Genomic DNA, 144,179 nt, shown 5'->3' on the forward strand with positions numbered 1-144,179 from the left:
GCATGGTGTGAATCAGATCCCGTTTTGATCTGTTAAAGAAGGGTCATATGGTGGTGTAGTGATTTGAATGACTGTTATCTACTGCTCCCTCCATTTCAAATTACAAGTCACTTTGACTTTTTTGGCTCTTTCATTTTGCTATGTATTTAGACGTATTGTTATATCTAGATGCATAGTAAAATAGATATATAAAAAAAATCAAAGCGACTTATAATTTGGAATAGATGGAGTACGTCTTATAGATGTTCTTTTTGTGAGACCTCCGTAGAAGTGTGCAGTGGAGATGACATATTGGGAGAGAAAATAGATTTGCTCCATAGCCTAAAAACTTACAAGTTATTGCACGCAGTATCAGTGTTTAGTCTTTGGCCTTATGCTCTTAGGCTTAGTGTTTAGTCTTTGGTTAAAAACTAGCTTTGAGCTGCATGTTTTGGTCAGCTGGTGTGTTAATGTTCTTCTGTATCGAACTCGTGGCCTGAAGCCGTTTGTTTACTCTACCATTATCTAAAATACGGAGTAGTGTACTATAGAGACGTGCCATGCACCGATGCACTTAACTTGTGGCCGGGTACAGCTGGAGTGAACAAGAATCCAAGTTCAATGATTCCCCAGGCAGGCATGGGTACACGGCCCCAACGGCCGATGTAGTACAAACATGGACTGTGAGTGCTACTCCTCCTACACAATAATCCCTGAGTCCCTGACTACTAGATCAGCAGGGAGGGAGAGGCTCGTGCATGTTTGGTACATTCTTTCTGGTGGATCGGATCCAACTACCTAAGTTCGACGGCGTGCAATTAAAATGAACCCAGCAGGACACATCACACATGCCTGCCGGCTGCATGGATCCAGGGCTCTGCCCGCCCGGTCGTGAGAATTGTTTTTAATCCCTAGGATACGCATCTTGATGAAGGCCACCAAATAATAATACAGCAGGGATAGAGGGAGATCTTCCTTTTGGGGACACTGTCCTTGCTGTACCACTGGAATCTGCCTCGGAAAGGGGCGGTGCGGTGCTTACCCTAAAATTGAGACAACGTGAACCACCGGAGTTGTACTACATCTACTCATTGGCTTTTGGATGATTGGGCAGTTGCTGCTGCTGCTAATCATCTAGCTTTCTGTAGCAAGGTTATCTTAGTAAGTTCAGGGCTTCAGGCACCATGTGCCACATAGGATTCATTACCCCCTTCCTCTTTTTATTTGTGAGTGTGTAGGGTGATATGTTGCCTCCAGCTGCAAATCGAAGATCACTAGCACTACATTCGTGATCTGATAGAGCAGTAAGCAAGCAGAGTTATACTACCGTTGCCTTGAGAATCTTGATCTTGTCAGCTATTGTTCCAAGTTACACCAAGGAAAATCTCTTGAACGCGTCTGCTTGTAGTATTGCCTTATCTGCTGTAAGATGGCTGCAAGGTTATATGTCATAAACCATGATAGGAGTACTAGTAGTAGCTTCTGTTCTGAGAAGTAAAGATGGCAACGGGGAATTCCCCGTCGGAGGTTGCCTCCCCATCCCCGTCCCCGCGGGGAGAAAAAATCCCCGTCCCCGTCCCCGCCAAAGCTCACGGGGACGATTTCTCCCCCATCCCCGCCCCCGCGAGGGGAAAAATCCCCGTCGGGGATCCCCATCCCCGCATTTGTTCATCACCATTCAGGTTAATTCATCATCATTCACATGAGTTCATCGACACAATATTAGAGTACACCACGAATCACAATCCAAAAATAGCTAAATATCAAGAAGCAGGATATTAATCATCACAAAGGTGTATAACTAGGGTTATTGCTGTTATATATACTCAGAAGACATTGGGCCTTCGTGGGCTGGTTGGGCCATCAGGAAAGAGAGCAAAGCCTGTATATAAACGGGGCGGGGATGCGGGTATCGGGGACGGGGAATGCTCCCCCAGACCCGTCCCCGCCAAACCCGACGGGGGACGTTTTCTCCCCGTTTAGATCCCCGTGGGGGCATATTTGACTCCATCCCCGTCCCCTAATAGGGGAATTCCCCGCGGGGAATCGGGGATCGGGTCCCCGTTGCCATCCTTACTGAGAAGTGAGAACCCATCGTCAGCGAGCACTGCTGTCTGCTGAGCACTGCAGCAGCAATCTTTCTTGCCGTCCGGCAAGATCAAGTGCAAGAAAGGCGAAAAAAAAAAAAAGATCAAGTGCAAGACCGTCGTCAACACGAACAGGATAACTATCCGCAAACAAAAAAGGGGCGACTTTATATTACCGAGAACAGAGAGACATTGATCCTTCCAATCCACGCTCGAGTCTGAAACGCCTCTCCCTCCTCTTCTAGTCCTCCGCTTTCCGGCAGGCATCATTGCTGCTGCAGCAGCGGAGTGGTCGAGTGGAGTTTGTGGTGGAGCCTTTTCAGATCAGATTCAGATAAGAGAGCGTACGACGGACGGACGAACCAGGCGTCTCCAAACTCCAAAGCGGAGGGGACGGGAGCATCAGGCAGAGGCAGATCGACACATGGCATCGGCAGCGCGCTGGAGTGCCAGTGCTCAGTGCAGGCCGCAGGCTTCCGACATCGGTGCACGCGTTGCCGGCCGGTCCGGCTCCGATTCTGGCGAGCCCGCCGAAAGCGGGGAGCACGGGCAGCAGCTTCCCTCTGTGCACTGCAGTGGCAGCTTGTTTGACTTCCCTTCCATTCTTCTGCACGTCTTTCGGCACGCACAGGTGGGCACTGCGTCGGCAGCTTTCCTCAGCAGGCAGGCTGAAGCCCAACCCAACCACCAGCAGCCTGCGACTGCGACTGCGCCGGCGATGCGGCTCCCGATCACGTCAAGTCGCTGTTCCTGTTCTGGTCATGTCAAGTCGGCATTCATGCCGCGGCCCACGCCCACCGCCACGGATAGAGCGTGACGGGCACCGTGGCAGGACATGCATGCAGTCGCCCTCACGACGAGTCTGACCAAAATTTTTAGTAAATATTATTTACCTTTATAGTTCTAAAATAATTTATTATGAAACTAAATTTTATAATTAATCTAATGATATTTATTTGATATCATAAATATTGATAGCTTTTTATCTATAAATAATCGAACTTAAGATATTAAACCATAATACTATGCTAAAATTGTATTCTTTCATGTACGGAGGGAGTACGTAGTAGCATGGGATACAAGGTCTCGTACTCCCGCGAGGAGCCGTTGGTACATATACTACCGGAGACGACTTCTTTGCCGAGTGTCCCAGACTTTGTCGAGTGTTTTTTATCGGACACTCGGTAAAGATGTTGTTTGCCGAGTGCCATATAGAAAGCACTCGGCAAACAAATGGAACTCGGCAAAAAGGTGATTTGCCGAGTGCCGAACACTCGGCAAAGACTAGTTTTGTCGAGTGTCAAACAATAACACTCGGCAAAGGGCCGCCGCCGTTAACGGCCGGCAACCGCCGTTAATCCTTTGTCGAGTGTCTTATCTTGACACTCGGCAAAGAGGCTCATTTGCCGAGTGCCATTTTTTGACACTCGGCAAACCATATTTTTTTCACTTTTAACCTCCAAACTTTTTCTGCAGCCCTCAGACAATACCTGGTACTCCATGTTCCAATGTGGCACATTTCTCGGACTTTTTCTATATTTCTTTAATTTATTTCATTTAATTGAATTTTCTTGTATAATTCAAATTATAACCGCTAGTCATTCGAATAGTGAAAAAATGAATGGAAAAATGATATTCATGTTATTTAGTCATCCACGCACGCTTTCAACGACAGAACGTATTCTTGTCGTTGATAATTCCTGGACACCCGGGGAATAATATGGGTGTGTTCATGGAGCCTGTGATTGATGAATTGGTCTATGCTTGGGAGGAAGGGGTATGGACATACGACCGAGCTACAAAGAAAAACTTCAAAATGCATGTTTGGTACGACTACTCCCTGCATGACTTCCTGGCGTATGGGATATTCTGCGCCTGGTGTGTTCACGGGAAGTTTCCATGTCCAGTATGCAAGGAAGGTCTAAGGTTCATTTGGTTGCAGAAGGGTGGTAAGTATTCATCGTTCGACAAACATCGGCAATTACTCTCTCTTGACCATGCATTCAGACGAGACATTAAGAACTTTACGAAAGGTATCGTAGTGACAGACCCTGCACCACCGATAATGACTGGTGCCGCGGTTTATGAACAGATAGATGGTCTCGTGGTCAATCCAGAAGGTGGTTTTGTGGGATATGGAGAGCAACATATGTGGACTTATAAGTCGGGCTTGACTCGGCTCCTCGATTTTGATGACCTTCTCCTTCTACACAACATTGATGTAATGCACACTGAAAATAATGTTGCCGAGGCACTTTGGGCAACAATCATGGACATTCCTGACAAGTCAAAGGACAACGTTAAGGCTAGAGTGGATCTGGCAACGTTATGTGATAGACCAAACCAACATATGAAGCCTCCTAGTCGCAGCAAGACATGGAGAAGGCATAATGCCGATTTTGTCTTGAGCAAGCCCTAAAGGAGGAAAGTACTAGAATGTATGCAGACGTTAATGTTTCCTGATAGGTATGCAGCTAATCTGAGGAGGGGAGTGAACTTATCTACTATGCGAGTCTTAGGGATGAAGAGTCATGATTACCACATATGGATTGAGCGGTTTCTTCCGGCGATGGTTCGAGGCTATGTCCCTGAGCATGTCTGGCTAGTGCTGGTAGAGTTGAGCTATTTCTTTCGCCAGCTTTGTGCCAAGGAGGTATCGCCACACAGTAAAGTGCCTGTCCCAAACGATGAAGATTACAACTTAGACCCAAACACATATGATGGAGAGTTCTTTCAAGAAGAGGGGCTAGAAGGGAGGTTTGAGATAGACTTAACCAAAAAGATCGGAATGAAAGTAGACAATAAAACGGTTATTGAAGAGGACGTTGTAGATGAGGTGCAAAATGTGAAGGACTTACAAATGCTTGAGCGATTACATTTAGACAATGACAATGACAACATTGCTCATTCAGATAGTGTAGATTATTTTGACATGATTGATAGTGATGATGAGACTTATGATCTAGCTAATCCCGATCATGAAGATTATTTCTAATACATGTAATACTATGTTATTTTGTAACTATGTTTTATTTATTTTGCATCTATTTCTAAGTACTTCTTGTTTATCTATGCTTATTGGTTTACTCTTTTTAATTGCAGGTGATTGAACAAATATGGTGGGTGGTGGGATGAGGAAGCTAACATCCTTGTACCGAAGGACAAGGACCGCTGCACCGGGGGACAGTAGGAGGAGGAGCAGCCATAGGAGGGAGTCGTCGCCTGCCGCCCTGTCGTGTGAGGAGGAGGAGGAGGAGCAGGTGCCCTAGGAGGACGCTAAGGAGGCATAGGAGGACACCGAGGAGGACGCGTAGGAGGACGACGAGGAGGCGTAGGAGGACAACGAGGATGAGGCAACAGCAGGAGGTTCCGCTTCCTCTAGTTCGTCGAGCATCAACTTACGAGGTCCCATGAGCCTCCCTCAGTGACCGATACCTCGTGAGAGACACCCGCTGATTCGACCCGTGGGGGAAAAGTAAGTAACTTTAGATGTTATCACTACTTTATATGATATGTTGAAAATCAAAATAGAAATTAATAATTTTTCTTAATCACTTGGGTAGGAACTGGATGATTGTGGCGAGTGGAGGTGGTCACACATGCTAATCAATGGCATCCTCGGTCTTCTATGCAAGGAGCACTTCCCTGGCCTGGTTGAGTACACCGGAGTGACGGGGCCGGCCTACTCGTTTGACCACTACGTCTCCACCCCTGATGCTGCAGATCGGGCCTGCAGGGTATTCAACAACAAGGCGGAGCGGATGAAGCAAGAGCTGTGGGTAAGTCTTCCTCGCACTACATTGCTCAATACATTCTTGAAATAACGAATGGATACATCGTGTTTGTATGCAGGATTTCTTTAGATGTCAGGACAGACATGAGGCCAGGGCAGATGCGGTGGCTACCAAATGCTGTAAAAAACTCATCGTGGACATGCATTACGAGACGCGTAGCCAAGCCGTCGTAACTTACCATGGGACCGTTCTTGGAACGAAGGTCACCAAAAGGGACGCAAGATCCATGACGCTGACCCGGGACCAATACCTATAGGTAAATATAGAATATTAACACTGATTCCTTTTGAGATTAAGTAGGCTTAATTTCATCTTCTGATATGTCATGTACTTGATGGCCTATAGATGATTCCTTATTGGTGCGCCGCGCATCCCCAATGCTGGGAACAGATGGTGGACAGGTGGTGTTCACATGAGTGGGAGGAGACGCACAACTTGTGCTGGGAGCGGCATTTGATGATGCCAGGTGTAGCACACCATTAAGGCAGCCGTAGCCTTAGCGGATACGCAGAAACATGAGTACGCAAATTAATTTATTTATTCTAACGCTCAATTCTGCATGATTTCTAATCATCTTGCATTTTTTCTCGCAGTTGGCGTCACATGGTGGCCAGCCTTGCTCCATCTTCAAGGCATTTGCTATGGCCCACAAGGGCAAGGCGACGTCCGACGTCAACTACAACCCGAAGGATGGGCCCAAGGCGTACAACAATACGACCGTCCACAACCGCCTTAGTGAGTACACATCGATGGCAAGGGAGGTCCATGGGTTAGAGTACGATCCGAGCACCAAGGACCTTGATGGAGAAGTCGTCATGAGGATGGGCGGAGGCAAAAAGCATGGGCGGTACTGGATTGGCGATGGCGCAATCGACTCGGCCGCTACTCCTAGTCTCTCCTAGATTCGAGCAAGCAGCACGAGCAGAAGCCTGGCCATACGACCTCGACAGGACACTTCACACCACCGGGTGGAGGCACTCGAAGTTATTCCTGGTTTATTCATCGTTCATTGGTTTTTTCATACCTTTCCTTTGCATTATTGTAACATTAGGGTGAATATATTGTAGGCCTAGCTGGAACAAGAGAGGAGGATACGGGAGCAGATGTAGGCAAAGATGGAGAGGGTGGAGGCCGAGTAGGAGTCCGAGCAGCGGAGGATGGCGGAGATTCTTCAGTACGTGCAAAGTCTTGGCGCTGCTACGGGTGTAGCTCCGCCACCTTCGCTATTTGCTCCACCTCCATCTCCACCTCCTCAGTATTCTACTCCTGTGAGTATAAATGTTTTAGTTTGTATGTTCATGCTTATGGTCAAACCTAGTGGAGTATGAAAGTTTTATTCATGTATGGTATATATTTATCTTGTTTCACACATGCAATCTCTTCTCCTTTGTGCAGAATCAATCGGCGGCATCGAACGATCCTCATGCTTCAGCGAATCCTTCACCAAATCAGTGATGCTACTTGTGGTTGTTAATGATACTTCTATTTGTAATTGTGGTTGACGATGATGGAGCACTTGGATTGCTTGTGAACTTATTTGTGATATATTGTGAGACATGTGATGTTTGTGGTATACATGTGGTGTTGGTGATATATATGTGATGTTGATGATATATATGTGATGTTGGTGATGTTTGTTATATATATCTTCTATTTGTTTGGATGGGATGTAAAAAACAAATAAAAAGGTTGTTTTCAGTCACTTTGCCAAGTGCAATGGCCATAACACTCGGCAAAGTGACCATCTGGGAACTATCTGGGAACATGCTTTGCCGAGTGCAATGGCCATTGCACTCGGCAAACATCACAGATTTGCCGAGTGCCACTGGCCAGACACTCGGCAAAGGTCGCCACTTTGCCGAATGTCTTGTCGGCGACACTCGGCAAAGTGGCCACCTTTGCCGAGTGTCTTGTCGACGACACTCGGCAAAGTGGCCACCTTTGTCGAGTGTCTAAGTCAACGGCGCTCGGTAAATCGGGTACCTTTGCCGAGTGCTTGACCTTGACACTCGACAAAGCCGCCGTCACGGTGGCGCTCGCCGTCATGGCTACTTTTCTTTACCGAGTGTCGGATTGGCACTCGGCAAAGCCTTTGCCGAGTGCCCGATAAAGTGCACTCGGCAAAGAGGTTTTTGCCGATAAACTGTTTACCGAGCGCCCTTTGCCGTGCTTCAGGCACTCGGCAAAGAAGTTGAATCCGGTAGTGATAGTAGCATGGGATACAAGGTCTCGAACTCCAGCGACGATTCTTTTTTATTTTATCATGTATAATTTGGATGCACACAACTCACACACTCCACACTTACACCACACTCTCTAGCCTGCGCACTACCACCCGCGCACGCGTGCGTGTACCCTAAATTTTCTGAAAAAATTCCTAAAAAAGTGCGACACCAGGGCTTCAACCCTGTTGGGTACCGTCCCACTATACAACCCTACCATTGAACCACAGGCCCATTTGTCCCTCGGACACGGTTATGATCAATGACCAAGTTTAAGTTGCCCTCTTCCTCGTGATCGTTACACCCGACCACCTCCCTAATTGGGTCTCGCAGGGCCTTGCCTCAGTTGACCCATTCAGGTCTGGGGTTCGCCTTCCTGGACCGCGCTCCTTCTAGTTTTCGCCTGCAATGGTTGGAAGATGTCTTCTGCGGATGCGTCTTCATCAGTAGTGTCTTCAGTCTTCTCCAGTGGCATGGACCGCCAGGACTAAGGTAGGAGTGCCAACGGTGACATCTCTCCCTCATTGAGAGCCAGCTTGCCCTTAAGCTGGTGCGGGGGGGGGGGGGGGGGATTGTTGACGCAGAGGAGCTTCATCTTTGTAGGATGAGAGAGATGCTGGCAGCAGTGGCGGATTCAGAAATGGGTTAGGAGGGGGGGGGGGGGGCTAAATTATTGTATACTAGAAATTTTACTAACATACACCTTTTAGAAGGCTAGAAATTTTGCTAAAATTCAATTGCAGAGCTGTTAGGAGGCGCTGAGGCTACGTTTCGGCACTGTTGAGTGAGGCTAAAGGCTATTTACTTGGGCTCCTTTTGCACTGGATAGCAGTGCTGTTACTAGAGATTTTGGGCTACGCCCCGGGCTGCAGCCCTGGCAGCCCGGCCCCTGAATCCGCCCCTGGCTGGCAGGTCAGACCAGCGAACCAGTAACTTGAGGAACCATGGTGTCCCTGTTCTGGCGGAGACGGTGGTCCAGAATAGCTTGCGATACCTGCAACTCATGAGATGTCCAGACAATTTTGCAGATGTGGGATACAAATTCAAACATTTTACACGGATGACAGATACAAATACAATCTCATCAATATCCGTCGGATATCAGATATCCAATATTTTATCTGGACAAATATCCAAATTTGAAACTTATATTTATATTTATATTGAATTGAAGTTTAGATATTTTAAATGTTTTACTTTACGGGTCACCCCTTCGCTGGTGCTGTGGCGTCGTAGTCTCATATAGGAAGCTTGCTCCCTTGTTGCTTTTTTTTTTGGAGCAATGCTCCCTTGTTGCTGGCTGAGTAGCGTACTCGCATACGCAGTTTACTCTTGTGTCTTGACTACTCGCATTCGCACAGGCCCAACACAAGTAGCAGGAAGTGTTGGCCCAAGGCCGAAGCCCATGACGCAGCAGGCGGAGGAGGAAGAAAACGGAGGGGAAACGGCGCTTGCTGTTGCGTATTAGCCGAGAGCAGCTGTTGGCCTGCCGGCGCGTGATCCTGGAACGGTGCTTTCTCCTCCGCGTTGAGGTGTGGGTGTATGATTGTATCCGTAGTTGCTCGCCACAATCCGTATCCGTAGTTGTATGATTGTATTCGATAGCTATCCATGTCCAAATTCGAATTCAAATAAAAATATGAAACAAATATGATATCAACAATATTAGTTCGTATTCGATCCGTTTTCATCCCAGTGTTGACGGCGAGACAACCTTTTGCAGTTGTGATACATGAGAGACCGGATAAATATGGCAATCAGCCGGTAACTACAACTTATAAGAAGATGGACCCATTTTCTCCAGTATGGTGGACCGAAGAATCGAAAGTTCAACTTGTTCAATGACCGTAGGGCAAGCGACGTCTAAACATACGGTTGAGCCTTGAGATATGCAGTGTCGCCAGAGCGACGTTTGTCCGCTTAGGCTTTCATCTTAGCTTGGGCGCGTATCAGATGTTGACGCACAAGCTTTTGAATCAATTCCTTTTCCTCCAACCAGTCTTGCAGATGAGTGGATTGACAGGATTCAGCAATCACTCTTTTTTCTCCCGGTTGGGAAACCCCTTTAGTCCCGGTTTCCCAACCGGGAGCACCAATCCGAGACTAAAGGTACCCTCCTTTAGTTTTGGCTTGATGCCCGGGACTAAAGAGGTACCTTTAGTCCCGGTTGAAAACATCAACCGGGAGTAAAGGGGACCTCCAGGCCTGGCAGGGACCGCCACGGGGCAGGATCTTTAGTCCCGGTTGGAAACACCAACCGGGACTAAATGTCCCTCTTTTTTTTTCTTTTTTCTGGTTTCTATTTTTGGTTTCTTTTTTTATTTAATGATTAGTTTTGATATTAAAATATATTTTCGAATACGCTGCTAATAGTAATATATATGTGTACTTTGCACGCGTAAGTTTTCGTTCGAACTTTGTACATAAATAACAAACGAATATACGCGTACATGCATATATATATATATGATCATATATATACACACGTTATTTTATGTACATATAATATGTGCATACACACACACACACACACATATATATATATATATATATATATATATATATATATATATATATATATATATATATATATATATATATATTACAAAGGTTTGATATATAAATTGTTTATGTCCTTAGCAATTCACTCCTCCAGATTTGGCATCCACATTTCGTTCGGATCATTGTAGAACTCGCCATTGGGGTTGATGACCTGATCATTTAGAAATCCTGCTATAGTCTCTCGAATTGCTTTAAGTTGGTCAAGTCGTATGACTCTTTTCCTCAACCATTCAGTCTTCAATAAAAGTTAAAGAAAAAAGTATTAATATATATATATATATATATATATGTATGTGTATTGCTCATGTAATTACTTATACAAATGAGAACAATAAAGAAATTGTAAATATACGATCGAAATAATATAATGGAAAAAATATTTATATACGTACTTTGAGTTGCTCTTCAAGAGTTCTCTTTGAGTACGCCATGATGCACTCGCAAACATAGTATCCACAGTAGTTGTTATCCTGCTCCTACCTTAGAACCCACTTTTACGACAAAAAAAATCAATTAGGGTGAATTGAAATCATCATATGGTGTTAATTGAATATAAATGTGTAGTTATAGTACTTACTTTGTGTGCGATTACACCTAGTGGCGCTTTGTAATGTTTCATTTTTTGTTTCTCAATGAACCTTTTCCAAACCCTGCTCCCAATAAAATAAAAAAATAATTTAACTTTTAATAATTGTTGAGAGATCGGCACCATTATATATATATGTTGTTATAGAGAAACTAAATTAATTACCCTTGTATAATATCTATCATGTCTTGATACTCCGTTTGCGGTTTTCTCAACGAGTCTAAGATTTTCAATCTACTATTGACCATATCGATGATCATCAATATCCAGTGATTGCTGCATAAACATATATATATATATGTGTGTGTGTGAGAGAGGTAACTAGCTAGTAAGGAAATATTGATGTCCCATATATATGATCGACATTAATTACTTATAATAACACTCACTTAAAGTTGTAGGGAAAAAGTATCTCCTTGTCGCGTTGGTCCACTAAGAAATTCATGAGATTTCTCTCAGGTTGAGGCTTATAATCCTTCGGGGGGTTAGGGTGTTTGTATACGATATATGGATCAACGAACCCAACATCATTATCCTTTCTCTTTCCAAGTTCTGTCATCTCATATCGACATACATGAAAATTGTGAATATATATATTGTGAATATATAATAAAGAAATTGTGAATATAGTAGAAAATAATCACACTTACAAACAATAGCAGCTAATGAGACTTTTATCGAGAGAGTCCAGGTGGCATAGTTGGTGTAATTCTGCAAGCTCGACATAGATAATGTGGAAAAAGTCTAGATCACCCCCTCACCTATAACAAGAAGTCTAGTTACCACCCTCAACTATAAAATTGGATTTTCTACCCCCTGAACTTTCCAAAACCGGTCAAATAACCCCCCAAGCGGTTTTGGACGGTGGTTTGCTACAGTGACGGTGGTTTTGTCTTTTTCTTTTTTATTTATTTATGCTGAATCTTTGAAAAATCATAGTAAATCACAGAAAAATCATAAAATGGAAAATCCAATTTTGTTGACTCCACATGATTAGATCTACACAGTGAACATATAATATGGTATGTTTTGGTACAAAGTTTTTGCTGTAGCTTTAGATCTATGTTTTTCTATAATTAATTTAAATAATTTATAGATGCAGCTTCTATGATCCAATTATGGTGAAATTTTTATGGTGGACTAATTATTGTATGATTGAACTATAGTAAAAATTTTATACTCATTGGATCATGTATAACTTAGTTATATATTTATTTAGGTTTATTCTTGTTAAATCTATGTTTTATCTATAACTTGAATAGTCCAATGAAGTTATAGATTTAACAAGAATAAACCTAAATAAATCTATAACTAAGTTATACATGATTCAATGAGTATGAAATTTTTACTACAGTTCAATCATACAATAATTAGCCCACCATAAAAATTTCACCATAATTGGACCATAGAAGCTGCATCTATGAATTATTTAAATTAATTATAAAAAAGCATAGATCTAAAGCTATAGCAAAAACTTTGTATCAAAGCATACAATATTATATGTTCACTGTGTAGATCTACTCATGTGGAGTCCAACAAAATTAGATTTTCCATTTTATGATTTTTCTGTGATTTACTATGATTTTTCAAAGATTCAACAGAAATAAATAAAAAAAAGACAAAGCCACCGTCACTGTAGCAAACCACCGTCCAAAACCGCTTGGGGGGTTATTTGACCGGTTTTGGAAAGTTCAGAGGGTAGAAAATCCGGTTTTATAGTTGAGGGTGGTAACTAGACTTCTTGTTATAGGTGAGGGGGTGATCTAGACTTTTTCCTAGATAATATCATTGCCACGGAAGTAATGCTGGTTTCTAATTCCGACAGAAAGATAGATTTGTCCCGCATCAGACGCCGACATGTACCACCCGTTTAGCGGGTACATTTGCGTACCCAATTCACCTAATTTCTCTAGGTTATATAGACTCTGGCCTGGTACAAATTTCTTGTAAGGATCCACTTCCGGAGCAGATGGTCCTTCATCGAGCACTTCGGTAAGGTTCAAACCAGTTTCCTCATAAAACCAAAGAAACGACTCATAGCCGCCTACCTTCGCCACTAAGTTTAAGTTTGAACCATATTCGTTAGGAACGACAAAGGAGGGATTGATTGTTGCAATTGTTGTCCGAGTTGTGCAACACCTTTCCCTACTCTCTTCTTTTTTTGTGCCGCCTCATATGACTTGGTGAGAGAGCGGTCATAGTCCGATATCGGTTGTTTCGCGGCGCTCTTAAGAGAATTCTATTTTTTTTGTTCTAACTTCTTTCTTAGCTGATCTGGAGGTAGGAAGAAGTATGATGGCTCCGGGTTCTCCCTCGCTCGTTATGCCTGTTTTGCACCTTCAAAGAAATCTATCACTTCTTTTTGTACTGCATCCTTTAATTCCTATTCACTTTTCTCATAAGATAGTTTTTGGGGAATAACTGGATGAGTATTTGCTTTCTGCTTCTTTGCCAGCGGGCAGGGCAACGGCTTCATTTGTGGGGTGGACCTCTTAGGGGCTGGCTTCCTTGGAGGTGGGGGAGGCGTTGGAGACCGCCTTGGAGGCAGTGCAGACTTTGGAGGCGATAGAGGCATTGGAGACCTCGGTGGAGGAGTTATGGACTTCCTTGGAGGTGGCGGAGGAGTTGGAGATGGTGGGGATGCAGCAGTGCCTTCGAAGGCGTCATCATTGCCCTGAGCACTATGATGGTCAGGAGAAGCAATAGCTGGACTTTGGTTGGTGGAGGCCCTGCTTTGTGAGTATAAAAGATAATGAGGTATAAGTAAATGCTTATTATTAGTCATGCCCATAGAAAATTATCAAAAAATTATTTTGTTAACTTTTGTCCGCACCTAATGTCTGCTGGCGGTGGAGCAGACGCCCCAGGGATAATGATGTAGCGCTTGCGCCATAGTATATATGCCTTCTCTGCTTCTCCTAGAGTCTTCTCTCCATCACCTCCAAGAATGTCAAGAGCTAGATTCTCATAACCTTTGCTCACTTTATCCACTGTGACCCTAGCATATCCAGGTTGTATTGGTGCCCCTTGGATTCTTGGTGTCTTGGTAGGGTCTGGAGGAGTAAAAACACTGACAGCGACCTTGATTGTGTCATTCCCCCTTGGAACATGTAGCTCAATTGATGTCATTGGAGTAGTGACATCATCCACGGGGAAGCGCAGCGCTGCGTCATCTTGCTTTGGCAGCTCAGTGGAAGCGCAGCTGCTTTTCAACTGACCAGGGGAGCTAATATTAACATTCATTCCTGGCTCTGATGCCTGCCTCTGGGCACTCATTGCTATCTGCACTTGCTTTCTGATTTCTTCCTGCATTCTTGCTTCCATTGCTTTTTCTCGCTCCTTTGCTTCAAGCACCATTTCCTCCAACATTGTCACCCACGCTGCTTGCTCCTCCTTGCTTCTCTGGCCGCTTTGGTAGGTTTCCCTGTCATTAGGGAAACCATGAACCCATGGAGTGTTGCGTCCTAAGCCTCTGGTTCGGCCAGTGTGTTCAGCAGTCTCGATGGCATACGTTAGCTCATCCTTCTCTCTATTGGGCTTGAACACACCAATCTCTTTAGCTTCTATAGCAAAAGCCAATTGGCATGCTGCTGTTTTGAGTTTTTGCCCATACACTGCCAGGCTGGTCTGTGGGTCGAGTCTTTCCCCATGACCAAAAAACCAATTCTTCAAGCGTGGGGGCCACTTGGCTGATTCTGGTTCGATCCCCTTGGCAATAGTGCCCACTTCCATTTTTTGCCACTTCGGAATGGCAGTATCGTAGCCACCTGATCCCATGTCATGGTGGTATACCTTTTTTTGGGCATTCTCTTGGTTCCTTCTCACCCGTGCCTCACCCTTTGTTGATGTCTTGTACTCTATGAAATCATTCCAATAGGGCCTCTATTTCGAGATCGGGCCCGTAGCAGTATTGAAATTCAGCGTTTCGTTCTTCTTGATGTATGTGTTGTATAGGTGTTTCTTCCAAGTATGGAATTGTGTGGTCATCTTCTTCATAGCCCATGATCGAACTACCTCCTTCAATTCATCATCGGTGATATCATCATAATCATCCGCTTGCAACGTGAAATGGGCAAGGATATCATTCCAGAGCAAATTCTTGTAACATCAGGCTCATTGATCTTTTTCTTCCATTCATGGATACTGATCAGAATTGTATCCCTTACAAGGTACCCACAGTGTTCCACGGATTTCCTTTTATGTGGACCAAGTGGTTCGCCTGTCTCGATGTTGAATTCTGATATTATGTACCGGCCCTCCAATGGTTTCTTCGGTCCTCGAACATTTTTGCTCTTCGCCGTTGTGGTCGTCGATCCAGAGGGCTACATATAAAAAAATAATAAATAAATATCTTTTGTACACAGAAATATATACAATATTCACATATAATATATATTTAGTATATATACCTCGCCTGTATTTTCTTGCAAAACATTTTCTTGCTCATTTTCAAGAGCTAGGTATTGAGTTCCGTCATCAACATCCTGCTCACCAGAATTGGCAATAATATTCATCATTTCTTCCTCCATGTTGTCTCCCGGGGCAGCCATATCTAACAAATTTAACAAAATTTAAGTCACATATATAAACAAGTCATATATATACAATAAGTCATATACAAATTTATCTAAGTCACATATATATAAACAAGTCATATATGTACAATAATAAGTCATAAACAAAATAAATCTAAGTCACATACATAAACAAGTCATATAAACAAGTCATATATATAAACAATTCATATATGTGAACAATCATATATGTCAACAAGTCATATATATAAACAAGTCATATATGTAAACAAGTCATATAAACAAGTCATATATATAAACAAGTCATATATGTAAACAAGTCATATAAACGACGAATTCGCCCTAGCGAGAACGACGATTCGCCCTAGCGAGAACGACAGGGCGAATTCATCGTTCTCGCTAGGGCAAATTCGTCGTTCTCGCTAGGGCGAATTCGTCGTTCTCTCTAGGGCGAATCGTCGTTCTCGCTAGGGCGAATCGTCGTTCTCGCTAGGGCGAATTTGTCGTTCTCGCTAGGGTGAATTCGTCGTTCTCGCTAGGGCGAATCGTCGTTCTCGCTAGGGTATACAACAACGGGGCGGCGTTGCTCCGCATATACAACAACAGGGCGGTGTTGCTCCGCATATACAACAACGGGGCGACGTTGCTCCGCATACAACACAACGAGGCGGTGTTGCTCCGCATACAACACAACGAGGCTACGTTGCTCCGCATACAACACAACGAGGCGGCATTGCTCCGCATACAACACAACGAAGCGGCGTTGCTCCGCATACAACACAACGACGGCGTTGCTCCACATACAACACAACGAGGCGTTCCTCTGCATATATCACATACAAACACATACCAACGTACGTAGGGGTCGACAGTGACGATCGACGTACGTAGGGGTCGGCGGTGATGGCCGTCCGAAGGCGGTGATGATGAGGCGGCGAGGGGCGTGGCTGGCGGCCGAGGCTCCTCCTCCTCCCTTCTCCTTCCTCCTCCCTTCTCCTTCTTCCTTCTCCTTCTCCTCCCTTCTCCTTCTTCCTTCTCCCTTCTCTCCTCTACCTCCCTTCTCTCCTCTACTGCCCTGCTCCTCCTCTCCTCCAATCCGGCGATTTAGGGGGTAGGGCACCAGTTCGGCGGCGGGGACGACCACGGCAGAGTGGGGCCGGGGCGGGGACGACCGCGGTGGAGCAGGGATGGGCTAGGGTGGTCGGGGGATGGCGCGTCGGCAAGCACGCTTAGTCGAGGCGTGCGACGTCAGGGAGGAGGAAGAAGAGGGGTCGGGGTGGGCGCAGAGGCTATATAAGGGAGAGGACCTTTAGTCCCGGCTGGTGGTGGCGCCTGAGACTAAAGGTTTTTGGCAGGTGGCCAAACTGCAGTTTCGCTGCCCGTCAATTCATTAGGATTTTAATATATTTCTTTTTACACAAATGATAAAAGGATAGTTAATTGCACAGAAAATTAAATAAAAGACATAAAAATATTTAAAAAAAATATAGATTCTATTTTGCTTTATTGCACACAGGAAAAATATGTGACCTAAAGTTTTAATTTTTTTAACAAGTTTTAAAACACAATATTGTGTTTAAATTACTATTTTGATAATGCAAAAATATAGTGTTTAATTAAATTCAGAAAAACTCTTCTGTTTCGACTGGAAATTTGTTTTCACATCATTTGAACGTGACATAATCCCACCATCAAACATAAATTTGTTTTCACATCATTTCAATGTGACATAATCCCAACATCAAACATAAATTTGTTTTCACATCATTTCAACATGACATAATTCAACATCAAACATAAATTCACAATTATTACATAATATCTCTAATACACACTATTAAACATCAATATATATATCAAGCGGGCATAGTAATGAACTTCTTGATGTATGTCCCTTGGTTATGATCGCGCCATAACCATGGAGTGTCCTCATCATTTAGCTGGATGCTAGGGTCTTTGTTCACTATGAAGGGTGAAATTCGGTCATCATTTTCATAATCTTCTGATATGTCTAACTTGTCTTTGATTCCGACGATGTTTCTTTTTCCTAAAAGAACTATGTGGCACTTTGGCTCATCATTGATTGGGTGGTTGTCGTTTTTCCCTCTCTTCGGTTTTATAGACATGTCCTTGACATAGAACACCTGAGTCACATCCTTTGCAAGGACAAACGGTTCGCCTTTGTACCCAATATTGTTGAGGTCCACTATTGTCATTCCATACTGGTTGTCGACTGCTATGCCACCTCCAGTCATCTTTACCCACTGGCACTTGAACAAAGGTACCTTAAAATGAGATGCATAGTCTAGTTCTCATATCTCCTCTATGCGGCTATAGTATGTTTGCTTGTTCCCACTAGGGTCGGTGGCATCTATGTGGACACTACTGTTCTAGTTGGTGCTCCTTTTATCTTGTGCTACTGTATAAAATGTATTCCCATTTATCTCATACCCTTTGTATGTGAGGATATGCCACGATGGCTGCCTAGCCAACAAATACAGCTCCTCATCAATACTCTCATCACCCTGACATTCTTTTTGCAACTAGTCGCTGAAAGTTTCCATGTGCTGACGCATAATCCATGCTTCAGACTTCCCTGAGAACTCAGATCGGAGGAGGTTCTTGTGTGTCTCGATATACGGATCTACCAAGGAGGAGTTCTGTAGAACTGTATAGTGTGCTTTATTGAAATAATCATCACCTTTACCAATATATGTTTTCTTCCCTAGTGTCCCCTTTCCACTTAGTCTCCCATCGTGTCGCGATTCAGGAACACCAATCGGGTTAATATCGGGAATGAAGTCAACACAGAACTCAATGACCTCCTCTATTCTATAGCCCTTGGCGATGCTTCCTTCTGGCCGAGCATGGTTGTGAACATATTTCTTCAGGATTCCCATAAACCTCTCAAAGGGGAACATGTTGTGTAGAAACATAGGACCGAGAATAGTAATCTCCTTGACTAGATGAACTAGGAGGTGTGTCATGATATCAAAGAAGGAAGGAGGGAACACCAACTCAAAGCTGACAAGACATTGAACCACATCATTCTGTAGTTTCGCTAGATCCGTTGGTTCAATTGCCTTCTGAGAAATTGCATCGAGGAATGCACATAGCTTCACGGTGGCTAGACATACATTTGGCGGTAGAATTCCTCTTAATGCAACTAGAAGCAATTGAGTCATGAGCATGTGGTAGTCATGGGACTTTAAGTGTCCAAATTTCTTCTCTGGCACATTTATTATACCCTTTATATTCAAGGAGAATCCAGACGGCACCTTAATGCTATCTAGGCATTCAAACAAGCTATCCTTCTCTTCTTTACTAAGAGTGTAGTTGGCAGGACTTAAGTACCGGCGTCCATCATCTGTCTTCTTTGGATGCAGGTTGTCTCATTCTTTCAAACATCGTGGGTCCTATCGTGCTTCAATTGTGTCCTTAGGCTTCCCATACATGCCCATGAAGCCTAGCAGGTTCACACAAAGATTCTTCATTAGATGCATCACATCGATCGTGCTGTGGACCTCTAGGACTTGCCAATAGGGTAGCTCCCAAAATATGGACTTCTTCTTCCACATGGGTGCGTGACCATTGGTGTCCTTCGAAATAGGTTGGCTGCCAGGTCCCTTTCCAAATATTACTTTCACATCATTGACCATATCGAGGACGTCCTCACCAGTTCGGTTGTGAGGCTTGGTCTGGTGGTCTGCCTTACCTTTAAAATGCTTGCCTTTCTTTCTTACGGGGTGATTTGTAGGAAGAAATCGTCGATGCCCAAGGTACATGACCTTGCAACACTTTTTCAAGAATATACCTTTCATGTCACCAAAATAGTGCATGCATGCATTATATCCCTTGTTTGATTGTCCTAAAAGATTACTTAGAGCTGACCAATCATTGATTGTTATGAACAACAATGCTCATAGGTCAAAGTGCTCCTGCTTGTGCTCATCCCACACGTGTACACCTGGCTTATTCCACAAAAGTAGAAGTTCTTCAACTAGTGGCCTCAGGTACACATTGATGTCGTTGCCAGGTTGCTTTGGGCCTTGGATGAGCACCGGCATCATAATAAACTTACGCTTCATGCATAACCAGGGAGGAAGGTTGTAGATACATAGAGTAACAGGCCAAGTGCTGTGACTACTGCTCTATTCCCCAAAAGGATTCATACCATCCGTACTTAAAGCAAACCTTAAGTTTCTTGTGTCACTTGCAAACTCGGGGAATTCTTTATCGATTGCTCTCCACTGGGACCCATCAGCAGGGTGTCTCAACATATTGTCTACCTTACGGTCTTCTTTGTGCCATCGCAACAACTTTGTATGGTCTCTGTTTCTAAAAAGACGTTTCAAGCGTGGTATTATAGGAGCATACCACATAACCTTGGTAGGGATTTTCTTCTTGGGACGTTCGCCCTCAACATCACCACGACGCGTGACATACAGGGCATGCATCCAACTTCTCATACTCCATGCCATGATAGAGGATGCAGTCATTAGGACATGCATGTATCTTCTGGATTTCTAATCCTAAAGGGTAGACTACCTGTTTTGCTTCGTACGTAGTGCTGGGCAATTCGTTATCCTTCGGAAGCATCTTCTTTTGGATTTTTAGTAACTCCGCAAATCCCTTGTCAGATACACCATTCTTTGCCTTCCATTGTAGTAATTCCAATGTGGTACCTAACTTTTTTCTACCCTACATCACAAGTTGGGTATAGCAATTTCTTATGATCCTCTAGCATGTGGTCATACTTGATCTTCTACTTTTCACTTTCATATTCTCTTTGTGCGTCATGAATGGCCTGACCAAGATCGTCAGCGGGCTCCTCCTCTGCCCCTACCTCTTCTTCAGTGGGCTTCTCCTCTGCCCCCACCTCTTCTTCAGTGGGCTTCTCCTTTGCCTCCACCTCTTCTTCAGCTTCCCCCATTGTAGTATCATTGAAGGCACCATATTCAGCAAAAATGTCATCATCGCCCCATTGTTCTTCTTCACCTTCTTCCATTACAACTCCAGTTTCTCCGTGCTTCGTCCAACAAATATAGTTTGGCATGAAACCCGACTTGAACAAGTGTGAATGAAGAGTCTTTGAGTTAGCATATTCCATCGTATTCTTACATATGGCACATGGGCAGCACATGAAACCATCGTGTTTGTTTGCCTCGGCCGCACGTAACAAAGAATGCACGCCGTCCAGGAACTCTTGGGAGCGACGATCAGCATTGTACATCCAATGCTGACTCATCTGCATTACATGACATAAATACCGTATTAAAACCTAGAACATAATTAGTTAATTATACAATATGCATACCACCACAAAAGCTATAAATTTAAGAAAGCCTCGCTATAATGTAGACAATCCCAACTACCACTAAAAACACTAAAGCTAAAATGCACTTTAGCAGCACAAGGATTTTGCGACCAATCCCAACTAAAACAGACAGATCCCCTGTTTGTTCAACATCTTTGGGCTTCTTTGGCTGGATCACTGCCTCATTAGCCGCCATATGTGCCTGTTGTGCAAGATATTTTTGCATGAGTTCAACATACTCTTCCTCCCAGTAGAAGCCTGAACATCCAGTGCCATCCCACTGAAATTAAAATAGAAAATTAGAACTTTAATCACAACCATCATAAAAATAGGTATAAACTAACCATAGTCATTAAATACGATAAAATAACTCATATTGCGATCCGGACACTTGTAGAAAATGCGACCCTTGTTGGGACCCTCCTTCTTCACTCGGTACTCCATCACAATCTTCGTCTCATCACAACACTTGCCGCATGTAATGAGTGGGAGGCCTAGCCTAAGTCGCTTTGGAAACCCATGAGAGGCTGAGGACCCGGAAGCAGTTGCCATCTACTCTCTATACTCATTTTTTAATACACTATAAATTTCTCATTTTATAAACAAATAAAATTAAAAAAACTCTAAAATTCTCTATATCTCTAAACAATGAAGTGTGCTATGCATGCTACAAATGAACGGTGAATACTAGTTTTTAATAGCTACTTTAACCTTCCTTCATGTAAATATGCAAGCTTGAAGTGATTTTGAGCTCAAATTGCTTACAAATGAAAAAAACCACAATAAAGAACCATATATATATAGTGAACAAAATGAGATAAGACAATGGTGAAACATGAGAGTATGAAGTTGGTAACCTTTAGAACTGAAGAATCGACAGAGGAATCAAAGAAATCGATGGAGGAATCGAAGAATGGATGGAGAAAGAGCAAGAACACTGCTTAAATTTGAACTTAAGCTCTTGGGTGGGCTCACAGAGGAAGAAGACGGCCAGCAGGATTTATAGCTCAAAAACATGTTTTAATAAATAACCATCCGTACTAGTTGACTTTGCTTACGTGATCATCTCGGTGAGCATTTCTCCACCGGACGACACCATACTTGGTCAAGGAAGAGCTCCGATTCTACGAGGAAGGGAACATGGTTGAAAGCATCTAGGCCCCTAGTTGGGTTTCGGTGATTAATGACAATACAAGATTACTATGACTAACATGTGTTTTGTAGAGACAAGTAAGTTAGGTCATGGTAATGGAGATCAATTGGGCAATCAAGGTTGTCATGACCCTACGATGGAAATCATTTTGGTTTTCAAAGGATGGACGACAAGGTTAAGGATGACTAGTTCTAAGTGTCGATTGAAGTTGAAGTGACACTTAGAGTAGTTTAGGACTTTGTTTTTCCTTTGGCCGTACTATTAAGGAGGGTATGGATGGGTAGCTTGACCTAGGTGAGTCTAGTGAGTTAGGTGTGGTGCACACTTGTTAAAACTAGCTCTAGGTAGCTCCTATGAATGCCTAAGATCCTTTGGAGTAAACTTCATTCATATATGTTCGAGAGTTGGAAGTGAATGGAGAGTCAAATGCTGACTGGACGCTGGCCCCGATGCGACTGGATGCTGGCCATAGGGTCTGGTCAGTTCATTTGATCAACAAACTATGTTCGGTGCGACCGGACGCTGGAGAGGTCAAGTGACCGGACACTGAAAGGCAGTGTCCGGTTGACTCCAATAAGGTTCTAGAGAAGGGAATCTACGACCAGACGCGTCCGGTCAGTACTGATCGGACCCTGAGGGTTTAGTGTTCGGTCGAGTCCAGTAAGGTTCCAGTAAGGGTTTAATGCAACCGGACGTGTCCGGTCAGTGGTGATCGGACCCTGCCAGTGTCCGATCAACACATTTTCACTGGTTCGTGGGTTGAACTGACTGGAGCATCCGGTCAACATGACCGGAGCGTCCGGTCACACCATAGAAGCTCATAACGGTTCATTTTTCTGGCTGCCTTATAAATAGAAGGTCCACTCGTGTGTGGAGTTACTTTTGCTCATTCCAATAGCTGAGAAATATGTTTGTGAGTGCCAAGAAGAGCAAGGTCCTAGTGAGGTGATTGAGATTTGAGAATCCAAGAGAGTAGCCTCATTAGTGAATCAAGAGTAGCAAAGTGCGCATCCATCTTCTCATTAGGCTTCGCATGGTCAAGTGAGAGTTCGTGCTTGTTACTCTTGGTGATCGCCATCACCTAGATGGCTTGGTGGTGATTGGGAGCTTGGTGATCACCCGACAGAGCTTGTGGGTGACCCAACTCAAGTTGTGAGCGGCTTTGGGTGATTCGCCATGATGGAGTGTCAAAGAATCAATCCGTAGAGAGCACTTGATCCTTGTGTAGATCAAGGGGGAGCTACACCCTTGTGTGGGTGCTCCAACGAGGACTAGTGGGGAGTGGCGACTCTTCGATACCTTGGCAAAACATCGCCACGTTCCTCTCTCTCCATTCACTTTGAGCATTTACTTTGAGTATTTACTTTGTGCAATTCAATACATGTTCTTACATTCATAGAATTGCCATGCTAGAGTAAGTTTGGAACATAGGTTGCAAGTCCTTTGTGCGTTAGAGTAATAGAAATACTTTTCTAGGCACAAGGTGTTAATTGGGCTAACTGTAGGATTTAATTATTGCAAAAAAATTTAGAATTAGCCCAATTCACCCCCCCTCTTGGGCATCTTGATCCTTTCAATTAGTATCAGAGCCTCGTGCTCATGTTTTTAAGCTTAACCGCTTAGAGCAAGATGTCTCACGGGGATGGACCTCCTCCTATCTTTGAGGGAGATGACTTTCCATATTGGAAAATTCGCATGGAGGCGTACTTAGAAGCTCTAGACGTTGGTATTCTTAGAGCCGCCTCTCAAGGCTTCCCAAAACCTCGGGATGCAACTAATTTATAAGGCGATGAGGTTAATTATGAAAAATGGAATACAAAGGCTCGAAACACCATCTTTAGAGGCCTTTGCAAAGATGTGTTCAACCGTGTAAGGAACCACAAAGACGCCCATGCACTATGGTCGGACGTTTGTGCACTTCATGAGGGAACCAAGAGTGAGCGTGAGGAACGCTATCATCTTGTAATCAAAAAGCTAAATTCCTTTGAGATGCTTCCTAAAGAAAGTGCTAATGAGATGTATTCATGTTTAAATGTTCTTGTAGAGGAAGTCAATGGGCTTGGACTTACTCAAATGTCACAATCCGACATTGTGAGAAAGATCTTGAGTGTCCTCCCCATTGACAAATATGGGCACATTGTGACCGTGCTACATCAAGGTGATCTTTCCGCCGCTACACCGACACAAATCTTGGGAAAGATCAATGCTCATGAGATGTACATGCACATCACGCCACAAGATGGCTCATCCTCTACAAAGAAGAAAGAGAAGGACTTAGCATTCAAAGCTAGCCAAGATAAGGGCAAAGCAAGACTTGAGTATGAGAGCTCAAGTGATGAAGAAAGTCTTGCTCTCATGGTGAAGAAGACCGCCAAGATGCTAAAGAAGTTAAACAAGAGTGGCATCAAGTTTGACAGCAAGAAGAAGAAGTTCTTCACTAGCTCAAGAAGAAAGCCAATCTCCGAGATGGATTGCTACAATTGTGGCAAACTTAGCCATCTAGCTCATCAATGCATAAAGCCCAAGAAAGACAAGTTCAAGAATAAGAACAAGGGCAAGAAAGATGACTCAAGCAATGAAGATGAAGATGAGAAGAAAAAGAACAATCCATACAAGAAGAGAGATGGCAAGAAGAGGGACTTCTACAAGAAGAAGAAGAGTGGAAAGGCCTACATTGTCGGTGATTGGCTCACAGACATTGATTCATCAAGTGGATCATCCGATGATGATAGTGACAATGAGAAGGTGGCCACCATTGCTGTTGATCTTGCATCTTCACCGCCACCATTGCCATCATCCTCTACACATCTATGCCTTATGGCCAAGGGTGAATGCAAGGTAACTAAGAATAATGATAGTCTTGTGATTGTTGATGACTATTCAAGGTATACATGGATATTCTTCCTTCATGATAAATCCGAAGTTGCATCTTGCTTCAAGAAGTTTGCCAAGAGAGCTCAAAATGAATTTGAAGTGAAGCTCAAGAAGATAAGAAGTGACAATAGAAAAGAATTTGACAACACAAATATAGAAGCTTATTGTGATAAAGTTGGGATCAAGCATGAAGTCTCCACAACTTATACTCCTCAACAAAATGGTATAGTTAAGAGGAAGAACCGGACCTTGATCACTCTTGCAAGGACAATGCTAGATGAGTACAACACCCCCGAAGCTCTATGGGCGGAAGCAATCAACACCGCATGCTATGTATCAAACCGCCTATTCCTTCAAAAGTTCCTTGGCAAGACATCTTATGAGTTGCTCAATGGGAAGAAGCCGGACATCTCCTTCTTTAGGGTGTTTGGTTCAAATGCTACATCTATAAGAAGCGGCAACACCTAGGGAAGTTCCAAAGACGTTGTGATATTGGTTTTCTTGTTGGTTACTCATTGAAGTCCAAAGCATATAGAGTATTTAATCATGCCACCGACTTGGTTGAAGAAACATATGATGTGGAATTTGATGAATCTAATAGCTCCCAAGGAGCACATGAGAATCTTGATAATGTAGGTGATGAACCATTGAGGGAGGCTGTGAAGAATATTCCGGTGGGAGACATCAAGCCAAAATATGATGAAGATGATGTACAAGTCATTAACCAACCTTCTTCATCAAGTGTGCCACAAGATGGTGAAAAAGATGGGAGAGTAGAAAATGAAGATACTCATATCTCCCATGAGCAAATGGTGGTACAAGCATAAGATGTTGATGCCCCACAACCACCTCCCCAAGTGGTCAATAGAAGAAATACACCTCCTACAAGATCTTCCATAAGATCTCATCATAGGGAGTCCATCAAAGGGTGTAATGACTCGATCTCAAAAACTTACTTCATTTATTGCTCATCACTCTTTTGTCTCTTGCTATGAGCCTACCAAGGTAGAAGAAGCTCTTAAAGATCCGGATTGGATCAATGCCATGCATGAAGAGTTGAACAACTTCACTCGCAATGAAGTTTGGACTCTTGAAGAGCGACCAAAAGGTGCAAGAGTCATTGGAACAAAGTGGGTGTTCCGCAACAAGCAAGATGATCAAGGTGTTGTTGTGTGGAACAAGGCAAGACTAGTTGCAAAGGGGTTCTCTCAAGTTGAAGGTTTGGATTTTGGAGAGACCTTTGCACCGGTTGCAAGATTAGAAGCCATCCGTATCCTTCTTGCATATGCATCACATCATGAAATGAGACTATATCAAATGGATGTGAAAAGTGTATTTTTAAATGACTTTATTAATGAACTAGTCTATATTGATCAACCTCCCAGGTTTGAAGACCCTAGATATCCTAATCATGTTTATAGGTTGTCCAAGGCACTATATGGGCTTAAGCAAGCCCCAAGAGCATGGTATGAGCACCTTTGGGACTTCCTCATTGAGAAGGGCTTCACCATTGGGAAGGTCGACACCACACTATTCACCAAGAAGCTTGATGGGCATATCTTCATTTGTCAAGTATATGTTGATGATATCATCTTTGGATCATCAAATGAAGACTCATGCAAAGAATTTGGTGAATTGATGTCGAAGGAGTTTGAGATGTCAATGATCGGTGAGCTTACATTCTTTCTTGGTTTTCAAGTCAAGCAAATGAAAGAAGGCATTTTCATCTCTCAAGAGAAATACACAAAAGGTCTTCTCAAGAGATTCAAGATGGATGAATGTAAGCCAATCAAGACACCAATGCCTACCAATGGACATCTCGGCCTAGATGAGGGAGGTAACCCGATTGATCAAACTCTCTACCGTTCCATGATTGGTAGCTTGTTATATTTGACCGCATCAAGGCCCGACATCATGTTTAGTGTGTGTATGTGTGCTAGATTTCAAGCTAGTCCTAAGGAAACACATTTAATTACCGTAAAAAGAATCCTTAGGTATCTTAAGCACACACCAAGCATTGGCCTTTGGTATCCTAAAGGAGCAATATTTGAATTAATTGGCTATTCCGATTCGGATTACACCGGATGCAAAGTTGATAGAAAAAGCACATCTGGAGGGTGCCATTTGCTTGGTAGATCACTTGTGTCTTGGTCCTCCAAGAAACAAAATAGTGTGGCTTTGACCACTGCCGAAGCGGAATACATAGCCATGGGTGCTTGTTGTGCACAAATTTTATACATGAAACAAACTTTGCTAGACTATGGTGTAGTTCTAGAAAAAGTACCTCTTTTGTGCGACAATGAAAGTGCGGTAAAACTTACAAATAATCTAGTTCAACACACTCGCACCAAGCACATAGATATCCACCATCACTTTCTATGAGATCATGTTGCTAAAAATGATATATCACTAGAAGGTGTAAGAACCAAAGATCAATTAGCGGACATCTTCACTAAACCGCTAGATGAGGCTACATTTTGTAGATTGTGGAATGAGCTCAATGTACTTGACTTTAGCAACTTCACTAAAAATTGAGCTTGTGTTGTCCCTTGCATTTATTGTAATATACAACATGTTTAATTTTTGGCAATGCATATAGGGCTTGTCTAACATCGTTAAGATAACCGCCGAAAAGCGTGTGAAGAAGCTTAACCTTGGATCAAACTTGACAAGCAACTAGATTTACTCACAAAGTATTTCATTTGCATGGATGTTGTTTTGTCGTTTTGTTCCATTTGCTCTCTTATTGCCTATTTTCTTAAAAAGAATTATTGCCTAAGGCAAAATATTTTTGAAAAATATGAGGGTTTGAGAGAGGTCACTCACATCAGTCCCAATTGGTGTTTATTCGGATCTTATTCAAGTTGGGACTTGATTGGGAACAGGCAGCGCGAAGGAACTTTGAAGATTTGCTGGAAAAGGTGCACCGGACGCTGCTGTCCAGCATCCGATCAGTTCACAGGAGGTGAACTGCTGCTGAAGGAGTGATCGAACGCTATGTTTGTGCGTCCGATCAGGAAGAGATCCAGCGTCCGGTCGTTTGAAGAAGAAATAGGTTGTACTGACCGGACCCTGCCTACATCTGGTCATGGACCACCGGACGTGTCCGGTCATGATTCCAGAGGAATTGGACCTCTCTAGAATCGACCGAACGCTGGGTGGTAGCGTCCGGTCACTACCACCGGAGCGTCTGGTCAGTGGATCTCGCGTGGCTTCAGGACTCTTTTCCCGTTTCCTTTCTTGTCGCGTTGGGGGACCTATTTAATCCAATCGGCCGTACCTGCTAACCTATTCCGCCATGACCTAGCCCCTGCTCGAGCCATCGTTGCCGCCGCAGCTCTCTCGTGCCACCACTGTCCGCCCCTGCTCCACGCCTTCGCTAGCTGCGCACGCCATCGAGCCTCCTCATGTGCTCCAGCCTCGTGCCACCACATCCGCAGGCCTCCCGCAACCACGCCGCCGCAGTCTTGCCCACGCCGCTGAGCACCACGCACCCAAGCCACCGTGCGTCCACCGCGCTGAGCATCCAAGCCCTAGCCCTTGCCTCCCTGATTGGTTGGTAAGGCCTAATCCTTGCTTTGAATTTGTCGTGCTTGTGACCTAAATCCATTGCAAATCACCGATTTCAAATAATCTAGGGCCACCGGTTCATCGCAGTTCTTCGCAACCCTAGATCTAGCTGGTTTCGAGGTTTCCCCCGCGTGACACGTCTCTCCTTCTCTCAGATCGCCGGTTTGTCAGGTAGCATGCCCGTCGTCTCAATTTCGTACCTACATTGCTTGCTTCCTAGGTCTTTCGCATCTATTAGATATATTGTATTTATTCGTATATCCATCTTTTCCATCATGCAGCGAGTCGGTGCCATTGAGGTTCTTGTGGCAGTTGTCAGATAACTCGGAGCCAAGCTCATGAGTACGAATCGAGGCCAAGCCTTGGGAGTGTCAGTTTGATAGTTGATCTTCGTCAGTGGCAGTTCATCTTCTTGTCAGATCAGATGGCTCACACCAAGAACGTTGGTGGTGGTCTAGGAGATGACGATCGAAGGCCCCCGCCTCGCTAGCCTGCAGGATCGAAAGGCAAAGCAATGAAGCAGGTGACATCCAAGAAGCGTAAGTACCCCGACGCAGAGACAGCGAGAGCAGCAGCTGTTGTAGAGGCCATAGAGTGTGCCAAGAGAGGAGGCGCTCGCAGTGGTGTTGTCATAGTAGATCCATAGCTCACACCAGCACAGAGGGTAGTAGTTGAGGAGGCCGAGCATCGTCATGGTGGTCCACCTGGGACTGTCATGATGGCAGGACATCGACTGGCTCTTGTAGAGCCTCGACCTCAGGGGGAGCCCCAGTAGGAGCCACAGCAACAGAGCCTCAGCCAGCTCAGGAGACCCAGGAGGGCCAGCAGGCCGAGGAGACCGAGCCGGCACCCTAGCTACATCGGTCTAGTCGTACTAGTGCTACAATTCCAGCGAGGCCAGCTACATAGCACAGGGGTTCACGCCCACCGCCCAGACCACAGGGTCCGCCTCTAGTGGTACACCTTGACTTGAGGGCCGCCACAGCTAGATAGGTTCACCAGCTAAGGTTTGTTGAGTTTAACATGTGGTTCCCTCTGAGGAGGGATGAGAGAGTAGCTGAGGGCTTTTATACACCGCTCTAGGAGGACTTCTATAATGCTTATCTCAACAGTGGGGCAGTGTTCAGATCTTAGCGAGTCTGCAGTATAGAGTCTATTGTGGCGGCAGCCGGAAAGCATATCTGCTCCTACTTGTCATATTTGCCAGGTCTGACAGATCTAATTGGTCGGACAGGAGTTTATGTACCATCTTAGGTTCGGCAGTTTTATGCTTCACTCTACGTTGATCAGCATCACAACTTCATACACTTTGCATTCAACAACAGAGATTATAGGGTGATGAGTTTCAGGGCCCAGGAGATACTGAGGTTATAGGATTAGCCTATCAAATTGCATGAGGTATGTTATGGACAGCAGGAGCATCCCAGGCATCCTCATGGAGGGTTGGTGCCCCCTACAGATCTTGTGCGCCATTGCTTCAAGGAGCCCTTTGGTGAGGGGTCATGGAGGAACCCCAGTGACCTGACTCCTATAGCTCGTGTGCTAGAGGCCATTATCAGGAGGACACTACTTCCCAGGTTGGGATACAGAGAGGGTCTGACTCGCCTATAGCTTTGGCTCTTTAATGCCCTGATGCAGCAGACTGTGTTCAACATTTGGGACCTCCTTCTATCAGAGATGGAGGATACTATTGCTGAGGGCTTCAAGGATCGCAGACAGCTTCCATATGCACATTGGATTACTTTCCTGATGCTCTAGTCTATGCATGTTAGGACCCTAGAGTTGGTTACCGAGTACAGAGGTGCCGCCATAGAGTTTCCGGCTTATAACATGGCACAAAGGATTAGGCATAGCACTCCACAGGCACCTGCTCAGCCCAGTCGTCGTCTAGATGTTCTAGAGTCAGCAGCTCAGCAAGACGAGATCATTAGAGGCATAGCCGCTACTAAGGAGGAGCAGCTTGAGGCACAACAGGAGATGACCGAGTCTAGTGATAGTTTGGATAATGATTATCAGTCAATTCCTTAGATGCCTCCATGTAGACACGATGCAGAGGCCGGCAGTTCCAGCTCAGCTCCACCTGCACCGCAGACAGACCCCGCATTGATTGCTATTCTTAAGTGGATGCAGCAGGATCAGGCACGACAGGCATAGGAGACCGCTGCCAACTTCACACAGTTTTAGGCTCGTCAGGACGAGTTCCAGCGACAGCAGTAGCTCCTCCAGCAGCAGCAGCAGCAGATGCATCACCAGCAGTTACTCATGTAGCAGCAGCTTATGGGATTTATGCAGCATATAGTGACAGCACTTGGGGCCCCTCTGCCATAGCCTTCGTCCCAACTTGCTCAGCCTACCACCACTTCGATGACTCCAGCTGTACAGCCCAGTGGGCTTCAGAGTTAGGGACAGCCTCCAGCTCAGTTTGCTTCACCTATAGTTTAGGTGTCCTAGTGGTTGTCCTCACCAGTGGTAGCCCCGTAGTTCACTCCATATCACATGGGCTTCTCACCGGAGCAGTCACCCTCGCTATTCGTGCCTGACACGTCAGTCTCTAGGAGTCTTGGAGCATCTTTCAGCGAGTTGACCGACATGCCTACACCGCCTCATATGCATACCGTCGGTCCTTCTACAACAGCCCTAGTCGCAGTGACTACTCAGAGGCTCCCCTCGTCTGTCGCCTCGTCAGATCCTATGACAGACGTTCCAGCAGCATCACAGGCAGCACCTGCCTCAGCTCAGACCCAGACCGCTTCAGAGACATTGCCAGCCACAGAGGGTCAGTTAGTTCAGAGCTCAGGGTTAGATGATGATGCCGCCCAGTTTCAGCTTGCTCCTCGTACCTCAGTGCCTGGCTCATCCGCTGCAGCCCCGCCGACCGACCCTTAGGTTTTGGTGTTTGACGCCAAAGGGGGAGAGGGTTCGAGTATGTAGACTCAGGGGGAGCGACATTTAGGGGGAGCTAGTTATCTAGTATTAGCTTGGGAGCTAGTTATCTAGTATTAGCTTATTATATACATTTAGAGTTTTATCTGTGTGATACACTATTACGTTCATGCATTCGTGTGTTACTTTCATACATATTATTATATCTATGTGATAGTGCTATCTAAGTGATTGTCATAAATGACATGTGTGCTCTCTACCTTGCATTATTTATATGTCATATCACTTGTGTTATCTCTTTTGCCTTTGCTTCCGCGTTTATACTCTGATGCAAATGAGCTTTATTACTTGTACTCTTGCTTAATTCATATCCTTTGAGTACATTATATTGGCTTGGGTCATATAAGGTTGCCTAACACTTTTGTTCTTATCGACAAAAGCTTATATGAACCGAGCCCGTCAAAAACCACACTCTTTCACATACTCGAGGTGGTATTGTCATCAATCACCAAAAAGGGGGAGATTGAAAGCATCTAGGCCCCTAGTTGGGTTTCGGTGATTAATGACAATACAAGATTACTATGACTAACGTGTGTTTTGTAGAGACAAGTAAGTTAGGTCATGGTAATGGAGATCAATTGGGCAATCAAGGTTGTCATGCCCCTACGATGGAAATCATTTCGGTTTTCAAAGGATGGACGACAAGGTTAAGAATGACTAGTTCTAAGTGTCGATTGAAGTTGAAGTGACACTTAGAATAGTTTAGGACTTTGTTTTTCCTTTGGCCGTACTATTAAGGGGGGTATGGACGGGTAGCTTGACCTAGGTGAGTCTAGTGAGTTAGGTGTGGTGCACACTTGTTAAAACTAGCTTTAGGTAGCTCCTATGAATGTCTAAGATCCTTTGGAGCAAACTTCATTCACATATGTTCGAGAGTTGGAAGTGAATGGAGGGTCAAATGCTGACTGGACGCTGGCCCCGGTGCGATCGGACGCTGGCCGCAGGGTCCGGTCAGTTCATTTGATCAACAGACTGCGTTCGGTGTGACCGGACGCTGGAGAGGTCAAGTGATCAGACGTTGAAAGGCAGCGTCCGGTCGACTCTAGTAAGGTTCCAGAGAAGGGAATCTGCGACCGGACGCGTCTGGTCAGTACTGACCGGACCCTAAGAGTTTAGCGTCCGGTCGAGTCCAGTAAGGTTCCAGTAAGGGTTTAATACGACCGGACACGTCCGGTCAGTGGTGACCGGACCCTGCCAGCGTCCGGTCAACACATTTTCGCTGGTTCACGGGTTGAACTGACCGGAGCGTCCGGTCAACATGACCAGAGCGTTCGGTCACCCTGTAGAAGCTCATAACGGTTCGTTTTTCAGGCTGCCTTATAAATAGAAGGTCCACTCATATGTGGAGTCACTTTTGCTCATTCCAATAGCTGAGAAACACGTTTGTGAGTGCCAAGAAGAGCAAGGTCCTAGTGAGGTGATTGAGATTTGAGAATCCAAGAGAGTAGCCTCATTAGTGAATCAAGAGTAGCAAAGTGTGCATCCATCTTCTCATTAGGCTTCGCGTGGTCAAGTGAGAGTTTGTGCTTGTTACTCTTGGTGATCGCCATCACCTAGACGGCTTGGTGGTGATTGGGAGCTTGGTGATCACCCGACGGAGCTTGTGGGTGACCCAACTCAAGTTGTAAGTGGCTTTGGGTGATTCGACACGACGGAGTGTCAAAGAATCAATCCGTAGAGAGCACTTGATCCTTGCACGGATCAAGGGGGAGCTATACCCTTGTGCGGGTGCTCCAACGAGGACTAGTGGGGAGTGGCGACTCTCCGATACCTCAGCAAAATATCGCTGCGTTCCTCTCTCTCTATTCACGTTGAGCATTTACTTTGAGTCTTTACTTTGTGCAATTCAATACATGTTCTTACATTCATAGAATTGTCATGCTAGAGTAAGTTTGGAACATAGGTTGCAAGTCCTTTGTGCGTTAGAGTAATAGAAACACTTTTCTAGGCACAAGGGGTTAATTAGGCTAACCGTAGGATTTAATCATTGCAAGAAAATTTAGAATTAGCCCAATTCACCCTCTCTTGGGCATCTTTATCCTTTCAATTGGTATCAGAGCCTTGTGCTCACGTTTTTAAGCTTAACCGCTTAGAGCAAGATGTCTCACGGGGATGGACCTCCTCCTATCTTTGAAGAAGATGACTTTCCATATTGGAAAATTCGCATAGAGACGTACTTAGAAACTCTAGACATTGGTATTCTTAGAGCCGCCTCTCAAGGCTTCCCAAACCTCGGGATGCAACTAATTTACAAGGCGATGAGGTGAGTATACGAATAAATTAATGCATGCTGCTTCGATCTCGTGTGATGACTCGTGGGTGCGATATATATATATATATATATATATATATATAAAACTTTGTATTCAGATACTTGAATACACGACATTATGTATCATGTATGCTTGCATTGACTACATCCAAGTCCATCATCTCGTACAACACTTGGCCTACAAGAAGACAGGCACCAAACCGTCTCCAAGTCCACATGCGTACGCGTACCGGACCAATGCGATTGCATAATCTCACAATTAGCATAAAATCTATCCATAATCCCCGTTTGTATCCTTTCATTTTAAAAGAATTAAAATCTATTTAATGGCTTAGGCTATCTAGCTAGCTTGGAATTCGACGTTCCATAACTTTCTCAAGTCATATATAAATCTATTTTAAATTTATAAGAGTGGGAGATGGAAATTGATTCTTTACATCACCATAATATGTTTTTACGTACTCTCCAACTTATAGCACGTTCTTCAACTTGCTTTTCTAGAGTAGAAATATAGTGTATAAGTATCTCCCTTGTATATGGCTAACAATAATATACAGATATATTTCATATGCAACCATATTAGCTTAATTAATTTATACCTAAATCATAATATTAGGATGAATTCAATTCCAAAGATCCAAATAGGGTCGCTAGAGTTTATCATCTGTCCATCTCTAGCTATTTTTTATTTTTTTTCTACATCTTTTTTTTCGTCCTGTTCTTATTTTTTCCTCAATTTTGCATTATATTGTCCCCCCTCCGGTCCCTAGTGCGTTCTCCTGGAGGTGGAGAAAACCAAAAGTAAATGAAGGCATAATAGAATTTTCTAATATTAAAGATACGGAATTGAACTGGCCGGTGAGTCGGTGCCGCTAGTTTAGGACAAAATTAATAATTCTACCAGCCAACCGGTTGTGTTTCAAAGTCTTGTGCACACTGCACAAGCCATCCTAATTATATATTGGACCATGAGCCGGCGGCGGTTCAACCTACCTAATAACCAAAACGAAATAGACTACTGAGTATAAGCAGATCTAAGGTAGAGAAGAGAGAAAAGGAGAAAGGATGAGTGGGTTGTAAATTTACAGCCAACTTAGGTTTCGTTTGGCAGAGCTTCACTTTACTAATGAAGTCATTTTTTTTTTGCTTCAGCTCTACGAACAGCTCCACCAGTGGAGCTGAAGCGGTTTTGGTAAATCATTTAGCAAAATGGCTTCCCTGTGAGAGCATGTTTTTAGGGGCCTGGAGGAGGAGCCGGGAGAAGCCACTTTTTTGGCTCCATTCCACCCCAAATCACTGTGAGAACATGTTTTTAGGGGTTTCACCAGTGAAGCTATTTCACTTTACCCCGTTTGACAGAAAACGGCTCCAAACGGCTCCTGAAGCCGGTGGAGAAGCCCTACCATACGGGGCCTTAGACATAAGAATCAAAAAACTATGTGAAAGAGATAAATGAACCATGTATTAATGCTGAAAAGCTTACTATTATACGGATGGGCTGAGAGATAGGCTATAAAAATCCTTACGGCCAACAACCGGCTGTATTATTAGCCTTGCTCTAAGCGATAAATCAAGTGCTCTACTTTTGCCAATACACATGTACTGTGTAATCTATATATATCTATATCTCTTATAATCCGAAACCTCTACTGGCAATATATCTCAACATGCAAGCTGTCCACCTCATAAATACATTATTATATGCAACTAAGATTCACTAGCACATGTAGTGTCTGCGTCAGTAAGACACATAAATATTTTATTATCCACGTCAATATAACACATAATTTACTAGCATTAATTTATAATAGTTTATTCCATCATATAAATAATTATATTGTCTAATTTCCACGGCGACGTGTGAATTATGTTTCAAGGTCCTGTTCGTTTATTTTATAATCCGTCTTTTTCAGCTTGTTTTTTCAGCTAAAACAACATTTTTCTCTCACAACAAATCAGCCGAAATAATATTTCGGTTTATTTTTTCAGCGAAACAACGGCCCTAATACTATCCGAGGCGATGCCCGATAGGTTGATTTTGCCCAGTGCTAAGGCACCGGGGTACAAAGTATTTAATTTTTACCTTTGAAGAGCTCTATATATATTTGTTACATATGTATATTTCATATAAGTGTTGCACCAGGTCAATTGGTTATTAGCTTTGCGCATACTATCTATATCGAGGATTGCAGTGTAGAAAATAGGAAAAGTTTGTCGCCTCGAAGAAGATAAGTAGAAGACACACACACGCAAGTTCATAATGCATGGTTAACTTGATCTTTTCTTTTTACCAAGTTTAATCTACGTCTCTCTGATTGCGGAGGGGAGGAGAGGAGGCAAGGACAGCGACGGCTACAGAAGACCAAGCGGCGGTGGCCCGATTTATAGGCGGAGGCTGCTAGGGTTTTGCCACGCGGACGGTGGATGGCCTCGGCATCCGTACCCATAGCCACGCAGCATCCATCGGGAAACAGGGTGGTTGGTGCTGACGTCGAGGCGGGCCCAGGTGGAGCAGCACTGGCGGTGGTGGCTGGGAGCGCTTGCCCCATAGGGTTTCCACCCTAGGAGCGGGCGGGCACGACTGCTGGGCGTCTGGGCTGCGCGCGAGGGGCTAGACTTAGCCTCGGGCTCTCGATCGGTAAGGAACCTGAGCCTGGTCCTCGACTCCTGCCCAGCCTACGATGCCAGCCAAGGCCCGGGCGCAAGAAGACACGCCCCGGGCCATCAAGGCTCGAGGGTTCCTCGACGCAGCACTCTAGGTGAGTCCTTGCCGGCCGCTCCCTCGATAAGGTCACGCATGGGGCGTGACACAAGAAGACAAGCTCTCCTCGGCCTCTGGGGGCTTCTAGGCCTACGCATCAGCCGCTTCAGCTGGCCTCTCTCGCCACAAGGAATACTCCAGAAGGCATCCTAGGGGAGGCCGGTCCAAGCCAACACAGTCCGACACTCAGCGTGTCAGAACAGGCCAGCTGAATGATGCTCAAGGCTTCTTTGGCTCCACTACATCGCCATGGTCCACAGTGCACCGCTGCAAGACCCTCCTAGACTTCAATGCATGTAGACTATAGGCTCAACCCCCTAAACCGCCATGTACCTAACCTATCTTGGTATATAAGGGAAAAGGTCGAACCCTAGAGAGGAGAGAGGACGATCCAAGACAGACCGTTCCATTCCTTATCGATCCACTCCTGCTTAGCACCGAGAGTAGAGCAACCTAGGGAGGGGCACCGAGAGCTCGTCCACCGCACCCGTCGTCTTCCTCCTCTCTGATGAGGGGAAGTCTCCACCGGTGGTGAGACAACCTTAGGATTAGCACTGAGCTAACCCCTTACTAAATCTCTCTTCCTCATGTACACTCTGTTGTAATCCTCTGATTTAGGTGCTCTTGAGTATAAGGATCATTAGCTGCTGGAAGTAGGGCACTGATTGTCCCAAACTAGGATAAACCGTTGCGTCCTCTCTGTGATTCTTGTGTTCTTGAGTCCACCTGAGCCACCAGAGACACGTACTCTGACACCAACTCGAACAACAATACTTGCCATGGTTCTGACCCCACGACAGCCGGCGCGCCAGGTAAGGGGCAGCGTCAAGTGCGATTCAGGCTCTACGGTGGTCGGAGCCACTTGCCTCGTCACTAGGGCAAGCAGCACTGCCCAGACGGCAGTGTTCGCTTCCCTAGCAAGTTCTTCATCACAGCCAGCTCCTTCACTCTAGGCTAGGTCCTTAACTTTGAGACCCTTGTGAACATCATTGACTGCTACGGTGAGCTTCATCCGCTCAATGGGACTACGCTAGTGGGCAACGAGCTCCCAGCACCACCCCCTCCGCTGGGCCTCCTAGGAGCAGATCTTGAGGTCCTGGCCTAGCAGATCCGACATGGTTTGGTCCCGTACCCCACTGTGTTGGACCGACGCTAGATGTTCTACATGCTGTCCAAGGTCCACCATCAGATTGCCATTAGTGAGGTGCTCCTGCCGCCCGATCGCTACTGGTACTACCTCCTGGACCTGCCTTTCCAAATCCAGAATGCGGCAGCGTCCTTCTAGCTGGAGCTAGAGCATCTCGTAATCCATGAGGCACCTTAGAGCGCCATCCTCTTCAGTGCCACGGGGGGTGATGTCCCCTCGCTGCGCACCTTCCTCGAGATCCTCTCGGGGAATGGCCTGGAGTACGACTCTGATGACATCGACTACTACGCCCCACCATGCATGTGCTACCACATCGATGGTGAATTTTCTGGTAATGAGGTGGCTGGGCTCATGCCATAGGACTTGAGTCTTCGTAGCCGTGTGAACTACCTTCAGTTTGCGAGCTCGGTAGGTGGACCAGGAGGCTGCCGAGGCAGAGCTCGAACCCCAAAGGTAGGACTTTGCGTGGCAACAAGCCGAGCTGCCTCCTGGCAACAACGATGATGCCTACATGGGGGCACCTAGCGCCCTACATTTTCCCCCAAGCGGCCTACAACATGGCGGCTGCCGCTTGCCAGCTTGAGGAGATCTTCGACACGCCAGACCCAAAGACCAACAAGTGACTGCACTAGGCAAGGCGGCTTCTCCACATCGCCCTCGAGTAGCAGGCCAAGAGTTCTACCTCCCAGCGTCATGCTACGTTCTGTAGGCCATCCCAGCTGGTGACTACCGTCAATAGGGACCACTTCGACACGCACGCCCTGCCGATAGGTGGAAGCGGTGATGACTCCTCTAGCAGCAACTCTGGCTGCCCATGGACCAGGGGCACCACGCCCTCGTAGGAGCAAAGGCACGAGCATTCCCCTTGGTGCCCCCCATGTACTACCATGGGTCGGCGATGACCACAACATCCATGACACCATTGAGGCTAGGCGCCATGCTCAGGCGTAGTCCTATACACACAAGCGAAGGGGTGAGGGCGCCGCCATAGATCACTTTGGCCCCTAGGTGTTTGGGGTGGCATTCCAGGCAGCCCCCTACCCTAGGTGATTTTGGACACCGACGCACATCTCAAAGTACGATGGCAAGACAACCCCAAACCATTGGCTCAAGGACTACCACCTCGCCATGAGGGCCAGGGCATCAGACGATGACTTTGCCATCCAGTACCTTCCCCTGCTCCTATCTAGCTCAATTAGAGTGTGGCTCGAGTAGCTCAAGCCTGGCAGCATCCGCTACTGGACTAACCATCGTTCTGTCTTTGTCAATCACTTTTAGGGTACGTACACTTGGTCTAGGAACTCATGGGACCTCCGCAACTATAGGCAGAGGGTCGACAAGACCCTCTGGGAATACATCCAGCACTTCTCCAAGAAGCGCAATGAGCTCCCTAACATCACCAATGCTGTCATGATCAACGCCTTCATCTGTGGCACAACCTATGAGGCGCTCATCCATGTGCTCGGATGTGAGACCCTGCGCATGATGTGGGAGCTTCTGGACATCACCACCCAATACGACACCGACGAGGAGGCCATCCAAGCCAACTTCAAAGGCAAGGCCAAAGCCGCTGGCCACCTCAGTGGTTGGGATGCTAGCGATGACCCCACTTCGTCCTAGCATCGCCATGACAAGAGGAACAAGGATTGGAAGCACCGTAGGGAGGAGATGATGGCCGTGGCCAACCATGCCACTAGGCCTTTGCCTCATGGGCACAGTGAGCGCCTCGAGCACATTGAGAAGGTGCTTGAGGCCTCATGCCCATTCCACAGGGGCAGGCGAAGTACCTCCTCAAAGACTACACTATCAAGGGCTACATCCATGGCACCCTCGCCCAGTAGGGCAAGGCCCAAAATCCTGCCTCCAAGGCCAACGAGCCAGTGGATGCTGTCTCAGAGGACGACACTAAGTTCCCTAAGGCCGATCTTTGCCTCATGATCTTCGGGGGCTCCTAGGCGTATGAGTCTTGCTAGCAGCGCCACATCACCGAGTAGGAGGTGAATGCTGTTCACGCCCTTGCCACCTCGATGCAGTTTTCGATGGTCCTAGACGACCATCACCTTCGACCAAGGGGATCAACCCGATCGTGTTCCTCACTTTGGATGCTACCCACTCATGGTAAGCCTAATCATCGGCACCACATGCCTCATCAAGGTGCTGATGGATAGGGGCAGCGGCCTCAACATACTCTACGCCAGCACCCTAGACAAGATGGGCATCCCATGGAGTAGCTTGCACCAGCCAGCAAGGCACTGTTCTATGGGATCATGCTGAGGAAGGAAGCGGTGCCCCTCGGGTGCATCCAGCTTAATGTCACCTTTGGCCATCTGGACAACTTCCGCAAGCAGCCGCTCACCTTCAAGGTGGTCAACATCCCTAGCATCTACGATGCTCTCCTGGGTCGGCCGTGCTTCATGAAGTTCATGGCTGTCCCCAACTACACCTACTTGAAATGATGATGCCCAGCCCCAAGGGAGTCATCACCATCGAGGGAAGCTTCTAGCAAGCCTATTACTGTGAGCAAGACTGTGTCACCCAAGTGGTCACATAGATCACCCCCTGTGCTCTCGACGGCCCCAGTCATGACATAGGAAGGGCCGACGCAGGAAGCAACCAAGGCAGCGGCGGCGCTTGACCAGCCGAGCATCGGTGGGGCAGCTAATGACTCTAGTGGTAGCGATGGCTCGGGTGGCCCCTTCGTCTAGGTGCTCGGCCCCCCAAAAAGGGTTGACCCAATTGAGATGAGTTCTAACCTTTCCCCATGAGGGAAGGCCACCACCGAGCCATCTGTCCAGAAGCACCACCTCCCAAGCCCATACCCGCTTGCCAACCTCCTTTGCCGGCCTACCTCTCCAACAACAAAAACCAAGATAAGTCCCATCCTCTCGACCTTCTTACTTCGCTTGTCTTTGCTGCTATCTTCTTTGTCTCGAGCGACCTCTGTAGTGACTCGGCTGCACCAAAGGATCGTCTAAGCTAACCACCTGTTGCCCTTTTTGAAGGAGAACTACAATGGAAGGCCCTCGAGCGAGGCAAGGATGGGATGGATGGAGCAGGAGGACTGGGCAAGAGATCAACAAAGTGCTAACGAAATGGCCCCAACCACCACATTACCAGCTATGTCATCCTTCCCTTTTCTTGTGTCCATTTCATTCTTTTGTAGCTATCTCTCTGTTTCCCGATCCTTCATTGGATCACGTCTCACAACCACATGATGGTATGGGTCCCCCAGAAGGGGCATCGCTGAGGGTTCTAAGGCCAACCCACTAGGCTTCAAGGCCACCCAAAGCATCCAAAGGTGTGAGGGACGTTCAAGGTCGGGCACCAAAGGCCTCTTCTGGGCGCTTAGAAGCGAAACCGGCTGACCTTCGAACGATGTCTGAGTACTGACCTTGAGCTACTTGTGGTGACCTAACAAGGGAGGTAGCGAGCCCCTGAGCATCGATAGACAGGCCTAGAAACTATATGAGTGGCTTGGTTGGGAAGCCGAGGATGTCCCCTCTGGGGGGACATGACCGTAAACCTAGGGTTCTCACGGACTCACCTGCTAGTAGCATGGGTGCAGCAATCTTGCCACCGAGGCCATTGCTATAATAGCCCATCCCAAGGAGGGACTCAAGTCTCTGAGCATGACTCATGAGCAATGAGATTACAAACAAAAGTAATTTTATTTCATTAATTAGGAATGACCCAATTACAATATAAGGCGGCAAAAACTGATCCGACCCAGAATAAGGATTGGCACCCCACCTCCCCTATGATCTCCTCTCCTCCATAGGGAGGAGCAAGGATGTCAAGGGGAAAGACTAGACCGTTGGGCCTGAGGGCACCGACCTTCTATGACCTTGTTCGGGTGCAAGTGCGGGCGATCTAGCGGGAGGAAGGTTGGCGAGGCTTCGCCTCGAAACCCTTCACACCACAGGGCACCTAGGTCATGAACCTTAGGAGAATGTGTGGGCCCAGGATTGCCCCACCAGGGGCAGAAGCCGATGAGGGTCCACGACCGCCTATGCTACATGAGGCCAAATCCGCAGAGTCCACCGCACGAGCAGGAGGTCAGGCAGGCCACCCCACCATGGGTGATCACCTCCAATCCAGCCCCCCACATAGCACCACGAAGTATCTTCTACCACCTCATGTAGTTATGGTGGCCACTTCGCTGGAATCCTTCCACTCTTGTGGGAGCGATCGCCCACTGAGGGAGCCAGGCTCACTAGAAGGGAGGCATCACACTTCATCATCGCCATGGCTGCTAGGAGTGGATCTGAGAGGAAGAAGAGAAGGAACCAGAGGAGGGATAGAAGGCATCGTGTCTTTGGGCTGTCCTTTTATAGCCCCATTGACGCACTGTGAGTGGCTCTGGACCCTCCGATCAGCCATCGATAGCTAAAAAGGACCTAGGTAACTAGCCGGGCGCCCCTTCAATCCTCACAGCATGCCTTAGAGCGGTTATGTGATGGTGGCCACGCAGTAAATGCAGAGTCAGGAGGGCATTGATAATGAGTAAAGTCCTCGCTCCACTTCCCACCAAGCGCGTCGCCCACTCCATGCACGCCTCCTCATGGGACTTGAGGGGATCCAACTTCCCTTGGGCCCACCAGCCACCATCAATGGCCTAGATCCACATGCACCAATTATCGTGGCTTCTCTTCTGCCAGATCTACTCCATGCAGCCTGACGTCCCATCTCCTAGAAGAATTGGGATGGCATGGGAGTGCACGCCATAACTCCTCCACTGGCCACGGCACCCTAGGTGTCATCAATCGCATGCACAGAGCATTAGCAGATGGGACATGCCTAGAAGGCAATGCGTTCGCTGACAAGGAGGCCCCATGATGGCCTCAGGGGCTATGCTGGCTCCCTAGATAGAGCAACCTGACCCCCCGATCGATGGGTGCCCAGGCGGCGCACCCCCAAAGCCAACCAACTCCCTAGAGTTGGGTTAGGAGCCACTGAGCCATGGACCCAATGAGGGCCCTTTGCCTAAGCATGGTGCACTCCTCTTGCCCTGACCTATGGCCACAGAAGGTTGGCACAAGAAAGCCAGCCCGAGAGGATCGGGGCCAGCTATCGAAGCCCCTAGAAGGACATGGTGCGTTGGGTGACGCTATCAATCACTCGACTCATGGTAGGCTCTGACCAAAAAGAAGGGTGCCCCTAGGTCTAAAGTTGGTAACTCCCAGATGAGTTCACGAAGCCTCGCTCGGGCTGCAAACCTACGTGACATAGGATCAAAAGAGGGGTCTGCACCACTACCACTCAGCCTTGGTAGCCGAGCACCCCCATCACACTAGGGAAAGATCCCCACTAAGGGCATCACACAATCATCAACAAAGGCCATTCCCACCGCAATAAGTTCGGTCACTAGAAGATTGAATTTAGCCCTTCGTCGCCATCACGAACTAGGCCAAGTGAGACCACGAATGGCTCAAGGGCTCCTGATGAGATTCTAATATATGGGTATGTTAAGCCTCGAAATCTATGGTTCCTGACCAAAGAGACCCCCTGGCCGACCCCTCCAGGATCACCCAGGGGATCGGGGGCTATACCCATCAGGTACGCTTGTGCACACCCTTAGACTAAAGAACCTACCCAAGCTTGAGCACGCCAAGCCCACTGCTCAGGGCTCGGGGGCTAGACTGAGCCTTGGGCTCCCGATCAGCAGGGAACCTGAGCTCGGTCCTCGACTCCTTCCCAGCCTATGATGCTAGCCAAAGCCCAGGCACAAGAAGACATGCCCCTGAGCCATCGAGGCTTAGGGGCTCCTCGATGTAGCACTTTAGGCGCGGCCTTGCTGGCCGCTCCCCTGATAAGGTCATGCATGGGTGTGACATAAGAAGACAAGCTCTCCTCAGCCTCTAGGGGCTTGGGGGCTTTTGGGCCCACACGTCAGCCCCTCGAGCTAGCCTTTCTCGCCACCAGGAAGACTCTAGAAGTCATGCCTAGGGGAGGTCGGTCCATGTCAACATAGCCTAACACTCAGCGTGTCAGAATAGGCTAGTTGTACAATGCTCAAGGCTTCTTCAGCTCCACAACGTCGCCATGGTCCATAGTGCACCGCTCAAGACCCTCCTGGACTCCAGTGCATGTAAACCATAGGCTCAACCCCCAAACCACTATGTACTCGACCTATCTCGGTATATAAGGGATAAGGTTAGACCCTAGACAGAAGAGGACATTCCAAGGTAGATCAGTCCATTCCTCATTGATCTGCTCCTACTCGGCACCAAGAGCAGAGCAACCCAAAGAGGGGCACTAAGAACTCCTCCATCGCACCCGTCGTCTTCCTCCTCTCTAACAAGGGGAAGACTCCACCGGCGGTGAGGCAACCTTAGGATTAGCACCGAGCTAACCCCCTACCAAATCTCTCTTCCTCCTATACACTCTATTGTAACCCTCTGATTTTGGGTGCTCTTGAGTATAAGGATCATCAGCTTCTAGACATAGGGCACCGATCAGCCTGAACTAGGATAAACTGTTGCATCCTCTCTATGATTCTTGTGTTCTTGAGTCCACCTGAGCCACCGAAGACACATACTCTAACACCGACTCAAACAACAATGTTTGCTGTAATTTTGACCCTACGACAGAGGGGATAGAGAGGGTCCAGTTGAGGGGGGTTAAGCCCAAGGTAGGGTTAGGTGCTGGAGGAAGATTTTTCCTATTTTTGGCAAGGGGACTTTAGCCCAAGCAACTAGCTAATTAGATCTACAGTCAAACACTAATCTCCCAATAAGAACCAACTCAAGACACTCAATCATGCAACTAATTTATATGGGGTGCACAAGATTATTTGTAATTCTCTTTGAAGGGGATGAGAGGGAGTTAGGGTTTTTGTTTTAGGAAATTATTAAATCATATATGAGGGTGGTAGGTTGAATTTGAGTGGGGCTTGAATTCAACTCAGCTTTTAATTTATTCAAAAACATTTTATTTATGAAAATTCCTTTGCCAAGGTGTTGACTTGGTCAACAATACAAGGGAGGTGTTGTTGCAAAAATTTTGAAGTCCAGATTTGAAGTTAGGTCAAGAAGGGGAAGAGTTTGATTTAGGTTTTGACCTAGCGACTACATACTACACATATTGTAAGAAAATTTTAAAAATCTCATATTTTTGTGTTACAAAAACCCTAGGTTGTTACATGCATGTGGCCATGTGCAGGAGAGGCAACCAGCGGGCCTTAACGCACTCATGCAGAGGCAGCACGCACATCCTTGTCATGTTGTGTCATGCCCCGGGTGTGACCCTATGCTAGGAGTGGCTGACATAGCCTTGTAGGGGCACAGAGACTCAGCTTTGAAAGGGCATGGCACCCTATATCTCCGCCCATGTGTTAGTTTCAGGGCATCTATTAAACTCCAGAGAAAAATTTCTCACGTCGGTTGGAGGGAACCTAAATTAGGCAGCACGAGGGCGCCCGTGGCCTCCATTGGTCGGCTAGGCACGGGAGCCTTCCAAAATGGGCCTTCGTTGGCTAGGCAGACCTTAGCTGTAGTCCGAAGGGTGCGCGCGAGCACACGAGGGTTGAAATTATGAACGGGACAAATCCCGTACCGACCGTTTTCAGTTTCTACATTATGATACCATTCTTGACTATTTCCAAATTTAGTAAACAACAAAAATTGCCGATTTTAATTAGTTTCACAACCACTTTTAATCATTTTTTGAACTCATTAATTACTAAAATATAGAAAAACCTATACCAACCATTTTTATTTTCTATATTGTAATACCATTGTCGACGGGTGTAGCCCCTGAGCCCTAACTGAATAGGAGAACCAGTCAGGGGGTTAATCACACTGTCATGGCGCTAATCAAGGTGGTAAGGTTACCCCTCTATTAGGTACTCAATGTCTACCATTACTGACATCACCACCTTGTTTGTGGCCACCCATTTTAGCATCAAGAGCAAACATAAATGCAAGGTCATCATCATCCACATCATGAAATTTTGTTCTGGCTTAGATCCAACGCTCACTTCGCCATAATCCAAGCTGTGTAGTCCTTCACAAAATCTTGCATGGTCAAGTGCGATTTGATTGTATTCACATATTTCCATATGAATACGTTATTGCAATTAGTACATGGACATTGAATTCTGGTTGAATTATGGGTCATTGCTTGTTTCTTAGTAGCTTCAATAAATCTATCCACTTCCAAGTGGAAACCTGGCTTCCACCATAATGCACCATACATCCATGAGACCCTGTCCATCTTTTAACACAACAAAGAAATTAATTTCAAGTTCAATCAAATGTGGCAACATAGAAATTAACAAACATTGAAAATCCATCAACTTTACTTGAATCATTCATAATGTCAAAAAAGAGTAAACCCTATCATCTCACAAGCTACCTAGGAAATACTTAAAGTTAAAATCAACAAATTGAGAGGAAATATTTAGAACAATTTACATTCAACCCAACTCACAAAAAAACATTTGAAGTCTCTCCACCTTCCCATGCCATTCCATTCCATGCTCTAGATCTAGATCTAAGTTTAATCTCCATTCATAAACTGTATAATGGCGTGTCAAAATAATGACATGGGATCTAGCTAAATAATTGGATAATCTTGTACCCCTACGCAACTTACCATAAGAATTCCAAAGATTTGACCCAATTTCACTTATAATTGCCTCAACCATGCAAAGAGAGATTGACCTAATTCATTTACAATTTACCCTACACAACCTATCTATCTGTCTATCTATCTTTCTTCCACATATACACCAAATTTTTACTCCCCTCCCATAAATTTTGTGCTAGCTATTTTTATTGTTGGAATTAATTGGGCTTGACCCACCCTTAAATCAAATAAATATCAAAACCCATAATAAAAGTTGGTGTAATAAAGGATTAATCCTATATGAGAAATGAATAAGAGATTGCTAAGTTAATAGGTGGTTATTATTTGCACTTGTTGTGAACATAAGAAAGATAGAAGACTGGCCATACGCTAACATGAGCGTGTGATGCGAACGGGCTTGGGCGGTTAAGCCATGACATGAGTGGTGTGGTGCTAACAAAGGTTTTGCAGCTCCAAGAGACACAATAGGAGTGAGGTATTGATGGTTGGGGGAAAATTGAGAGATGGAAGAAAGGAAGTTTTTCTCTTTGATATTATATATGGATATAGAAAATAAGAGGAGAACGCGGAACACACGTGGTGAAGCTAAAAATGCTAATTAATTTTGCATCAAAAAATGCTAATTAATTTTAAGTAAAATAATACAATATGATAGTATAATATACTACCTCTATCAAAAAGAATGTATTTTGAGTTTGGTTTGAGTTAAACTTTCTTAGGTTTAGTTAAGTTTATAGAAAATAATATAAATATTTATGACTCCAAACAGATATGCTCTAAAATATATTTCATGATGAATCTGATAATATATATTTACTATATGATAAATATTAATATCTTTAAATATAGTCAAACCTAAGATGCTTTGACGTAATACTATACTAACTGTATTTTTTATGGGACAGAGGGATGAAAAAATGTTAGATGTGGAATGTGTAGTAGATAGATAGATATATGTATATAGATTGCGTAGATGTATTTCAGGTCCCACATAGACTTCCTTCTCTATGTATCCTTGCGCACATACACCTATGCCCTTATGCTTTCTTGTTAACACAAGATATCGAAAATGTTCATCATTGTATCTAACTCTGATTGCGGCCCTAAAATAAATGTGCACAAATCCTCATTTGGATATCGCCATGTACACCAAGGCTGTCGTACTATCATGTACTCTCTGTGTCTCTTAATATTTGTCGCTGTGGGAAGCGTGTTGGTCAAACTTTCTTAATTTTAACTATAGCTGTAGAAAGTATTAACAACATTTATATTTTCAAATAAATTTATTATGAATATAGATTCAATAATCTATCTAATGATACTAATAATTTATCATAAATATTAATATTTTTTTATAAATATTTGGTCAAAGTTGAGTGTATTTGACTCCTCGAGAAATGTGGACAGATAAAAAGGGATGGAGGGATTAATACAATGATATCCAAATAAAGCGTTTATTATGAGTGTATCTAAATGCTCGTGAATCCTCCACTTGGATATCTGATATCTATTGCTTTAGTTAGAGTTCTGCATTAATACGTACTTGAGCTCTCAAAAGCTCCATAAATAAATTATAACTATGCGTACTCCACCACCAATCCACCTTAATGGCATAGTCTCCGTACCGTTCTTTCCATTGGCCTATCAATTTATCAGTGAAACAGTAGTGTTGACGGTAGTTAACATTCATCACAAACCGTCAATATAACTTGCGTAAATGGCTAAAATGGATCACCACTGTAGACATAGGGGGTTTAAACTGAAAAATTCTATGAGTTTTGATGAATCTGTGTTGTCAACAGAATTTAATCAGAAAACCACCAAGGATGATCTATTCATCAAAGGAAATTACAGGATTTCACCGTATAAATAGTGTAGGAAGACTCCAGAAAACTCTAGAAGGCTCTCCACCGAAGCAGAGCCCGAGCCCCTGACATGTGGGGCCAGCCGGTCCTACCTATAGGCCAACCGGCCTATGGGCCTCCCACATTAGCCTCTTGTTGCTATGTCAGTTCTCCACCGCCTTAAGGAATGCATCTCCGCCGTTTATTCAAGTAGGTTTGATACAAGGGCTCAGGATTGATGCTCCAGCCTATATATACCTGCCTACACCCCCACTCTAGGGCATTGGCATTTGATCCTGAGAGCCTGAGGGCTAGAAACGCTAATACATATTTCCACCAGGATCAGAACTAGCAATCAAGAGAAGATTAGTCCTCAATAGGATCTAGTCTTGTATTAGAGATAGAGAGATAGAATGAGAGGGAAGAGTTTTAGAGGAGTCCTAGCCTGTCGATGCTCTCTCTATGGCTTGTACCCTGGCAGAATCAAGTTCTTCATAAGCTTGCTTCTAAGATTTCTCTAGTAATTGACTTCTAATTTAAGTAAACATCTTATTTATATTATTTTTTAGGTTTGCGACTCTCTTTTGAGTACTTTAATCCTTGTAGCTCTAGGGTTAAAGTAGTATTCATAGTGTAAGCATGGTGCTTAGACTCAGTTAGTCGTGGATGTACCCTATTTTCCAGATCGATGGTAGCTCACGTGGGTGACTCTTATAGCCTCGTTGAATCCTTTGTAGTCCACCTCCTATTAGTAGGTCTAGCAGGACCTTGTTATTATAGGGAACATACTCTGCTTATGTTTTCTCTAGTAATATCCCCAGAATTGAATAATAGAAGACAAAGCTTACCGAAGTTAGAACTAGAAGACCTTAGCAGTCTCCTCTACGCTCCTTTTATGTAGCCTTGATTGTGAAGTTGTGTTAAGTTAGATTTGGTTATTCTCACACATGTTTCCTCAAGTTCAATATAAAACTGGGTACTCCCAGTGAAGTGCTACATCAGTATAATACCTATGCGCTTACTGATTATTCTGTGTGCATTAATTTATACCAACATGTAGCTAGCAACGAATGTTGGCGCTATGGCGGCAGCAACAACGATTACAATTTCCTCCATGGTCACCATGGTGCTCCTCTGTGCCACATCCTTAGTGGCAACCTACACCGCCGATGTCCACCATCTTGAGGACAACAAGGCCAATGACCTGGTGGCAAAAACGTGCGCCAATGTGACTAGGCGCCACTATAGAGGGCCTAGGCTCACTAGGCAGTTCTATGAGTCGGCACTGCGGTTAGACAAGCATAGCATGGCGGCTAGGGACCCACGTGACCTAGCGCTTATGGCCATGGAACACGTGTAGAGTGGTACCATGGACTCCAAGGTTGATGGCGCGCTACGCTCCGGCACCATGGCAAAGTGGAGCAAGCACACGATGCTCCGCCTCCACTACTGCCGGTAGGACCATAACGACATGGCGCGCACTATCCTGGAGTGCCGTGCATTGGTCCAGGAGTACAATCACGGCGTGCTAGTGGCCGCCACGAGCATTTCTGTCGCCGTTGCTAGGAAAATGATTGCTAAGTTAACTTCGAACCTAGCTTAACCTTGTATCTTTATTCTTTTATCTTTTCTTTTATTTTTACCATGGATCTAGAATCCACCCCTATCTACCAATATGGTGCACCCACGAGTGTACGCCTATAGCCACAAGAGTCTTCAAAGTCTATCATAACACCTGGCTATGAGCTACACCCACGTTTAATTAACATGGTTCAGGATCAACCCTTTTTGGGTAGAGATGATGAAAACCCCTATTCCCACCTAAATGAGTTTGAGCAGACCTGTGTATGTTTGCGCATTGTAGGCATGTCAGATGAAACCTTATGATGGAAGCTTTTTCCTTTCTCTTTGATGGGAAAAGCAAAACGCTGGTATAATCTCACCATAGGGAGTAGACAAGGAGATTAGGAAGCCTTGTGTTCTAGCTTCTGTTTGCAATTCTTTCCCATCTCTAGAGTAGTTAGTCTTCGTTATGAGGTTCTATCTTTTAAACAAAAAGAAAAAGAATCTCTAGACATGTCTTAGGAATGCTTTAATACTCATTATATTGGCCCTGACCTTGCCATTCAAGACCCATTCTTCTTCAACACTTCTATATGGGTCTTGATAGGAAAACCTCAAAGCGTCTTAATACGACCTTAGAAGGTTCGTTCTTGCATGTCTCCGCCAATGCGGGGAGAAGCATTCTTACCAAAATCTTAGATAACACCCTTGAAGAAGTAGAAAAGAAGTCGCTAGAGGAGGAATCCTAGATAGCTAAACCTGAATCGTTACTAGACCCATCACCAACTTTAGCTATCCCATATCCCGAACCACCGAAAAGGAGGAAACTTCAATTTTGAATTTCATGCTTGAATTTGAGGATGAACTTTTTGATGAATATGGAAATACCTCGAATTACCTTACAATGAGGAGACCTCAGAAGCCTAGGAAATCATAATTTCATGAAGAACCTTTAGACCCTTCTGAGGAAGCTTCCTTAAAAGGACTACAAAAGAGCTAGTATCTATTGTAAGCAATGAATGGTTAGAAGAATCAGAGCTTTCCTCTGATGTGATTCGCTTAGATTCACCTTATATATCCATTCATTACCAAATTAATAAATCTCCTTTCGATGCTCTTTACAATCCAGTTGTGGTTATTAATATCATGTCTACATCTTTTGCTCATGATTTATTGAAACACATGCCATTAACCCCAACAACAAAGTTCTTGAAAAGTCTTTCAGGACACATTCTCCCAAGTTTAGGAATTTTATATGTCCTCCCTATCTAGGTAAAAGGAACTAAGGTTCATCTGAGCTTCTATATCTTTGATATTATGGAGTTCGACCTATTGATAGGACAACCAATTGAAAGACTTCTCCAAAAAGGACAAACAGGAAAGTTGAATATAAGACTTGGGAAAAACTTTAAGCTTTCTATACCCATTACTCATTCTCTAAATGCTAGGACTGAGCTAATTCTCGAGGGAGACCCAATGGAAGAGGTTAAGGTTGCATCTTGACTTGATCGAACCCAACCTTGAAGATGATGCCCAGTTCTTCATCGAGAAGGAAGAAGAAAATCCTACGAAGTCTAAACCCTTGGATGAATTGTTGGAACCACCTAAGCCCCTCATTGAGCTTAAACCCCTACCTTTTGGTCTTAGATATGCTTTTCTCAATAATGATCAGGATTCTCCTATGATCATAAGCGATAAACTCTCTCAGGAAGAATCCCTACGCTTGATAATAGTCTGAGAAAAGCATCGCTCTGCTTTTGGTTACTCGCTCCAAGACCTTAAGAGAATCAGCCCTGCTCTTTGCACCCATCGCATCCCTATAGATCCTAACTCTATACCTTCTAGGGAGCCATAGCGTAGGCTTAATAATGCGATAAGAGAGGTTGTTAAGAAAGAGATTTTGAAACTCCTACATGCTGGGATTATTTACCCCGTGTCGCATAGTGAGTGGGTAAGCCCTGTTCAAGTTGTGCCTAAAAAGGGAGGCAAGACTATTGTTAAAAATGAAAAGAATGAATTAATCCCCCAAAGAACCGTCACTGGGTGGCGGATGTGTATAGATTACCAAAAACTTAACAAGGCAACAAAGAAGGATCATTTTCTGTTGCCCTTCATTGATGAAATGTTGGAGCGACTGGCAAATCACTCTTTCTTCTATTTCCTTGATGGTTATTCAGGTTATCACCATATTTTGATCCATCTAGATGACCAAAGCAAAACCACCTTTACATATCCATATGGAACTTATGCTTATTGTAGAATGTGTTTTGGGCTATGTAATGCTCCAGCTTCTTTCCAAAGATGCATGATGTCTATATTTTCTGATATGATTGAAGAAATCATGGAAGTTTTCATGGATGACTTTTCTGCTTATGTAAAAACTTTCGATGATTGTCTTAAAAATTTAGACAAGGTTTTGCAAAGATGTGAAGAAAAGCACTAAGTCCTTAATTGAGAAAAATATCATTTTATGGTTAGAGAAGGCATAGTGCTTGAACATTTGGTGTCCAAATGAGGGATAGAGGTAGACAGAGCTAAAACTAAAGTAATTGAATAGTTACCTCCTCCCATGAATATCAGAGGGATACGTAGTTTACTTAGCCATACGGGGTTTTACCGCCGCTTTATAAAATATTTTTCACATATTGCTAGACCACTTACAAATCTTTTGGCTAAGGATGTTCCCTTTGAATTTGATGATGCATGCTTGAAATCTTTTAACATTCTTAAGAAAGCACTCATCTCTGCACTAATCATTCAACCCCTGATTGGTCGCTACCTTTTGAAATTATGAGTGATGCTAGTGATTATGTAGTGGGGGTAGTTTTGGGACAAACAAAAGATAAAAAGGATCATGCAATTGCTTATGCTAGCAAAACTTTGATAGGACCTCAACTTAATTATGGAACAACTAAAAAAGAACTCATTGCTATTGTTTTTGCTATTGATAAGTTGAGATCTTGCTTAGTAGGAGCTAAGGTGATTTTTTATACTGATCATGCTGCTTTAAAATACTTGCACACTAAGAAAGATGCTAAACCCAGATTAATAAGATGAATTCTGCTACTCCAAGAATTTGACTTAGAAATAAAAGATAAAAAGGGAGTTAAAAATTATGTTGCCAATCACTTGGCTAGAATGAAGTTTGAGAATTCACAGGAACTACCCATCAATGATTCATTGTGGGACGACAATCTCTTCAAGATCACAAAATCCGACCCCTAGTATGCAAACATTGTTAATTTTATGGTTGCAGGTTATGTATTGTTGGTATTTATTAAGTGCAAATAGAATATGAAGGGGTTAGTCTAACAAAAATAACCAGTGTCTACACAAGCAATTTTTAGTTCAATAACCAAACTAGACTTCATGTCTAATTTTGATTAAGGAAGGCATTTTAACCTAAGCACCACGCTTAATTTAAAAGTTAATGAAAGTATGTACAGTACTTCCAAACCAAAACTTACTATGGCAAACAAAGGTTGCATGAAAGTACTACAGGAATTTATTTAATTGGAGATGAAAAGGTATGATCATGGTGAGGAATATAATATTCATATATTTTTTTATAAAGGATGCAAGTGGCATGGATATATGCAGGGAACTAATCATGCTACTGGTTTGACATGAGAACATTTAAACTAAATAGAATGGATGAATGGATTATAAACATGCAGTGAAATGCAAAAATTAAAAGATAACTACTCAAGTTTTAAAGTCCATGAGCAAGACTATCTCACCTTTCTTGATCAAACTTACCATGACTCACATGATGAAATTTGTGAGCAGTGCAACATCTATATTCATCACTTGAGATGTGATTTGAATTCTTGTGACATCAACCTTTTTCTCCAATCTACGCATGGTTAGAGAATATATATATATATATATATATATATATATATATATATATATATATATATATATATATATATATGTCTACACAAATCTATGAGATGACAGGGTTCCAATGTTGATGGATCTTGAATGTTCAGGTACCGTGGGTTCTTCAATGTTCTTTTCTTGTGGATGTTTGCCGAAAGGTCAAAACTACGTCTAATGTCCTGTCTTATTCCACAATTCAACAGAACAAGGGTAATCCTACTAAAGCTAGTGGTATGCTAATGATCTAAATCTTTATGCCAATTATTTCCCTAGCAACAGCTCCAAAAATTGCTTGTTGGAATTTATTAAGTGCAAATAGAATATGAAGGATTCCGCAAGCGTACAAAATACCATTGTAGCATTTTACCAGGAGTATTCTAGGTATCGTTATTTATATTTTACCACAGGAAAACAATGGAGTAAAGACTTATTGAGTACTAGAGGAATGTCTACCAATCAACATACCAGCATAGCTAAAGTAGGGGTGAATGTAATGATAGGAATAAAGCATAATGACACTCAGGGGTTAGAACACTAAGATAATGTAAACTAGTCAACTCGGGAGAGTAACGGGTGAGGTAGGTTCCTGTGATATTCTTATTACATGATTTGAAGTATATATGTACCCAACTATAGCTAAGACTAACTCTACTCTTGTGCACTTCGGGACGCCGCTTAGACGGTAGAGCATCCACAATAGATAACTCTACTGACGCGACTACAGTCGTACAATTTAAGAACCTGCTCAATTCAGAGTGGAATACAAAAGATAGATGGGGCTGTCACCTCCCGTTGCTGCCACACAACCAGTACTCATAGGCAGAGCATCATATAAGCTCTATGCTTACACGAGGCTTGGCTACTTAACCCAATCGATAACTATAGCAGGCTAAGCGCTCTATGAACCCACACATAAAAGTAATGATAACCTCAACTAAGCAAGACAAATACTCAAAGTAAGTATAGCCATGTAGATAAGAATATGATGAATTGATAGTAAGTCTTACGAGATGTAGAAGTGAAGATACAAGGCTTTGCCGAGCCTCCAAGACTAGATCTGGACCTTTAGCATGAGCCCAACTCAACCCTCACTCCTGAGCTACTAATCTACTACATTGGAGAGCTCTAGACCTAATCCTCCTAGTGTGTGTTGATATGAATGAGAGATATGAATTAGGGTTTCAAGATGGCCTAAGAGAGGGGGGTACAGGGTTATATATTTAGGCCAGACCATCAATTCTAGACCCTCGGATCAAACAAACTTAAATAAACGGCGTAGATGCAATCTAGGAGGCGGTGGAGAACTGACATTCGAAGGAAGGGCTGATAGGTGGGGCCCATAGGCCAGGTGCCCTATAGGTGGGGCTGACCAGCCCCACTTGTTAGTCTCTCAGGCTCTCCTTCGGTGGGTTGCCTTCTAGAGTGTTCTAGAGTCTTCCCACGCTGTTTACGTGGCAGAATTCCGTGATTTCCTTTGACGAATAGGTCCTCCTTGACAGTTTTCTAGATGAACCCTATTGAAAACATAGATTCATCAAACTCATAGAATTTATTAGTTTACACCCATAAACCTATATTGGTGATGATTTTTATGCATTTATACAAGTTATGTTGATGGTTTATGATTGATGTTAACGACCGTCAACATGTACCACCAGGGAGAACACAAGGAACACTACAATATGACACCCCCTTTTGCAATGCATATATGTGTTGCTAAAAGTCCATATATATGTTGGTGGGGTCTATACCAAGGCATTAATTATGTGTTGCCAGAAATGGCGTTGCAAGGGTTTGTTGCAACACTTATATATGTGTTGGTAATACCTAGGAATAATCGTTGCAAACTTGCAACGGATATTTATGAGATATGGCAACGCTTATATATGTTTGTACCAATCATAGATGAATGACTTCTATAGTTCACAGCAACATATAGACTTGGATTGCTGCAATGCCTATATGCGTAGCTAGGAATAAACCACCAATAAACAATATTGGAAATTATTTCAATTTGGGGCCAAATAAAGAGATCATGCGCATGCAATTTAATTGGGAAATTAGAGACCATCTCACACATGAGAAATAACAACAGTAAGCCATATATTAAAAGCAATTTTTGCATTACAATAAGTACCATCCACGTAATCCATGGAATATTTTTTTGTTCAGAACACATATTCACACATGGAAATAAAATATAAAACATAAAGAAGTCTGATAGAATGCCACCAACTATCCAGCCCTCCATTCTCACATTCAGTCTATCTCATCCATTTATCTTCTCGAGCTACAATAAAAATTGGAGTATGTTAATGCGACATTTAGGATAAATAAAATTTAATGGAGCAACAAGATAACACCGTACAAATGTTGAAGGCCACGCTATAGAAGCTCTAGTTATATGTAACACCCTCGGTGTTACACCATTAATCATCTACTAAAACATGTCATGAGCATCATACTTGTGTGTTAATGCAAGTGGTGAAGTGAGTAGATAATGCATTGCAACTAAAACGATCAACAAAAATGTGAAGTGAAAGTTGCTCCATGATTCGTACCGTTAACAAGTAGGGGTGTAAACTATTTTTTATTGAACAAAAATACTATAGAACCTATATATGAGACTTAAATAAAGTTTAAAGTACAAACTTTGTAGATAACAATGCAACCCTTGCTATAGAAAAATAATGTTACTAGCTAGTATTTCTAATAGTCTAGAAACAAAACTTGAAAACAAATCTAGCTCAAGACTTGAAAAATTCCTAGGGTGAGCAGCAGTGTGACAAAGCCATGTTTGGAAAATTATTCTATGAAATTGAGTTAAGAAGGGGTGTCATGTTGTACCTCTTGTTGATAGCCTAAGGTGCCCTCTTTAGACTAGTGAAGATGGCTTGGTTCCAAATTGAATCGTTTAGTTTTTACAGGCGCTTTAAAATTCATGAGCGTACTCAGTCTCGGGCCACCGGGCTTGGGCGCGTGGTCACCACGCGTGGCTATTCTGCATCGCTATGTGGCTATGCCATGCGCGCACGCACATGGCTGCACATCGGTTGGCCGAGGCCGACCTTGGTCTGGCTGTGGCCTGGCCGTGGCTTGGCCGCTCTAGCTCCACCGCTTGCAGCCAGCCGTAGGCCACCCTGCCCCGCCGGCCCTCTCTACGCCTGACCACCACTGCCACCATGGCTGCCTAAAAGCAAAGGCAATTAAGTTAGGTCATGGTAGTGGCAATTGATTGAGCAATCATGGTTGTCATGCCTCTATGATGGAAATCGTTTCAGTTTTCAAAGGATGGATGACAAGGTTAAGGATGGACTAGTTCTAAGTGTTATTTGATGTTGAAGAGACACTTAGAGTAGTTTAGGACTTTGTTTTTCCTTTGGCCATACTATTAAGGGGGTATGGACTAGTAGCTTGACCAAGGTGAGTCTAGTGGGTTAGGTGTGGTGCATACTTGTCAAATCTAGCACTAGGTAGCTCCTAAATAGCCCTAAGATCAATAGGAGCAAACTTCATTCACATATGATTTCAAGTTGGAAGTGAATGGAGGGTCAAATGTTGACCGGACACTGGTTTCAGTGTGATCGGACGCTGGCAGTAGAGTCCAGTCACTTCATTTGATCAAGGTGAAGTCATCTAGTTATGACCGTACGTTGAGTGAAAAGTGACCAGATGATGGGTGCCAGAGTCCGGTCAACTCTAGTAAGATTCTAGAGAGAGAGAATCCTAATTGGACGCGTCCAGTCAGTGCTGACCGGACGCTGGTCAGGTTCCAGCTACTGACCAGACGCTGAGCAGCAAAGTGACCAGACGCTGGGTGCTAGAGTCCGGTCAACATCAATAAGGTTCTAGAGAGCAGTTTTTGTGACCGAACGCGTCTGGTCAGGGCTGATCGAACGCTGGTCAGAGTTTGGTCATAACTTAACTGCTCGGTTGCAGGGAGAACTAACTGGAGCATCCAGTCACCTTGATTGGAGCGTCCGGTCACCCCATAGTGGCACATAATGATTCGTTTTGAATGAGGGTGTATAAATACTTCCTCTATTCATTCAAGGGAGTACTCCTGCCCATTTCAACAGCTAAGAAACACCCTTGAGAGTGCCAAGGAGAACAAGAGTCTAGTGAGGTGATTGGGATTTGAGAATCCAAGATTAAGGCCTCATTAGCAAAAAAGAGAGTAGCAAGTGTGCATCCACCCTTCTCATTAGGCTTGTTGTGGTCAAGTGAGAGTTCTTGCTTGTTACTCTTGGTGATCGCCATCACCTAGATGGCTTGGTGGTGATTAGGAGTTTGGTGATCATCCGGTGGAGTTTGTGGATGACCCAACTCAAGTTGTGAGCGGTTGTGGGTGATTCACCATGATGGAGTGTCGAAGAATCAACTCGTGGAGAGCATTTGATCCTTGCAGGGATCAAGGGGGAGCTACACCCTTGCACTGGTGCTCCAACGAGGACTAGTGGGGAGTGGCGACTCTTTGATACCTCAGCAAAACATCGCCGCATTCTTTCTCCTCTCTTTACTTTAAGCATTTACATTTTAGCAATTCAATTCTTGTCTTTACATTCTTAGAATTGCCATGTTAGAGTAGGATTGGAACTTAGGGTGCTAAACTTTTGTGTGGTAGATCAATAGAATCACTTTCTAGGCACAATGGGTGAAGTGGGCTAAGTGTAAGGTTTGTTTATTGCAAAGAATTTGAGAATTAGCCTAATTCACCCCCCCCTCTTGAGCATCTTGATCCTTTCAATTGGTATCAGAGCCTTGTACTCACATATTTAGGCTTAACCGCCTAGAGAAAGATGTCCCATGGGGATGGACCTCTTTCTATCTTTGAGGGAGATGATTTTCCGTATTGAAAAATCCACATGGAGGCGTATTTAGGCCCTATTTGTCATGGCTCCACTCCTAAACTCCAGTAACTCCATAAAAAATCTAGCCAAACACCCCAACTCCAAAACTCCATGGAGCTACTAACTTCATGGAGCTGTAGTGCAAATAGAGGTGGAGTTTTGGAGCACCTCTTTTGCTGCTCCAGAACCCTCTCTTTTGAACCTCCTCATAGAGTTGGTGGGTAATTACCCACCAATGCAACTGGTTACATAGAAAAACATTTCGCTTCTATTCTCTGAGTCCCCCCCCACGCATCTCATTTTCCCCATACCGAGCCTCCCTCTGTCCCCTTCTCGCAAGACCACCCGTTAGGTTTCCACCACCGCCAGGCAGACTGGTGGCTGTCGTCCACCCCCACCGTCGACCGACCGAGCCCTGCTGCCGTTCTCCTAGCCCCATCAGGCCATGTAGCTCCACCTCCCACCATGCCTGCACGAGGCCCGCCGCCTACCATAGAAGCCCCAACACCGGAGATCCCCTGCCCGGCCATAGAAGCTCCGCCTCCTGCCATGTCTGCGCGAGGAGCGCCGCCTGCTGTAGAAGCCCTGACGCCGGAGATCCCCCGCCCGGCCGCCTAGCTCTGTCTCCCTCCATGTCTACATGAGTCCCGCCGCCTGCCATAGAAGCCCTGATGCCAGCTGCTGCCCCACGCCGCCGGAGATCCCCCACCGGCCACAGCCCCCCACCGACGGCCGTAGAGGCCCACCAACAACCGTTCGTAGAGGCCCCCCAAGGTATGGTGCCTACTTTGTTTTTGGGATGCATGCCCTATTGTAGATCGATGCTCTGCTATAGATCGATGCTCTGCTATAGATTTCAAGGCATGAATTGGGCTACATGCTCTGTTATAGATCAATGAATTATTGTAGCAACTGAAGTGTTCACTAGCTTCTGTAACATTAGAGTCTTGTTTGCTAAAATTAGCCTATTGGATAGATCATTGCATAATGAGAACCTATTGTAGTTTTAGATTGCTGAAAATAGCCTGTTGGTGGTTCAGTATATTCCAGTTGAAATTGCTCAGCATAATGAGAACCTCATATATGAAATTTGTGAGCTCGATAGATGCCTGAAATTGATTGGAACTCAGAGAATACTCAAGTGTTGTGTATGTTGTTTGTCGAACAAGTTGGAAAAGGAAATCGGCCAAACACACACTTGAATGCACTTGGTTATATTGAGGTTGAGAAAGGATTCAAAGAAAAGACTGGAATTGTGTTTACCAAGGTTCAGATAAAGAACAAATGGGACAAGTTGAAGGAAGATTTTAAAGCATGGAAGAAACTAATGCTGAGGCAAACAGGGACTGGTTGGGATCCTATAAAGAAGACTATTGCTATGGCTGATGAATGGTGGAAAAAAGCTAGAGCTGTAAGTTGGTTCAAAAATTTTGCTATATTTGTTTTCCATATGTCAAATCTATTGGTAATACTTATAATAATATGTGTTGTTTTGCTTATTTCAAGACATTCTAGGTTGTGGAAAGTTCAAAAAGAAGGGCCTTGAGAATGAAGATGACTTAGCCAAGTGTTTTGCTGACATCACTACTATTGGTATTGATCATTGGTCTCCTCATGTTGTGAATGTTGAAGCAACTGAAAAATGTTGATGAGACACAAGAGAGGCAACCAATTTTGAGCCACAAGATGATGATGTCATTCCTAAAACACAAGAGGAGGATATTGGTATTTCTCCTCCACCTGCTAGTGGCAAGAGATTGGCTAGGCCTGTTGAAAGAAGTGGCAAGAAGGTGAAGTCTGGAAATGCACTCCCTAATTCAAGAAGCAGTAAATAGTATGGCAAGTTCAGCCAATGAATATGTTTCAAAGAGACATGGAAAATACTCTATTGATGAAGTGATGGAGGTTGTGATTGCTTGTGGGGCCAGCTATGACAGCAATGAACATTACATTGCAACTGAACTGTTTATGAAGAAGGAGCAAAGGGAGATGTTCATGACCTTGCCTACTAATGAGATTAGGTTCAATTGGCTTAGGAGGAAGTACAATGATAAATATGAAAAGTAGAAATGGTAGTGAGAGTATGGCAGTTGTATGCTACATTTTATTTTTGTCACATGTATGCTACATTTTATTTTCTTGCAGTTCATTTATGTATGGCAGTTGTATCTTACATTTCATTTATGTTAATGTTCACAGATGTCTTCAAGTGAGTTTGATGATTCTAGTGATGGGGAATTTTTTTAAATGGTTGAGAGCAGTGCAAAACTAGCACAAAGTTATCATGACTTGTATATGGACAAGGCACCGCCGAGGTTCATGTTTTCACAACAAAGTGGAATGGGATGGCTGATGGAGACGGTAAACATTCTAGGGGAGTGTCATCGAATGCTTTGGATGAATGAGGTTATTTTTCATGATCTTCATGATGTGTTGGTTGAGAGGTATGGATTAAAACCATCGAAACACATTAATACAAATGAAATGTTGGCTATTTTCCTATTCACATGTGGTGGGTGTGAGTCAAATAGAAGAGGACAAAATAAGTTCAAACACTCAGGTGAAACCATTAGTAGAAAATTTCATGAAGTTCTAGATTGTGTGGTTGCCATGGCACAAGATTTCTTGAGACCAATAGATCCTAATTTTCGCAATGTGCACAAGAGGATTAGGAATGACAAGAGAGCATATCCACATTTTAAGGATTGCATTGGTGCACTTGATGGAACCCATATTCGTGTCTTTATCACCTGAAGAACAAGTGAGATATATTGGTAAGACTAGAATTGCAACTCAAAATGTGCTTGTTGTTTGTGATTTTGATATGCGCTTCACGTATGTGGCTGCGGGTCAACCGGGTTCTTTGCATGACACTAGTGTATTGTACCATGCATTGGAAGCAAATGTAGATGTCTTCCCACATCCTCCTCAAGGTAAATATTTTTGCTTATGTTCTTTTTCATACTTGAATGCACAAACTTATCTTGTTTTACATACTTGTAGGCAAGTACTATGTTGTAGATGTGGGCTATCCTAATCGTCTGGGGTACCTAGCTCCATACAAGGGTGAAAGATACCACTTACCCGAGTGGCATCGAGGTATGGAACCAAATACTCTAAAAGAGAAGTTCAACCGTATACACTCACATGTTCGTAATGTTATTGAGCGCTCATTTGGAGTATTAAAAATGAAATGGCAAATCCTTTACAAGATGCCCGGTTATTCAATGGTCAAATAAAAGAAGATTGTTGCTGCTACCATGGTCCTACACAATTTCATACGTGAACATGCTAGTGTTGATGTGGACTTTGCTAATTTTGATAGAGATCCTACCTATAGGCCTACTATTCTAGAAAGGTACAACAAGTATGTCGTGTCTTAACATGCCTCCGATGGATCAACTTCGGAATCAAGCTTTGTGACTATGGACACCTTTCGTAATAATATGGCTACATCCATCGCCCTAGCATGGAATTAGTGCAATAATTATTGTAACGACCTTATTTTGGAACTATGAACTTATTTTGTAATTTCGGTTCTAGGCAAATGACATGTAATTTATTATTATTTTGGACTCCACTACATGTACTTTCATTTCAAATTTGTGAGAAGTAGTTCAAGTCAAACCAGGGGCAAGAATGGCAATCTACCCTCAAACTCATCTTTTCTAGAGCTGGGGATACCCTCCTAGCCAAACACCATCATCAGACAACTCCAACTCCACCTAGAGCTAACTCCACCTGGAGTTCTAGAGTGGAGCAGCTCCACCCAGAGTTGGAGTTATGCCAAACAGGGCCTTAGAAGCTCTAGATGTTGGAATTCTTTGAGCCGCCTCTCAAGGTTTCCCAAAACCTAGGGATCCCATGCACCTTCAAGGCAATGAAGTGAACTACGAAAAATGGAATGAAAAGGCTAGAAACACCATCTTTAGAAGCCTTTGCAAAGATGTGTTTAACTAGGTGAGGAACCATAAGGATGCCCATGCACTATGGTCGGGCATTTGTGCGCTCCATGAGGGAACTAAGAGCGAGCGTGAGGAACGCTATCATCTCATAATGGAAAAGCTTAATTCTTTTGAGATGCTTCCTAAAGAGAGTGCTAATGAAATGTACTCACGCTTGAATATTCTTGTAGAGGAAGTCAATGGGCTCGGACTTACACAAATGCAACCATCCGATGTTGTAAGAAAGATCTTGAGTGTCCTCCCCATTGACAAATATGGGCACATTGTGATCGTGCATCATCAAGGTGATCTTTCCACCACTACAACTAAAATCTTGAGAAAGATCAACGCTCATGAGATGTACATGCACATCACACCACAAGATGGCTCATCCTCTACCAAGAAGAAAGACAAAGACTTAGCATTCAAGGCTAGCCAAGAGAAGGGCAAAGCAAGAATTGAGTATGAGAGCTCAAGTGATGATGAAGTTGATGATGCAAGTCTTGCTCTCATGGTGAGAAGAACTACCAAGATGCTAAAGAAGCTCAACAAGAATGGCATCAAGTTTAATGGGAAGAAAAAGAAGTTCTTCACTAGCACTAGAAGGAAGCCAATCTCAGAGATGGATTGCTATAATTGTGGAGAACTTGGTCATCTAGCACATCAATGCACCAAGCCCAAGAAAGACAAGTACAAGAAGAAGTACAAGGGCAAGAAAGATGACTCAAGTTATGAAGATGAAGATGAGAAGGAGAAAAACAAGCCATACAAGAAGAAGGACAGCAAGAAGGACTTCCATAAGAAGAAGAAAAATGGCAAGGCATACATCGTCAGTGATTGGCTCACAGACATTGATTCATCAAGTTGCTCATTCGATGATGATAGTGACAATGAGAAGGTGGCCGCCATTATGATTGACTCTTCATCATCTTCACCAACACCACCGCCATCATCCTCTACATGCCTATGCCTTATGGCCAAGGGTGAACAAAAGGTATCAAATGATGATGATAGTAGCGGTGATGAACATGCTAGCAATGATGATAGCGATAGTGATGATGATGAATTTGAATCACCTTCATATGATGATCTTGTTAAATTGCTAAATCAATACACTAAGATTATTAGAAAGACTAGAGCTAAGAATGAAAAGCTTGAAATTAAAAATGACTCTCTTTTAGCTAAATGTGACATAGCGGAAAAGGCTAGTGTTGAGCTTAGAGAAGCAAATGATGCTATGTCATCTAAACTCAAGGAGCTCAAATCTTCTAAGAGAGAGCTTAAAGAAAAACATGATAAACTTGAGGGGATACATATTGAGCTCATCACTAGCTATAACATGCTAAAAGAAGAGTATACCAACCTCAAGGTTAATCATGATAATCTTATTATCTCAAATGAGTTTTTATCTAATGAGCCACATGATGCTACTAACGATGTTGTTAAGATTGATATAGCTACATCACGTGATGATTTCATTATTGAGAGCATTGAGCAAGGATCTAGTAGCAAAGGCAAGCAAGTGGTTGAGTTCGATAACTATGATGAATATGTCAAGATCAAGAATGAAAATGAGAAACTTAAGAAAGATCTTGAAGAGCTATCAACCACCAACGCTATTGTGATTGAGAACCTTGATCATGACTATGATATAGAGCTCAAAGAAGAGAATGAGAAACTCAAGGAGGAGAACAAGAGACTCAAGCAAGAGAAAAATCATGATGAGCTAAAAGAAGAGAACAAAAAGCTCAAGTTGGAGAAAGAACATCTCAGGATTGGCTTGAGCAAGTTCACTAGAGGCAAGCATCTTCAAAGTGAGCTACTCATGAACATCGTCATGAAGATGGATAGAAGTGGAATTGGATATTTGGCAAATCAAGAGAAGAAGGCTCAAGCTCAACAACAACAACACAAGTCAAAGCCAAAGCCAAAGAGGTGTTTTGAGTGTGGACAAGAAGGTCACTTTGCCCATAAGTGTTAAACTCCACCACCACAACCCTTACCCAAGCATGCTAGACCTTTTGCTTTCAATGTTCATTACATGCTTAGAAAGGATTCTAGTTGTAAAATAAAATTCATGTTCTTAGGACCTCCCAACAAAAATAGGCCTAAGAAAATTTGAGTTGCAAAGTCACTTGTAGAGAAAGTCAAGGGCCCTCAACAAGTTTGGGTCCCTAAACAAGCTTGATCTCTTGTGTGTAGGTGAACTACAAGACCGGTGGAAGTCATTGGGTTATTGATAGTGGTTGCACACAATATATGACCGGTGATCCTTGTATGTTCACCTCACTAGATGAAGAAGTAGATGGCTAAGAAAGAATTACATTTGGAGATAATTCAAAGGGCAAAGTCAAAGGAATGGGCAAAGTGGCAATATCAAATGATCACTCTATTTCAAATGTGCTATATGTTGCTTCTTTGAGTTTCAACTTGGTATCCGTTGGACAATTGTGTGATCTTGGCTTTCAATGCTTGTTTACCGAGAAGGAAGTGGTTGTATCTAAGCAAGATGATGATCAAGTTATATTCAAGGGATTTAGATACAACAACTAATATCTAGTGGATTTCATCTCCGAAGATGCTAACTTGAAGACATGCCTAGTCACCAAAACATCACTTAGGTCGCTATGGCATAGAAGACTTGCTCATGTTGGGATGAGCTCACTCAAGAAACTTATGAAGAATGAATTGGTGAGAGGGTTGAAGGATGTGAAATTTGAGAAGGACAAGCTTTGTAGTGCATATCAAGCCAGTAAACTGGTTGCAAACACTCATCCTACAAAAGCTTTCATGTCAAAAACAAGAGTGCTAGAGCTCCTTCACATGGACTTATTTGGACCAACAACATACAAGAGTTTGGGAGGAAATCTTTATTGTCTTGTGATTGTTGATTACTACTCAAGATATACTTGGGTGTTCTTCCTTCATGACAAGACCAAAGTTGCATCATGCTTCAAGAAGTTTGCCAAGAGAGCACAAAATGAGTTTAAAGTGAAGCTCAAGAAGATTAGGAGTGATAATGGCAAAGAGTTTGACAACACAAACATTGAAGCCTATTGTGATGAAGTTGAAATCAAGCATGAGGTCTCCGCAACATACACTCCTCAACAAAATGGTGTAGTAGATAGAAAGAACCGAACACTCATTACACTTACAAGAACAATGCTTGATGAGTACAACACACTTGAAAGATTCCGATTGGATAAATGCCATGCATGAAGAGTTGAACAACTTCACCCGCAATGAAGTTTGGACTCTTGAAGAGCGACCACAAGGTGTAAGGGTTATTGGAACAAAGTGGGTGTTCCACAACAAGCAAGATGATCAAGGTGTTGTTGTGAGGAACAAGATAAGACTAGTTGCAAAAGGGTTCTCTCAAGTTGAAGGGTTGGATTTTGGAGAGACCTTTGCACCGGTTGCAAGACTTGAAGCCATTCATATCCTCCTTGCATATGCATCACATCATGAAATGAAATTATATCAAATAGATGTTAAAAGTGCATTTTTAAATGTCTTTATTATTGAACTAGTCTATGTTGATCAACCGCCTAGGTTTCAAGACCCTAGATATCCTAATCATGTTTATAGGTTGTCCAAGGTGCTATATGGGCTTAAGCAAGCCCCAAGAGCTTGGTATGAGCACCTTTAGGATTTCCTCATTGAGAAGGGCTTCACCATTGGGAAGGTCGACACCACACTATTCACCAAGAAGCTTGATGGAGAGATCTTCATTTGTTAAGTATATGTTGATGATATCATCTTTGGATCATCAAATGAATATTCTTGCAAAGAGTTTGGTGAATTGATGTCGACCTAGATGAGGGAGGTAAAATAGTTGATCAAACTCTCTACCGCTCTATGATTGGTAGCTTGTTATATTTAACCGCATCTAGGACCGACATCATGTTTAGTGTGTATATATGTGCTAGATTTCAAGCTAATCCTAAGGAAGCTCATTTGATTACCGTTAAAAGAATCCTTAGGTACCTTAAGCACACACCAAGCATTGGCCTTTGGTATCCCAAAGGAGCTAGATTTGAATTAGTTGGCTATTCTGATTCGGATTATGTTGGTTGCAAAGTTGATAGGAAAAGCACATCCAGAGGGTGCCATTTGCTTGGTAGATCACTTGTATCTTGGTCCTACAAGAAGCAAAATAGTGTGGCTTTGCCCACCGCCAAAGCAAAATACATTGCCGTGGGTGCTTGTTGTACACAAATACTTTATATGAAGCAAACTTTGCTAGACTATGGTGTAGTTCTAGAAAAGGTACCTCTTTTGTGTGATAATGAGAGTGTGGTAAAACTTGCTAATAATCCGGTTCAACACTCTCGCACCAAGCACATAGATATCCGCCATCAATTTCTTAGAGATCATATTGCAAAGAATGATATTTCACTAGAAGGTGTAAGGACCGAGGATCAATTAATGGATATCTTCACTAAACCGCTAGATGAGGCTACATTTTGTCGGTTGAGGAATGAGCTCAATGTGCTTGATTTTATCAACTTCACTAGAAAATGAGCTTGTGTTGTCCCTTGCATTGCATTGTAATATACAACATGTTTAACTTTTGGTAATGCATTTAGGGCTTGTCTAACATGGTTAAGATAACCGCTGAAATGCGTGTGAAGAAGCTTAACCTTGGATCAAACTTGACAAGCAACTAGAATTACTTTCAAGTATTGCATTGCATATGCATGTATGTTGTTTTGTCGTTTCTCTTTAATCACCCTTTTATTGCCTATTTTCTTAAAAAGAATTATAGCCTAAGGCAAAATACTTTGAAAAATTTGAGGGTTTGAGAGAGGTCGCTCACATCAGTCCCAATTGGTGTTTATTTGGGTCTTATTGAAGTTGGGACTTGATTGGGAACAGGCAGCGCAAAGGAACATTGAAGATCTGCTAAAAAAGTGTCACCGGACGCTGCACCAGACTCTAGAGTCCAGTGTCTGGTGAGTTCACAGGAGGTGAACCATTGCTGCGAAGGAGTGACCGGACAATGAAATAGTTCTTTTCATGCATCCGGTCAGATGATGTCCCTATGTCCGATCAAGCGAAGAAGAAGATCTAAGGATCGTCCAGACTCTGGCTATGTCCGGTCAGTGGTGATTGGACGCGTCTGGTCGCGACTTGGGAGGTTTTGGACCTCTCTGTTGTCGATCGGACTCCGGGTGGCAGCGTCCGGTCATTGCCACCGGAGCGTCCGGTCAGTAGAAGTCATGTCGGTTCTTGTCCCTATTCTGTTTCCTTTTCTCATCCGTCATGGGGGCCACCATATAACCATGCCGTTGACCTAATCTAGCAACCACCCGTGCCGACTTCACCGATTCTCGAGCCACCACGCCACGCCCAAGTCACATCGCCCATGCCCTAACCCTCGCACCACCACGCTCACTTCCGCCACCACATAGCCACGCCTTGCCGCCTGCCGCACCGCCGCGCTCGAGCCGTCCGTGCCCGTGCCACTACTTCACACGCGCAGCATTCCCACGCCATTGTGCTCTGCTCTAGCACCGCCATCGCACCAGCAACCACACGTTCATGCCCTAGCACCACCATGCCAGCCACGCGCCTAAGCTGCATTGCTCCACACCGATGCCCTAGACCGTCACTACCCCTAACCCTAATTACCGATTCTGGTGGTGCCCGTGATCTGTTCCTCTTCTCTTCAGACGTCGTTTCATCAGGTAGCAAACCCTTGACTCTAATTTCATATCTAATGCTTGCTTCTTAGAGTTTCCTATCTCTAGATGTATATTGAAATTATTCATATATCTGATCTATTCTATCATACAGCGAGTCAGTGTGTTTGAGGTCACTTTAGCAGTTGTTAGTTAACTTGAGGCCAAGCTTGTGAGTACGGATCGAGGCCAAGCCTCGAAAGTGACAGTTGGCAGTTGTTTCTTGTTAGTGGCAGTTGCTCTTTTCAGGTCTAGTAATGGCACGTGTCAAGAATGCTGGAGGTGGTCTAGGTGATGAGGATCCGAGGCCTCCACCTCGCTTGCCAGCTAAGGTGAAAGGCAAGGGGACAAAGAAGACTACATCAAAGAAGCGGAAGTTTGCAGATGCTAATACAGCGAGAGCAGTAGCAGTAGCAGCTACCACAGAGCATGCAGAAAGAGGAGGTGCTCAGAGTGGTGTTGTCATTACAGATTAGCCTTCAGCAGCACAGAGGGCAACCATTGAGTAGGTTGAGCGTCATCATGGTAGTCTAGCTAGGACTATCATGCTTGAGGGATGGCGTGTTGTTTTGGAGGAGACTCAGCCTTAGGGGGAGCCACAACAGCAAACACATCCACTAGTGTAGTTAGAGGGTGCTGAGCAAACTCAGGAGGGGGAGCAGACAGAGGAGATAGAGCCAGCATCTTAGCCACAATTACACCGCTCTAGTCGTACCCGTGCTTAGGTGACACCGAGGCCAGAGACACAATGGAGGGGTTCTCATCCACCTCCTAGACCATAGGGTCTGCCTCTAGTGACTCACCTGGATTTGAGGGCCACCATGGCCAAGTAGGTACAAATAGCTCAGATTCATACAGTTCGAGGACTGGTTCCCACTGAGGAGGGATGAGCGTGCTTCAGAGGGTTTCTATACATCACTGTAGGAGGATTTCTATGATGCATATCTTAATAGTGGGGTTGCATTCAGGTCTTAGAGGGTTTGTTCTATTAAGGCTATTGTAGCAGTAGGAGGAGAGCAGATCCGTCCTCACCTTTCTTACTTGCCAGGGCTGACAGATTTACTTAGATGGACTGGCAGATATGTACCATCTTGGGTCCATGAGTTCTATGCTACACTTTGGATTGACTCAGCTCACATATTCATACACTTTGCATTTAGAGGCCGTGACTATAGGCTGATGAGCTTCAGGGTCAGAGAGATCCTCAGGTTACAAGAGTTACCCATTCGTCTTCATGAGGTTTTTTATGGATACACAGATCCTCCTAGATGACCTCATGGTGGTCTGTTGCCTCCCACTGATCTCATCCGACCTTGCTTCACAGAGCCATTCAGCGAGGGGTCAAGCAGGACACCCAAAGATCTTACTCCTATAGCTAGACTGCTTGATGCTATCATGAGGAGGACCCTACTACCGAGGATGGGATATCATGAGGGGTTGACTCGCATTCAATTATGGATACTAAACTCTCTGATTCAGCAGATAGTGTTTGATGTATGGGATGTCATTCTATCTAAGATGGAAGATACACTTGCAGAGGGGTTCTGAGGTCACTGACAATTGCCCTATGCTCACTAGATCACTTTTCTAATTCATAGGGCAGTCATAGTGAGGCCTCCTAAGATGTTGGCAGAGTATTCTGGTGCTACTTCTGAGTTTCTAGCTTATAACATGACTCAGATGCTCTGTCACAGTAGAGTGAGGACACCTAGCTAGCTGAGCCATCACCCAGAGGTGCTAGAGTCTATAGCCCAGCAGGATGAGATTATCAGGGGTATTGTAGCGACAGAGGAGGAGCAGCTAGATGCATAGTAGGAGGGTATGGTTGAGAGTGATCCTAGTGATAGCTCAGATGATGACTACCAGACTATCCCTCAGATGCCTCCTCGACAACATGACGGTGAGGCTAGTGGCTCCAACTCAGCTCCATAGGCACTGCAGATAGACCTCGCTCTTCTTGCGATTCTTGAGTGAATGAGGCAGGATTAGGCTCGCTAGGCCTAGGAGACAGCAGCTGCCCTTGCACAGGTTCAGGCCAGATAGGACGAGTTCCAACGACAGTAGTAGGTTATCTAGCAACAGCAGTAGCTCCTCATGCAGCAGCAGTTACTTGGATTTATGCAGCATGTTGTTACTGCTATTGGAGCTCCACCGCCATAGCTCACACCTCAGCTTGGTCAGCCTACCACCACTATAGTGACTCTAGCTTTTTAGCTCAGTGGGCTTCAGAGTCAGAGATAGTCAGCTACCTTGTTCGCTTCACCTATAGAGCATGCGTCCTAGTGGTTTGCTTTGCCAGTGCCAGCCTAGGGTCTTTCCTTCACACCTTTACATATGGGCTTCACCCTAGCTTAGACTTCCTCGTTGCTTGTGATAGACACCCCAGTTTTTAGGAGCCTTGGTGCTACATTCAATGAGTTGATAGGGTAGCCTACACCGCCAGAGCTATGTGTCCCTGGACCTTCCACCATTGCTCCAGTCACTGGGACTATAGAGACGCTCCCATCATCAGTTGCATCATTAGAGCCACCTGCTACAGTCATACCTGCTGAGCCACAGGTCGCACTAGTTCTAGATCCGACCCAGACTGCTTCAGTGTCACTTCTAGTGATAGAGGGCAAGACTACTCAGAGCTCAAGATCAGATGATGATGCTACCTAGTTCTAGATCGCTCATCGCACCTTAGCGCCCAACTTATCCGCTGCTACCCCACTGGCAGACCCTTAGTTTTTGGTGTTTGACGCCAAAGGGGGAGAGAGATTGAGTATGATAAACTTAGGGGGAGTGATATATCTAGGGGAGCTTATTTATTACATCTAGGTTTTTTATGTGTGATACATTATTATGCATTCATGTTTACTTTCATGTGTTGAACTACATACGTGTGATCGTGATATTTATATGATAGTGATATTAATGTGATATTTATGTGATATGTGACATGTGTGCTCTCTACTTGAATTTTTTATATGTCATGTCACTTGGTTATGCTCATTTGCTTTGCTTCCATGTTTTACTCCAATGCAAATGAGCTTTATTACTTGTACTCATGCTTATTTTATATTAATTGAGTACATCATGTTGGCTTGGGTCATATAAGCTTGCCTAACTCTTTTGTTCTTATTGTCAAAAGCTTATATGAACCAAGCATGTTGAAAACCTCATCTCTTTTACATACTCGAGGTTGTATTGTCATCAATCATCAAAAAGGAGAAGATTGAAAGCATCTAGGCCCCTAGTTGGGTTTCGGTGATTAATGACTATACGTGATTACTATGACTAACATATGTTTTGTAGAGGCAATTAAGTTAGGTCATGGTAATGGCAATTGATTGGGCAATCATGGTTGTCATGCCTCTATGATGGAAATTATTTTGATTTTCAAAGGATGGACAACAAGGTTAAGGATGGACTAGTTCTAAGTGTCAATTGGTGTTGAAGAGACACTTAGAGTAGTTTAGGACTTTGTTTTTCCTTTGGTCGTACTATTAAGGGGGGTATGGACTAGTAGCTTAACCTAGGTGAGTCTAGTGGGTTAGGTGTGGTGCACACTTATCCAATCTAGCACTAGGTAGCTCCTAAATAGCCCTAAGATCAATTGGAGCAAACTTCATTCACATATGATTTTGAGTTGGAAGTGAATGGAGGGTCAAATGTTGACCAGACGCCGGTTTTGGTGTGATCGAACGTTGGCAGTAGAGTCTGGTCAGTTCATTTGATCATGGTGAAGTCATCTGGTTGCAACCGGACGTTGAGTGAAAAGTGACCGAACGCTGGGTGCCAGAGTCCGGTCAACTCCAGTAAGGTTCTAGAGACGGAGAATCCTGATCGGACATGTTCGGTCAATGCTGACCGGATGCTGGTCAGGTTCTAGGTACTGACCGGACGCTGAGCAGCAAAGAGACCGGACGTTGGGTGCCAGAGTCTGGTCAACATCAGTAAGGTTCCAGAGAGCAGTTTTTGTGACCGAACGTGTCCGATCAGTGCTGACCGGACGCTGGTCAGAGTCCGATCACAACTTAACTGCTCAGTTGTGGGGAGAACTGACCGGAGTGTCCGGTCACCCCGTAGTGGCACATAATGGTTTGTTTTGAACGAGGGTGTATAAATATTTCCTCTATTCATTGAAGGGAGTACTCTTGCCCATTTCTATAGCTAAGAAACACCCTTGAGAGTGCCAAGGAGAACAAGAGCCTAGTGAGGTGATTGAGATTTGAGAATCCAAGATTAAGGCCTCATTAGCAAAAAGAGAGTAGCAAGTGTGCATCCACCCTTCTCATTAGGCTTGTTGTGGTCAAGTGAGAGTTCTTGCTTGTTACTCTTGGTGATCGCCATCACCTAGATAGCTTAGTGGTGATTGGGAGTTTGGTGATCATCCGGTGGAGCTTATGGATGACCTAACTCAAGTTGTGAGCGATTGAGGGTGATTCACCGTGATGGAGTGTCGAAGAATCAACCGGTAGAGAGCACTTGATCCTTGCATGGATCAAGAGGGAGCTACACCCTTGCACGGGTGCTCCAACGAGGACTAGTGGGGAGTGGCGACTCTCCGATACCTCAGCAAAATATCACGGCATTCCTTCTCCTCTCTTTACTTTAAGCATTTACATTTGAGCGATTCAATTCTTGTCTTTACATTCTTAGAATTGCCATGCTAGAGTAGGATTGGAACTTAGGGTGCTAAACTTTTGTGCGGCAGATCAATAGAATCACTTTCTAGGCACAAGGGGTGAAGTGGGCTACGTGTAGGGTTTGTTTATTGCAAAGAATTTTAGAATTAGTCCAATTCACCCCCCCTCTTGGACATCTTGATCCTTTCACTGCCGCTGATGCTGCTGCTGCCCTCCATGTCACGTGTCACGACGCAATCACGGTCGCAGTCGCTGTCACTGTCCAAAGTCAAAGAACTATGAATACATCTTGGTGATAGTTGACTATGTCTCCAAGTGGGTTGAAACCATGCCATGCAGAGCTACTGATGCTAAGAACTCCAAAATAATGTTTGAAGAGACAATATTTCCATGATTCGGATTTTTGAGAATGGTGATTAGTGATGGAGGTACTCACTTCACTGACAAGTTCACAACTACTTGTCAAAACATGGGATCTATCACAATGTTGCTACTCTATACCATCCTTAGACAAGTGGCTAAGTAGAAACATCAAATAAACAAATCAAGAACATTCTGTAAAAGACGGTCAACGAGATGGAGACTACATGGAAGGATAGACTACCCGATGCACTATGGGCTTATAGAATAGCCTATAAAATGCCACTTGGAATGTCACCATACCAACTCATCTATGGAAAGACTTTTCATCTACCTGTTGAGCTAGAATTCAAAGCTCACTGGGCCATCAAGCGATGGAACATGGACTTTGAAGAAGAAATGAACCAAGAGGAAGATGCAACTCTCTAAGCTTGATGAATGGCATGAAAAAGCATATCATAACGCCAAGATATACAAGGAGAGAACCAAAATATGGCAAGACAAGAGGATCAAGAAGAAGGAGTTCGCCCCAGGAGATAAGGTATCACTTTTTAATTTTAGGGTGAAATTATTTGGGCATGGAAAACTTCGAAGCAAATGGAAAGGACCATTCAAGGTTATAAGCACCTCGTCACATGGAGCGGTAACACTTCAAAATGATGAAGGTACATTATTCAAGGTAAATGACCACCGTCTCAAGATCTTTCTAGAACCTAAAAAACCACCTGAGGATTTGGATGAGGTAGATTTTTTTATTTTACCATAGATTTACACCTCTGCCATCCTCTTTATGTTTCGTAACGGATAAATATACTTTTCAGGATTAGATAGGGATTAGAAACCACCACGAGAAAAACAAGTGCAAGAAGATGAAGTGTGGGGCCGGCTGGCCCCACCTACAGGGCGCTCGGCCCACCTGTCAGTCCCTTTGTGCCTAGTTAATTCTCTCGTGTCTTCTAAATCCTTCCTCTCCATAATCCCATAGTTTTTCGACGCATTCATTTTTCTTTCATCACGAGACCTCTAATGGATAGATCTTTCCCCCCTATATAAGCGAGCCCCTGCCTGCCTCCATAGCCATCCCATCAAAGCCTCCTGTCTCCAACAGTGGCAAAGCTCTCCTTCTCTCCAGTCCCCATGGCCAACAAGCAGATCGTCCCCTATGGTTTTGATCTAAACAAGAAACTCGACGCGCTTGCGCTGAGCGTCGTTCCTCCAGAGATCACCCCTATTCACTCAAGCCAGTCTTACTTCGTCCAAGCTATCCGTCATCCGATGATCGCTCTGCCACCACCACACCCACTTCTTGAAGGCAAGCCATGCCAACAAGAGCCTCATCTAGACGTCCAAAAGCTAATCAAGGTGATGAAGGAGATCAACCTCCTTCCTCCAAAGGGATATGAGGTGCTGACTGGAGTCAAGACCAATAAGTTTGGAGATGTTACATGTGCAAAATATTAGTCAGTCACCCCTCGTACAACCATCAATGGAGTCCGGGCTATTCTGGATCAAATCAAGGTTATTCCCTCGAAGGAGAAGAAGAGGAAGAGGCCATCAACTCTCCCAGAGAATAAGGAGAAACACCCTCAGATGACCATTGCCCTCTTAGAGAAGAAGATTGAAGATCTAAGCGATGTTGTCTATACCTTAGAACAAAGGATCGACGAAGAACACGTTTATCGCAAGAGCCTACAACAAGATTTAAACGCTTTGAATCATTTTGTTGCTAAGATGAGGAAGTGAGAATTAGGTAGTTAATAGTAAGGCACGAGTGGTTAGGTCAAGTGTTTAAAGATAGTATGTTACTCGCCTAGCTCAGATTGTTAGAGTTGTTGAAGTTTGTGCTAGCTAGTCAAGAGTTTGTGTTTAGGTTGGTTTATGTAATAAAGTGCTTTATGATATTAATGGTGTCTTATTATTATTATCTGCTCTCTATTTCTTTTGGATATGTGTTTTGTCTCCACATGTTGTGCATAAAGGTATATAGGAAAACAAGTGTGGGGGAGACACCACGACAATAAGACAGAATTTGATCGCGAAAATCGCAAAGCTCAGAAAATAATGAGCCAAGGACCACATCCAACGAAGTGGGCCTCGAGTAGCCCCTATAGCAGGCCGCTCGGCCTCCTCTTTGGGCTGGTCGGCCCATCACGGTGGCACCTCGCCACGAGCTTTGTCCTCGGTCAGGTTTGAGCCCAATACATTCTATTTTCACATGTTTCGCTTTCCGTTTTGAACCGAATTGAAAATCCTTTGATAAACAACTTTAAAAACATGATGAAAGATTATTTCAGTCATGACTAAAGGAAAGACTCACATAATTCTTTTTCTAGAAGTCTTGTTACTGTTGAAAACTTATTATTAGGGCATGCTACTTAAGTTGTTGTGGAATGAAATATAGTAGAATAATGAGAACTTGATTCATGATGTCTTGTTAATTGGAGAATTTTATTTCAAAAAGTAAAAAAATAGCTATATCTCTCCTTTGTGGTAAGCAATATCCCACAAGAGCCAAATATGACATATAGACTAGGATAACATTCTACATATACTACTTGTCATTGTATTGAGTTTGGTCAAACATTGTGACCATTATTGAGAAACTTATCATGCTCTCAAGATCAAGATCACATACACTCCACATATATCTGTTGCTCCTACATTGGGAATAGACACAAAAATATGCTTGATAGGATAAATGCTCCAAGTTCTTGTAAATGTCTCTCTTGAAAAGTTTCAATTGCAGAAAAAAGCATGGGCTATGCAAAAGTTATTCATAAAAAAAGAAGAGAAGAAAAAGTATTGAAAAAATGGACAAGTGTCCGAGATATCTAAAACAATGGGTACTCAGATGCCTGCCTGAAAAAAGAAAATAGATAAATAAGATAGCTCATGTTTTCTTACAAAAGTTTTCTAAGTTTTAAACAAGAGAGATATGTTTAAAGGAGAATAGTAGAATTAGGTTAACCATCATATATATATCCACACACATGCACATCTTGATCTAAGAGTATGGCATTTTTCTCCTTGGATCCTTGTTTTGACTTTACAATATATGCAATGCAAGTACGTTCTCACATTCATCCCTACCAGAACTCCATATAAGTTGTTTAGAAGTAGGTAAAAAGAAGGCAAGAACATCAACGCCTTGGTGAGGATCCAAAAATACCATATATATATATATATATATATATATATATATATATATATATATATATATATATATATATATATATAGAGAGAGAGAGAGAGAGAGAGAGAGTGATTTGAGAGTACCACAAAAGGAGAAGGTAAGCTATGTTTTGTTTTCAAAAATTTTAAAATATTTCTCCAATTGACTTGACTGAAGGAAGATGCCGATCTGTTTCAAGCGCCTAAAGTTTCATGGTAGACATTTTGAATCCTGCAGAGCATGTATGACTAGGAATAGTTTTATGTTGATGATTTGTCCTAAGGTTATGTCTTGAGTAAACCATCCTTTTATCGAAGATGAATAAAAGCCTAAGTTTGGAGAAGCTTGTTGACAGTAGTTAACATTCATCACAACCCGTCAATATAACTTGCATAAATGGCTCAAATGGATCACTACTGTATACTTAGGGGTTTAAACTGATAAATTTCATGAGTTTTGATAAATCTATGTTGTCAGCAGGATTTAATCAGAAAACCGCCAAGGAGGATCGGTTCTCCATCGTCTTAAGGATTGCATCTTCACCGTTTATTCAAGTCGGTTTGATCCGAGGGCTCATGATTGACGCTCCAGCCTATATATACCTGCCTGCACCCCCTTCTAGGGCATTGGTATTTGATCCTGAGAGCCTGAGGGCCAGAAACCCTAATCCATATTTCCACCAGGATCAGAGCTAGCAATCAAGAGAAGATTAATCCTCAATAGGATCTAGTCATGTATTAGAGATAGAGAGATAGAGTGAGAGAGAAGAGTTTCGAAGGAGTCTCGGCCTATCGGTGCTCTCTCTACGGCTTGTACCTTGACAGAATCAAGTTCTTTATGAGCTTGCTTCTGAGATTTCTCTGGTAATTGACTTCTAATTCAAGTAAACATTTTATTTATATTGTTCTTCAGGTTTGTGACTCTCTTTTGAGTACTTTAATCCTTGTAACTCCTGGGTTAAAGTAGTATTCGTAGTGTATACATGGTGCTTAGACTCGGTTAATCGTGGATATACCCTATTTTCCGGATCGGTGGTAGCTCATATGGGTGACTCTTATAGGCTCGTTGAATCCTTTATAGTCCAGCTCCCGTTAGTAGGTCCAGCAAGACCTTGTTACTATAGGGAATATACTCTGCTTGTGTTTTCTCTAGTAATATTCTCAGAATTGAACAATAGAAGACAAAGCTTATCAAAGTTAGAACTAGAAGACCTTAGCAGTCTCCTCTACGCTCCTTTTATGTAGCATTTATTGTGAAGTTGTGTTAAGTTAGATTTGGTTATTCTCGAGTTCGATATAAAACTGGGTACTTCCGATGAAGTACTACATCGATATAATATCCGTGCGCTTACAAATTATTCTATATGCGTTAATTTATACCAACAAGTACCTAGCGACGAACGTTGGCGCTATGGCGGCAGCAACAACGACGGCAATTTCCTCCACGCTCGCCGTGGTGCTCCTCTATGCCGCGTCCTTGGTGGCAACCGGCGCCGCCGGTGGCCACCATCTTGAGGCCAACAAGGCCAACGACCTGGTGGCAAAAACGTGCGCCAATGTGACTAGGCGCCACTACAGAGGGCCTGGGCTCACCAGGCAGTTCTGCGAGTCGGCGCTGCGGTCAGACAAGTGCAGCATGGCGGCTAGGGACCCACGCGACCTGGCGCTCGTGGCCATGGACCTCGTCCAGAGTGGCGCCGCAGACTCCAAGGTTGATGGCGCGCTGCGCTCCGGCACCACGGCGAAGTGGAGCAAGCACACGATGCTCCGCCTCCACTACTGCCGATAGGACCACAACGACGTGGCGCGCACCGTCCCGGAGTTCCGCGCGTTGGTCCAGGAGTATAATCTACGGCGTGCCGGTGGCCGCCACGAGCAGGGTCTCACGGCAGCGGCAACCTGATTCCCTCTGAGTACCTGGAGTGCACAGGCAGGCTGGTACACGCTACAGATGACTGCTGGGTTCACATGTTGTGCCAAGACGGTGAGGCAAAGAAGGCGGTGTGGAAGGAGGTCGTAGAGGTCGCCAGTCGGGCCAACCTCGCCAAAGCTATGGTCGAGCAAATGGTTGGCGTTGCTGACGATGATGATCATTAGAGCCTTCTACTAATTTATTTACGGAGCTATAGCTAAAACCATGTAATTTGATAACTTGCTCCTATATTATGCGAATAACAAAAGAGTTATAATTAACAAGGTGACTTAAAAATATTACACATGCATATATAAGCCTATTTTTCGGTTGGCTGGTTCGTGAAGAAGTACTGCTGGCTGGTTTATGTGAGAGAAAAATACTGTTTCAGCTGAAAATTTACGATCGTTTACGACAAGCCACGGCCAAACGAACGGGCTGTTTGCCGTTGGATCTAACATCTGTGCAGCACAACTTCTTGATCTAACTCACCTTGCTTAGCAAGGATCGATGTTTGTTCGCTAGATGAATACTGGCTTCGCCAAGCAATCTGCCCAGGTTGAACAAAGAATAGGTTGCATTGTCAGCTAGCAGCGGGAAAATAAGAAAAAATTTACCCTTAATTTGGCAGACTCTAATGAGCATCTCTACTAATAGCCATTGGAACTATTTTGTTCTTTAAAATGATATCTTTATCATTATGAAAAATGCATCACGTAACACCTAAATTTGCATCTAAATTAAAGTAACCTATCACTATGAAATTAAGATACACTACTCTAGATCAAGTTTGAGTGTCGGAGCGTCTAAATGCCTAAGTGACTGAGTGACTGAGTGGTTGAGTGATTGAGTGGCTAAGTGATTGATTGACTGAGGCTACAATATTATCCATGGCTGAGTGCCTTTGTTTTTTTTCTCGGACGTGCCATTGGCACGGTATTTATTAAGCATAAGGAGAGTTTTACAATTTAAAGCTGGAACAGTAATTTGTGATTACCGAGTCGAACACCGACAGAGGTCACATGGTTGTGATTACAAAAGAAACGAAACTACTTAGCGACCGTGAGGAGGATCAAGCATAGGGACACAGCAGGCCTGGACTCAGTGGCTAAAGAGCGTCGTGCTCGAAGCCAGTGAGATTCAGCTTCATGGCAACCGGATCGAAATATGGAGCGAAGAGCGTTTGAAGGGCCTCCTGTTTGGAGGGTGATAACGGTGGTGAAGAAGGCCTTGATACTATCCAAAGCCGTAGGGTCCGATATGTCTGCGATCCTCAGCTTTTGCTTCAGCACATTTTGTGCTTGGACAGTCGGGTTGGAGGCATTGGTCTTAGCAGCCAGCCTCCCACTCCGACGCACCGATATCACCATTGAAGGTGTCCTAGTCCTCCTCAGCCTCTGCTTGCGGATTAACGGGGTCTCGAGCAGGATGCATATTCGCGCCTCCAACTGTTCCAATAGGGACACATCAATAGATGGAGGTTAAGCGTTGTGGCGTCAACAGTTCAAGCTCCGTAACTCTGAATCCGGCGGAGGCATCCGCGGCCGTAACAGCTCAACAGCTCAAGCTTCGTCATAAGTCTAAGTGCCTTTGTGGCCGAGTTCCTAGAAGGCTGGGTCCCCAAGTAACTGGCTAACTGATTGAGTGACCAATTGGTTGAGCGACTGTGCATGCGAGGCTACTGTGGACCTGAAACTGGCTGAAAACACTGTTCTGGTTAAATTGTTGTAAGAGAAAAATAATGTTTCGGCTAAAAAAACAAGCCGGTTAAGCCGAACGGGGCCTATATTATCTCTGGTGGAGTGGCCGAGTGGTTGAGTGCCGACTGACTAAGTGATTAGTTGTGGATCCAGGATTTTGAACTTAGGTATTTAAAACCCTGAAGAGGTATTAATCTTTTTTATAATCTAAAACCAAATGGTGAACGTTAAAATTTTGTCAAATCCTAGGTAGAGTGGCAGACTCGGAATTCTATAGGGTATGCCATGCTAAAATTTTGATTTGTACCGGTAAAATTCGTTTAGCAGTTCAATAAGCAATGGTAAAAAAAAATTTAGCAATTTGGTAAATTTAAACCATTAATCAAACTAACTCAAGGTGTGCTCTACAGGAACAGAGCACGATGCCGACCAGAACCTGTAGCCCCCCGTGGCGCCGTGCCCGGTGCCCCCAGGCACTGCGCCCTTCGGCTCGCGCTGCGCCGACCGATGCTCGCCGAATCGCCGGTCAGGTCACACGCTCGCAGCCCCGTGCACCACTGCGCACAGCGCACGCCAACCTGGCTCTTGTACTCGTGGAGTCGTGGACTAGCCCTGTACGCTGCCTGGTGTTGGGAGAAATTGGGCGACATGCCACTGGCCTCGCTGGGCCGGCCATCGAGTGGGGAAAAAAAGCTACACAAGAATACGTCTGTTGAATTCACAGTTACAGGATATTCGTTTTGGCTTTATTTTCTTCTTTCTCCTACACATACATGTATATATACACTATACATATAATTGGATATTCAAGAATACCCTTGAACATAAGTGGGCCTGTCCCTGTGAATGATTAAGTGCTTGAGTCCACTATATTGTTAGTGTCTGAGTGACTTCTTGGCCAAGTACTTGAATGGCTGAGTGCCAAAGTGACCAAGTGTCTGAGTAACTTAGAGCATCCGTAGTCATGGGTCGACTCGTCTAGGAGAGAGAGTGCCACATACGCCAAATCGATGCATCCAAAAAACCGGTTCATCGTCCTCCAGTGGTGCAGTTGATGAGAGCTCAAGTATGCGACCCTTTGACGCAGCAGCAGCGGAGAGGAGACGACCTCCTCGGGCTCCCCGGCGGGCGGAGAAATCATTATTATTGACGATGGCTGCCGAAGAACCGATGCAAAAGCTTGCATCGACTCTCCTCCATGGTTCGGTCTACTCTAGTTGACGAACCGAATCAAGTTGGTGACACGTAGGACGATGCGTCGGTTTGCTTTCCCCGTGCTAGAGATGGCCAACCCATCAAGTGACTACAATGCTATCCTTGGGTAAGTGACTGAGCGGCGGAGTGGTTGAGTAGCCAAGTAGCTAAGTGGCTAAATGATCAAGTGACTAAGTGACCGAGTGATTGAATGGCTAAATATATATGTTATACTGTAATCCATTAAAAACACTTAAGTTTTATCCATGTTACAACCAGTTTTCTGCTACCATCTTATGTGATAGTAGTGCTACTACGCCATTTAAATTACCTAGTTTGTAAATGCGAATACTTAAAGTGTTCCACTTGATTCTCTAAATATTTTAAGAAAATAATCATGTCATTAACAAAATGGTTTAAGTATCTAATATTAATAGACGTCATCTATCGCAATCTATAAATGTCCGGACGTATGTGCATGGCTACAAGGACGCTGAACAGGGGGAATACCAAGTTCATGTTCATCCAGAGGGAGTTATAAGAACCTATAAAAAAAAGGAGTTATAAGACGGGCCATTTAGACAGATACAGGAAGGCCCACCAACAGCCCAGTAAGCGTAGAGGTCATCCATCTAAGACACGGAGGCGCCTTGGGGAAAAGTAGCCGGCCCTCTTCCTTCCTGTCCGCACAGCACAAGGGGGATTTCGTTTCGTTTCGTTTCATTTCGTTTCCTCCCGTTCCTTCGTTGAAGGAGCGCCGGCGGAGAGGCGAGGCGAGCGGCAACGGAGACGGGACCTCGCGCCACCAGCCGCCCGAGCTCCCCGCGCCATGGATCCCATCATGAAGCTACTCGAGGACGACGAGGTGCCCCGCCTGACCTGGGCCTCTCTTGCCATTTTTGCCTTCGGATTATGTGGCGGTGATTTGATTGGAACGGTGCCCTTCTTCTTGTTCCGAATTGCGCAGGATGAGAGTCTGCACTCGGGTGCCGACGTCGAGGCCTTCACGGCGGCGCTGAACCGCGAGGTGGAGGCCAGCGCCAGCACCAGCACCAGCGTCCCCGCCGGCTCCTCCTGCTCCTCGTCCCAGCCCACGGATCACGGTGCTGGTGAGCCCCCAGACCCCGCTGCCACTTTCTGTTCTCTGTTCGAATTCGCGGCGTGCTCTACTTTTGGCGAGAATTGGGGGTTATAGGAATCAAGAAACGGCACGGGTGGTTTTGGATAATGCGGCTCTTGGGTTGGGGGAAAACATGACTTCGACCAACGTTTGTTCTGTCTATGGTAACAGAATGCAGCTCCAGAGTTGGAAATGCTGGACTCCAGTTTTCTGTTTACTGTGTGCACTGCATAGACAACCTTCAAAAATAGGTTGGCTCAACTATCTGATGGAGTCTGTGACATCACAAACAAGAAGCAAGTTTCTTTGAGTTTGATTTGAATAGGGTTTGACATTTATGTCTTCTTGCAGTACAAATAAAATAGTAGGGAAAGCAATGCTGAAGTACTGAAACTTGGGCAATCTGTCGTAAGGAAATAAGTTGTGCTTAATGCTTCTTGATTGCATTGAAATAAAAAAAGGTGCTCAAGGCGTTTGGGGTCAAATAATAGTCTCTGGATTTGAAAATCATGTAGGTTTCTGAAGTTAGCCTAAGATTTATTAGAAATAGCTATGGGTGTCTGACTTAATTCAGTTATTGTCACCAATATGTAGGTCTTATTTTAAGATTATCTGTGCTTGAGTTTGAATCAGATTGGATGATGTTTGTACTGTTGGTCATGGAGGTATGAAGTCTGCCAAAAAAACTCATTTGAACTTGAAGACATGTTAGGGTTTCTGATACAAAAATTATTGTAGAGTGGTTTCTATACGAGTGTTTGTGTGGCCCTTGGACTATCGAGATTGGAACAGAGAATGGAATTTACACTTCTATTCTTATTGTGATGGACTTTGCAACAAAAATAGAACTTGAAAAGAACGTAATTAGGGAGTTCTGATGGTATTCTCTTTAGGAGTATGGTATTTATGTTTCCCTTTTGTTTGGAGGATCTGAACCAGAGTTTTTTTGGCATTGGTGTTATGAGTGAAGACTACATTAGGAACATTTTCAGCAAGTAAGCAAAAGTACAATTTTTTTGTATCCATGTCTTAGCTTGGCATGTGATGCTATGTTTTTTTATTTCACTGTCCTCAGTTTTTCTAACCTATACTCGCTTGATAAGCATTACTTCATATGGAAGCAAAAGTATAACTATCATGTGAAGGAAGCATATATTGGTATATATGTATATTTTCAAAAGCTGGCCTCATCCAAGTTTCAACATAACTTTTAGGTATATTTCCATTTTAAGGGGCATTATAAAGCTCTTGCTTGAGTTGTGACATAGTTGGATCTTCCAATGACTTCAATTGTATTGTCAATATGGGGCCCTTCTGATTGGATAACTGCTCTCTCTGGTGTACTAATAATAATGACTTGACACCAGAAATCCAGGATGTCCCAAAAATCTAGATTAGTGTCTGGCTTGCACAGAATTTCTAGTTCCATGAGTAGATCACAGACACGCACAATTTTCAGCACCCATGGTGCATTTTACTCTTTTCCCATATACTATTATCTTAAATGCCCCCCTTTGGTTGCTGACCTATGATGTGATTGTTTTTATCAATTTAGTCTAATACTCTGTACTTACATGGTTCCTGCATAATTTGACCTCCAATTGCAGGACTTTTACCTCAGGAACACAAGTCACTATTAAACCATGGTCATGGTCAGTGGCAAGATCCAGTAAAGAATGAAATTGTAAACCAGGAGAGCCAGCAACAGGAACAGACACATGCACTTAGAAATGATCAGCCGTCAAGACCTGAAATGGTTTCTCAAGGTTCTAATAACAACCCCCTTCCTACTAATACACCAAAAGAATGTGATTTACTTAAGGCAAAGCAAGAGCCTGGGACCACATCTCAACAAGGTATTGTTGCTCAGCAGCAGCCTATGCAGCAAATGAAGAGTGAACAAACACCAATTGTCACTCAGCAGCAATCTATGCAGCAAATGAAGAGTCAACAAACACCAGGCACAAACCAAACAAATGGTGCAACTACAACAGCAAAAGCCCCAGTTGTTACATTTCACATGTTAATTCCAATTTTGAGACGCTACCTTGACAAAGACAGGGATATGCAAGTGCAGTCCATTTTCGCCAAGTTGCGGGTTTGTATATTGTTTTTTCTTAATTTTATATTTGGTCATTGCTTTTTACTGGAAACTTTCGGTCAATCTGTCCAAGGATGAGAAAGCTCTAATAAACATATCGGAATCACAGAACAATAGAAATATGGATTACAGTATTAACTTTTATTTCCTACAAACATCGGTTCGGATATTTTTATTACTACTGCACTAGAGTAATACTAATTTTCTCTTATAACATACATATTGATTCAAGTCAGTAAGTCTCAAGTAATCACATGGGATTTTTTTATTGGTTTTTATAGAACTTCATTGAAAGCCATTAATCTGCTTATCCTTTTTCTAAATTTGATCTTTTATTTTTAATAGAAAAATGAAGTCAGCAAGGAACACTTCTTAAAAGTTGTAAGGAATATTGTTGGTGATAAATTGCTTAAGCAAGCTGCTTCACAATATCAAATGCAGGTAAATAATCTTTCGACTTCATTTTGTTATATGTAAACATAGTCTGGCTTGCCGCCATTTATAAGTGTTGCTTAGCTTTGTACTTTTAGTGTTTATAAGTTAGGTCTGCCTGTATATCTATCAGCATTGCATGTAGTCTTATTGTAGTCATTCTTACCAGCACCTTTTGTTTTGGGGGGTTACTTACTCATGTTTGTCAGCACACTGCTCAGGCACAGCGAAGCCCTCAGACAAACCCAAGCAACTATTCTTTATCAGGTCAAGTTTCTGGTCAGCAGACTGTTCCCAGTGGTTCTATGATAGGAGATGAACAGAAGGGATATCCAGGGGCTCACACCATCCCTATGAAACAAGCTATTGACAGCACTCGACCACCTCAATTTCGGCCTTCCTCGTCTGGCCAAATGCAGAGTAATACGAGTTATCCACCTTCAGAAACCAATTTGCATAAGGCTAATGAAATGGGAAACATGTCGGATGGGAAAGGGGTGCATATGTTACAAACTCGTCCGCCCAATAACTCCATACCAGTACAAACAATGCAGCATCCACAGACATCCTCACCAGTGTTTGGGGCAAATAGTATTCATGCACGTCCATTTCCGCGGCCAGTTGGAGGTCCAGCTGCACCATTTAGACCACAAATGGCAGATTCCAATCCAAGAGCACAATTGGTCCAGGGAGCTGTGACCACAGTAGCTGGGAGTGTGCCAACACGATCCATAGTGTCTGGAAATGCGCCAAGTAATCAATCTACAAGGCAACAATCAGCAAACAAGGAGCAAAAAACTCATTCTTTTGCTCCAACAGCACATATGAATAAGGAAACTGTTAGCCCAAATTCTGAATCTTCACAGAATTCTTTTGCTGCGATGCATGCAAAACAAGTCAATCAAGCCCTGGGATCTTCAAAAGTCGGTGCTGGCACGGAAAGCCAGCCACCACAATTGAGTGCACCTAAGCCTTTAACCACAACAAGCTTAAGTCAGACTCAATCTCATGGCATTCAAGAAGAGCCTAAAATTCAGGTATGTATTAATTTGCTATTGTGTTGATATGTTTTCTTGTACTTTTAGTTGCACATAAAAAATCATTTCGGAAACATTACTTCCCGAAGGTTTAAATTGTTTGACAATTTGCATTATCTTTCTTATTAAGTTATATGAAGGGGAGCCTTGGTTCAGTGGTAAAGCTGCTGCCTTGTGACCATGAGGTCACAGGTTCAAGTCCTGGAAACAGCCTCTTGCAGAAATGCAGGGAAAGGCTGCGTACAAAAGACCCAGGTGGTCAGACCCTTTCCCTGACCCTGCGCAAGCAGGAGCTACGTGCACTGGAGCTGCCCTTTTTTTTTTATTAAGTTATATGAAACCTTGAAATGTTCTTGGCTGATCTTGCCAATGCCAAACTTCTATGTGAAACTCATATGACCATACCAAGCTGCATTTACTCATAACTACACTTGAAACTTGATATTGATCAGTTGAGCAAGTTCAGCAAGTTCATCAGTTAGTTTTCCGGCCTGTTTGCCAACTAAAGCAAGGACAGCTATCATAGATAGAAGCCTATGTAGGGATACTACAGAGAAACTTGGAAATAATAGCAAGGGAGGACTATTTAGTGAAAAAGCGGAAAAAGCCTTGGCAGCCGACGCAATTTAATGCACATTGCCCTTATAGAGTGGATTGTGCTATTTCTACTTAGGTAATTGGCTAATTGTCTTTCTTTAAGAAGAAAATAATAGCCTATTGGACTTACCATGCATTGGAAAAACGATCGGAAAATCATATGACGCCCTTGTTAGCTAAAATACCATGTTACAATGTTTCAAAAATCATCTAAAAAATCATGTATGCAGCACACCTAAAGTTAATTATAGCCACAACAATTCAGTTTGAAATTCATCTTTGATGCCGAGATTAAGAAAACAGAAGCATCAATGTCAGCACATGATGAACAGTGCCAGGTTGACTGCTTGTCTATTTTGCTTCTTGGCATTTAGGATGAATTTCAAACTGAATTGTTGCGGCTATGCTCAACTTCATGTGTGCTACATCCATTATTTTTGTAATGATTTTGAAACATTGCAACATGGTATTTTAGCTAACGTGGGCACCAGCCCCCCTGGGCACCAAATCTGCACTCAAAACGATCTAACTATGCCTCCTTTACCAGAACGTGTGAAGTACTGACTAACTTAGCAGTAAGGGAGCAACCTGAAGCTTGTTGTTAGAGTACGTTATGAGCCTATTGGGCCTAGGCTGGCGGTATAGCCCGCTAGTGTTAGGGTTAATTAGAGATAAGGGTCGCTTGCTTAAGGGTCAATTAAGTCTTGCTTGGGAGTCAAGTAAACCTCTCTATATAAGGAGAGGAGATGTATTAATCTAATCAAGCAAGAATTAAGAAGGTAATCCCTTCCCTCTTGCACGGCCGTGGACAAGGCCCCCGGCTGGCCTCCGGCTTCCCTCGCAGCCCCAGCCGCCACAATTACGTCCGTGAACAGTACCTGTCTTACTGTAGCACCGTGGGTACTGTGGCCCTCCCGTCGTCGCCTCTCCCTCAGCTCTCTCTCCCTCTCAATCCTAGCAGCCACATATCACTTGTAGAGTCAGTAGTTGGAACACATACTTGAAGGGTAGACCTGCTTTGATTTTTCTTGACTTAGTTGAATATTTAGACCATAATTTGGATCTCAAGCTACCTTTGATGTATGCTGTCAAGGTTATAATAATAAATCATAGGGTGAGTAGATCCAAATAATCTTGCTATGAAACTTGTGGCAGCTCTTAAAGGTACCCCTTACGATATAGCAACAGGCAATCTGATTGATGCATGATCTAGTAAATGAGTCTTCTGTCACTCCATGAAGATTAAGTTGTTGCATGCAGAGTTTGATCTCTATTAACTAAGCAGTGTTTTGAGCAAGGACAAGTAAGTTTTGTAATCAGCATGTCATTTGAATGTGTCTCCTTTAGATCACTTTGCATCAATGTGCAATGAAATCATTTGTGAAGTGGAATGTCAAGAATTAAATTTGACTTACAGTTGATCATAAACAAGTTACTGCTAATCACTTGCAACAGCTTATATTTCCACTACAAGTGCTATACTGCTATCCGAAAAGTTTTTGCAAACACCATAGAATATTCTTTTTGGAAAGCTCTCAATTTCTGAATATGTATCACTTGATCATATCATGAACACAAATTTGAATGGCTTTAACTCCACAGGGGTTGTAGTCTTTACTGAGATGTGATCAACTCATGCTGTCTGATAATTGCAGAACATGCCATATGCAACAGGGAAGATTATTGTAATACCATGACCAAAATTCTTTAAGTCCAAGGTTACTTCAGGAGCTTGCGTTGGGTATTCGGGTGGCCGAGTAGCGTAGGACATGGCTAAGGTGGCGGCAGCTCGTGATCTTTATGGCTGGCGGACAACGGTAGCTCGTGCTTGTGGCTGGGGTGGTGGCTCGTCCTCGTGCTCATGAGCTCATGGCTGCAGCTGCGGTGGCCGTGCAGGATGGCACAAGTCAGCTTGCAGTGTCACGATAGGGTTGGAGCAGAAATCAGGAAATAAACAAGGGGTTATGGCTCATAAATGGTCTGGGTTGTACCAGCCTGAATCCTATGAGGGTTTTTTTTCATTTCTATTTTTGGGTATGTCGGCCTGTTCGGGCTACCTGAAGTTGAAATCACAAATTCTGACCTCAACCCAAAGTTTGCTCTGAGATGAATATCAAACCTGGGCCCTCCCAAGGACCAAGACAGAGCCTGATGGGAAAATTTTTTCCTGGTTGGGTTTGCAGTCCGAGTTGGTTGGGCCTGACTTGTGAGCCTTGGATTTCCAAACATAGCACCTCCAGGTTAACTTTTTGACATAATGCAAGGATGAAACTGGAAGCAGTGTGCTTTGAACATGAGGGCTTGCCCCACATTGGGTTAGGCCATAAGGGAATATTAGACCCCCGGTGTTACAATTATTACAAACCTTTGTAATTTGTTCCAACAATATTCTGCATCTGGACTTTTTCTTTAAGAAAAGAGACTAAAAGGTCCTAACGGTGTTGGGTTGTAGCTTCCTAACAATTCCCAAACCTAAGTGCAATAAGTCCTGCAGATGAAAAGCTCAATATCAATGACTTCCCTACAAATCCATACTCCTTAGTGTTAGATATAATTTGCTGCCCTCCATTTCGCCTTGGTTGGAGACTGGTCGGCTCGGCCGACCACTCCTTGTTGGGAGTTGGGGACTGATCACCTCTGCCGATCAGTTCCTGTAGCAGTAGTAGTATTATAATAGGCCACCTCTAGTACATTAGTTGGTAGCTATTACATCAGTCATGACTTGGTAGTGGCTGAGGTAAGCTTTGTACTGCTAGGAGTACTTGGTATATTCTGTACCTTAGGAGTATGTAGTTGGTGTACTATGTACCTTAGGAGTAGGTAGTTGGTGTACTCTTGTACTCAGGAGTAGGTAGTTGGCCAACAACTATGTACCTGGTAAAGGTACAGCTAGAGTTGTATATATTTCATCTAAAAGGCAATGGAATACTCAGTTCAGTTGTCACAAACTAAAGGGTAGGGTTTCGGCCAACGCTGGTGCTTGTGCTGAGTGTGTGTGTGCACTGTTCTCAATCTCTTCTTCTACCTCTAGTCATAGTGAGTGAGTGTGTGTGCTGGTAAGCTAGTTGCTTACTTGTGTAGGGTAGCCAGGGATCAACAAGTGGTATCAGAGCCGTACAAGCCCCGTCGCTGGACTAACCGCTGGCGATGACGGACGGTTTGGAGATGGGCGACAGCAGAGGCGCTGCTGTGGCTGCCCAGCCATAACATGAGGTTGTACGCATGGTGTGGGAGGTTAGCGGCACTAGTCGACCGACGCTGACTCGCACGAACTATGACGAATGGGCGGAGACCATGAAGGTCAAGCTCAGAGCCCGACGGCTCTGGAATGCCATTGACGAGGGCACCGACAACGAAGAAGACAACATATCAGCGTTGGAAGCCATCCTCGCTGCTGTGCCAGCAGAGTACAGGGAGCTGTTGGGGGCGAAGAGCTCTGCTAAGGAGGCGTGGGAGGCCGTTGCGGCGATGTGCGTTGGTTCCGACCGCGCAAAGAAGGCGACGGTCCAGCTGCAGAAGCAGGAGTACATCAACCTCAAGTGGTGAATCGGTGGAGGACTTCTCCCTCCGCCTGCAGACGCTCATCAACAAGCTGAAGAGCCACGGCGTCACCATCGACGAAGAAGAGACGGTCTCCAAGTACCTCCACTCCGTGCCGGCGAAGTACATCCAGATTGCTCTCTCCATAGCGACGATGCTGGACTTGTCCACCGTCACCATTGAGGATGTGACAAGTCGTCTGCGGGCGGTGGACGAGCGCATGGAGCAGGCAACAGCAACGACGGACAGCGGCAAGCTGCTGCTGACAGAAGAGGAGTGGGCTGCCCGGATGAAGGAGAAGAAGTCCGGAGAAGCCTCCTCCAACCGCGGTGGCGATGGCAAGTGCCGCGGTAAGGCTTCTTCGAAGAATAAGAAGAAGGTCGACCCCAACGCCTGCCGGCACTGCGGGAAGACGGGCCATTGGGAAAGGAGTGCCCAAATCGCAAGCAGGAGAAGAAGGCTGAGGCTCATCTAGCGTAAGCTGATGATGATGATGAGGCCACTCTTCTGATGGCGACGTTTTATGCACTGCACGACGTTGAGGCCAAGGAGAAGGGAGAGGGGATGGCGGTGGAAGGGCCTGGGAAGGCTCTGAAGGCTGTCAACCTCGACGAACCGCGCGCCCAAGTCCACCTCGGATGTGTGGGCGGCGAGCAGGAGCAGCGGTGGTACCTAGACTCCGGCGCCAGCAACCACATAACAGGCTCCAAGGCAGCCTTCTCCGAGCTCGACGACGACGTGACCGGCACGGTGAAGTTCGGTGACAGCTCAAGGGTGACGATCCGAGTGCGCGACACCATCATCTTCAGGTGCCAGAACGGCGAGCACCGCGCATTAACGGATGTATATTACATCCTACAGCTGTGTTCAAGCATCATCAGCATTGGCCAGCTGGATGAGCGCGACAGCGCGGTACTGATTAAGGACGGCGTCCTCAGGATCAGGGACCGGGAGCAGCGGCTTCTTGCCAAGGTGAGGAGGTCCCGGAATCAGTTGTACCTGATCGACCTCAAGGTGGAGCAGCCCATCTGCTTGGCTGCACGGAGGAGCCGTGGTTGTGGCATGCCCGGTATGGACATCTCAACTTCGACGCTCTTGGTCAGCTGGAGAAGATGGTGACTGGGCTGCCTCACATCGAGCACGCAGGCGAGCTGTGTGACAGCTGCCTGGCCGGGAAGCAAAGAAGGCTGCCGTTCCTGAAGACGGCGAAGTACCGCGCGGCAAAGACCCTCGAGCTGGTCTATGATGACCTATGCGACGCTCGGCGGGCGCAAGTACTTCATCTTGCTGGTGGATGACTGTAGCCGGTACATGTGGCTGCAGCTTCTGACCAGTAAGACCAAGGCGGCGGAAGCGGTCAGGAAGTTCAAGGTTCGCGCGGAGGCGGAGAGCGGCAAGAAGTTGCGCGTGCTGCGGACTGATCGCGGCAACGAATTCACTTCGATGGAATTCGCTACGTACTGCGCGGATTAGGGCATGGTGCGACACCACACCGCGATGTACTCGTCACAGCAGAATGGCGTGGTGGAGCGGTGGAACCAAACGGTGGTCGGCATGGCTCGATCCATGATGAAGACTAAGAAGATGCCGGAGGAGTTTTGGGGAGAGGTGGTGACTACGGCGGTGTTTATCCTCAACCGCGCGTCCACCAAGGCCCTGAAGGGCAAGACGTCGTTCGAGGCTTGGCATGGACGCAAGCCGAATGTGTCCTTCCTCAGGACATTTGGCTGCGTCGGCCATGTGAAGAACACCAAGCCTCACCTCGGCAAGCTGGAAGACAGGAGCACGCCGATGGTGCTCCTGGGCTACGAGGAGGGCAGCAAGGCCTATCGGCTTTATGATCCCAAGAGAGGTAAGGTGGTGATCTCTAGGGATGTGGTGTTCGATGAGAAGGCGGCCTGGGACTGGGACAGTCCGGGCACGGGGGAAGCTGGCGGCTTCACCATCACCTTTGTCGTCGAGCGCATGGTCATCCACGGTGGTGGAGACGCTGGAGAGGTGCCGACCACTCCAGCAACAGAGCTGAGCACTCCTGGGGCAGTGCCGAGCACTACGGGAGGAGTGCCGAGCACTGCAGAGGGGGTGCCGAGCACTTCAGCAGCAGTGCAGAGCGCTCCAGCAGCGATGCCGACCACTCCGGCAGTGGTGCGAGCGGTCCAGCAGCGATGCCGACCACTCCAGCAGAACAGGGAAGCCGGGGACCACCGATCGAGTTCACCTCCCCTCCGAGCGACATCAGCGAGTTCATGGATGCCTTCCACGATGGCGAGGTCCGATTCTGCAGGCTGGACAACATCGTCGGCAATGTAGGGGCAACAGGCCTGGCGAGTCGGGTGCTCGACGATCCAGAGCTGTTCCTTGTTAGTGCCGAGGAGCCACCGACGTTCGCAGTGGCTGAACGCGACACCAATTGGCGACGGGCAATGTTGGAAGAGATGAAGGCCATCGAGGACAATGGCACATGGGAGCTGGTAGATCCACCTGTAGGCTGCAGGCCGATCGGCTTAAAGTGGGTCTACAAGGTGAAGCGGGACGAGCGCGGCGCCATTGTCAAGTACAAGGCTCGGCTCGTCGCCCACGACTTCGTGCAGTGTGAGGGCATCAACTTCGAGGAAGTCTTTGCTCCGGTGGCGTGAATGGAGTCCATTCGCTTGTTGTTGGCCATGGCAGCAACGAAGGATTGGCGTGTCCATGACCTCGACGTTAAGTCTGCGTTCCTCAACGGCAAGCTCGCGGAGACGGTCTTCGTCAAGCAACCTTCGGGCTTCGCCGTCAAGGGCGCTGAGCACATGGTGCTCAAGCTGCGCAAGGCGCTCTATGGGCTGCGGTAGGCCCCTGGGGCGTGGAACGCCAAGCTCGACGTCACCTTGGGCGAGCTTGGGTTCACTCGCTGCACTACAGAGCACGCGCTCTACACGCGGTGACGGGGGAAGGAGGAGCTCATCGTCGGCGTGTACATGGATGACTTAATCGTCACCGGAGCGCGAGCAGAGGACATTGATGGTTTCAAGCGTGAGATGGCGGCTCGTTTCAAGATGAGTGATCTCGGTGCGCTCTCCTACTACCACGGCATCGAGGTGAGGCAGGGGAAGCAGAGCATCTCCCTGGGTCAGCGTGCCTACGCGGAGAAGCTGCTGGAGCATGACGGCATGGCGGAGTGCAAGCCGTGCGCGACTCCGATGGAGGAGCGGCTGAAGCTGAACAAGCACAGCACTGTTGCAAAGGTGGACGCGACGCGCTACCGGAGTATCGTCGGCGGGCTACGCTACCTCACTCATAACCGGTCGGACATTGCGTTCGTGGTTGGGTATGTCAGCCGTTTCATGGAAGACCCGCACGAAGATCACTGGTCGGCAGTGAAAAGGTTGTTGCGCTACGTCAAAGGGACGCTCGATCAAATGATCATCTTCCCCAAGAGTGGTGGCAAGGGTGGGTTGCGGCTCACGGTGTTCAGTGAGGCACCCCCCAAGGCAAAGGAAGGTGAGCCGGAGCTCACTGTTTTCAGCGACGCGGACATGGCGGGCGACATTGTTGGGCGACGGAGCACCTCCGGCGTGCTCGTCTTCTTTGGAGCGGCTCCCATTGCTTGATAGTCGCTGAAGCAAAAGATCGTGGCGCTATCGACTTGTGAGGCGGAGTACATCGCAGCGGCCACGGCGGCGTGCCATGCTGTCTGGCTGCGCCGGCTACTAGGCGAGCTGACCGGCAAGGAAGCTCACCCGCCAGCTCTGATGGTGGACAACTAGCCCGCCATCGCCCTCGCCAAGAACCATGTCCTCTACGACCGGAGCAAGCACATCGACATCAAGTCCCACTTCCTCTGGGACTGCATCGTTGGAGGGTAGATCGTCATCGAGTTTGTCGAGACCGGCAGACAGCTCGCTGACATCCTCACCAAGTCACTCGGACGCCTGCGGTTCATGGAGCCGAGGAAGATGATTGGCATGGATGAAGTCAAGGCATCGGGCTAGCAGCAGGATTAGGGGAAGAATTGTTAGACATAATCTGCTGCTCCCCATTTCTCCTTGGTTGGAGATTGGTCGGCTCGGCCGACCACTCCCTGTTGGGAGTTGGGAATTGATCGGCTCTGTCGACCAGTTCCTGTAGCTGTAGCAGTATTACAATAGGCCACCTCTAGTACATTAGTTGGTAGCTATTACATCAGCCATGACTTGGTAGTGGGCTGAGGTAAGCTTTGTACTGCTAGGAGTAGTTGGTATATTCTGTACCTTAGGAGTAGGTAGTTGGTGTACCCTGTACCTTAGGTGTAGGTAGTTGGCCAACAACTATGTACCTGGTAAAGGTACAACTAGAGTTGTATATATTCCATCCAAAGGGCAATGGAATACTCAGTTCAGTTGCCACAAACCAGAAGGCAGGGCTTCGGCCAACGCTGGTGCTTGTGCGCGCTGTTCTCAATCTCTTCTTCTACCTCTAGCCATAGTGAGTGAGTGTGTGTGCTGGTATGCTAGTTGCTTACCTGTGCAGGGCAGCTAGGGATCAACACTCAGTACTTCCATGATCCATGTAGAATTTGTGCTAGAACTCATTAACCTATTCATCCAAGTCCACTCCGTACTATATTTGTGATTGTATATGATTGATGACCCATATCAGATCTTTCAGAGTGGCTTGTATATGTGTGCAACCACATAACACAAGGAATCTAGTTTATATGTTATGTAGTGAAAACGTGCAATTATTAAAAACTAGCAATGCAATAAATATCCTATCGGACAAAAGGATGGAGTGGATAACAGTAAAAACATTGTAATTTTATGGGGGCATTAATGGTATGTTTATACCTTGTTAAACCCATGTTTGCATGGGTTTAACATGCAAACATGGGTTTTGCATCCATGGTGTTCGAGAAAAAAACTGAGTATATGAGATGTGACTTCGGCACTACTACTCGGGAGGAGGAAGTTGTTAGTTTGGAAGGTCAAGTAGTGCCTAGGAAGGATACCTTTCGATATTTAGGATCAATGATATAGAGGGATGGAGATATTGATGAAGATGTTAGCCATAGAATCAAAGCAGGGTGGATGAAGTGGCGGCAAGCGTCTGGTGTCCTATGTGACAAAAGGGTACCACAGAAGCTAAAAAGCAAGTTTTATAGGACGGCGATTAGACCTGCTATGTTGTATGGTGCAGAATGTTGGCCTACAAAAAGACGACATATTCAACAGCTAAGTGTCGCGGAAATGCGTATGTTGCGTTGGATTTGCGGTCATACAAGAAGGGATCGAGTTCGGAACGATGATATACGTGAGAGATTAGGGGTAGCGCCAATTGAAGAAAAGCTTGTCCAACACCGGTTGAGATGGTTTGGACATGTGCAACGGAGACCTCCAGATGCACCGGTGCGTAGTGGAATCCTAAGTCAGGATAGTAACGTGAAGAGAGGCAGAGGAAGACCGAAGTTGACTTGGGTAGAGGCAATAAAAGGAGACTTGAAAGGATGGAATATACCCAAAGACTTAGCCTTAGATAGGAGTGCTTGGAAGACAGCTATTCACGTGCCTGAACCTTGATTGCTTCTGTTGGGTTTCAACTCTAGCCTACCCCAACTTGTTTGGGACTTAAAGGCTTTGTTGTTGTTGTTGTTGTTGTTGTGGTGTTCGAGAAAAAAATGTTTGCATCCATGGCTGCATGCTTGGTTGAGTTCTGTTCATTTCTTATAGAATCTCATGTGTTCGCTCTTTTTTTTTTTTTTTTGCCTTTTATTGATTCTCACAATTGTCACAATTCAGCATTGTGGGTGATTGTTTTGCCATTGTATTCTAATTAGTTTGCTTTTATTGTTAGATTCAATCTTCTGTGCAAGCACCTCCTGCAGCAGCTTCTAAAACACCTCAGAGGAAGGCATCTTCTGGACAGAAGAAGCCTTTGGAAGCATTAGGCTCATCCCCTCCACCATCTAGGTAAGTTCAATGCCTTTTCTTAGTCTATAATTACAATCTGTTTTGCCTCTGATGTGTTTTATGTTTTGTCAGCAAAAAGCAGAAGGTATCTGGAGGTTTCCATGAACAAAGCATTGACCAGCTTAATGATGTCACTGCAGTTAGTGGTGTTAATCTGAGGGTACATGACTTCTTATTCACCTGTTATGTTTATTTGCTTTGTGCAGTGACATTTGCCATGTAGCACCTATTGCTTTGATGAATTTTGAAGGTATAACAGTTTGTCCTTTCTGCCAGGAAGAAGAGGAACAACTTTTCTCTGGTCCAAAGGAAGAGAGTCGAGTTTCAGAAGCTGCTCGGAAAGTTGTTCAACTAGAAGAAGAAAAGCTCATTCTACGGAAGGGACCCCTGACCCAAAAATTAGCAGTAATCAGTTAAGACCTCCATCATTTTATGTTTCACTTGATAAAAAATTCTTTTGGCATCTATTCTCTGACTATGATGTTTGGGCAGTGAGTAAATGTAATTTGAAGGTCATTGGCACTGATGTGGAACGCTGTCTGTCCATGGTGAGATTATCCTGTAAAACTGCTAAAAGCCTTTCCTGTTTTGGCTTATGTATATCTAACTTAAAATTTTACCAGTGTGTTGAGGAGAGGTTACGGGGGTTTATAAGCAGTATAATAAGGTTCTCAAAACAGGTATGGTATCTTTAAATTCATTCAGTTTTCCTTCCCAATAAACTATCTGAGATTTTGAATTCACTAAACATGTTCTTATTGTCTGTAGAGGGTTGATGTTGAAAAGTCAAGGCATCGTTTTTATCCGTTATCCTCAGATGTTCGCAGTCATATTATGAGGGTGAACCGAGAAGCAAGAGAACAGTGGGAGAAAAAGCAGGCTGAAGATGCTGAGAGAATTAGGAAACAAAATGATGTTAGTTCTGTACGATGTTTCAGTTTGATTTTTAATCTCTGTTCACATAAATCATGATTTAATGATCTAAGTTGAATAAGGAACGCTTGCCTCTTTTACTGGAACAGTTTTACCACTTATAATATTCGTTTGCCAATATATGTCATGTGCAAGGTTCTTAAGGAGTCACCTAGCCGACAAGGCATATCTAGGTAGGCACAAGTGCCTCTTGCCTCCTATGTGTCGCCTAGGTGACAAGGCGTAACCAAGTCCCCACAGGATGATTACTACCTTAAGAACCTTGGTTATATGTAGTTTAACACTTCTCTAGTATGTGCTAATGTTATGTCAAGCAAGTTTGCTAGTAAATATATGGTTAATAACTGGAGTTTCTGATTCCAAATCACATCCATTGTTGTGAATGATACATTTGGTATCCCACACCAAACTACATGTGGCTGATCAGTAACCACATATAGCATGAGGCAGATTCCAATTGGCCACCTTTTTCCCCGTTAAACAAAAACTGTTTTGACCTCTTTCTTAAGTGAGATTCCTTTACTCATACTGCCTTAAGAGCAATGGCCTCATGCTTCTTCAGTGCATCATCTTTTGGAAGATACTACGACAATTATCAGATGTCTGAATTAGTGTTCTTGGTGTAGCTTTCAGGACTGGGTAGTTTTAATGAGTGTATTTGTATGTGCAGGGAGATGGCAATGCAAATGTTGATATAGAAAAAGACAAAAACGAGACCCGTGGTTTGTCAAAGCATGCAAAGGTTAGTCTCTGTCCATAGTAATGGGATACTTGTACACTAGAGCTGTTGATGATTCTGTTTATTGTATACAGACTTACAAGGAGGACGATGATAAGATGCGAACTACAGCTGCAAATGTTGCTGCACGTGTTGCAGCTGGGGGAGATGACATGCTGTCAAAGTGGCAGTTGCTAGCTGAACGAAATAAGCAGAGAAGTGAGGGAGGTGATGGTTCTTCTGGCTCTGTACCAGGTAACATGTTGCAACACAGGCCATCACTGAAATCTGGGAAAGACTTGAGGGAAGAACAGGAAGTTGAAAAGAGAGGCTACTCCACAATGCTTGGATCTGGTAAGCCTGATCTCCTTTCTCTTGTATTCTTGCTGTTAAACAAGAGTGCACTGCACATGAGTGGTCTGTATTCTCTTGTTTTGAATTTTGAACACATAACCATATAGTCTTATAATAATTATTAGAATAGTGATTTGCAACTTGATATAAACACTAAATTTGCGTACCGTGAGCCCAATTTAGTCGGTCTATGTTGTTCAAGGTTAGTAGTAGGGTTCCGAGTGTGTGTATGCTGTCTGGGTGGCTTGTCCGCTTGTGTATGTCAAGTTGGCTAAGTTTACCTTTTGTATTCAGGTGGTACCATGATATTAGTAGTTGAGACATTTCTCAACAATAAGATGCTTATTCTGCTATTTGTTTATACAGACTGAAACTTCAAACTTATAGACTTCCCTGGTAACAGGGAAATGCAGTGCACAGCATACTTTGTATCCTTTTATTTTCATTCATTGCTGTTATAAGTGTGCGATGGTGTGGGTCAGCTCAATGTTCTTTTGGGAAGAGCTCCGCAACTCTTTTTTTTTTTTTTTGAACGCAATAGAACTCTGTAACTCGCTCAAGCCTCACATGTTACCTCATATGGTTAAGATTTTGTTTTTATTGTTATAAATCATCAATTTGTTATTCAAATGGTAGCATAGGGTTGTCAGAACACTACAGAACCTAAATTTTGTTTCTGTGCAATTGCAATTATTTTAGTTTTTTTGAAGGAATCTGTCTAAGATATATGTGCTGATTAAAAGGAACTTGACGCTTTTAAGCCCATTCATTTATGATTTTCTTAAATGAAGCAAAAATTCAGCAGTAGTACCATTTGGGATTCATTCTAAACAAACTCTGAATGACATGAAAATGGTGAAGGACTTGAGAGATCATGTTCCCTACAAAGTTCGTGACGAGAAAATATGAATGGAGTGCTTGAAATAGCACTCCCAGCTCATCGTCCTTGTACTCAAAATAACTTAAACATCTTATGCAAAGAAAAATATATTTGCGTCTTTGGACCCATGAAATGTTAATTGGCGAGTTGCAGATGTAGAATTTATGAGCCTAATGTGCAAAACATCTGTATGCCCTGCCATCTATGTCATCCCTGGATTTCTATTTTGAAGTTGTGTACACTTATCCATTTTAAAATGTTAGTGATGTGCCATTCTACCAACACTAATTCAGTAAAAACTAGAAATATTCTTTAAAATGACCTCATTTCAAATTCGATAGAACCTAAGACGATAATACCATTCCTTTGTTATCAGGGTACCACCAAATAATCTAAGTTGATTAACTTGTATAATGTATAAACAACACATATTCTAGAATGTAAGATATGAACAAATTTATTTTAAATACTGAATTTTCTAGGTTAGGTCAAACTGAGTAATATCTACCATGCATGTACTAGTTTGTTTTCTTAGTTATAAATCTTTTGCAATTTTTCTAGGTGGTGTTAGAAGGTCACCTCTAACAAAAGTGGCACGGAGTGTTTCCATAAAGGATGTGGTCGCAGCACTTGAGCGAGAGCCTCAGATGTCAAAATCCTCGTTACTTTTCCGGCTATATGGAAGGCCATTGACAGAACCATCTGCAAAGTAATTTGCAGTAAAATCATTGCAGAACATATTACAGAGGGGCATCTTTTGGTCAATATGAGGCCCAATCACCAAGCGATGGGGCTGATTGGTTGACCGATCAATTTTGCGGGGATTTGACGATTACTTGCGAAGCCAGCGTTTCCCTGGAGCCATTTTTGTTTTTCAAGGGAATAGTCTGCAAATGTTTCTTTTTTCAGTATTTTTTTCTCTATATAATTATCTGTTGGTCACAGTGCCCAGCCAACTTCAGCTGGCATGAACAACGTGATCGTTTTGTATAGCAGATGGAGTAGGATGTTCCTTGAGATGCTTATGACTTGCCAAGTGTCCTATTCTTTTATCATGCGATAGAATTATAACCAACATTTTTCACCGTTGTACAGAAAACATGAAATGTATGTATTGGAGGCTTGAATTTATTCATGAACAATATGTACCCTCATTTCTGAATGGATTGTTTGGGTTTGCAAAATATCAACACAGCTGCATAAAAGCAGCTATCCATCGAGATAAATCAGCCAAGCAGAACTTGTCTGAATACATTTTTTTATGCTGTTGTCTGAATGCACACAGAATATCAGGACCTGCTATGACACCCTCAAATCTTGTCTGAATATTATACATTTATATAGTCACGGCTATTCTTCAAGCTAGGTTTCTATTGGTACTACTATCTTGTTTTTCCTCCTTTACAACTAGGGACGGGATACATTGTTGATTGTTGTGCATCAGCATCGCATCTAACATCCAAAGTCATAGGGAACCAATCCTTGTAGCTCTGGACCGTTGAGCCTGCTGTTGTTCTCAAAGCTGGAAAGTAGAGATGTGTTAGCGCTTTATCAAAATCATATGGATTCACATCGAAGTTCTAGTAGGTTGAGGAAAATACAAGTTCAACGATCTAGCATTGAAACAATGTGATATCAATGTATAGTCTTAGGCTCTTAGCTGACATAGGTTCTAATCAATCTTGTGCAATGTTTTGAGGATCTATCAACCAAGTCATAAAAACATGTCATCTAGGATAAGATTTGGTCAAAACTGCAAACATCAATAACTTTTAATTTATTTAGTTGGTAACATGTACGATATATGTGTAGATTTGTATCGGAACACACTTGCAAAATCTCATAAATTTGGAGGATCTTAAGAGCACATTCTCGAAGATAACAGCGGTCAGAGATGTGCAAAGTCCGGAGGGTAGTATTCCTTTAGGGATGACATTAGAGAATCGAAATCTAGCAAAATGCAAAATCCAGCTGTTGTTTCAATCTGTCGGCGTTTTCCACAGCATATGTAGTCATATATATTGAATACTATATGGTACTGGTAGTAAGTAAGCTTTGAGGCATACCTTCGAAGAGGAAAGGTTGAGAAAGGTCCATCAACAGGAATAGTTCCACAGAGATCATTGTTAGACAAATCGCTGCATGTCAAGGATATACCAACAATCAGTGACCATGGAAACTAAAGAAACAGCTGAATATGATAAAGGTCTACACTCACATGACTTTCAGGTTGGAGAGCTTGGCAAACTCCCTTGGAATTGATCCTGTAAGCTTGTTGTTGTTCAAGCGCCTATCAAGAGAGACACAACTAAGTTTCAGTAATCAGCTGAGAAAAGCTTTTTGTCGTGCTCATAGAGATCCAAACCAAATCTCTTATGGACTTGAATTATCACAAAAACCACTTGTCCATTTCTAACTCAGAATGAACTGAGAGTACTTGACTACTTGCTCTTCTAAAAAGCAAGGCATGGCTTTTGTGGTTAGCAAAGCAACCGTTGAGAAGATACATACATGAATCTGAGTGAGTCGAGCTTGGAAAGTGACTTGGGGATTCCTCCAGTGAGCTTGTTGGCATACAAGTCCAAGCTGACCAGATTCTTCAGGTTGCCCAGTTCCTTCGGGATCTCGCCATCAAGATTATTCCTGTATAGCTCCCTGCAGATGAAAATCCAATTTCCATTAAAACTCAATCAAGCTCCACTCTCCATCAGAAATTGTAGAACTCAGATAATACGTACAGGTATTTGAGGTTGACGAGGCGGCCGAGCTCAGGGCCGATGGAGCCGGAGACGTTGGAGTTGCCTAAATCCCTGAAACAGTTGTCACAAAGGACAGAGTCAGATAACATGATCATCGAATTCTTAACAAGATACAAGTTACGGTACGAAAGCTTGGTATTCGTAGTTATGCTCCTAGAGATGTTTTGGGGAAAAAAAGAAGAAGAAAAAAAAAGAAATCCCCCCGTCGTAGGAATGGGCAATTTGGGGGGCCAACGGACCAAGAAATTGTAGAAGAACAGGTCATTGGAGGACTAGACCGTCCAATCATCCATTGTTATGGCTCCACACATAATCTGTGAGGCACATATCAGCTGGGCACCCTGGATCTCGGAAACAAAGATTTGTCTCCAGGCGGGTCGCCGTGTGATCAATTCAAAACAGGGGCCGATGGCCTTTCTCCTTTTGAAGATGCAATCCAACCATCGAATTCTTATACCAAGAGCCAAAGTTACCGAACAGAGACGTTCAATCCATACAGGAACACAAGGAACCTCGGATGGATAGCGGAAGCAAGGGGGAGATCGCCGCCGGTGGCGTGCAAGCGAAGAGAGAAGAGAGAAGAAGAGAAGAAGAGAAGAGGGAGAACTCACAGGCGGACGACTCGGCTGGCCTGGTCGCAGGTGACGTGGAACCAGGTGCAGGGGTTGACGAGCGTGGGATCCCAGCTCTGCAGCACGCCGTTGGGGTCGGACAGCCGCTGCCGCAGCGCGTAGAGCGCGTCGCCCTCGTCGTTGGACGCCCGCGCGGGCGCGGTGGAGGCGGCGAGGGCGAGGGCGAGGGCGAGGAGCGCGGCGAGGACGCGAGCCGCCATCGTTGCCTGTTGGTTCTGCGCTCTGCTGCTCTCCTGTGTGAAAGGAAGGAAATGGGGGCAGAGGAGAGGAGGGCAGCTCGGAAGCGGCGGAGCTAGGAAGGATGGGGGATGGGAGCCGCCGGTTCAGCTTCAGCTTTGTGCTGGTAGAGGGAGTGGAAAAGGGCAGGAAGCTGCGTGCACTGGGTTCAGCCGTGGCTGTGGTCCTGTGGGCGGTCAAGTCAGCACAGCTACAGTACAGCGAGGACGGCGACGGGCGGCAGAGGGCAGTGCAAGTCCACGGTCCATTGTGGACCAAGCACGACGAGGGAGAGGGACCGAAATGCGATGCGTACCCGGCGGGGGTTCCCGCTCACACTCTCTGCACCTGAGTAGTAACCCTTATATTCATGCAAATTACTCGTAGTATGAATGGGAAGAGGCACGGAATTTGTGCCTCACAGATCTACATTGCCTTTCTCCATGATTCCGCCGGAGTCTCCCCCAGGCCCCAGTTACGTAAACTGAAAATCAGGTTGGTCTTGGGGAACTCCTCATGTCTGGCTCAGAGTTCAGACCATGCATGTTCAGCGCTGGGTACATGTTATACTCTCAGGGCGTGATTGGTTGTAGACCCTTGAGCCAAGATGGTCAGGCTATGCAGGACCAAAGAAGCTGGATTGAGCTTGTGCAAGTGGTCGTGTTTGGTTGTCTTTGCTGTTGGTCTAGTACGAGACGGGATTGTGTTTGATTGCATGCATGCATCAGTTTTTTTGTTGTCTGACGCATGGGTCCCTGCATCCTGAGTGAATCAAGTCATCCAGCACCATGAAGGAAGGAGAAATCGAGAAAACGGAGACGTGCGGAATGGAGGAGGGCAAGCGAATGAAAAGATGCAGGCAAAAGGTGCGAGCGGGGCAACCAAATACGGCGCAAGTGCACGGAGGGATCATCCTTCGGACGCCCTGGTTCGGGCAACCAATCACCCCCTTAGAGACAAAGGCCCTACTGCACGCAGTACTTTGTAGCGAACGAACAATGTTTTTTCTCTCACAACCAGCATAAGCCAAATTCCAGCGAAACAAACAACAGCAAAATAAGTAGCCTGGTAAAAGACCACCTTACCTCTCACTAATTAGGATGAAGGGAGTAGTTCAATTGCTATTTCCTTAACTATCGACCAGTTGTTTAGTATTTCCTACCATAAAGACAGAGGAGGGAGGGGGTTCATGATATAGAATATTTTGTATTTTGGTACAAATTTTCCTTAATTCGGTACACTTTATATTTCAGGGTGGAGGGAGTAACTTGTTTCTATAGTAAAATCAATCCTCCATGCTATGTTCTCCGTTATGTATTTTTTCCGCATGGTATTTTCATGTTGTTTTTGCCAAAGAACATGGGGAAGACATTGTCTGCTAAAGCTAACATTCTCTCACGAAGAGCGTATTGGTTTTGGCTCCGAGCAGTGCCGGATCCAAAAATTGTCTTGGACCAGGGCTAACTCAGCTAAATTAGTCATAATGTTTTGAAATCTTATAACGTCTACACTTTTTATTAAGCAACTCTAGTGATTGTTTTGCTTCTCTAGGACCAGGGTTGCAACACAGCCAGTCCAGGCCCTAGATCCGCTTCTGGTTCTGAGCCACTAAGTATATATAAGAAGATTAGGGTAGCTATAACTTTTTGTTTCGGTTTTTTTTTCTCTCTTTTTTGAAAAAAAAAGAAAGTGGAGCTTTGCCAACTACTCTCTCCGTCATGAAATATAGTGTGTTATGACTTCTAAAATTTATACTGAAATATAATGCATTTTATATAGTGACATATATACTCATATTTGGCAAAGTCTGTTAAAAAGAAAACCATAATTTGAGAAGAAACTTTTCATTGGATTTAATCCATGGATACATACATCATTTAATAAGTATTTACTTAATTCATCTTAAAATTTCTAGAATGTGTTATATATTACACGATAGAGGGAGTATGTATTAATAGAAAAGGAAGACGATTTTGGCTTTAAGTCATCACAAAAATAAGATGGCGGATGACAGGGAGATAATTGTTTGTACCTTCCTTTTTTTCCTCCTTCAGTTGCTTGGGTTCAATTTACGATTGAACAGTTGTAGGATGAACATAAGGGATAATAACAATTATTGTAACATTTTTTCCCTTTTTGTTTGGTTTTATAGTTCAGGAGGGGCGGGGGACGTAGCTTTGTTTTAAGCAATGTCCGTGTGCGCCTGAGGGCATGTAATCGATGATAATGACAGGACAAGTAATCGAGTGGAATGCACACACTCATCATTTTCTCTTCGGAACTACGGCGTTCATCAAGTACAAGTTCCTACATAAGTTAGGTACTAATCCACGTCCACATGTGATCTATCTATATCTCTTGTAAAGTTAATTCTCACAACGAGTCTATTTTAACATGCAAGCCATCCACATTATCACCCACTAATTATCCACATCATCTTTACTGATAGACATGTCATCCTACTACTTTCAACGTCTTAATACAAGCTATCCACATCATCTCCACTTAATTTTATTCTAAATTATTCGCACATTAATGTGCGGGGTATCTTCTAGTATTTTCTATATGCGATGGCAACAGGATATAAAGCTCAAATTATTAAAGGCACAACTAAGGTGACATATATAATACTAAGGGCATTTGGATCCATTAGTATTAAAAATTACGAGCTAAAACTAGTCCTAGAAGATCCAAACAAACCTGCTAATAAACCTACTAATTATTTGTTGTAGGGTTGCTAAGGTCCTATTTGGATCCTATATATAATAGTTATCTTGCTAGTAGTTATCTCTTTTGGATCTAAACAGGTGATGCTAATAAAGTAGCTAATTATTAGCTAAACCTGTAGATAACAACTACCTCACTAACTAGTTGGACCAAAATCAGATAATAGCAGCTAATATTAGCTATGTGCTATTAGCTAGCTAACTACTATCAGCTAATTAATGGATCCAAACCAGGCCTAACTATCAGTTCCATTAGCAAGCTTTGAGTTGCTAATAGGTGCTAATAGTTCACACGCACCTTTAACTCACTATATCCAACCATCTATTAGCAAGTGAATCTAAACAGCCCTCTACTAAAAATTAGTAGCTATTAGCTATTAGTTTGCTCAAGCTAATGGATCTAAACAGAAACAGGCCCTAAGCACAGTACTCCGTAATAATTTGTCCATAGGTTTGATTTCAGTGTCTGTACGCCAAATCAACAGTTCTCACTACTATAGTACAGGAGAAATTTAAAACCGCCAAGTTTGCAGTACGTGGTCGATCGATCTCTGCTGTGAACGCCTGTACGTTAATTCGTGGGCGGGCGGGCGAGCGTGCATGCACGGCCACAGCTCAAATCGGTGGCTCCGAGATCCGGCAAAAACGCCCACCGTCGCCGGGTCGCGCGCGGCGCAACGTGTCGCGTGGCACCGCGACCGCCTCCACCGACATCGTCGCAGGTCGCAGCGACCATTTCCTCTTCCTCCGCGCATGCATGTCCGTCGCCGTCCCCCCGTACGTCTTGTCCCGTCGTCCCTATATACGGTAAACGCACGAGAGATAACTAGCGAGTGTGAGCGTGAGATCGAGGAGAGAAGGCAACTAACAGGTTGGGGCTAGCAGCAGGGACAGAGAGCGAGAGGTTGGTCAGGACGAAACCTGCAGGATGGATGAGGAGTACGACGTGATCGTGTTGGGGACGGGGCTCAAGGAGTGCATCATCAGCGGCCTCCTCTCCGTCGATGGCCTCAAGGTTGGGTACTTGGGTGCATGATATGATTCTTCTTCATTCCGATCCAGCCTGTCCTTGTTTTCTCTCTCTCTTTTTCTTGCCAGTGTGAACCGGACGGGATCCAACCGTCAATGTTTGTTTATTTCTTATATAATATATGTGATGACACAGGTTCTTCACATGGATAGGAATGATTACTATGGTGGAGAATCTTCATCTCTGAATCTGACTAAGGTTTGATATATCTATCGCGTCATCGTGGACGGCGGAGCATTGTCATTAATTTGTACTCTGTGCACCGTCTAAGGACGAATAATTCTATCTAAACATCATCTGGATCCATGCATGCATCTTCTGAGAAACAAATTAAAGACACGAGTTTTAAATTTCCCAATTATATATCCTTTTTGCCAAACAACATCTTCAATTTCATGCCCTTATTGTTGTTTGGGATCACATAAATGAAGCACCAATTCAGTTTACTGTCATGCACATCCATGAATTCTTCACTTTCGAAATTGTGTAGCTAGCCATTCTAATTTACAATGTTTCCGTCCGGTGGTATGCATGGTGCATTTAGCTCTGGAAGAGATTCAAAGGCAATGACAGCCCTCCTGAGCATCTCGGTGTCAGCAAAGAATACAATGTTGACATGGTACCCAAGGTCTGTTACCTGAGATCTCTCTATTGCTAGCTAGCTGCCCTATAGAATGTTTGGTTCTGCACAGTTCAAAATAAGTTCTGAATTTACAGTTCATGATGGCAAATGGTGCGCTGGTTCGTGTTCTGATCCACACAAGTGTGACAAAGTATCTAAACTTCAAGGCTGTTGATGGAAGTTTTGTGTACAATAATGGGAAGGTATGAGTTTGATATTTAGATATAATCCAACTGTGAAACATATGTATGCATGCTGATTCACTCTTATTAATTTCTTTGTTCATACTGATAGATTCACAAAGTCCCTGCAACCGATGTTGAAGCTTTGAAATCTAACCTGATGGGTCTATTTGAGAAGCGCCGTGCTCGCAAGTTCTTCATATATGTGCAGGATTACGAGGAGGATGACCCAAAATCTCACGAGGGCCTGGATTTGAACAAGGTCACCACCAAAGAAGTCATCTCGTAAGTTGCTTTCACTTGTGCTGCATTTCAGTTGTTCGATCTTGAGACCAAGTTAGAAAGCCAACTTGTATTGTTTTGCCACCATTTGTTTCCTAATGCAAAAATTAAAATGTTATCTTGGATCAGAAAATATGGATTGGAGGATGATACAGTTGACTTTATCGGGCATGCATTAGCGCTTCACCGGGATGATAGCTACCTGGATGAGCCTGCAATTGACACTGTCAAGAGAATGAAGGTACTACATTGTCATACTTTGCTATACACAACACAATTATGCTATGCTGAATGGTACTTGATTCATCTTTTAAGGAAAATATTGACATCCTAAACTATATCACTAGAAGGTAGTTTTCAAAAACAATATCCTACTATATACTACCTTGGAGCTAGATATAAGGGATTCTGAATTTGTCCAAAGTCAACTATCCTAAGTTTGGCCAAGTATATAGCAAAGAAAAATAATATTTATGGTATCAAATAAACTTCAAATGTAGAGGCTGGGATGTTTTAATTTATTCCGTTATCTAATAAGAAAAATACATGATTGGAAATCCTCTTGTAGTTGCACACTACATATGTTTAATTGAGAGAAAATTCTACAACCCACATTACATTTTTTCATCTGTATAAATTATTCCTTAGATTACATATTTGCACAATAAATATTTCAATGTCTTGAATCATGATGGATGTTGATAGGGTTATAGAGAGAAACAAAATCAAAACATGTTCCTAATGTTGATCTTCTATTTTAATAGCTTTATGCAGAATCACTTGCACGCTTTCAAGGAGGGTCCCCTTACATCTACCCTCTATATGGGTTGGGAGAACTCCCTCAGGTATGCCCTATAAAGCTATGATGAATCAACTAACTACTTTTTAAGCTTCATTATGAACTGAAATGATACATGCTGTGAAAGGCTTTTGCCCGTCTGAGCGCTGTTTATGGTGGCACGTACATGCTGAACAAGCCAGAATGCAAGGTAACTAAAGTATTTCAGCCAGCACACAACATGATAATTCTCAAATAAAATGGTAGTTCAAAACTTCTGACAACTGTGCCAAATTTGCAAACTTGTTGCAGGTTGAGTTTGATGAAAGTAGGAAAAGCATATGGAGTCACTTCTGAAGGGGAGACGGCAAAATGCAAGAAGATTGTTTGTGATCCTTCATATTTGCCTGAAAAGGTATATGTGTAGAGAATTGGTGAGTCACTTGTACATGGCTTCAATTTCTAAAATGCTTAAACCAATGAACAGGTGAAGAAGGTTGGAAGGGTGGCCCGTGCGATATGTATTATGAAGCATCCAATCCCCGACACTAAGGATTCACACTCTGTGCAGATCATCCTCCCAAAGAAGCAGTTAAAGCGCAAATCAGACATGTAAGTCATCTTGTGCAAGTAGTGCAACAAATTTTAAAGAAATTGTAAAATAAGACCTGCTATTTATTTATAGTTTATTCTTGTTTCGCATAAGGTTTTACTTGTTTATGATAAACTAGTATATTAATATTAGAACAGATCACATATAGATGCCCCTTTTCAAATAACTTGAATTATGGTGTTCCGTTGCAGGTATGTGTTCTGCTGCTCTTACGCTCACAATGTTGCACCGAAAGGCAAGTTCATTGCTTTCGTTTCGACTGAAGCTGAGACTGACAAGCCCGAGATCGAGTTGAAGCCTGGGATCGATCTGCTTGGCCCTGTAGAGGAGACATTCTTTGACATCTATGACAGATATGAACCCATTAACAATCCAGAGGAGGATAGTTGTTTCTTGACAAATGTAAGTACATGTACCCACAATTTTATAGTAAAAGACCACACTACTGATGTGTTGGTAAGTAACTAAGTACACCTTCATTTTGTAGAGCTACGACTCAACCACTCATTTTGAGACAACGGTAAAGGATGTACTCGCCTTGTACAGCAAGATCACTGGAAAGGTACCTTATTATCACAGGCATAGAGAATCACAAATATATTTTATTCAAGTGATGTTACAATATAAATTCCTTCAGCTAACAATTTAACAAACCTACACTGATGCAATGCAGGAGCTTGATCTTTCAGTCGATTTGAATGCTGCTAGTGCTACTGAGCAAGAAGCTGCTTGAACATCCTCTATTTTGCAGCTCTACACGATAGCTACTTCTTCTACTTTTTAAATTATCCCGTAGATGGATAAGTTTCATGTAATCCATTGTCTCATGCTTTTGGAGTTCCATTTTTGTCACTTCTAATGAACTACAGTCACACGGATTTATAAATGTTCCATTATTCACTGGTGAAAAGATAGCTTACATTGCCCAATTTTGTTTATTCGAGTTACTCTTATTTGTCCCCATCGATTCACCCAAAAGTCCAAAAACCTAGAAATGCAAGTCAGTTATGAAATTGATGTTGATTAGGAGCCAATAAGTAGAGGGACGTTTTTCCTCTCTCTCTCAATTGAACCAAAGTTGTAGTACTGGAAGGGTTCAACAACTTTGTAGTTGACTCCATTTTTATTTGAAATCATTTAGTGTTTAGATTTGAAATTCATTTTTTTAAAATTTTCACAGTACCTCGGATGAAGAAATGGCCTAAAGCAAAGTTTTAGTACTTGAAGAGATGTTCAATTTTGTAGTTGACGATGCTTTCATTTAAAATCATTTAGATCCGATAAATTTTGTTTTAAAATTAATGATTTTGAAATTCTTTTTTTGAATTCTTAAAATGATCTTGGATGTAAAAATGACATAAACCAAAGTTATAGTACTCGAAGAGATCTAAAACTTTGCAGTTCAATCCTTTTCATTTGAATTCATTTAGGGTCTCAAATATGTATTACAATATTTAATAAAGTGAATACAAAAGGAAGTATAAGCCATTTGGTCATAGGAGACTTTGAGTGTAGTGGTAAACTAGAGGTTGTGAGTTGGATCCCCTGTGGCCGCATGCACGTGAAAATCATGATTTTTTAGCTATTCTTTGGCCTAATTTACGAATTCTGATTTTTTTTTGCCCAATCATCATGTGGCACCGTGCACAATCAATTTATGACTTGACCATAGTAGTTGAGTGGTCACAGCATAATCTGGTGGTGACTTCATGATACCTCGGCGGATAATCCGGTGAGGCACGGATTTCATTGTGTGTTAAGTACTTAAGTGGCCAATTCACTTATGTGCACCGTATGATTTCGTGGTGACTAAGTGACACTCGATGGATCAACCAGTGAGGCCTTGTCTTGACTGTGCGTCTAGTGGGGCCAAGTTACTGGTGTGCACATTTTGATCTGGTGGTGACTTCATGACCCTCAAAGGATCATCTAGTGATGGTGTGCCTCGACCGTGTGTCGAGTTGGCCAAGTCACTGGACCACACCATATGATTTGGTGGTGATTTCGTGACACCCAGCGAATCATATGATGAGGTTTATTTTGACATATTCCCTTCTAGTCGTTGAAAATTGGAATACATAGGATCATCATATGGTCTGGTGCGATTGCGTGACGCCCGATAGATTATCTGGTTATGTCTATGTCTGTAGACTTTTTTTTAACGGCTAGAAAGGCATTCACGCCGTATATATGTACCATTCCTAGCTAATTTGGAGCTATTCTTTCACCTCAGCTATGAGACATGTGGAGGGACATTGTGAAGTGTGTGGGAGCCATCCAAGCCAAGTTTGCCAACTGTGAGAGTATGCTTTTGTGTCCATTCGATGTTCTTGGCTTGGTTTTCATCAAGGTGTTACTAAAGACTTGTTATTCTTAGTATTTTCTAGACATAGGTGGACCGACGGAGGACTGGGTGACCTTCCCGATGGAGTTTCTTATTGGGAGGCTCCTATTGGTGTACATTGTTTTATCTGTTGTTCTGGAATAAAGAATGAGTATTCGCTAGTGGAGACTTGAGACTTCGTGACTCAAGGAGCTAGATTGAGTCTTTTTTACTCTTCGGTGCTCTAACGTGGACTAGGGATTGTGGCAACTGGACAACAACCCGTTACCACGGGAAAATAATCTACTTGTCTCTTTACATCTTTTATGTTCTTGCATTACTCTCATGTCTGAAGGTTGTGTTTTGCTACTTATTGTGTTCAAGTTCTTTTTTTACAACTAGAATTACATGTTAGAGTGTGCTTAGTAATAGGTTTACTTTTCACACATAAGGACCCTTCTCTTTCTAAGGACATGTTTTAGTATCCTGAGGATTTCTTAGTGTGATCGTTTTAGTCTTAGGTGCCTTTATGCAAGCGGATGAAATAGTTTTGTGTACGCTAAGATTATTGTTGCTTCATTTTTTTAAGCCCGATTCAGCCCCTTCTATTAGATCATTGGGTTCTTCTAGACATGCTAACCCTAAGCTGACATGCATCAAGCCAGCCCTTTTCCTGCTGGTGTACACCCAACAACATTTACCTCTAACTGTATGGTTTTTGTGTCTGCCATTCTTCATAAACTAGATCAATTCTCTTGTTTTAATAATCTTTCAGCAAAGCAAATATTTCTGACGTTCTTTTAGGGGGGAAAAAACTTTAACTCTAGGGTTTGTGGCTCTCATGTACATCAGCAGGGTGGACAAAAACATTTCCCAGAGAGCGGGTCGAAGGGGGCACTTCGGTCCTCGCCGTGGATGTGGCGCCCACTTAGACAATTCAAAGTCTTCGGATTCTTTATATATTCGGTCGTCCAGTGAACGAATCCATTTGCGTTGTGCTTGTGCAGCCACCACAGCTCGTCCACTGAACCATCATCATGCACTGACTCTGCCCGACATGGACAACGTGCTGCGAGCCTGCAAAATAAAGCAAAGGCCACCACCACAAAACCAAACATCACGGCAGGCAAAGGCAGCTATGCCCAACCAAAGCACAGAAAGGCATGACTCTAGAGGACATAAAGCATTGACTTGCACGGTCTGTTGTTTTTGGAACCCACTCACTTTTTAAGAGGACAATTGGTAATGCCTAGTGCAATGTTTCTCCTTTTCTTTTCGGATTCTGATGGCATCCGTTCATGAGAATTTTCATATAAAAAAAACGGTCATGGTTGAATTCGAGTGCATGGTCTCATGGTCTTGTATACCAGACTTGTTCGGCAGCTGTTTTTTACACTGCTCTGCCTCTCACGCAAATACTGTGCTGACAGCCAGCAAACAACTGCTTTTACAAACAGGCGAACACATAACAGATGAAGGCGTTGAAGTCACTTGATTTACTTAGTTATAATCGTTATGGACAAATCTAAAGTGACTACATCTAGAATCAGAGGAAGGATTTTGTTTTTTTTTTTATCTTCAAACCAGACGTCCAAAAACAATTGTTACAAGCGTAAAGTGTACTAAGATGTCAGTACATATTACGCAATCAGCACCTGAAATATTAAGTGCTAGACATGGGCCTCAAGCCCTCAACTACTGGGCTGTATAAGGCTGGAGGATCACCTGGGCACACCTCTTCGCGATTGGAGCAACCACAGCTTTTGGCGGGGTAAATACACGGATCGTCGAGAAACCAAGCTTTTTCAAATCTGACTAGAAGATGACAATATGTGGAGATCTAATTATAGAAAACTTTTGGAAGACATTTTTTTTTCTCTAGCTCCAACGTCTCAGGTTATATTCCTGATCGGTAGGACCTTAATTCCTACCTGTATTTGTCCTAAAACGGGTTTCCACATTAATCTAGTTCTGATTCATCACTGACCACGTTCCGCCTCAAGCAAGAAGTGCACATGAAAAAACACGAACCACGTACGAGCACAAATTCGCGAACCGCATATGGGTACAAGTTCTCAACGGACTCAAGCGCCAGCACAGTGGTTATTAGAGTATAAGCTAGAAACGCTAGTCGACCTGCTCGACATTACAGCTATACGAAACAGTTACTATTACACAATTATACACTAATAATAAGCTATTTGGGAAAAAAGCAAATAACTGACATCATAACACACGTGCATGTTTATGGACTAGTTGCTAAATGGGTCAGGCATACCTTCGGAGTAAAACTACGAGAAATTGTATTTGCAAAGGAATTCTTGTGCTTGGCAGGACGCACAAACGAAGAACATGCAAACTGGCACAATTCTCACGGACCAGTCATCTGTTTGCACATGAAAATCATCGTTCCGAAACCAACCAGGTTTTAACAGCAGACAATAGGTTTCACTGGAAGTGGACACCACATCACTTTCTTATGTATAGGTTAACATAGGACAGGGCGCATGATTGGCGGCAGACAACACGGAATGAACACCCTCGGCACAGGCAAAGCTCCTGACCTCCTGTACTGATTGTGAGCAAACCGCATGGCTAACAGACACATTTCCTCAACTCCATGACCACGGCACTGGTTGCTAGTTCAGGCTTTTCACTTCTTCAGATGGGGGAAGCACTGGTACACGTCAGTCTTTGGATGCTTAGCCTCGGCATGCTCCCGGCACTTCACTTCAGTCGTGGTACACATGAATGTTTGCATGCATACTTTGCACTGTGTTCAGGTTGGCCAAAACGAAAAATACTTCAGACACCAGCTTGTGAAAATATGCAACCGAGACAAAAAAAACTTGCAGAATTACTTCAGTTTGAGTACATCTAGAAACTTTGAACTCCTCTATTAAACGTGAACTACAAGGAAATTGATACAGCTTGCATGAAACTACTGGTGCTAAACAGTGTTCCAACCAAGACTAAAAACTTGCAGAACTACTTCAGTTTGAGTACGTCTAGAAATTTTGAACTCCTCTATTAAACGTGAACTCTAACAAGGAAACTGATACCACTAGCATGGAACTACTGGTGCTAAGCAGTGTTCCATGGTGCCATCTAATGTCCCCTAAATACTTAAATGCATATCTAGGCCCAAATGTGACTAAGCCAGTTAAATATGCCCAGGCACATCATGCAGGCAAGTACATATGAATTAATGAGACTTTGGACCTCAAGCGGCACACTTAAACAAAATTTAGACTCATCCACAATTTGAGAGTTTAGGGATCTCCATAACACTGTGAATAAGTTGTAGCCCCCAAATATAGATTCAAAGCATCAAACAGTTCAAGCCAGCAGACACGATTGATGTTTTGCCTGAGAAGAAAATAGAGCACAGTCCAGGTTCAGTTCGAATTCCAATTCCAAGCATTGGATAGGAATCTAGTGCCTGATGTAGAACAGTTTGCACAGACAAACCCAATGGACTAAGTTGTTTTTCATGGGCAGTAGTTGGTATTAGTACAGTAGTGCCATTTCTGAAGCCAAATTTCGCTACAGACAACTGATTTTCCATCAATCAACATAATAAATAATAAACAAGCATATTTGTCAACAAGGCAATAAACAAGCGTATTTGTCAACAAGGCAGTAAGCACTATAAGCTAAGCCAACCGCTGGATTGGTACCCAATGAACAAACATAAGGGTCTATTTGGATACACATGGCTAGTTAATAGTTGGGGCTAAAAATTAGCTCAAATTAGCTATGGCTGGCTAGCTAGTTGGATAACAACTAGTTCAAGACTTGGCTAAAAAATTAGCCCACCTATTAGCACTCATCTTTGGATGCACTGTGGCTAATTTGAGCTAAAAATTAGCCCATGGTATCCAAACATGCCATAAGATTGGGCTGTAACTAAAACTAGACACACAAACTGTGTTGCCTGCTTGACTGATCAGAGAAGCCCCATTAAGGGAAAGGATGGCATTATGCCTGGTTGTGTTCTTTGCCATGTAAAGATACAGCTTAGCTTATTTTCAGTCTCCAATTCGAGCTGTACCAACTAATAGCCACATAGTGCCGCGTAAACTTACATCGGTGATGGCATCCCCCACACGAAATTCACAACTGATCCTAACCGTGGAAAAGAAACTCCAATCTCAATTACAGCTACAGTCACTAATCCAGCAGACTATTCTATGAGCACAACATGCCCTACCAATCCATCATGGAATTTCCACCAAAAGACATCAAAACGGAAGAGCAAAGACACGGATCTAGACAGGGTGTACCTGGATGCTCATGGCCTTCTTGTTGGTCTCAAGCTGGCTCCCTGCACAGCGGAAACACGCAGATCCATCAGATCGGAGCACCCTCCCAGAGCAATCGCACGAAGAGAACACATATAATATCGAAGAACCGGAAGCGACATGGCGTAGGAAGTGGGGGCGCACCCTTGGCCGCCTTGTTCTTCTCCAAGTTGCGCTCGCGGGCCATCTTGGACTTCTGGCCGTTGCCGCCGCCCATGGTGGATGGATCCGGCGACGATCGATGGCAGCAACGCGCCCGCACCTCGCCCTGCTTCGCCCGGCGGCCGGCCCGCGCCGCTCCGCGTTAGGACTGTGGTTCACGGGAGGCGAGGGGGATGGCAGATCTGTGGGCGCCCAACGGGAGTTTTTAATTGAAAGCCGCCCGTGCCCGTCGGTGCCGTGCCGGAAAGTCACTCTTGAGGAGATCTCGGCCGTCCATCCAGCAGCGAGGAATTATTACCCGACGGAGGGAAGCGACGTTTTTGCAGCTGTAAAATTCAGCCTGTTCGGTTGGCGTGTTGGTATCGTTGCTGGTTCGTAAAGAAGTATTATTGGCTGGTTTGTGTGAGAGAAAAATATTATTTTGGTTGGAAATTTATGATCGTTTACGATAAGCCATAGCCAAACAAACAGGCTAATTATCGTTAGCATGTCACGCAGCTGGCAGCTCTATGTGATTATTCAGCTATAAAATCAGTTAGAGGAAGCTACTACCAAATGGAAGAGTTACCATATAAACTTTGCGAAAACCTCCCTGTCCTATCTTATATGCATCAGAAAAATTGTGCGTTGCTGCCACAATATCATCAAATCTGACAAAGGGTAACACAAACTCTTGGGCAGAGTTTATTTCCCCAAGTTCATCAGATGTATACCCATACCACCCAAAATTAGCTTCTTGCTCCTTTTCCTATTCCCTGTTTTACCTGCATCCATTTTTTTGGTAATCAGTGATGTTCTCCTAAGTGCCCTGTTTAGTTCCCAAAATTTTACAAAATTTTTTAAGATTCCTCATCACATCGAATCTTTGGACGCATGTATGAAGCATTAAATATAAAAAAAAGTAAAACTAATTACACAGTTTAGACGAAATTCACGAGACGAATCTTTTAAGCCTAATTAGACTATGATTGGACACTAATTGTCAAATAACAACGAAAGTGCTACAGTATCATTTTCCAAAAAATTTCGCCAACTAACCGGGCCTAAAGAGAAACGTGAAGAGTTGAGTTGTACAGTACCTTTGAACTTTGCGAGTGAAATGCCCACGAGCAGTAGAATAAATACTGCTGGTCAGAACCGTAGGCAATGCAATCTTCAGTGCATTGGTCTTTGCCCTTTGACCTGTGCAGAGTCCATGCAAGTTCCATTTATGCAATTTTCAGTCTATGGAGAGCACATGCAGAGAGGGAGCTCACAAAACAAATCGTACCAGCACGTAAGCCAGCAGTCGTCGGTTTCTAGGCTGATAAGCTCAGCTGGTGCTGGTCTGTTGTAAGAGAAAAACACTATTAGCTGGTTAATAAGTCCTGACTAAAACCAGCGAGCGAACAGGCTAAGAGAGTGTCGCTGCCAATGGCGTGCCCATCTTCGCCGTGTCGATGAGCTCCCCGGCCCACACCAGACACCTCGTCACGTCCCCCGCCGACGCGGCGGTGCTGCTGCTGCTGAGCCGTAGATTGGCGTAAGCGTACCCCACGCAGGAGCAGTTCCGGCTGCACTCGGCGGCGCACTCCTCCAGGGTCCTGTTGCCGACGCGCACGAACTCGTCGGGCGACTTCATCCCGGGCAAGGCCAGGAACCCGTCGCCGCACCGTGGCGCGTCGTCCTTCCGGCGGCAGCCCCGCGAGAAGGTGCCGCCGCTCCAGTCTCCCGTGCTCGCCGGCTCGAAGCCGTCGAGGCACCTGCACGTCGGGACGGCCTCGGTGTTGTCGCAGTAGCCGTTGGGCCCGCGGTGGCCGTAGCGGCTGCTGCACGACGAGCCGGTCGGCGGCCACACCCCGAGGACGGCCAACGCCATGCTGTTCCTGTTCCAGCTCTGGAGCTGGTACTCGCCGGAGTAGGTCAGCACGTACCTACAGCCTGTTCGGTTGGCTGGTTCATATCGTTGCTGATTCGTTTACGTGAGAAAGAAGTACTACTGACTGGTTCACGTGAATAGTGTCCATGTGAGGGGGCTGGCCAGCCGCCCAACCAGCCAGCCCCAGCCGATCACGCTGCTGGTGTGCGGCGCGCCGTCGGAGAGGGTGTAGGTCAGGTACATCTCCTCCTCGGTGCTGACGAACACCACGTAGACGAGGCTGGTGTTGGCCTGGTACTGGCCGCCGACCATGTACCCCGTCCACGGCGCGCTCCGCATCACGGGACAACGACGCGTCCCGGTCCCGTTCCAGAGGAAGAGCTGAATGACCCTGTCAGGGTCCGCGCCGAACGTGAAGCTCCCCGGCGAGGGGTCGCCGGGCCCCTTCCACGACACCAGCTGCTCGCCGCTCCGTGTCCTGTACTTGATCCGGATCTTCATGCCGGGGAGCAACGTGTCCGCGGGGTGCTCGAAGCTCTGCCATAGGGTGGTGCCGTTGGGCGACCTGATGACGAGGTCGCCGCTGTTGAGGAGCACCGCGGCGAGGCCACTGGCCGCCGCCGCTTGCGGTGCTGCAGAGCTGCCTGGGACGACACCACCGGTGACGTTCGTTGTCCAGAGTCCAGACAGCGCGGCCGTCGGCGCCGGACAAGACCCGAGGTGTCGGCCGCCAAGGACAGCGTTGGTGGAGGGGACGTGCTGTTTGTGAGAGGGGTTTGTCGGTTGGCGACCCACACCACGGTGAGCTCTGGGATGTCGTTGTACCATATGCCGAGGTACAGCTTGGCCGGAGTTGAGTTGTTGGTAGGGGAGAAGAAGCCCAGGGCGAAGCTGCCGTCCTCCGATACGATGGTGGCACCAGGGGAGAGCGGCTTGCCGGGGACGATCCTGTCGTCGGATGCACATGGACATGGCGCCAGAAGGAGAAGGAGAAGGCCGGCCGCAGTGTAGGTGATAGCTGAGCAATAATCCATCCGGGTATGGCGTTAGGCCAAGTCTGAAAAGCTTTTCTGAGCAGGGATCAGCAAGACAATCTGAAGTTATCACACTTGGCCTTGGTCTACGAGCAGTAATGAAGCGTGTGTTTAATTTGACGATCTGGGAGAAGAAATCTCGTTTCATACCTGAATGGGACAACACACAGTAATAAGAAATAATCACGACAACATCATGCAAATATAACTTACTGCGAGTCAGCGCCTCAGTTACGCCGGCACCGGCAGCAATAAAATAGACGCGTGTTAGTAGGATGGTACTGTCAATATGTCATTGACGACAGCCATATTAGCGAAGAAAAAACCTGTAAACAATGCTTATCCCACGAAGGAGATCTTAGGGATTAGTCCACTTTGGAGGCTATATATGGTTTGCTCTTTGTTTTAGCATGGGCTTGCCTAAGAGCATATGAGTCCTCTCTAACACTCACTCTCTAAATCATCATTTGGAGAACCATTTACATAAAATTTATTTTCTATATCTTTTTAACTCTCCAACAGGTTTTTTATATCTTGCGTGCACTCTAGAGAGTCATTCTTATTTTTTATTTTTGGCTAGCGAGAACTCCGAAATAGAAGACGACTATATTTAGATAATCAAATAAAGAAATCGTTGAAGTGTATTTTTTTATCAAAATCTCTATTTCTAGTAATTAGAAACGATACAGAGAGTCTCTTGAAATTGCTATAAGGGAGGAACACCCATCTCTTAAGCCATGCTAGGCAGACAGGACCATTGTTCCATCTCATGAGTACTGGGATGAGCAACAAGCGCAGATGGGATATATAGGCAACACTACTAGAAATATCCACTTCTATGACGAAAATTTTAATGACGAATCCGAAACTGTCATAGAAGATCGTTTTTATGACGAATATTACCGTTTTGTCATAGATCAGTGGTAACGATCCTCCAACCCTCCCTATCTATGATGAAATCAGGCATCGTCATAAAAATGTCATAGAAGAGCATAGGGTTTCATCACAGATCACTCGCGTGACTCATCTGTGACGATCTCCTTTAATATTATGACGAACAGGGCTTCATCATTGAACTAATTACACATCTGTGACGAACAATATTTGATCTGTAATGAATGGCACTTCATCATAGATCTCCGCATGGTATTGTCTTCATCTGACCTGTACTTGTGGGACATGTAGTTACTCATCCGTGACGCTTGCAATTCGTCATAAAAGTCTCTGCTCGATTATTTCTTCATGTGACGTGTACCTATGTGACTCTTCTCCATCCGACGTGTACCTGTGGGACCTGTAGTTACTCATCTGTGACGCTTGCAATTCATCATAAAAGTCTTCGCTCGGTCCTTTCTCCATCCAACGTGTACCTACGGGACCCTTCCACATCTGACCTGTGGGACCCAACGGCTTACGTGTCATGTGTACCTATAGGACCGTTCTCCATCTCCATCCGACCTATGGGACCCGACGGCTTGCGTGTCACGTGTACCTGTAGGACAATGCGACCTGTGGGACTTGATGGCTCACGTGTCACGTGTACCTGTGGGACCTTTCTCCATCTCCATCTGACCTGTGGGACCCAATGGCTTGCGTGTCACTTGTACCTTTTGTGCCGTCGAGGTCTAATAAATTTAAAACAAAACTTCAATGCCTGGGAGTCGAACCCGGGACCCGGAGGAAGGAATGCATGATCTTTACCATTGCACTAGATGCCTGGTTGTATTGACATGTCTTTGGAGTCGTTATAGTATTATATTCTCTGTGTGGATGTCCTACAGGTTGACCTATATTGGATATTTTCCCTTCAAGTGAAAATAAATTTGTGCGCGTTAGACTAGCAGCGGTGGCCACGATGGAGGATGATCCCTGGTATGCTGTGGTGGCTCCGGTGTCCTTTTGGAGGCTAGGTGTCGGGGCTTGATGGTGGAGCACAGTGGCATTGGCGTCCATGTCCGTTGTGTGCCACAGCAGAGACGACAGATCCGATCCACAGGTCTTCTTTCTCGTCTTTTCCTGTATGCTTCACTGTTTTGGTCCTTGTTTGAACATGAGGTATACAAGAAATATTCTAGCATTGGAGATCTAGTTAGGCCAATGATATGATGATGAAAAGAACTAGGAGGTGGCACTGGTTGATTTTCTGCTAATGTCTTTGTTTTCTGCATATGTTCAGTTTTGTTACTGTAAATGCCTATGTGCATCTAGGCCTGTTAATTGTCAAGTGCTTGTTGGATTATACCTATCTATCTAGGCAAACAAACAGACCCATTACTTCTACCTTCAAAACCATTGTAATTGTCATCCTCTTATACCTATCTTTGTTGGATTATTTTCCTCGTCAGTGATCTCATTACTGAGCAAGCTCTCATCCTACTGCACATTAACAAAATGGAGGAGGCCCCCAATAAGAGGAACGCACTGGCCGGCCTCATGGACGATGTTGTTGTTAAGATCCTTTGTCACCTCCTCGTCTGCTCCTTGTTCTGCTGCAAATGTGTCTGTCGCTCCTAGAAATGCCTCATCTCGCATGACAATAAGTTGATGCCTCAGACTATGGCCGGCTTCTTCTATGACACTGAGAACGGCCATCGACACTACACCAGCATCATCGGTGAACACCCCTCCTTATCCTTCTTGCCCTTCACCTTCGACAATGTAGCTATCTTAGATTGCTACAGCGGCCTCATCCTATGCTAGTGCCTTGGGGCTAATGGATACCGCTATGTCGTCTGTAATCCGGCAACCTAGAAGTTAAAGGTACTACCGCCTAGCATCCATTCTGTTGGTGAGGCTCAATTGATGTTTGATCCGACAGGCTCCTCCCACTTCCATATGATTGAATATTTGGAGGATGATGATGGTGAGTGCGTGGGTTTGGACATGTACTCATCTAAAACTGCAGCATGGATCTTTAAACAATCTAAATGGGGCGAGGTGGCTCAGGTGACATTTGAAAAATCAAAAACTATGTTTCTTAATGGTTGTCTACACTATATGCGGTACACGATGGGTGTCCATCATATATGTTGACGGTCACTAACACCAATTATAAACTGTCAACATAACCTACATTTATATTTAATTCCATCACCAAACATAGGTATAGGGGTTTAAACTAATGAATTCCATGAGCTTTGGTAAATATTTGTATGTAGGAGGATTTATCCAAAAAAACAGCTCTCGGGACCACTGTCATATACTCCAAATAAGCAAACCAACGACAACAAGTGATTCAACCCGCGAAAACTACAAAAGACAACTCTAGAAGGTTCCAGAAGACACCACACCAAAGCTTGGGCCAAACATCCATGAAAGTGGGCTGGCTAGCCCAAGCCCTAGGCCAGCTGGCCTGTTATGAAGTCCATTTGCCCTCCGCTGCCTCGTATGCGTTTCTAAGATCTACACTGTTAATTTAAGGTGGTTTATAGTCGGTGCATCCAACGGTGACCGAGGGAATTAACGTGGATTGATGACGTTGTGATTTCTTGCCCCCTACTCCACCTTGTCCTATATATACCAGCCCCTGCCCCATGGAGCCATCCTAAAACCCTAATTCATATCATGAGGATTAGAGCCAGTTATCAAGAGAAGATTAGTCCTCTATAGGATCTAGTCTTATAAATAATAGTGAGATAAAGAGTGGGGGAAGAGTTTGGAGGAGGTGCCGTCCTATCGGTGCTCTCTCTATGGCTTGTACCTTGGTGGATTCAAGTTCTATCTGAGCTTGTGTCTGAGATTTCTCTGGTAATCAACTTCTGATTTAAGTAAGCATCTTTGTTTATATTGTTCTTTAGGTTCACGACTCTCTTTCGAGTGCTTTATTCTCTTCCTATGGGGAGTAGAGTATTAATCGTAAGTGTAAACATGGTGCTTAGACTTAGGTTAATCGTGGATGCACCCTATATTCCAGAAGGTGGTAGATCACCTAAGTGACATAAGTTCTATATAGCTTGTACTATATAGCTTCGTTGATCCTTTGTAGTCCACCTTTAGTCTATAGGCGCACGTAGGACACGGTTATGAAGGAAAGCATCCTCTACTGGTGTCTTTCTCTAGTAATGTCCCTAGTTGAATAGTAGAAGACATAAGCTTACATAAGTCAGAACTAGAGAACTTTAGTTATCCTCTCTATGCTCATATTTATCCTAACCTTGTTGCTACCCTTAGTTAAGTTAGACCATAGTTAGTCTCACATATTTCTCTGTAGATACGATACTTGGAATACCTCCAGATGAAAGCTACAACGGTATCTATGCGCTTGCAGATTATCTGTGTGCGTTAAATATACTAACAAACTTTTCTGGCGCCGTTGGTGGGGAAATGGTTGCTGAATTAACTTTGACCCTAACTTAACATTTTTATTTTTTATTCTTTATTTTACTTTTTCTTTTAGCGTGGATTCCACTCCTATCTATCAATATATGCTAAACCCACGAGCGTAAGCCTAGAGCCACCAAAATCTTCAGAGCCCATCCTAACACTAGGCTATGAGCTACGCCCGTGTTTTATAAAATTGATTCAGGATAAATCCTTCTCGGGGGAAGGCAACAAAAACTCATACTCACACCTACAAGAGTTTGAATAGACCTATGCATACTTGTGTATCATTGGCATTCTGACAAAACCATATGATGGAAGTTGTTTTTGTTCTCTTTAACAGGAAGAGCTAAACAGCGGTACAAACAAACCATAGGAAGTATGCAAGGAGATTAGAAAACGTTATGTTTTAAATTTTATTTACGTTTCTTTCCCATCTCTAAAGTGGTTAGCCTTTGGAAAGAGGTTCTAAATTTTAGACAACTAGAAAAAGAATCTCTTGGTACATCGTGGGATCATTTTAATGAACTCATCATCACTAGTCTAGACCTTGCCATTCAAGACCCTATACTTCTTCAACATTTTTACATGGGTCTTAGCAAGGATTCCATGGAATCCCTTGATGCAGCCTCTAGAGGAGCTTTCCTTCATTTGTCTACTAGTGAAGCAACGACTATGCTTGATAGAATTAGTGGAAAGACTCCCTGCCCTAGCATTCATAATAAACCCCTCGAGGAGGAGAAGGAATCATCTCCTAGTCAAGAAGAGGAACTTCTGATAGCCAAATCACAACCACTTTAATCCTAAGATTTAGCTATCAATCATGAACCACCAATACCCCAAAATTGCCCAAGAGAAGAAGGAATTCCACCTTTGGAAATCCCTGTTGAAATTAAGGATGACCTCTTTGGTGCTGATTTTGGGAGAATATTAAATTCTTATCTTCATAAGAGACCTTCGAGCGAATATAATTCAAATCCTCTCAAGAAGAGATCTCTTAAAAAGTGTCCTTATTCCCATATAGGACATTGGGAAGAATTCAAGGATGACATTTCAAGTAATGCCATAGAAGGAGAGCTAAGCCATCTAGAAGCCATTCCTATCCTCTCCCCTTCTATGTCCATATTAGATATCTTATCTGAACCCATCTTTCAACCCATCCTTGACCCCAACAATCTCTCTTATGCTCTCCCTCCTAAGTCTCATGATGACCCTAGAAATCCACTAAGACAACCAAAGAATAGGAATCATGAAGGCCACAACGATGACCAAAAAGAGCAACGACAATGGCTGGAATGTATTAAGAACTTGTATGCCATTGCTAAAGAATAGATGGACAAGGACGAAGCCTTATGGGTAGAATCCAAACTTGGCTTAGATCTAAATGGTGAGCTTAAATCAATATCTTTAATAAACATGACTCATCCAAGTTTGAAGGAGGCCTTAGACAAGATCAACCCGAGAGCCACCAATCCATGGGAAATCTTGGACAATAAAACATCCAATGAATGTCATAGGCATGGAATGATGGATATAATGTTTTTGCCTATAGACATTCATGAAGAAACACCCTTAGAGCTTGAAAAGGAAGATAACATCAATGAGCATGGAAATTATTTCATGAACACCTCATCAAATTCATGCTCGCATGAGAAATCTCTTGAATTAATTAGTCTCTCCAACATTGCCAAACATGAGATCTTTAACCCCCTCATTCTCCTTGTTCATAAAGATTTTGAAAGGGTGGTTGTAGATGCATATGTTTATCATAAATATTATAGATCTTGTTGTGTGAATCTTGAGATAGGTACATAAAGGTTGATGTTGGAGGTGAAACCACTTCACCAACTTGAGTGCAATTAGAAGGTTTCCTAAGGACGAGCTTTTGTCCTAAAGCAAGCACTTTTGAGAGATAACATGAGCTTTCACTTTATGCTGTAATGCCCTTGTGCAGTGAGCATAGAAACATAATTATGAAAATATTCCTTCGGGCATTTTTGTCACTAACCATTCCAGGTTTAAAGCAAAAAGAATGAAGGATGACAATGTCCAACCAATCATCATGCAACACTGAATTACATCCATCCAAACTTGACTTTACCTTGCAAAATTCAAGCCTGGGGGATGGGCTTCTTTGAAAAATCTTATGCCATGTTGCTAATTCATCTTGATTGTCTCTACCTTTAAATCATACTTAGCTTGCTAAGCAACAATCATGTTCATTCATTTCTATTTGAATAAATCTCTATAATACTTTCATGCTACCTTTGTTTACTATAGTATGCGTAGGTTTTGAAGTATTTTCATACACGTACCTTTTAAATTAGGCATGATGCTTAGTTTAAACTATTTTTCTGAATTAAATTAGACACGGTGTTTAGTTTGATTCTTGAACCAAGAGGTGTGTTGATCTTACTTCCAAAGGCTTTTTAAATTAAGCGTGGTGCTTAGGTTGAAATGCCTTCCTAAATCAAATTAGACATGGTGTCTAGGTTGATTTTTGAGCCAATAGTATGTCTTAGTAGATACTAGATATTTTATTGGACTAACCCTATGCAGGAAACTTTTAATTCAATATTGGTAAGTCATGAGATGAATTCAAATCAAAGATGAAGCAAGGCACAACTCATTCATTATAGATGTAAGAACAACATACCTCATTCAACATGGATAAAAGAACTGTAAGTACCAAAGTTCATTCACTTTGTCTTTTGCTACAAGTTACCTTTGCCTTGAGCCATGCTTTTATAAAACATGATCTCTATACTAAAGTAATCCCAAAACTATATTTTCATTAGCATAGAGGAAAATTACAAAATTCTGGACAAACAACCTGTGTTTCAAAATTGTATAGTCCTTCGGGTATGTGTTGTCCACTAATCCTTTGCAGGCATAAAATAATGAGTGAGGCAAAAGGTCTAACAAAGTGTCAAAAAATCGAAGAGTAGAAAGATGGTATGACAAAAGGATGAGAAAGAAAAGGTGCAATCTAGGAGATAAGAGCTCATGAACAACTCATACTATGAGCCTAGCCAAACAAGGCAAACTTCAAGTAAAAGGGAAGGACCATCATGAGTCATCTACCCTTTGTCATATGGTGACATTACACTCCAATGACAAAGGTAACATTCTAAGGTAAATGGTCATTATTTAAAAAGCTTTTCCTTGATTCTGGTAGGCACATAAATAAGAAACAAAATATGTTTGAGTTGCAATTTACCTGATTAGACCTGATTAGCTCAACATGTCTTATTCTTTAAGCTTATTCCTAGCACCACTTTCTTGATCTCATAGTTTTAACCAAATGAGCTAAAATATTGCACATCCTATCTCTAGAAAATGATAGTCATAGTCATATAAAGTTCAATATATTATGTAAAGATAGACAATCCTTCCAAGGGTTGAAAAACTCAACCCTTTTGGACAAATGAACTTAAATGCTACATGCATCCTCAATCTTTGGATCTTATCACCCATGACATAATTGAACAAAGCACATAAACATCCACTTCATCATATTCAATATGCCTAAGGTTAGAGAGGAATGAATAAAATTTTGGTTCTGTTGGTGTTTTCCCACCAACAGAGCCCATGCACTTGATCTCTACCTTGCCTTATGAGCATATCACACTTCAAGCAAAGTATGGGGGAAGACAGTCGACTCCCCAATTTCTACAAGTAAAGGTTCTGAACCTACTAAACCAAAATCAAACTAAAAACCAAGGCGGGTTTGGTAGAAGAAGGTGACATCACCATTAGAGGCACCACCACAAGAATCATCATCTTTAGAGTGAACCGAGGAACTTGATCAATGAACTTCACAAGGAGAAGTCTAGTTCGAAGGACTTAAAACACCAAACCCTCACCAAAAGAGCTAGCTTGGGGGGGAGAAGCACTCCTTTGTATCTAGATAAGTACTATTTTCCCTTTTTGTCTTAATTTTAGTTTCTTTTCAATAGTTAAAAAATTGATAAATGAAACAAAATAAAAGTTATCTTTATAATAAATATATATAGCTATAGTAATAATGTGTGATCTAGTAAAATTGAAAACAAAATAAAAAGGTGTATCTAGTTTGCTTTAATTTGTTTTTAAGAGCTGAATAAAATAAAGAGAACTCAGAATAATCTCTTAAATGAAAATGATGAATAGTTGCTCTATTATAATTCCTTTCAAGTACCTAGTTTTCAGCCTCGAATTCTCTCAAGTTTTGATATGACAGATTTGATATAAAGATTTACTCTGAACTTGAAACTAGTGGGTAGCATATGCTTGATCTAAGTCTAGGTAATTGACGGATATGATATGAGAAGGTCTAAGCTGTTATTTATCTTGTTTCAAGTGAGACTAAAGTTCTGGAGATTTATCTTTAGAAAAACACTAAAATGCTACATGATGAGTTCCTATATGACAAAGCTTGAATTCCTACCAGAGCCATACATATTATTTAGAATAGAAAAACTTCCACTCATATATGCTGCTTGTTTGCATTGAGTTTAGTAAAGCTTTGTTGACCCTTATGAGAGGTTTTCATGCTCTTAAAATCAAGATCACGTACACACCACCCACATATGCACTACTCCTATATTGGGGGTAGGCGCAAAAATATGCCATTCCATCTAGATCCACTCAAAAATATTTTACTCCTATACTAAAAGTGAACAGCAAAAATATGTTTGATAGGATATCCACCAAATAAATGCTCCAAGTTCTTGTTGCTATCTCTCAAAAGTTTTATTGCAGAAAAGAAGCATTGGGCTATGCAAAAGTTATTCATAAAAAATAAGAGAAAGAAAAAAAGAGTTGAGAAAAAAAATGGATAAGTGTCCGAGATATCTAAAATAATGGGTACTCAGATGCCCGCCTGAAAAAAGAGATGAATAAGATAGCCCATATTTTATTGCAAAGTTGTTTCCAAGTTTCAAAAGAGAGATATATTTTCAAGGAACATAGTAGAATTAGGTTAGCCATCATATATATCCATCATACATCCACACACATGCACATCTTGATTTAATTTTATGACTCAACTCTCTTTGGATCCGAGGTTTGACTCTACAATATATGTATTGCAAGTATGCTCTTTCATGCTTACTCCACTCCTATAAGCTCCACATAAGCCTTAGTTGTAGGAAGAAAGGCATAACATCATTACTGCCTTAAAAAGGATCTACAAATACCACATATATTGAGAGACTTGAGAGTGTTATACAATGGAAGCTCTGAGTTTTATTTTGAAAACCCATAAAAACTTTAGAATAATAGTTGAGCAAAGAACTTGAGATATAGTGCTTGACTTGATCATTCTATCTTTCAATTGCTCATGACCCAAGTGAAGGCTAAGAGGCCCCATGGTTGAAGGTAATATGGATAAGTTTGAAAGTCAGATCGATTTATTCTAATCTGGAGAAGAATTCTTGTTTGAACACATGCGTACTTTTGAGGAGTAAAAATATCGAAGCAACTCCTGATTCATTTGCTAAGTTTACCTTTGCTCAAGGACGAGCAAAGGTTAAGCTTGGGGGAGTTTGTTGGTGGTAGTTAACAAACATTATAAACCATCAATATAACTTATATAAGGAATTGAAAGTAATCACCAAGAAAGGTTTAGGGGTTTAAACTAACAAATTACATGAGTTTTGGTGAATCTATGTTTTCTATAGGGTTTATCTAGAAAATCGACAAGGTGGACCTATATGTCAGAATTAATCGTGCTTAATCATGGCATAAACAACTCTAGAAGGTTCTAGAGGACACTAGAGGGCACCACACTGCAACGGAGGGTGAGAGGCCGCCAGGTAGGGTTGGCCAACCCCACTTGTAGACCGGTCGGTCCCCCTAGCCCACTGTTAGCCTCCGCCTCATTATGTCAGTTCTCCACCGTCTCCTAGGTTGCATCTACGCCATCCATTCAAGTTGATTTGATCCAAGAGATCAGGATTAATGCTCCGGTCTATATATACCAGCCTCTACCACCCCCTAGGCATTAAACCCTAATCAAGTCAGTTGAGAAGATAGAAACCCTAGTCATCCTCAGAGCTCCATCATATTCTAGGGCATAGCTAGCTAGGCTAGGTCTAGAGGGAGGCAAGCTTCGCTTGGATTCCTGATCTTGTCAAGAGCGTGGCTTGGTATAGCTTTTGTGCCCTCTCTCTCGTTTGTATCTCTTATTACTTTTATATGTTTGCTACAATTGTTATGACAATGTTCTTTATATCATTCATGTTCCTAGTTATAATGTTCATCATCTACTTTAATTATATACTTAGTATAGCTAGATTGTCATCATGTTCAAGCATAAGTTCGTATAGCGCTCGCTCTGGTGTACACGGGGTGAGTGGTCGACATTGTGTAAGCTTGGTGCTTATACGTTGTTTACTTGCGGATGCACCCTATTTTCTAGGCCATGTGGTAGATCGCGGATGTGACACTCTTGTTGAGTTATTTGTAGTCCACTCCCTGAGTATAGGACAAGTAGGATCTAGTTACAAAGGAAGATAAGCTCTGTTCTTAATCTTCCTTAGTAATATCCCTTATGTGTAGATATGAAGTTGATCTTAGCCATGACTACTAAGTGTAATTGCACTAATCAACGCATGCTTTGACTTATAATTAAGAATGACTTAGGAATTATTCATCTAATATTCTACTTAGCCATGCTAATGCCATAGAAAGGAGTACTCTAAGTGATCAATGATTAGTTATTAATTACTACTCATATACTTTTATCTCTTGACTTACCCCTATTATGAGTAGAAGTTTGGTTATGGTTTATTTCTCCATTATGTGTATAAGTTATCAATATATTCCAACTACACGTCCTTCCCTATGGTAAAAATATAAGTAACGATACCTGGAATACTCCTGGGTGAAGTGCTACAATGGCATATTATCTATGCGCTTGTAGATTCTTTCCATTATATATTCTATCTAGTCACATGAAATATTAAAGTACTTCTTAGCGTCATTCTAGAAGTGGCACTAGGAAGTATCAGTAAGCATTTATGGCACCACCATTAGGGATGACAACGTAGTAAAAGTGATGCTAGGAATGTCAACAATATTAGGTGGCTACATAAATAAGTGACAAATTAATAAATACCAACACGCACTGCTAATTATAGATTGAGATACATCAGCATTATTGACATCCAGATACATACCACAATTAACTAAGTTCAAACCATCGCCTAACTCATCTTGTTACCCTTCCGCTTCTGCACCCTTTTTTGCATGTCCGGCCTATGGCAAAACGAGGGGTGGACTGTCCTTTGGTTGTTGATTTTGCATGTACAAGATAAAAGAGCTAGCTAGACACGTAATGTATGGTCTGGCCTCGTCTAATACAACATGGCTAGACTATGCTTTGGTGGCATAAAAGATTAGACACCTATTCCTAGGTCTTGGATGGTTTTGCAGAGCTAGGCATGGCTACATGCTTAATAAGAGGAGAGCAGTGCTACTAGAAAGATAACATAACATCAAATCAGACTTCATATATATATATGTATGTATGTATGTGTGTGTGTGTGTGGAGTACAGCAACGATACGAGTTCAGACTACATAACCATGCCTTCACCGACCATAATAAGAGGAGAAATGTACCACACTACTCAAAGTCATACAACTACTACATAAACATACTAGTTCTAGCTACAGATGATTAACATGACTTTATAGTAGTAATGAGCACCAGGCAGCATACTCATCCTAACTACAAATGTTTACATGACTTGATACTACTAATTAATTCAATGAGCGGTGTCATCCCATAGCTCTAAGCAAGTCATGCAACAAGGGTACCAACAGGCATGATCAAAATTCAACACCTGTAAGGTAAACCTACCTAGGTTGAAATTAGCAAACATCTCCGCCACATTGAACCAGAGGATCACTTCTCCCACTCCTCCGTGGGGTGTCGGGAGCCGATCCGGCCAAGGCGAGCTGGACCACGACAGGTCCACCTCTGTAGAGCCCTTAGACATGTCCTCGATGGATGGTGAGTGGGACCGCGATGTTGCAGTAGACCCACTCCTGCCATGGGGCGTCAAGAGCAGATTCGTGATGGTAAGCTCGACCACGATGGTGCCACCAATGACGGCGAGGTGAACCGCACTGGGAGCGATGGTGGTGAGCGAACCACCGGTGCCGGTGGCATCAACGTCATTGTTGTGGGCGATGGGGAGACCAATGACAACCTAGGGGACTTTTGATGGTAGTTAACAACCATTATAAACCATCAATATAACATATATAAGGGCATAAAAATAATCACCAACAAAGGTTTAGGGGTATAAACTAACAAATTCCATGAGTTTTGGTGAATCTATATTTTCTATAGGGTTTATCCAGAAAACCATCAAGGTGGACCTACATATCAGATTTAATCACGCTTATCCATAGCAAAACGGACCCTAGAAGGGTTCCAAAAGACTCGGAGGACTCGCACCGAGGAAGAGAGATAGAGGCTACTAGGTGGGCCTGTAGGTCGACCCCGACCTCCTAGGCCCACCTATAAGCCCCTCCTTCGAATGTCAGTTCTCCACCATCTCCTAGGTTGCATCTATGCCGTTCTTTAAGTCGGTTTGATCCACAGGGCACACGTTGGACGCTTCGGGCAATATATATCAACCCCTGCCAACCCTAGGCATAATCATAAGTCATTTGAGAAGACAAAAACCCCTAATCATCCTTAGAGCTCTACCATATATAGGACATAGCTAGTTAGGCTAGGTCTAGAGGGAGGCAGCATGCTTTGCTTGGATTCCTAATCTTGTCAAGAGCGTGGTTAGGTATAATCTTTGTACCCCCTCTCTTTTGTACCTCTATTATTTTGATATGCTAGATACAATTATTATGACAATCTTAGTATTCATCTTATTCATGTTCTTCATTATAATGTTTATCGTCTACTTTGATTATATGCTTAGTATAGTTATATTATCATCATGTTAATGCATAAGTTCGTATAGGCGCTCACTCTAAGGTACCATGGGTGAGTGGTCGACATTGTGTAAGCGTGGTGCTTATACATTGTTTACCTATGGATACACCCTATATTCTGGCTCATGTGGTAGATCACGGATGTGACACTCCCCGTTGAGTCCTTTGTAGTCCACTCCCCGAATATAGGCGCACGTAGGGTCCGGTTACAAAGGAAGAACAAGCTATGTTCTTAATCTTCCTTAGTAATATCCTTTATGTGTAGATATGAAGATGATCTAGAGCAATGACTACTTAGGTATAATTACACTAATCAATGTATGCTTTGACTTGTAATTAAGAATGACTTAGGAAATATTCCTCTAATATTCTACCTAACCATGCTAATGCCATAGAAAGGAGTACTCTGAGTGATTTATCATTATCATTGATCAATACTTATCACATATATATATATATATAGATATATATATATAGATATATATATATATATATCTTATCCTATGACTTCTCCTATCATGAGTAGAACATTGGTTATGGTTTATTTCTTCATCAATAGTATAAGTTATCAATACATGTCCATGCCAGACCTTCCCTATGGTAAAAATATAAATAATGATACCTAGAATACTCTCAGGTAAAGTGCTACAATAGTATATTATATGTATGCTTATAGATTCCTTTCATTTATATATTTATATTCTTCTTAGTCATATAATTTAATTAAGAACTGCTTAGTATTATTCTAGTAGTAATGCTATGTAGTATCAACAAGCATCTTTGCCATCATCACTAGGGATGATAACCTAGTAAAGTAATGTTAGGAGATATAAGTTTATAATAAGGTGACTACTTAAAACAAGTGACACGTTAATAAATACCAACAAGCATTTTTTGGCGTTGTTGTTGGGGATAGATTTAAAACTCTATTCTTAGTTGCGACGCTAAGAAATGTCAACAAGCATTTTTGGTGCCGTTGCCGGAGAAGGTACCTAGGCAAAGGAAGTATTGATAAACTTATACGTATTGATTGTGATCGAAATAACCATTGACCTCTGCTCAAGCAGAGTTACCCTTGTTTTGTCTACTTTTATATCTTATGTAGGATTATGTATGATTGGTTTTGACCTTTCAACAAACTATGTTGAAGATCCAAAAGCATTAATCAGGAGGACTAGAGCTAAACTTAAGAAAGTTCTAGCTTTAAAGTCGGAAGACAACCATATAAGGCGAGGCAGTGCGAGGCCAGGGCTTTTGTGTAATGCAAGGGGGGAGTGAGGCTAGGCTTTGTACACACAAGGGACGCTAGGGCTAGAACATGCTTCTGACGTGACTTGCATGATGTTCATCATTACTAGTACTATCCGAGTAGTGAATATTTTAGATGGTTAGACCTTCTGTCATCCGGTGAAGTATACAATGCAGTCCATTCTGAGCAGTCATAGGCTCACGGCAGCTGAGGGGCAGTAGCTAGCTAGAGATGGCTATATGGTTTCATAGGTTCTAATCATCTACACACACTTGGCTATGTTTGAAGCTACCGCTTCAGGAATCCAATACCTTACTACTTCATGCATGTAGCCATAGATGATGTAGCTCCTGTTTGTAGCACAACTGATTAGGCAAAAGTTCTATTCATAGCTGAGTACAAGAGTTACCTATCTAGCCCATTCAAATTTATGCTGCTCGAACTATCAGGCGAACATACGGTTTACCAGAAATAGGTAAACACCATTTCATCTAATATCATAGAGGGACATGGTTAGGGGAAAGTTATGAGCGAGAAGGTTAGAAAAATGCAAATGTGTGAGGGAAGGGGGACCCAGAATATAGGTGATTGATGCAATGCTATCAGATGAGGGAAGGGGGGATGCACCTTTCATATAGATCGACCTTGCATGGTTGACGAGAGTGAAGCAAATGCGGTAGGAAAGCTAGACACAAGAAGTGAATTGAGAGAAAGAGCTTTTGACCACCATGACACGCTTGACACCTGAATGCCTAGTGTGGTTGTGATAGGTCTTTTCTGTACTTATCTCACTCCAATCCAAGCAGTCACAACAGTCAAGGGCAGACTAATTGCTACTCCATATGACACTTTATTCTGTTCTATGAGATCAAATACTCAGCGGGTAGACTTTCTTGCATTTGCAATAAAAATCAATAGCTATGCCTCCTCCATTCTGCAATAGATCAAGGCGAGCCTTGTTTAGATGAACTCCTCGCTCCATGGTTGTTTCAAGGTCAACAAATTTTATCGAAGACACGAGTTGGCCTCAACAGAGATCAAAGGTACTCATGAATGTTTTGCATATTATAGATCAGATCAAAGACAACTAGAAAAAAATCTATAGCCAAAAGCAATCAATAGGGGCTAAAGACCAGCTACAAAATGATCAAAGGACATGAGCTACACCACGCTCAACAGAGTTTAACCCACCTAATACAAAGTTCAACAAAAGTTAACACCAACACACAAATAAGAGTTCACATATTTGCAAGGGTGTCCCACAGATCAAACCTATTCATGACTACTAATACTATTGATATGTCCCATAGATAGGGTCAAGACTAGCATGCAGGATCAGCTCCACGTCCACCTTCGCTAAGATGGCATTGGCGACCGGCTCGAACTCTTGACCAGATTGGCAATGCCATCATCCTTCAATCCTGGCAGAAAACCCTGCTCCACCATTCTAAAGCTGGACAACAACCAGCGTCGTGGTAGCCCCCTAATGAATGGCTTAGGTCAGCATGGCTCAAAGGCGGACAAGCATAGCTTGGAGGTGCTCCCGTGCGGCAACCAGATTGTTCGCTGTTTCCACAGGGAAGGCCGTGTCAGAAGCGGCTTGTGTGTATAGCTACAAGGTGTGGACCCGCATCATCAATTCTACAAGAAGGTTCATCATGTTATGGGGTAGCTCCTTGACCATCGCCCAGCTAACTCACGTCTAGGAGGCCTTATTCTCGAAAACTTGAAGTGCATCACGTGCGGTGTCTAGCTCATCACGCGACATCTTGGTGTTTAGCCTATACGATGACAACAACGCTTGGACCTTACGGTAATCCTTCAATAATTGATGGTAGTCTGCATCATCTGAGTATTCACGCTCTTTTGATGATTTGCCCACTTTAGAACCAGAGGGCTATGCGGGGACACACGTGCTCAGTGGTGGTGAGCGGCGATGGGACAACTCTCCGTCAACACCAAGGAGAAAGCCCCACAACTGGGGTTGGCACCGTCATGGAGAAAGCACTGCATAATGCAAGCCAAGTACAAGCCCATATAGGATAATGGGGAGAGCGATCGGATTGAGAATGCAAAAGACTTATACCGAACTGACCAATGCAGCATGGCACAGAATTAGGGGTGGATGCCTCGTGGGGACGCTTTTCGAGCACGACCATGGATGAAGATTGGGCTCCAGGGCCAATAAGGCTTAGGACGCCGTCAAGCCCATGTTCACCTATTGAGAATATAGGCACATTCCAAATACTAGTTAAATTAAACAGCATGAACACATACTAGCGAGTGTGAGCATTGCTCACATATTCTAGTTAAATGAAGATAAACAACATGAATAGCGGTACGATGATGGTCCACCATTGAAGGGGGAACTGGTGGTGGGTTAGAGACCATGCCGATGATAGGTCTATCTATTGGAGGAGGATTGTCGGTGTGGAAGGCATCTAGGGCTTCCCCATCGCCATGATCCTATGTGGACACTCCAATAGCTGTCATCATTAGATCATCTACCTCCTCCAAACAGATGGGGACGCTCGACTCGATTGTAGGGCTTGTCATGCCCTAGAACTCCCCACTAGGGATGGCCCCTCATCTTCAATGGGGGACCCGACAGCTGAAGAAGGTATGGATCACCCTCGGTGCCATCAGTCCCCGGTCCTTCAGATCCTCAATCACATCCAGCAATAAGCGCAAATGTTGCGATTTTGATAGGGTTGGCAGCCTCAACCATGGTTTCAGCGTGTCAAGACACAGCCGGTTGTGAGAAAAAGTCAGCAGTGGTGGCCTCTCATTGTTGGGAATGTAGAGCCACCTATGCTCCCAATCAAGGTCTGTGGCATAGTGGCAGTCAAGGCTTAGGTAGTGCTCCTCAATCCCAGATGAACTTCGGTCGAGGCGTCCCCCATCGGACAACAACGATGCCAAGAGGACGCTGATGGAACCATCCAAAAAAGAAACCACCATAGATCATAATGGGTAGGTATTCCTAGGAAGCCCTCGCATAGCATGATGAAGACCGATAGGTGGAGGGTCCCCTCTGGGGTTAAGTAGAGTAACCACCTCAGTAAGGGTGCGCCGACAGCCCAAACCTAAGAAGGTGGAAAGAGACGACCTCATTTTCCTTCGGCCTCGGCTCCACTTCGCTTCTCTCCAGGACTCTCCACCTGAGCTCCTCGATGACCTCCTGGATCACCCCCTCTCTCGCAACTGGTTGAGCTTAGACTGGTCGATAGACAACCTTGTCCACTCCACCATGGTCTTGGCAGGAGGCATCAGCAGCATAGTATGGTGGAAGGTAAAAGCTTTGGGATGGAATTAGGAGCTCTTGAGAAAAAAGGCACCAGGTGTAACCTTCCCTCTCACCCCTTGTCTCTACTGCTATAGTTTGGGGTCGTCGACCACCCCATGACCGAGACATTTGTGTGGGTGGGCGGTGAGGCTTTGCCCCATCACGTCAATGCGATGGGTTGAGAGGTGATGTCCCGTGCTGCAACAGGCTGCTGACGCTACCCACGCGCGTGCCTACACGGGAATACAGGAGCATGTTGTTTGGATAGTCAAGATTTCAGATGGCCAAACCTTGTGTGATCCTGTAAAGTATAAAATTTCTGAATAAAAATAATCCTTGATACATGGTTCTTGCAAGGTCAATAAATCTGATCAAATACATGAAAATAAGACGAGTTGGGTTCAACACATATCAAAGCCACTCATGACTACTACTACTACTGATACAAATGTTGTGACCGAGTGCACTCCGTATGCAATAGTTTTACTTATAGCTCTGTACTATATAGTATCCGATGAGAACAACTGTGTCGCATCTAGACTTTCTTGCGAGTGTAGTAAAATATGAACAGCTATCTGGCTGCTTTATTTCGATGGCTCGTTTCTCGGCGCGTATTTCTCGGAAGGCGTGGTCCTCAAAGATCATGGACATGTGCCCTCACCTTACCTCCTGCTATCGCTCGGCATATGCTGGCATTCCATCGGCCGTGTGCGTCCCATGCTATAAAAACAGATGAATACAAGAGAGTCAGTACAGTTGCCTTGTAACCTTGTGAACTCACCTTTCCTGTTGTCGCCTCCTCCCTAGCACCTCGTTCTTCAAGCTTGAACCATGGCGACAAAGAAGCATCCAAGGGAGGAGATGATGGTGCGGGATCTAGATGTGACTAGGCAGGCTCTCCATGCGGAGAACCAAGAGGCAGAGCGGCTACGGTCATGCCTCTCCGCTATGGAGATGGCACTCACCATAGTCGATAGGGAGACGACCGCGGCTGAAGCAGTAGCGAGTTAAGCATAGGTGCAGCTCGCTGATAAGGCATTGTCATTACCATATCTTCTTGTGTTGTGTGGCACCACATCTTATTAATTGGTAGGGTTTTCTTTGTTCTTTCTCTTTCAACCAACATAGAGGAGCTGAATGCCGCGTCCGTGCTGCCAGCGGGGCCAAACTTCCTTGAGCGCGTCCGTGCTCTATTAGCGTGGATCTAGGAGGTAGTGACGCATGGCATTCACCACAGGGCTGCATCAGCCCTGGCCATCGCCCAGCTCCATTCATATGTGGACTTGTGTGTGGTGGAGCCAGGGTTCCCACCAGAGCTGCCGGTCTAAAGGGCTTCATAGGATTTTTCCTATAGGATTTGGCTCCTTCAAAATTCATGTTTCTCCTCCATTCCAAAGGAACCATAAGTTTTTTAGTTTCTTTTTCCATTTCTGGGGATTTCATTTTGTAGTGTAGGTGGGCCTTGAACACACGGGGAGATCTGCCTGCACGAAAATTGTAGATAGCGATGGGGTTGCATATTTCCTATAGTTGAGTGTAGCTGACATGTGCTTTATTGGATTAATGACTTCCGTATAAGTGGTAGTTACTAGTTAGGCGCTTATTTGCATACTCTTGCTCTTTGTTATATTGACATTCGCTAGAAGCTTTAGTTAATAAATACCTTTGTAATCTAGATGAACAACCACTAAATGCTTTTGAACGAGAGCGAGAGGCACAAGTCACAAAGAATCATAGGAAGATGGAAGAACTAGGGGTGGTTGTTGAGGGATTTGGTGATACAGATGAAACATATTCAGATTTACAAGATGAGCCAGTGGTCCTTACAGTTGAGGTGCTTGTTCTACCTTATATTGAGTTTGGGCGAGAGGGGCGAGGGAGGGTGCAGATAGCAATGCAATGCTTTGCTGTCTGGATAGCAATGCAATTTGTATATGCTTCCTGCTTAAATTTATTTCTCTAATTTCAGTGTCTAGTTCAAAGAATCCGCGGAGGAGGCTCTGCCAGTAGGACAAAAGGCAACGCTGATATCAGTCCTTGAGGAAGGCAGTCCAAGAGAGTGAAGTCAACATGACCTGGAGAGTTGACTCATGGATTTGAGAAGAACAAGCAAAACCATGCAAAAGTGAAGTAACACTAGACTATAGGATCTTGATCCTATACTGTACAGCTACAATCATTTATAAGTGATGGTTGTATTTTATTATCACTCTAGCCTTTGAATAAATAGAAACTCAAGTGCACTGTTAATAGAAGTAATAGTGGCAGGAGCCTAAGACCCCATTTGGAATGTAAGATCGAAAAAACGTAGGAACAGGAAAAATACAGGAATATGATTCCAATGCATGTGAAAAATAGAGCAATAAAAAATAGAGAAATTTTGTTACAAGGGGTGTTTGGTTTGTATAGGAAAACATAGGAAACCAATACAATGAGGTTTCACTGGATTTTTTTTCTTTGTTTTTTCTATGAAAGTTGAAGATATGAAACTTTCCTATGGTTTTCCTTCCCTCATTTCTTTCTGTGAACCCAAGGCCTCTATGGTGTTGATTTCATAGGATTACTGATTCCTACATTTTTTCTTTGGAAATCCTATGAACCAAAGGGGCCCTAAATTTGGCATCATTATTTAATTTGGAAGTTGCAATACTTGTGCATTATGCTTATGTAATCCATATCTATAACCTATTATTTACTACTTGAATTTCACAGTATGTAATCCATATCAGTACCTATGCATTGTGCTTATGTAATCCATATCAACATGAAACCTGCATTACTTGTTATGAACTAATCTCTTGGGTTTTTAATTAAAGTCCTCTTCTACTATCTATAACCTAATGTTTACTGCTTGAATTTTATAAGAAACTATGGAAACTATGCGAGCAGAACCTGTTGCTGATGGGTACGAACCAATGACAAGTGTTGATGTTGTTCCCAAGGTAATTTGCCTCTCCCATGGCCAGGTCCACTCCTAGGTTAGCTGCAACACCCTTTTTTTAAGAATGCTGGTATCCTGACAAGCTTCGCCAGAACAGAGACATCGGCGGAGAGAATGCTTCGGGAACAACTTGTTGCTGAACAGGAAAGTTCTACTAACCTCGTCGAACAAGTAGATGAACTAAAGAGGATGACAGAAAAGACTGAAAGAGAGTTTGAGGAGTTCAAGATACAACAACAGGAGGAGTACAATAAGCTACGTGAGGATATCATGCGCTTCAGCTCATCTTCTGGTAACTCTCAGTCATCAACTCTGTTGGCTTAATGCAGTGAACATTTGTGGTTTGATGTGTGTACTCGTGTGCTGGTTTGATGTGGTGAAACTATTAGTGGGTTGCTACTGATATGTAAACAGTAATTTATTGTATTTGATTATCATGCTGAATAATTATGTAGTCAATCTGTGCAGTAGTGACGATCTTGAATTACTTTTATAATGAGTTGATTGTTGGGCACGTGGTAGAACCTGGGCAGGCCACGTGATCAAATAAAAATGCAACACGTGGACGAATCAGTGCATGACACATGAAATAGCCATGGCACGACACGTGGGCTAATAAAAATTTGACACATGGAAGGAAGTCGTCAAGCCATGTGGCCTAATAAAAAAATGAAATGTGGACAAATAGCATTGTGACACATGGCCGAATAAGAAACGACCACGTGGACCAATAAAAATACGATACATGGTCCAATGAAGAAATGACACGTGACCCAACAGCAATACGACACGTGTGCCAATAGAAAACTGACATGTGGAACAATATGGGCCTGACACGTGGTCCATTAAGAACCTAAAACATGCAAGAACCAGAGATGGCCACGTTGTCCAATAACAAAGTGACATGTACCGGAACCATCTCCAATACAACTGGCTATAACAGGTACATGTGGAAAGCATCTCCAATGAAAGCAACCACCAGCGTGGCTGTCCTATGCCACGCATGCCAAAATAGTTTTATGACGGTCAGTTTTCGTCATAGATCTATCCACTTCTATGACGATTTTCTAGAATCGTCATAGAAGTTCAAGAATGACGCGACTTCTATGACTAACCGTTTTTCGTCATAAATTCGTCATAAAACTAAAATTATGACGAATTTGGCTCCTTCAATGACGAAAGTTGTTCGTCATAGAAGTGAATATTCCTAGTAGTGCAATATGGAATGACGGATGGGCTTCCACCCAAACACAAAATCCATTAAAGAATAATTAGAAAGCCACTAAGGACATGTACAATCCACAGATAAGAGGTTATAAGTTTTTGAAATCGGACACACAGATAACTAAATAGACAGCTCATACACAGTGAGTTGTCTATTTGACTGTCTACGAAATGATTAATGCATACAAGCAACCATAATCAAGTATAAATATGATCAAGCGTAAATAGACAGCTCGTGCAGTCGAAAGAAGTAAAAGGACATTAAAGAACAATAAGAGAAGATGCACTTAATGTGAATAACTCGAAAGACACTTAGTGGGATAAAGAACAATGATGGGAGGCACTTAGTGGGTTGTATAGGTGACGTGGCTTCACAAATCATAGAAAAATCTTGTAGTGGGGTCTCCTATTTAGGTACAGTAGATGTCATAACTCCCAAATGGTCTAACTTTGCATTTCGATTATCATTATTTTTAAATTTTGGCCACCAAGTTTGGTTTTCCTGGTTTTTATGTGGGCCCACAGTGCTTGAGCTCACATGATAGTGGTTTTTGAATTTGAAGAAAAATCCAAACTCGTACAAAACTTTTGCAAAAAAATCATGGAGATGCTTTAGGACACCAGGAACAAAAAAAAATAACTAGCGCTCATGAAACAAGTTCTAGAAGCATCAAATGAAAAAATCAATATATCTAAAAGATGAAAAGAGATTTCTGGCACACGCATATTTCAGCTACAACACAGCTTTTGAATTCCCATATATAGTTATCACATATGATGAATAGATTTCCCCATCGTTGGTGAGAGGGTATAGTTTGGGTTTACTTAGATTTCTAAAGCCCTTTTCATTTTATAAATCTTTTATTTAAAGTTTCTAGAACTTGTTTAGGCTCTATTTGGATGCAAAGTATTTTTGAAGTATTGGATAAATACTACGGTCTTACAAAATACTTTGGTTTTTAAAAGCTACTATATGTTTGGATGCAACAAACCTTATAGTCTCTAAACCGTGGTTTTATCAAAACTGTAGTCTTTTTGAAGTTTTAGAAACACCACTCATGACCACTTTTTTTTTTCTAAACCACGGTTTTATGTCTCTTTTGCTTATAAAACCACAGTTTTGTGATACTATAGTTTTCAAAAACCACATCATCCAAATAGGCCCTCAGTAACTTGTAGTTATTTTTGTGGGATTCCATGTGTTCCAAGCTATCTCCAAGATTTTTTCAGAATATAGAAAAAAGGTGTTATACACATAACCACTTCTTTATGTCCTTACATGAACAAAAAAGTTTGCTCAAACAAATTGTCATTTGATTAGAAGGCTGCATAATCCTTAATCTTATTAAGTAACTTTTCTAAATAGACAAAAAAACATTGCAACAACGTGTTCATTTTTGTAACATCCAACAAGAGCAACCTACTTTACCTGTCCTAGGAAAAATATGAAGAACCACTACAACAACCAAAAGTATCCTGCTTGTTAAAATGTCCATAATAGAATAATATGACAACAAGAAACAAATATGATGAACTACTGTAAAAACATAAAAAAAAACATGCGACATAAAGTTATCTTCATTAATAAGAAAAAAATCAGCTTCAATAGAATAGTTTGAATTAAGGCAGCAGAAGAAGAATTTATGTAAAAGTTTGAAGATATTAGCACAAGCGTACATAAAATATTTGTGAGTTTTTTTTATCCATTGTGACATTAAGAATACCTATTGTATTGGACCCAGAGGTTTTTCATAGGTTAATAAAATCTTTTAGTATATATACATCAACAATCGCTCATGTGAAATGTGCTTCTTGCTAAAACAAATACAATGGTATCGGTGCAACTCACTTACAAGAAGAACCAAGAAAGCTATGTCTTTCTCAATGCCTAGTGGACGCTACAACCTTGAGCAACGAGGTTTAAGCCTAGCGCACCGAATTTCATCCTTTGTAACGTTCACACCTGCGTGCTGCTCCACGGGTTTAAGGTTTTGTCAACATTTCTTATCACTGAGTGCTATCTTCACATCTTAGGTTACATCCTACTTTGTCGCATCTTGATGATGTGATCTCGACTTGTTTGGATTCAAGCTTGATGCTGCAACCGCTATTTATATATCTTGTACTAATTGTAAATGATGTTGGTAGTCGGATGCATGGGTTCATGTCCCTCGCTCCTCCTTTTCGTTTCCTTTTTAATCCTCCTACTAAGTCATCCTACATTGGAGGGCTGTATGGAACGTGGGAAAATTTTTTGTTCCTACATTTTTCTGTGAAATTGAACTATTGTGAAATTTATGCGTCCCAAGAAGGCCCACTTCAAAGTTATAATGTTTGTTTTCTATTGAGCAGATAGTTGGTTTTCCCACTTTGTAAATGATTTATCAGGGTCTTGTATTTCACTATATCTTCTTTCACTTTTTGTACATCCTTCTATTTTTGCACATCTCATATCAAATCAAACGATCTTTGCATTTTTTTTTCTTTTCTATTATATTTTGCATAAAAAGACCATTTGGAATTGCAACTTTCATCTCACAAATGCATGTAAAGTGCAATGAAGGAGTTGGATTTATTTCTTGAACAATGGCACATATTATTTGTAATAGATAAATAAATATAGGGCTATTTTGGGTTATTGTTTGTGCAATGTCAGTGGTGGATAATAATTTATTAATAACTTGTTAGGGTTATTCTTATATTTTTCAGGAAATGTTTTTATTCTTATATGGTTAACGTGGCATGTTTAGGGCCCAGTACACACGTTTTTTTTTTCAGAGGATTCTAGCCCAGGTAAGATTCTGTGTAATGCAGGCCGAGGTACATGATCGTAGCCCAAATCCAAACAACCGAGTGGGCCGATCCCTGCTCCGACCGAGACAACAGACAAAGGCCCGGCCAAGCCGCCAGGCAGGCCATGAGCCGGCGCGCGCCGAAACGAGCAGGCAACGTGCCACGGGCCACCCGCCACGTGTAGGCCGCGACACCCCCACCTGCGCCAGCCACACGCCCACACGAGCCGTCGCCGGAGGCCGGAGCACCCGCACCACGTACAAGATGCACACTGCTCGCCTGCTCGCTGCACCGCACACCATATTTTTACTTTACATACACTCATGGTGCTCTTCCTCCGTCCATAGCATAGGGGGCAAGAACAGAGACAGAGAAGCTAGCAGATGCCCAGGGGCCAGGGGGGGTGTTTATCCATGCTGCTCCGGCTGAAGATCGTCGGCGTCAACTCGGTGGTGCTTCCAGTTCCAGGCGGCTATGAGCACCATGGCGCCTGCTACGCGGCAGCGCCCTGCTGCTGGCGTCGCAGCCGGAGGCCGGCGGCGGGTAGCGTCGTCGCCAGGCGGCCGAGGGGGAGCGCCACGGTGGTGATGGCGCTCAAGGAGGAGCCGGAGGGCAGCCGCAGCGGCTTCGCCAGCGGCGGGCCGAGCTGGGATCCCGGGCTGGAGATCCAAGTCCCCTTCGAGCAAAGACCGGTAACAGCAGATGACTGATTTGTGGTGCGTATTGCTGCTGCTGGCGTGGATCGTCTGGCCACTGTTCCATATTTCTGTTTGGTGCAGGTGAACGAGTACTCGGCTCTCAAGGATAGCACCCTCTACTCGTGGGCGGAGCTGAGCCCAGGCTCCTTCTTCCTGCGGCTCGGCGGCCTGTGCCTGGTGACCTTCACTGTACTCGCGGCTCCAATTGCAGCCGCAAGCTTCAATCCAGGGAAGGTTCGATCAAAATCTTCCATCTTTTCTGACAAAACGTAAGACTACTGTCGTTCAGTTCGTCACCTGAATGGTTGAATCAGAGAACACACGGAGCTGTAGCTTAGCTTAGGACCCAGCCAACGTATGGCATGCGTCCCTGTAATTTAGCTTGGCCATTTCTTCATCTTTGAAATTCTGTCCAAACTATATGCAGGATCCACTCAA

General features: G+C 43.7%; 5 protein-coding genes and 3 pseudogenes across 7 annotated transcripts in view; 5 read left to right on the forward strand and 3 right to left on the reverse strand.

The window, feature by feature from the left end:
* Window positions 1–59,638: 59,638 nt before the first annotated feature.
* LOC136539580 (L10-interacting MYB domain-containing protein-like) lies at window positions 59,639–60,600 on the forward strand (annotated as a pseudogene).
* Window positions 60,601–60,780: 180 nt separating this feature from the next.
* LOC136537013 (uncharacterized) lies at window positions 60,781–62,012 on the forward strand (annotated as a pseudogene).
* A 19,424-nt stretch (window positions 62,013–81,436) lies between these two features.
* LOC136529230 (transcription initiation factor TFIID subunit 4b-like) lies at window positions 81,437–99,951 on the forward strand. 3 transcript variants are annotated; one of them, XM_066522334.1, is made up of 14 exons: window positions 81,439–81,994; window positions 82,097–82,238; window positions 83,857–84,347; window positions 84,696–84,791; window positions 84,992–85,819; window positions 95,765–95,880; window positions 95,953–96,040; window positions 96,157–96,292; window positions 96,373–96,428; window positions 96,504–96,560; window positions 96,649–96,795; window positions 97,484–97,555; window positions 97,627–97,885; window positions 99,327–99,951. In XM_066522334.1, exons 1-14 carry the CDS (start codon window positions 81,959–81,961, stop codon window positions 99,476–99,478), a joined length of 2,676 nt encoding a protein of 891 aa, XP_066378431.1. In that variant the 5' UTR covers window positions 81,439–81,958; the 3' UTR covers window positions 99,479–99,951. The 3 variants fall into 3 exon arrangements, with proteins under 3 accessions (XP_066378421.1, XP_066378424.1, XP_066378431.1); XM_066522324.1 differs by having other exon boundaries at window positions 81,437–81,994; window positions 96,373–96,560; XM_066522327.1 differs by having other exon boundaries at window positions 81,438–81,994; window positions 85,004–85,819; window positions 96,373–96,560.
* Window positions 99,893–102,518, reverse strand: LOC136529251 (leucine-rich repeat protein 1-like). Its single transcript, XM_066522344.1, has 6 exons — window positions 102,136–102,518; window positions 101,504–101,575; window positions 101,277–101,420; window positions 100,984–101,055; window positions 100,832–100,903; window positions 99,893–100,287 (listed from the first exon to the last, which is right to left on the reverse strand). The coding sequence occupies exons 1-6, from the start codon at window positions 102,354–102,356 to the stop codon at window positions 100,218–100,220; spliced, it is 651 nt and encodes a 216-aa protein (XP_066378441.1). The 5' UTR covers window positions 102,357–102,518; the 3' UTR covers window positions 99,893–100,217.
* A 3,427-nt stretch (window positions 102,519–105,945) lies between these two features.
* Window positions 105,946–109,491, forward strand: LOC136539581 (guanosine nucleotide diphosphate dissociation inhibitor At5g09550-like). The gene is given in 14 exon segments (XM_066531545.1): window positions 105,946–106,113; window positions 106,264–106,326; window positions 106,673–106,756; window positions 106,846–106,953; window positions 107,045–107,217; window positions 107,344–107,455; window positions 107,979–108,059; window positions 108,141–108,203; window positions 108,305–108,322; window positions 108,324–108,407; window positions 108,480–108,604; window positions 108,797–109,007; window positions 109,093–109,167; window positions 109,279–109,491. Coding segments are annotated over 14 exon segments (1,344 nt in total). The 5' UTR covers window positions 105,946–106,026; the 3' UTR covers window positions 109,339–109,491.
* Window positions 109,492–113,288: 3,797 nt separating this feature from the next.
* Window positions 113,289–115,576, reverse strand: LOC136539582 (uncharacterized protein At2g23090-like). Its single transcript, XM_066531546.1, has 3 exons — window positions 115,377–115,576; window positions 115,215–115,255; window positions 113,289–113,701 (listed from the first exon to the last, which is right to left on the reverse strand). Exons 1-3 carry the CDS (start codon window positions 115,447–115,449, stop codon window positions 113,582–113,584), a joined length of 234 nt encoding a protein of 77 aa, XP_066387643.1. The 5' UTR covers window positions 115,450–115,576; the 3' UTR covers window positions 113,289–113,581.
* A 1,211-nt stretch (window positions 115,577–116,787) lies between these two features.
* Window positions 116,788–118,336, reverse strand: LOC136537014 (S-locus-specific glycoprotein S13-like; annotated as a pseudogene).
* Window positions 118,337–143,326: 24,990 nt separating this feature from the next.
* The window catches only part of LOC136539583 (protein CONSERVED IN THE GREEN LINEAGE AND DIATOMS 27, chloroplastic-like), a 2,189-nt gene continuing 1,336 nt past the window's right edge, over window positions 143,327–144,179 (forward strand). The window contains exons 1-3 of the mRNA XM_066531547.1: window positions 143,327–143,735; window positions 143,823–143,975; window positions 144,169–144,179. The exon at window positions 144,169–144,179 is cut by the window's right edge and continues 67 nt beyond it. Of these exons, the coding sequence (XP_066387644.1) occupies window positions 143,427–143,735; window positions 143,823–143,975; window positions 144,169–144,179 (473 nt within the window). The 5' untranslated portion in view covers window positions 143,327–143,426. The remainder of the gene's footprint in view (window positions 143,736–143,822; window positions 143,976–144,168) is intronic.

The sequence above is a fragment of the Miscanthus floridulus genome, chromosome 2 (genome assembly GCF_019320115.1).
Source record: "Miscanthus floridulus cultivar M001 chromosome 2, ASM1932011v1, whole genome shotgun sequence".
Classification (NCBI taxonomy): Eukaryota; Viridiplantae; Streptophyta; class Magnoliopsida; order Poales; family Poaceae; genus Miscanthus; species Miscanthus floridulus.

Bases quoted from the DNA above. Each gene is read 5' to 3' on its own strand.
- LOC136529230 (XM_066522324.1), top strand. From the start codon at position 81,959: ATGGATCCCATCATGAAGCTACTCGAGGACGACGAG. The intron at 84,348-84,695 runs GTTTGTATATTG...TATTTTTAATAG, and splicing joins CCATTTTCGCCAAGTTGCGG to AAAAATGAAGTCAGCAAGGA. The intron at 85,820-95,764 runs GTATGTATTAAT...TTTTATTGTTAG, and splicing joins AAGAAGAGCCTAAAATTCAG to ATTCAATCTTCTGTGCAAGC.
- LOC136529251 (XM_066522344.1), bottom strand. From the start codon at position 102,356: ATGGCGGCTCGCGTCCTCGCCGCGCTCCTCGCCCTCGCCCTCGCCCTC. The intron at 101,576-102,135 runs GTGAGTTCTCCC...CAACTGTTTCAG, and splicing joins GCCAGCCGAGTCGTCCGCCT to GGATTTAGGCAACTCCAACG. The intron at 101,056-101,276 runs GTATGTATCTTC...CTCTCTTGATAG, and splicing joins CTCGACTCACTCAGATTCAT to GCGCTTGAACAACAACAAGC.
- LOC136539582 (XM_066531546.1), bottom strand. From the start codon at position 115,449: ATGGGCGGCGGCAACGGCCAGAAGTCCAAGATGGCCCGCGAGCGCAAC. The intron at 115,256-115,376 runs GTGCGCCCCCAC...TCCGCTGTGCAG, and splicing joins GAAGAACAAGGCGGCCAAGG to GGAGCCAGCTTGAGACCAAC. The intron at 113,702-115,214 runs GTACACCCTGTC...ACCTGAACACAG, and splicing joins AGAAGGCCATGAGCATCCAG to TGCAAAGTATGCATGCAAAC.